Source organism: Falco peregrinus, chromosome 4 (genome assembly GCF_023634155.1).
Source record: "Falco peregrinus isolate bFalPer1 chromosome 4, bFalPer1.pri, whole genome shotgun sequence".
Taxonomy (NCBI): domain Eukaryota; kingdom Metazoa; phylum Chordata; class Aves; order Falconiformes; family Falconidae; genus Falco; species Falco peregrinus.
The window spans coordinates 42,550,230-42,693,230 of NC_073724.1; the positions used below are offsets into that span (position 1 = coordinate 42,550,230).

Genomic DNA, 143,001 nt, shown 5'->3' on the forward strand with positions numbered 1-143,001 from the left:
TGGGCTGCCTATACTGACTACCCTGCGCATCACAAAATTTTGTTGCTTCTCTTTTGAACTAGACTGCCTGTACCTATCAGGCAGTGAAATCCATCCCTTTCAGCTTGATTTCAATTCGTGCTGCAACTCATGTGCGTGCATGTGTATATATATATATATATATATGCATACACACAGAGAGACATATATACAGGTGCATCTGTATCCTTCTTGATTTAGCATATGAACTCAGGCTGCTGCTTTCAGTTGTGGCCTCAATGCAAGAAGCTGCTGCTGGTTTCTGAAAAACCTAAAAAATTCAGGCCACCTGTTAAGGATTAAGGTACCAGATAAGACTAAAAAGAACTTCAGTGCCCAAGGATGTCAAGGGCTTAAATAAAATTCTGGGCTTCTCCAAACACTTGCTCTTGAGCTACACCAGTGACAGGGGAATTAATTCCCAGGCATAAAGGCTGAAAAGGATTACACCTTCACTGTAGCCTATGAGTACAATTGCAAAAGTACTCACAGTTAGGAAAGTTTAAGCAATTTACCTCCAACTTACCTCACACAGCTCTGCTGCAGTTCATCTATCCAATACCACCTCACCAAGGCTTTGCCTTCTGTGAATCTTTATGTGGCACAAACAAGAGTAATTAACTCATAGATGGGAGGCCACAAAGAGCACATTTTCTAACATATATGAAATCGTTGTCCTGCGATAGTGGGAGAAACATTACAAGCTCGGGGCCAGGTTTATGAAATAAAGTGACCTCTAGGGGTGAGGAAAAATGAGAAATGAGAATTCCAGTTCAAATATCTCTGCTATATTTTTAAAATCATATTATTAATGTGATTAGAGCAGGAGAATTGGTTAGTATGATGGTAAATAAATGTAAATATCAGAGTAATCCAGGTTCCAAGACGTTTATTTTTGAAGTACTACCTCTAGCCCCAAGCCCAGATTCAAGTAACTGCAGTAACCTGGAGATGATGGAAGTAACATGAAGTGACCCCACGTGGACAGGCCTGCACCTTGCTGGGGAAGGACATCCCCACATATTTCAACCCCACTCAAGTCTTCCACTAGCTGCTCATCCAACCCCGTGTCCAACCTGCCGTCACACCAGCAAAGGAGCATGCTGATGCCAAAAAGTGAAAAATCAACGGAAAGCTACTGGATGCGAGTCCTATGACAGCTCTGCAGGCACCTGCAGAAGCCCTGAGACCCATCAACCCAACCCTCACAGGCATTTCTTACAAGCACAGCAACCAACTTTTGGGGGTTTTTTTCTCCCGTAACAATTACGGATGTGAGCACCGAAGTGCCAAACTTCAAATGAACCCACTGGCAGTTGAAAAATGAGAAAGGTTCAGGCTGAAGCATCTAGGCATCTTACAGGTTACATATGGCTAAATAGTATGTGGGAAGTAACCCAGCAGCTCCACATCCAGTCACAGCAGCCCTCTGCCCTTGGGATACGTCCCTTGGGGCTCCTGGGCTCTCCCGAGCCCAAGCCTGGTATCCACCGGAGGCAGAGGGGGGAGAGCAGCCGCCTCATCCCTGTGTGCAAACGCTGCTCAGCACATAGTACCTTTGGGGTGAGGTGGCTGCTCCCCGCCTTCCGTTGCTTTTTTTCTTTTGTCTTTTTTTTTTTAAATCCCAACACCAGACTTCCACTTCCCTCTGTAGTTTTTCAGTCAACCCAGACTTTTGCACGTTGTCTTCTTCGCATTTTTACCATTACTCCATCCCATGTTCACATCTCTATAGCACCCCAATGACACCCTGCATTCGAATTCTGTGTCATCACTTGATATCCTCCTCTCATTTCCAAAACTTCCCTGTTTTAATCTGTAGCAAACTTTTCATACGCAAAGGCCCTTGCTCATTTTTAGATGAAGTCTGTTCAAGCTTTTGAATGCAGCCTTCTGATGACTTATGCTTTACTTCCCTTTGGTTTGTCTGTTTGTTTGGTTGGGGTTTTTTTTTTTTTCTTTTTTTTTTTTTTTTTTGCAACCTCACTGACATGCAGATATACCTCTGTGTGTGTGTGTGTAAGACAGACTCATTTGTATTTATTTACATCTGGACAGTTACTTAGTAGCCACAAAATAAGCTATTCCATGGATGTGTGTACATACCCTTATTGTATGGCACAGAATACATACGTCAACTCTCAACCAGAAAGACAGTCCCTTACGATGTGAAGTCAAACATTCATGAAAAGAGTTCTTAATTGTCTTCCATTGCTGAACGGCTGGAAAAGCCTGGAGTGAAGACTGTAATCAATCACCAGGAAGGAAATCTTTTTGCAGTCCCATCAAAGTGAGAAACATTACCTGCCGCATTAGCCTTTTAACAGCCTTCTAATGTTTATACTTAGGTGGCAGGGCAGAACACCTGAAGTCAGTTTAATGTCCTCCTCTGCCCAAAACAAACAACTGGACCAAAGAGAGAACTGTGGAAACGTGGCTAAGCATTTGTCAGCTGCTTTTATAAGAGAAGGCGAGAGAGAAACCCTACCCCCAGCATCATCACAAGGTGAAGAAAACATCCTTAAAATCCTCCAGGTAAGTACAGTATCAAAAAAGACTTTCAACACATTTTTGACAGCTGGTCTCCTGATGCAGGACGTGAGCAGGCTCCCTGAAATAGGCCTAAAGAGTCTGGCTCTTGTATTCACAGTTTACAGAGCTGCAAAAGTTTCCCTGCAGCAGAAGGGTAACTGGTATACTTTATCAGTACAGAAATACAGAGGTAAAAATAAAAATTAATCCCAAGCATCAGCTGGTTACGTTAACTAATTCTCTCCCTATTTCACACTAGAAACTAACCAAAAGAAGGGAAAACCAAAATTTTATAGCAATTGAGTTTAATAAACTGAGTCAGTGAGACACATAACACAATGTTAAGGTCAATGGACATGAGGCTGAAGCATGAGGCTAAATCCTCTCTTTCCCCTTTCCCTGCTTTAAGGATGACAGTCAGGTTTTTAACTCAGCATAGCAGAAAATGTAGTTGAAGGTTACCAAAGCCCCTGAGCACACAGATGCAAACCTCCCGGTGAACTGCCTACAGTCCTTCCACAGAGGAGGGCAGGAGGAAGAGTCTGTACCATCGCATGGCTAGTTCAGCAGAGCACAAAAAAACCCCAAAACAGACTTCCTGTACAGTGAGAGTGACATGGGTCAGCAATCAGAACATTGTGTCAGATAAACTGAGGTTGGGACAAATCATGAAATAATCAAACCTCCTATATAATATGCAGGCCATAAAACTTCATTCAGACCGAAGAGCACCACTGTTACCAATTTTGGGCCTCATCATTTGATGGGATTGCAAGCAATCTTCCTCAAATTAATTCCATATGAAGATCAGTAGATTCCAACAGCTCTAAATATCCTCCGATTCATTTTTACCATCTTACACCTACCTAATTTTGAGCAGCATTTCTCATATAAACAACCTCACACATTAGTCACTACAGAAAACTACCAGCAGCGACCAAACAAATTCCCAAGTGTAAACATGATGAGGTCAACCAAAGTCTGAGGCAGCGTGACGTTGGCACAAACATATATGGAGGATTCCCACTGGTATTCTATGGATATTATGCCAGAAACACATGTAATAACCTCCCAAAGCGGATGGCAGAATCCCTTCAGGAATTTCATACCTGGCAAAACATACAGGAGTAGGTCTATCAGTGCACGGAGTAGGTTAGCAGTTTAACTTACAGGCAAAAGAAGTCTCAAAGCAACCTGGAACACGACACCACCCTCCCTGCTACTTATTCATCTTTTTCCCACCCCTAAAGTTTTCCTACACACAATGGGGACAAACCTCCACAGCAGCGTGTTCGGCAACAGCCAGGGTGCTCATGAGGGTACAAGCACCTGCTCCAAATCAGGCAGAACAGAAACTTGGATTCAAGTCTCCCTTCTTTTATAAGATGCCCCAGCTATATTTGCCTGTTCCTGAGAGGCACTTTGGGCACATTTTGATCAGAAATTCTGCCCTCAAGACCCTCAAACATCTTTTTGTTTTCCTTTCCAAACAGCTTTTCCACAGCGCATCAGTCATTTGGACATCGTATCTCTGGTAGAGGCACACAAACTACATCAAACACCATAGCAGAATGAAGTCAAGAATAAATGTTCAAGATGATTAGAGCTAGAGAGAAAAGATGAAGCTTTTCAATTTCAATTCCATATAAGTTGAAGAGCAGGCAAAGCAGGCAACAAAAAGAAGTAATTTTAAAACTATGATGTAGGAGCTGGACTTAGTCCCTGACTCCGGTGAGTGCCCTCCTGCCCTACTAGGCCAAAATAAGTAAGCAGAATATACCCATCTGATGCAGCTGACTGGAAATACTGGTGTTGTACAACCCACAATCCCACAAAATCAAAAAAAATTACATGTTGAAGTTGAAAAGGGCACTGTTTTCAAAACAAAAGGTTCTCATTTGTTCTCCTAATGAAGCATTTTCATCACCTTCACAAGAGACAGTAGTGCTGTTCCAGCAGGGACGCCTATCCTTCCAACCAATAAATGGAGCATTTCTTCATGGAGATGTAAAAGATGAAGTAATCAACATTTCTCATATTAAAGTAGGATCTATTTTATTCACCACAGGACGGTAAATGGATAAAATTCACAATAACCAGCATTAAAAATCAACAAACCAACCCTCCAGTCCTATTTAAATTTGGCTTTATCTACTGGTCACTCACATTTCTACATACAAAATTTTGTCACTTTTGCTCATTTCCAGATTAATGGATATTGACACCCGATACTAACAACACACAGTTTATTCACAACTTGGGGGACCTTTAGGGTTGTTAAGAAAAACAAATCTTTTATCTTTTTGTCCAACAAATTCATAGCTGGGAAGAACTGAAAAGCTGCACATTAGCAAGGAAGGAGACTAAATTTTTTTTTTTTTTTAATAGCACACTGAGTCCTAACTCCGGCATACAATCAATGGAAGGAAGGACTCAGCCCAGCACCTCCAACATTGTTGCCATCCCATATCCAAGTCAATGAAGTGCAAAAGCTATTAAAATAAATAAATAAATAACAGCAGCGGCCCCAACAAGTAAAACATGTAAAACCCAAAACACAATTAAATCTTTACAATTTGTTACTACTAAATACAACTGAAAGCATTTTAACCGAAGACTTCAGCCCATAGGGAACAGCCTCTCAAAATCTGAGTGCAGCAGTTCAAGTTGTTTCTATAAACTAGTATATAGATCTACACAGCTTTTTGGGGGGAAGGGATTGGCATCTTCAGCTAAAGTAGTCCTCCATCCATCCATCCATCCCTTCCTCCCCCTCTCCTCACACAGCCATTGAAGTTGTGCCAGTACAGATGTTCTGGGGCTGCAATGTTATTTTTCCCCCATCAGAGGCTTGATCAGTCCCCTGGTCTGGCTAGCAGTCCCCCCGAGTCAGTCTGGGCGAGCGAGGGGCAGTGTGCCATGCCACTGGATGTCCTTTCAAGTAACATCACTGCAGAATTCTGTCCCATTTAACTACAGCCTAAAGCCCAAATGCAGCACAGATGTATTAATTCACGTGTTGAGTATCCCCACTGGTCTCAACAGTTTCACTCAAAAACGTGTGAAGTTCGCTATTCATCTAGGTAACTGCAGGGTCAGGGCCTACATAGGGCATTCACTTGCAAGGACTTGGCACCTTCCTTAAGCCTTTGTGGGACTGAGGTCTTCCTTGTATCTCTGTTCAGCAGAACAGTTAAAAATGAACACTGTCTTACACTGGTCAAGACAAGCATAAAGCACGTGCTGAATTAAACCAGTGAAGTAAAAACTCAAAGACTGAATTTCCAGGGCTGTTCTGTGATCGCCAAGTGTTGTGCCAGCACATGGAACACAACACCAGCAGCTGATGAGACATTTCTCCATGTGTTACAGGACTATTTTAGAGCGTGCTGTTTTGTTCGTCAAGTGTAAAGGCTACTGCATCGTTTCACAAACAGTTCAGAACAAGACATATGCCTAGAACTTTAATAAATACAGTTAAGAATAATACACAGCTGAATTTATCTAGCCTTCGTGATCTAAGTATAAACATCTCATACAAAAACAAAAATCCTTTTTAGTCTGTACATCTTGAAAAAGAAAAATCACAGAAACATCTGTTTTGCAAAGAAGATAGCTGTACAAAGAAATGATATGTTTTGAAGATATTAAACCATCTAATTTGCTGCATAACTCTAGTTACTGAAATGTTCTCTTAAAACATACTACCTAGGTCATTTTTCTTTTCTGATATTTTGGCTCCAAATCTGAAATTCAGAGCCACTTGAAAGAAATTTCTAATTATTAAGGCCCTGATCTGAGAATGATTTCCACATGCCCATGTCAGCACTGAAATCTGGGAGTACCCAGCAGAGATCACTGTGGCCACGGGCACTAAAGCAGCTCATCTGTTCAATCCTGTAGTGCTAAAGTATGACAGCTCACAGTTCCCTGCCACCCCAAAGGAACCACCTCTCATTTCAACCCAGCCTAGTGGAGCAGCACAACTGCGTGATGCTTAGGACTCCTTTTTGCACAATCCTAACTGAGGATTAACATCCATCCAGAGAGTCTGTGAAAACTGCTAACCACAGTACACCGCAACACTAAGTTCCATTTTATTACCTACCAAAAGGCTGGATGTCCTCGGGATTCGAAGCAGTACTGTAGTTACAAATTAATAGTATGTGAGGTTATTATTGTCTGAGCAGCTTCAAAATATTAACAGCAGTGCATCTTAATAACCAGCTGGTATCATCCTCTCTAAAGTGATGCCCTCTATGTGTGCAAGATGACATAAGGGATACATACTTTGCTCACTGACACTGGGACGTTTCACTGCTAGACCGTTACGATTTCAAATTCCTTCTGCTCTAGTTTTGACTTGGTTTTGGAAAATACACAGTTCTGCATTTTAATTAAAAACATTCTATCAAAAGAAATAAAAAGGCACTTGGTATTTCTCTTTGGCTCAGTTGAGGTGTGCTGCTAAAACCTTCCCAAAGTTCCTGTCTCTTCATCTGATGAATAGTTGCCATCCTGAGGTACTTATTCATGTGCAAAAATAAGAGCTTCAGGGGTTTACCAGCCACATTTGTCACATTGCTTCCAGCAAACCTGTAAAGTTCTTCACCAAACAATCTCTTAAATGCAGAATAACGCATTCCATGAAGTTTGTTTTTCAGGGAAGAGATATGACTGATGCAATCCTTATTCCAAATCTCGTTTCGTATCTCAGTGTTCTTTAAACCTGGGAAAGAACAGCAACCAGGCAGGAAAAGTTGAGGTGGAAGGCATAACAGCCACTAACTTCAAAATGCAGGATCTACCCCTTGCCACGTGTTTTTCTATTCTCTGTCCACTTTACTTCTCCAAAACTACAACCAAGGGGCTTAATTTAGATTTTGCATATGCCAGTATAACTTCATTGATTCAGTGGCTTTTTATTTTTTTTCCTCAATTCAAACCATTGTAAATTCAGAGTCACCCTGTTCTTTAAGGAGACCTTTTGGAAAAGTTAAATTTGAAACTATTAATAAACACAGAGCAAGCAATCGAGTAGCTTCTTACTCCCCACCTGCATGCTCCCTGATGAAACCCAGGAAAGTTACATATTTGGGAAAAAAACAAACCATAACCAAGAGACCATGGCAGAGGTGTGTTTTCAGATACTTTTCTAAATAAGACGTTCTAAAAACATGTTCATGATTTGAAAACATCAAACTGAATTACTCTTTTGAAACTAAATTAAAACAAACAGAAATGGACATACAGAAACTGTTAACACATTCAGTCTACACCTAGGTATTATGGGGCAAAGGCTTAGTAAATGTTTTTAAACTGTTATTAAAGAACAACAGCCAGGCGTAACACTTACAGGGTATGATCTGCATTACACCGAAGCTCCTTCTGAATAAGACGGAGTAAGAACTGTAAAAAGTCACAGTGTCTGTATTAATATCTATACAGATAAACAAACAAGTTAAGTTTCAGGGTAAGATGTTCACTGTTATTCAAAGAGTTCCTTATTTGAAACATGACCCTGTAAAGCTGAACTCAGTTTAAAACAAAAAAAAATTAAAAGATTTACAGATGCTCTGTCAATGTTTGGAAGAGGTGTTTTCACAATGAATAGGTAAGAGGAAAATAATTTCCTTTTTGCAACTGAGATCAATTTCTTCATAAAAACCAGAATGGCTTTCCAGTTACTTTACCAGCAGATGTATAAAGAAACCAGCAGAGGGAACCCAAGACTTCAAGAAAACATGGCAGAAGGAAATTATGGAGTAAAAATATTTTAGCTGCTATTCTGTAAAACAACTGTATGTGTGAAAAGCTTTAATCGCACAATTAGGCAAGACAAATTTAAGTCAGCCATGTTTATTTGCCTGTTGCAGGATCAGGACTTTTAAAAGCACTTTAAAAGGTACTAAGAGTACCCAGGAAAGCGATTTTACAAATAAAATCTGATTATTCCCATGTACATTAAAGACAGAATTAGAACTTCCAGGGTTCCTCACTGTTACAGGTTTCCTTATCCTCAGAGTCTCACTGTTATAAATAGAAGTTTCTTTACTATCTTAAGTATTGGTGTTTTATGAAGTTAAACCTAACATTTCAGAGGTATGGGAATAGCCAAGAATGACAGAACCGAATACCACATAAGAGACTAAAGCCCCTCCACATATCTTTGAAGAAATAATATTTGAACACAGGCATCTATATGCTGTTCTGCTCTTCCTGTTCTTCGCAGTACAAGAATTACAAAACCCAGCATTTATTACAACAGCACAAAGTCAACCCTCTCAACAACAGAGCTTTACAAAGGCACTTTAACTGGAACTGCAAAGAAACGTGGGATTTTTTCAATTGGTTTTAATAAAGAACCATAAAAGAAAAGCAGCAGGGCTTTAAGTCTACTTGGGAAAACTGACAATCTCCCAAACCTCACTGCAGCATGGAACATCTAATACTGAAAACAGCACAAATCAGGATTTATAGAGCTGCTGACTACCAGTGGCAACATACTTCCAGCTATTAACTTACCTAATTTATTTACTTAACTTCCAGAGATTTCACATCTTAAATGTGGAAAAAATTACTTTAAAATTTTGGATTTAACTTGAATTTAGGAAAAAAGCCTCAATAGTAACCCAAAGCAAGATTTTCTGCTTTTCTTGTGCCAGGAAAGAGTGGTCTGACGCACTCAGCATTAGCTCCTCTGCAGGAGCACAGAGCTCCATGCAATACCATGCACAGGGCTTTGTCTGGGCACAGCCAGCACGGAGGAAGGAGTATTTCTGAAGTGTTCCACAGTCACCTTGCCCTTTCATGGGTATTTCCACCCCGGACTTCAAAAGGAGAGGATATGCAGGTGACGCTTCAGGACATCTCTGAGATAATCATAGCAGCATTCTGCTCTGCTGGAGATCAAAGCTGGTACAGATGCCTACCAGGGAAATCTGTGGCAATCTCAAAAATGTAACCTACAGGCTAACCTACAGATGGGTACAGCGAGACTGACTTCAAAGTACAGCAAGACTCCCCTTGCCTCATCTTGTGTCTTCCTTGGTCTTTAAAAGCAAAGCAGAGCGACTCAGAATTTAAAAAAACCCAAACAACCCTTTCAGATCTTCCTATCAATCATGCAGGATCTCAGACACAAGAAAAAAGGAAAATGCATGTGCTTTGTACCAAGTCACCACGTGTGTGTTGCACTCCATTTCCCTAAATATCTGCTCCTGTTACTGTCAAAAGTTAGGACGCCAGTTGTACGTCTAACCTCGTACAGCAGTTTTAGAGCCCGTCTGGAGAATGCATTGTATTAACTTTCAACAGCTTCATTATTGTGGTGATTTTGGTGATAAAACAATGTAGTAAAACATCTGTTACCACTTTGCTAAAACAGCTTTAAAGAAAACAGGAGTAATACTTCCGTGAGTGGAAGGCATCTTCTAGGTCTATATATGAAGGTTTACTTACAATTGTGTGCTGTAATCTGCTCAGACAGCAATTAACAGATGTGTATTTGCTCAAGAATTGAAGTGCATCAGAACTAATCTGCACTTTTGATTAAAATTAGATGAGAATTTCAAAATTTGCAAATTTGCTCTTTAATTGAAAAATTCCTACACAATTGGAAGTTTCTTATAAGATGGAGTATAGAAATTGCAAAAGGAAATTTGCATTTTAAGGTAGTTTAGCACAAAGGAAATACACAGCAACTAATTAGTAGTTTTAGACTTACTAGCAAGGCACATCCATCTGCCACCATAAGCATGTAAAACACGTTGTTCCAACCAGATGGGGAAATAAGACCAGCTAAGAGAGGCCCCAAAGCCGCACCTAAAATATAACATTGATATTGTCAGAATAACGCAACATAAGATTTACTATGCTGGAAGACCGTTATTCCCAGTAAGAATCTCAATTTCTCCACCTAGTTAGCTTAGTATTCACTTATGTATTAAAAGGTCCCAGAAAGTCCAAAACATTACTGGTACAGCTGCAAGCCAGTAGGAAACCTATCACAGGGGAAGCTGAAGACTAGAAGTTTGAGAAATGCCTGCCTTTGGCTCAACAAAACGCCCATCCAGTATTCAGCTGAATCCCACTTAGTTTTCCCTGGCTGCACGTACCAGTGCAGAGGACATGAATAAAATATCCCTGATCTCAGAAACAGCCCAACAGCATCTATTTTTGCTGTTTGTGCCCAGTATCAGTCTACCACCCTCCTCCTTCCTCCCTCCCCTCAGGTGTGGGACCACTAGAGATGCTTAAGGCTAAGTTTGCTCTGCTCCCCACTGCCAAAGCTGTACTGAGTCCTGGCAAAACGTGAACTGGAGAGAGCTGAGTTTCTCAAAGATCCTTTGTTTTAACCTACCACAGCTAAGGCAGGCTGCCTTAAAGCTCTGGCTTACCTACAGATCCTGTTCCATCGATGATCGCTGTCACTGTGGACAAGGCTCTTGCATTCCCTTTCAGGCTTTTATGGGTACCCTAAAGTGACAAAGACTGCTTAGACCTGCGCTGAGCTGAACTCCGAAGAAGTCCTCATGATATCATCTAGCTCACACCCCTCCACATTAGATGTACATTGTGAAGATGCCTTAAATATCCTAGCTCAGACCCTTTTATCACCACTTAAAGAAGCCTTCTACTACATCAACCTGTTGCCTATAGCATTCTCCTTTATTAAATTATGTTATTTAAATGACAGGAGCCAAGAAGCTTTCCGTTCTGCACACTGTGGATTCAAGCAACAAGGATGGCACTTCAGCTCTGCGTTTATGCTGCAAGGCTGTTTTCACAGCCACCCTTCCCCCTTCTAACACAGCTCTGCAGAACAAACAGACGCACTCCCATTGGCGGGGAGGGGGGACGGGACGGGGGAGATCACTGCTATGACAGGAATACTAGAATACCAGAACTATGAATATATACTGAAATGCTAAACATTCAGAGAATTCCTAAGCTTTCTTGCGTCCTTGAGCCAAAAGAAGCTATTCAGTTCCAATTTTAGAAGCCAGGTCTTCAGAACAAAACGACTGATAAAGGGAATGACTTAGTAAAAAGACAGAGAAACTGAATAGTTCAGAGAACTGCTAATAAGAGACAGTCCTTCATCTCCAGTACACCAAGGAAAATCCAGTCAGCTAATCAGCGATTTGCATTTGCTTGTGGCAGATATTTGATTGTTGACATTTGAGGAACTGGCTGGCAGTTTCAACCCTCTTCCCAAAGGCCAGGTAGAGATCTTACAATGGCAGGCTCCACTTTCTAGCGAGCAGCCCCTTCAACAAGGCTAAGGATAAAATGGCAATGCATAGTGGCTGCCTTTGTCTTGCCAAGACCTCCAGGCCAAGGACAGGGCTCCAGAGGACATTTGGAGACTTCTGTCCTACTCATTTTATTTAGTGCATTTGTTGTTAGAGGACTTTTGCCTCTTGCTTGGTGACTTAAGGAATCAGTTTCTTTGAAAACAATCTTCCAAAGCCCACCTAATGAAAGGTACCAGGGTCAATGTTTTCACATGGCATTTGTGACTTGACTGACCCAATCGAGCTGGAAGTGCTGGCAACCAGAGTAACTGTACAAGAAAGGGCAGAGGGTAGCATGGGCAAAAGTAAAGGCATGTGCCAGGTACAGCTTTCTGCACTGAGGGAATTAAGTCTCCAGCTCACCTCTTACACAGATATAGCTTTTCCCCTCATTTAAAGATGCAAAGTATAAAAGGGGAGAAGGCACCTTGTACAGAGACCTGGCTTTGCATGCGACCCTCACATTCACTTTGGGCTGTCATCTACAAGATTTGGTCTGTCTTGTTAGTAGGCAAGAATAATTTAGAAGCCTCTCACAAGCACGACACTCATTCATACTAATACATGAACTCTAAACCAACCTTAATGGCTGAGTTCAGCACTGCCTACCCAGCTCCTTATCCCTCTGCTTTGGGACAATGCAGCCACTTCACTGATGACCCTGCAAGAATCAAAGGGCTCTGGCTGGAGACCAAGGCTGCTACACTGGAAGCAGAGGGGAAACCAAACTCACCAAGTCAGCAGAGACAGCAGTGGTGATCAAAGCGTAGGGGCCATTCACTAGGGCACCACTGATAAGCAGCATCACTGTTGTAAGATGACAAAAATGGAAAATATGAGTTGCCTAAAAGACCGTTAACCTTAAAAACGGGAGACATCATAGCCTATGGTTCTCAAATGATTTAACCCCTCCTTCACTCCCCTGACCCTATTACAGAATTGGGAAAGGAGGAAAAGCAACATACATTCCTAGCTCTCTTCACTGCTTACTCCACGATGTGAATTCTCAAATACATCAGGAGATGGGACTGAGTCGAAAGGCACTTCCCAGGGCCTTTATTGATCCTGGTAGGTCAGAGAAAGGGGAAAATCTGACCAAACCGACCCTAAGAGCAGGGGATGCTCACAGGATCCACCCATAAACTCCTCCTCTGCTTAGCAGCAAGCACCAGAGGACTCTAAAACCTAACAAGGCCTTTAGGTAGGTGAGACACTACTGTCACCACTTGTGTTTCAGCTTCTGTTTTGAGATAACAGATATAAAGCCACGAGTGAATTCAGCCTATACAAGTAAAGTTAACATTGCTGTCATAAGTCCTACAAGTATTATTTAAACACATCTGACATCTGGCATAGGGAAGATAATAAAGCCTGTGCTGACACAACAAGCTCCAGAAAGAAGACTAAAGGTATTAATTAAATCACTGTTCTCATACCACTCTTCACTCATTTCCTAGCCCCCCCCTTCCTTACCCTGCAAAAAGCCTGCAAGACAAAGTCTACAGAATTTGATTGTATACTTCCTCCTCTAAGGGAAAAAATAAAATAAAAATAGAAAAAGGAGAGAGAATCAGGGGATCATAAACGAAAAGTTCACAGAACGGCAGGCAGAAAATAATTTAAAAATACTCACCTACAGTAGCCTCAAGACCCATTTTACTGACTGCAGAGAACAGGTACAACTGTAAAGACGAAAAAACAAACATGCTGAATACCAACGTATGGACTAATCCTAGGTTCCCAATTTTTCCCATGTTAACTACAAAATATCTTAAGTTGGTATTACGTGAAAAGTAGTTCCAGGTTTTACTAAACCCTTTTAAGACCACAGCAGAATGATTGTTTGATTGGACACAGGAGGGAGATAACAGGTATGCTCCCATTCCCCAGTATGTCCTTTCAGAAGAAAAGGCTGTGTCATGAGACCACTCAATTTTAAACTCTCAAATCACCAATTTTAACGTATCATAGAATACTGTTCACAGAAGAATCAAAGAAAAATGCATCTCATATGTACAACTGCCAGTTTTCCCACAGTTATAGCACATTTTAGCCTTTGAGCAGCTAAAATTCTGGCTAAGAACTGAACGTCAAATTTTACAAGAGAGTGAAACTTTCCATATAATAACATCCTAGAACAAGCAGCACGTTAGACTTGTTTGCTTGTTTAGTAAAGGCAGTCCCCAATGTCTATACTTGCCCACATGCTGAACTTCCCACGTCAGCTTTCAACCTGGCCTGAACTCTTTAGATCCAAGTTAGGAGATGCTGTCTGCAGAACCTCCCAAGCAATGCTGTCAAAGTCTCAGCCACAGCTGTAACAGAGGCAAACTCTTACTGTGGGTGCTGCAAGCAGTAACATCATTCCGCAGGTTGATGCCCTCTTCTCCAGCCTGTCTGAAATCAGGCCTGCCAAAACTCCACCTGAAAGACACCACAGGTGTTTGAGGAAAACACTCTGCATATCTTTTACACAAAAGGCATCAGTTATACTTTATGGAACCCAACCCAGATTAAAACAATATGACACGACTTTTAATGTACAGTTATATACAGGAGCACAGAGCACAAGACTGACAACGTAATTGCACTTAGCAATATACTTATTAACCCAAACAGCTTTGACTTAGAAGTTAACACCAGCAGACAGTCGTTCTTCCTCGTTGTTTATTTCAACCAAATACTGAAGATGACAGGAGTGGGGGCGGACTGGAGATGGCAGAAATACTTAGAAATCATCGTTCTGCTGATTTTGAATGCAAAAAGCCTCTCTTCCAGGTGCCACATGGCCTCACTGCTGGCATTCTGGAATCCAGCTGTGCCCAGCTACTCACTGGTCTCAACTGCTCACATGCAACAGTAAACTCTATCCATGTCACACTGAAACCAGGGGTAATGAGAAATTCTAGATCTTGGGGCAAACGAAATATTAGGTTTTCACTCCAGCCTCTTTAATTTGTCCTACTTCTTGTGTTTGCCAATGACTGTACACAAAAGTACTAAACGCAGTGTGTGGCAGGAAGGGGTGGGAAGGCCTGAGGGAAGGAGCTGCAAAATGATACAAATGGAACTTGGTACAGGGAGAAGGAAAGGAAGTTCTCTGGATTCTCCAGATTCCTAAATATTGCTGGGCCTCCTTCTCCCTTCCCAGCTGCCCATCTCCAAAGTGCTCACATCCCACTTGGATTTAAGTGCAAATGCCAAAGGTCTGAGCAGCACTGACACATTAAAAGTTTGTATTCACAGTGAAATAAGATGCTGCTGCAAGAAGTCACCCACATCTCTAAGGTACTACTGACTCTGGCTTCTAGCTATCTGGGATGAAATAAACAGTGAGAAATGGCAGAAGTCACACCCAGCACAAGACTAGAACAGTAACTACAAGACACCTTGACAGCTGCATCTTGAACTACCAGGGTCTACATAGCTCTTGATCCAGTGAAACTTCTCTATCATCTTCCAATAGACTTATACAAGGCTTACTTTCATAAAGGAACTGGGGGAGGTGGAGAGGGCATGGGTGTGGAGGTGTGTCATGAATCAGCCAGGCATCAAGATGACAATGCTTGGTTTTTTGTGAGCTATAGTGTCTACACTGGCATAAAAAAGTAATTATTCAGTGGTTACCTCACAAATTACAAAGGAATAGTCTCACCCTTGCTATTATTACAATCTTACAATTTTATCACATACAGTTATATGAGGCATCAGGGAAAAAAAACAAACCGAAAATACCAGTGGCCATTCACCTCTGTGCCCACCAAAAAATACACACCTGTGCAAGCTGAGATACTTCTGTTATGTTACAGTGACAAAAGGAAGATATTTTGATAGGTGGAGTGACCAAGACTCATGGGCCAGAGCTGATGGAGCTAAAAGATTCCATTATATTTGGCTCTTACAAGTCTGTACTGGACAATATAATTGGCTCTGTGATTTGTTGTATCTGAAGATATTCTGCTAGGTTTCCAATGTCCAACCCAACTCTCAACTTAGTACCTTTACTGCCACTCTCCTTCAGTGGACGCAAGGCACAAGGATTAATAATATACGTAAGCTACGTTTACCACAGTTTTTCCTAAACTGGTGTGATTAATGATGAAATATTAATAATAAAACTTACCGAAGATTCCACCCACATCAAACAGTGTAGATAGGTCCCCAGCTCTTTTGGCATCAAGATGCTCTAGTGAGACAAGTAAGACATTTGACACATTTCCAGACTATAAAACATATAAATCTCATCACGGTCTTGTCATGTTTGGGTAAAGGCATCTTATGGCAGTATTGTTTAATTACAGGAATAAGCTACCATAAGGTGTCATTGTGTAAGACAAGTAAGAACCTATCATGACTGGATATCCAAGGATTTAGTCTTTGAATGCAATTACACTAACGGCAAGACACATTTTACCACTTTAACAGTTAATCACAGAATGGCCTGGGGTCAGAAGGGACCTTTAAAGGTATTTAGTCCAACCCTCCCTGCAATGAGCAGGGAGGTCTTCAAGTAGATCAGGTTGCTCAGAGCCCTGTCCATTCTGACCTTGAACATTTCAAGGGATGGGACATCTACCACCTCTCTGGGCAACCTGCTCCAGTGCTTCACCAACCCTTATTGTAAAAAACATCTTCCTTGTATCTAGTTTAAATCTACCCTCCTAATTTAAAACCATTAGCCCTCGTCCTATTGTAACATGCCCTATTAAAAAGTTTGTCCTCATCTTTCTTATAAGCCCCCTTTAAGTACTGAAAGGCCGCAATAAGGTCTTCCCAGAGTCTTCTCCAACTGAACAACCCCAAGTCTCTCAGCCTTTCTTCATAGGAAAGGTCTTTGTGGCCCTCCTCTGGACCTGCTCCACCAGGTCCATGTCTTTTCTGTGCTGAGGACCCCTGAGCTGGACACAGTATTCCAGGTGGGGTCTCAGCAGCACAGAGCAGAGGGGCAGAATCATCTCCCTCGACCTGCTGGCCACGCTTCTTTTGATGCAGCCCAGGACACGGTTGGCTCTGCAAGTGCACATTGCCGGCTCATGTCCAGCTTTTCATCCACCAGTACCTCCATGTCTTTCTCTGCAGGGCTGCTCTCAATCCATTCATTCTCCAGCCTGTATTGATACTGGAGGTTGTCCCAACTCAGATGCAAGACCTTGCACTTGGCCTTGTTGCACCTCATGAGGTTCATAGAAGGCCACTAGGTTGGTCAGGCAAGATTTACCCTTGGTGAAGCCATGTGCTGTCTCTTAGCACCTCCCTGTCCTCCATGTGCCCTAGTACAACTTCTATGAGGATCTGTTCCATGATCTTCCCAGGCACAGGGGTGAGGGCTGACTGATTGGTAGTTGCCAGCATCCTCCTTTCTACCATTTTTAAAAATGGGTGCCAACGTTTCCCTTTTTTTAAGTCATGAGGGGTTTCGCCTGACTGCCATGACTTTTCAAATATCATGAAGACTGGCTTGGCAGCTACATCAGCCAGTTCCCTCAGGACTCTGGGATGCATCTCATCAGGTCCCATAGACATTTATGTTCAGGTTCTTCAGGTGGTCATGAACCTGATCTTCTTTCACAGTGGGAGGGACTTCGCTCCCCTACTCCCTGCCTTGTGGTCCATCTGCTTGAGAGGTGTTGGAAGAAAGGCTGCCAAGCAAAGAGTGAGGCAAAAAAGCTGTTGAGTACCTCAGCCTCCTCCCTGTCTGTTGTTATAATTTGCCAGTCATGTGCATCAGGGAGGGGTATGCTTTCTTTGACTTTCCTTTTCTAGCTGACATACCTATAGAAGCCCTTCTTATTATTCTTTGCGTCCCTGGCCAAGTTCAGCTCCAGCTGCACCTTGGCCTTCCTGACCCCATCCCTACATAACTGGGCAGTGTCCCTGTATTCTTCCCAAGATACTTGTCCTCACTTCCACTGCCTGCACATTGACTTCTTGCCCTTTAGTTTGATCAGCAGGTCTTGACTTATCCATGCCAGTCTCTTCCCTTCTTTTCCTGATTTCTTACACCTGGGGATCAAGAGCTCTTGCACTTAGGGGAAAGTGTCCTTAAAGATCAGCCAGGTCTGTTCTGCTCCCTTGTCCCTGAGGGCCACTTCCCTGGGGATCCTATTAACTAACTCCTTGAACAGCTGGAAGTTTGCTTTCCTAAAATTCAGGGTCCTGACTCTACTGTTCGCCTGACCCATATCCCTCAGGACTGTGAACTCCACCAGTGCATAATCACTGCAGTCCAGGCTACCTCCAATCTTGACATCACCAACTAGCTTACTTGTGTTGGTGACCATGAACAGTGTTAACGCTTGGACTGTAACTATGTTAAAATTTGGCCAAACAACATTCCCATAAACATATGATTCATAAACAGTTAACAAATCCTAGTGAGGCTCTCTGCTCTAAAAGCATGGTTAGGGTACACTTGGATCACTTGTAGAGCCTCATCCTGGAGGCCTCCATCACATGACCAGTAATATTAAATTACATCTGGCCACCCTGCTCGGCACAACAGGCACTGTGTAGTTCAGGATGACTACAAAGAGACAGTGATTTCTTTAATTCCACTGTCTGCCAAGGGCAGTGAGGACCACTGTTTGCACATACTTATATTCAGTCTAACATAGTTACTGGTACGCTATGGGGTCAGATTTCCAAAAGTACATCAGGGAGATGGGCAACCCAGTCCTATTGTGTTAAGTGTGAAGCTTAAAAAGGAGCTGAATTTCTAAACCCCTGTGATTTTTTTTTTTAAAGTCTCTGAAATATATTGGAAAGAACAACATGTGCTAAACCAGTGATGTCAGTGGCACTACCATAACCTCACCAGCATCTGCCACAGCACAGATAGCAGTACTGCTGTAAATACCATCAACCTTTCTATCAAAAGCCCACTGCTTGCAAGGTACTCAGTCCTGCAGGAGCACTGGTTATTTGCAGTCCACACACAATAGCCTTTAACTATAGGATTTGCAGCTTTATGTGTTTCCATAAGGTGTTCAACTTGTCTCTCTCTTCTGGTTATTACTGTCATACTTGTCCAGCTGTCGTGGCACAGCTTTTTTGTTAGCTGAGGATTTAAAGGTCACATCATGACTCACAAGAACATGAATTTCTCTGGCTAGGGAGAACTCCTTTCTCTGCACTCTACAGTACAAAAAACAAAACAGCAGTACTGAACAGATAAAGCTAATTTAGAGGTTTTAATAAAGCACTTCAATCATGTAAAACCATTTTTAGAAAGTAAACCTTTTTGATCGGTTTGCAAGAGCCAAAGACAGCATTTATGCTTGGAATTGTTGAAGATAAGCCAGATTCTTTCTGTTTTGAAAATGCCTTCTCATAATACTGAGTTCACAGAACTGAGGAATGTTAGTTGGTGACTTATAACTCTCCTGCTACTGTAGTAAAGACAGCCTACTTCAGAAACTGTAATGTTCATTTTCTTATTTATTTCAAGCTCGTATTTCCAGACATTTTGCAGTCATAACTCTGTATCCCTTTACTGTGACACTTACCTACATTTGTGATATAGAGGGGAAGCCAGAAGAGGAAAGTATAGCTCACCAGCTTTGCAAACAGAAGACAAAGGGAGAACTCGATGACTCCCTGCAAGAATCATGAAAATAAGTTAGTATCTTGACAGAGGCTGCTACTTGCTTTCAAAGACCATTCTGAAAATGGTTTCTAAGAAGCATTTAGGCTTTTCTTTTTCTCTCAAGAATTCCCAAGAAGCATTCTTCCCCTAAGAGCACAAAGCTTAAAATCAAAGCAGACTGCTATTTCACTTACGTGTTATCTCTTCTCTTAATTGTACTGAACTGACTGCAGAGAGAACACTAAAATGAACAGGAAGGATTTGATACTGTTTGGGACACCTGCATTACTTATTTTCCTAATGTAAAGACTTTTTATATAGCATTGTAGCAGGGTTGGAATGCATTGCAGAGAAATTAGCATATTTTTGTGTTCTTTATATCCTTCCTTCAGATAGGTCTAAGGTTTCTCCCTTATCGTTTAACTCTTTACAAAAAGCCAGCAAACCAGTACGACAGTTCAAATGAGTAGGTGGTAAAAGCACACTACAGACAGGGCATACGCCTATCTAAAATACTAATTTGTTCCACCCTCTTTCCTGTTGGGTACATGGAAAGTATACTCACTGCACGGATCTGCAACTAAACTGCCAAATTAACCTACCTTCATTCCCCTCACCAACTGGTATCTTTTTGTTTGAAATTGGCTTTCTTAGGTCCCTGGTATAGAGTACTGCAGTTATCTGCGTGGACCACACACATACACAGCTGGCTCTACTTCACATACAGTTGTGACTCTTCCCAACAAGAGGCAGGAAAAATACCAGAGAGTTACAGAGATTCCAGGTGGCATCAGCAGCAAGTTTTCTACCCATTACTTCCACTTCGCCACCGTAAAAACAGTTGAGACACAGGACCAGACTGGACAAGATGAGAAGATGCAGGAATACAGTGACTGAGTGCTGGGGATTTCCTCCCCTACCTTTATACCTGGTCCAAATTGATTTGCTTATAATTCTACCTGCGCATCCCATGGAGGCTTCTAGGCTTCAAGCCAAGAGGACGATCAAGAATGATAGTTCCTTAATAAAGGAAACTTCCTTTCCTTTTACCAGCAGTCCAAATGTTTGGGTTCTCTGAAACTTCTCAATATAAACCATACAAGATATTTTAAAATTCAAGCTTTTAAAAACAGTGTTGAGGAGTGTAAAAAGGGAAGCCATGGAAGGAAGTTCTGATGCAGAGAAATGCTTATAGATTCAGTCTGCTATTCCATCCTTAATACTCATGTGCCATTAACTAAGACCAGTAAACATTTATAATAGACTTCAGAATAGACTATTTCAGTTGGAATGGACTCACAACAATCATCTAGTCCAACTGCCTGACCAAAAGTTAAAACATGTTGTCAAGAGCACTGTCCAAACACCTCTTAAACACTGATCAGCTTGGGGCACCAACCACTTTTCTAGCAAGCCTGTTCCAGTGTTTGATCACCCTCTTGGAAAAGAAATCATAGAATGGTTTGGGTTGGAAGGGATCTTATAAATCATCTAGTCCCAACCTGCCTGCCACAGGCAGGGACACCTTCCACTAGACCAGGTTGCTCAAAGCCCCATCCAATTTGGCCTTGAACACTTCCAGGGATGGAGCATCCACAACTTTTCGGGGCAACCTGTTCATCTCTCACCACCCTCACAGTAAAGAATTTCTTCCTAATATCTAATCTAAAGCTACCCTCTTTCATTTTAAAACCATTACCCCTTGTCCTATCACTACATGCCCTCGTAGAAAGTCCCTCTCCAGCTTTCTTGTAGGCCCCTTTAGGCACTGCAAGGTGCTATAAGATCTCCCCAGAGCCTTCTCTTCTCCAGGCTGAACAACCTCAACTCCCTCAGCCTGTCTTCATATGAAACGCTTCCTAATGTCCAGTCTAAACCTCCCCTGGTGCAGCTTTGAACCATTCCCATACTGGCTATCACTGGATCCCCAGGAGAAGAGCTCATCACCTCCCTCTCCACTTCCCCTCCTCAGGAAGCTGCAGAGAGCAATGAGGTTGCCCCTCAGCCTCCTCTTCTTCAAACTAGACATGGCCACAGTCTTCAGCCACCCCTCACGGGACATTCCGCCCAGCCCTTCCACCAGTTTTGTTGCTCTCCTCTGGATGAATTCAAGGACCTTCACATCCTTCATAACGGTGGGGCCCAGAAGTGCCCACAGTGCTCCAGGTCAGGCCACTCCAGCACTGAACGCAGGGATAATCGCCTCCCTGACCAGCTGGTTATGCCGTGTTTAGGGCACCCCGGGGTGCCGTTTGCCCTCCTGGTGCCGGGGCACGCTGCTGGCTCACCCTGCGCCTGCTGCTGACCAGCACCCCCAGATCCCTCCCTGCGGGGCTGCCCCCAGCCCCTCCTTCCCACCTTGTATTTGTGCCCAGCGTTACTGTCTTAGGTGCAGAATCCGGCATTTGGCCTTGTTAAATTTCATCCCATTAACCACAGCCCAGTGCTCCCATCTATCTAGATCCCTCTGCAAGGCCTCTCGTCCCTCAAGAGAGTCAATGGCACCTCCCAGCTTGGTATCGTCAGCAAAGATGCTGATGGTGCATTCAACTCCTGCAGCCAGATCCCTGATGAATATATTGGTCAGGACCGGCTGTAGAACCGAGCCCTGAGGAACGGCGCTGGTGACCATCAGCCAGGTGTAGCCCCATTCACTACAACCCTGTGAGCTCTGCTCTTCAGCCAGTTCTTCACCCAGCGCACCGTGAACCTGCTCATCCCACAGCTGGACAACTTGTCCAGAAGGATGCTGTGAGGAACAGTGTCAAAAGCCTTACTAAAATCCAGAAAAACTACACCCACCACCTGGGTGACCTTATCACAGAAGGATATCAAATCAGTTCAGTGGGATTTTCTTTCCCTTGGTGATCCCATGCTGCCCCCATGCTGACTGTGCCCGATGATGGCATTATTCTTTAAACGTCTTTCAACAGTACTGAGTATAATCTCCATAATTTTTCCAGGAACTGGGGTTGGACTAGCAGTTCCCTGGGTCTCCCCCCCTGCCCTTTCTGTACATTGGAATACCGTCACCGAGCTTCCAGTCAGCCCAGACCTCCCCAGACTCCCAAGACCTTTGGCAGATGATAGAGAAGGGTCCTGCCATAACGTCTGCTGGCTCCTTCAGCACTCTGGGGTGAATCCCATCCCGTCAGGCCTCACGGACTTGTGAGCATTCAGCTGATACAGCTGGCCCCTTACAATTTCAGCATCCACAAATGAAAAGTCACTGTTCCCACATCTAGAACTTCATGGGAAATACGAATTCTAAGGCAAAATTTAATTCTTAAAGGAACAGGCAAGAATAGCACGTGTACTCACTGGTATTCGCAAGGCCCCAAGGAAGCTGATGGCTGATGTCCCATGTCTACCTTCCCCAGTGACCACAGTGCTGGAGTTCAGTGACACGCTGCAATTTTCACTGTCAAGTAAATGCTGCATCTCTGGATCCTGAAATTTCCCCCAGCAAGACCATACAAAAAAAGAAAGGAATAATGCATCAAAACACATATCAAGGAATCAAATAATTCCAAAATATTTTTTAGACACTGTATCCATTTTATCACAGAAAGTTAAAGCCTTTAAAAATCTCTTGATTTGGATATACAGAGTATATAGAGTAGAGAGCATATACAGAATATCAGGTGAAGCATGCCTGGTTGCTTATGCCTGAGTGCATAAACTCTGTTATGGAATCAGTTTCTGTTCTATTGCAGAACAATTTCAAGTTGCAAAAACCACGTATTAGAGTACAATTCAATGCAATAAAACAATTTCCAGTCTCCCCATACCCCACCACATAAATGCAGTCTAATTAAAACTGACAGTCTACTGAGTACTGCAACACATTTATGTATGAAAGCGTGTATTACCTTCTTTCTGCACAAATATTAAGTCCCTTTTTCAGACACTGTAACATCACCTTATCCACTGATTTAAATACAGGCCATCTTTCCAAGTGAATTATAGATACTGAGTGCTTTATGTTAAGAAATCGCTTATTTTTTCGTGTGTTGCATTTGAGCATTGCAATCCACAAATGATAAAAGCCTGGAGTTTACCCATACTACCTAAATTGTGAATTCTGAGTTCTTTTTTAGCACTAGGAAGGAATTTACTCTAATAATTCCACTGGCTGCTAAGAATACTTGTGCAACAAGTTATTGCTTAACAAAAACATGCCACCAAAGTCTAGCTGTGAGGATATCTTGCTATTTTTATCCATCAACCACAATGAAGTGAACTCTCCAAGTAGAACAGGAAATTTATATCTTACAGCTGTACACAGAAAAAAATATTTCAAGTATAAATAGTCCTCAGAACTTCTTTTCCAACTCGGAAAAAGTATGGGATGTATGTATCCTCACTTTCACCTGCTCACTGAGAAGCTTATTTAGCTGCATACTTTTACTAGCTATAGATCTATTTTACATACTGTTGTCTTTCTCCCAATTTGCATTCATTTGAATAAAGACTTAGTGAAGAATTAAGCCTCAAATACATATTTGTCTGTAGGTCAGTAAGGATATTATACCAGGCCACTCTGTTTCCAGTAGTTATTACAAAGATGAAAACTTTCTGATTAATATTTGGTAAGCTGACAGAGGAAGAAAGAAAAAAAAAAATCAAGTGCTGGACAAATTAATTTCTGCTATTTTATACTCAGTGATTCTAAATAAATTCTGTTCTTAAAAACCTTCATTTAGGAGAAGACACTAGGGAATAATGTGGGCACCTGAGCCCAGACATTTAGCATAATTTTAGAAGCTACCATGCAGCATCCAAAATATTTGTACAGGATTGGTAGATAGGATGCAGGATTTACAGGAGACCCTGCACCCTGATGAAACATCAACTAGAAGACAGGAAAAACATCTAGGAACGTCTGACATGGCACCATAAACCTATGTTATGGCACATGAGTCACTCCATCTTAAGTACTCATCTTCTGAATTACTGGGGCAACTTCCAGATTTCAATGATTTTAACAGTAACAATTTAAACCATCAGCTATTAAAACTTTAAGAAAAAAAGGGGGTGGTGGTGGTGGTGGAAAAGAAGGGCTTAAACAGTGCATCTTAAGTGAGTATCTCCTGCACAATTTGCACAGCAAAATTAACCAGGATTGTCTGAGGTAATGCTGCTCATTTCTAAGACAGTTAGCTTTAGGCCTATTTAAGAAGAGTGGGTTAAACATTGAAGTGGAAGTGACCAAAGTCCAAATAACTTATTTAGCAACTCATGCTGGAAACTTTTCTCAACAATATGGGATTTTTATGCTGCACATAGCTGAATGATAAATAAACACAGCAGTTTGTGCTTGGCAGAAATAATATTGTTCAGCCTTGCCAGCTTGTCACACTGTGATTAGGCATATGGCACACTCTTGATCTCTGGGGAGGGATTCATTATCCCTCAATTTTGTGTAATTTTTAAGAGGCCAACCTTACATAAGCAGTAATGAACACACAGAGGTATTCAGGTCACACAGCAAAAACCACATTCTGCTTTCAATCACTGCATATCCTGAATATTTGCTTTCTTTTTACATTCATTGAAGAGGTCATGGAAAAAAAATCAGTAAAAGCTGCCATTCCAGTGTGGTTGGAGACCAGCTCATAAATGCAAAACATCTGCTGTTTGTACAGGCACAAAAGCTGACTGCAATAACCAGCTCAGCACAACTGTAACACAACCACTGTAAAAAGGAAAGATACTCAACCCCACTTTGACAGGAAAAAGATTATCTTCTGTCACTGTCAGAAAATCAGGGGGTCTCAGATAGTGACAGACAAGGATTTTTAATTTTTTATTAATTTCTTTTTAACCCTTTTTAGGACTCCATATTACAAACATATAAGCCAGCTGGCAGGGTGGAGGCAGGGGGAGAACACTGACAGCATCACCAGCAAGTGCCCTCATGCTTTGTTGTCCGTGTTGTGCCTCTTCCCTGCTCACAAGGGACCACCAGCCAGTGTGAGAGGGGGTCCATTTTCCTTGCCCACTTGCTATGCAGACTCTTTGCACAGGCTGACAGTAGAGGTACTAGCAGAGCCAGGAGAGAAATTTTGGCTACTAATTTGCTGACTATATTTTTAGCTGTCCTCAGGACTTGTCTAAAGAGAACTGCTGATAATTCTTGTATCTTCTCTCCTTATCTTCCAGCCGGTTGTGAAACAATATTGCCAAAAGGTTTCTGGGCCGGAGAATGCTCTTGGGCAGCTCAAAATGAACATTAATAAACTCAGTTCTGAGGGGGTTTAGGCTGGACTGATCGAAAGAAAGAGTTAAAAGTTTTCTTATCAAATTATCAATATTTCAATCAAAATATCTATATTAAATTATCAAAAATGTCAAAATCTCTTCAACAACATTGATTATTATACCCTGTGAATGCTGATTATTATTTTATAGGCAAAGGCTGAAAAGAACAGGAAGTTTCTATTTTCCTGTAAAAGTCTGAAAGAAGTTAAAAAGAAGACGTTATCATCTCAGGATATGACATGACAAGTATACTGAATACAAATAAAAAATTTCAAATGGATATTTTCAGTTAATGTCCATCACAAGATAAAATGTCTTTCTGTTCACAAATGAACGAATCCAGAATTCAGTTTCCAGTGAGAATTACCAGCACTTACAGTTACAAGTTTTAAGCAAGATTTTTGTGAACAACTGCTCATATTTAGAACTCTCCATCTCCATGTATACTCTTGTAAGTACATACACCTATTACATTAAAAAGGAAGAGAAGGGAGACTGCAAGGTCAGGACAAACACAATATGAGTAGTTTAAAGACTTCAAATGGGCTATTTTTAAAATATTGCGCAGTGCATTACTTTTGCTGGAATTGTATGAATATCACAAGATAAGACCAACTGAGTAAGCATGCTCTCCTACTCACCTCAGTTTGCAGTATTTATGTTAGATACTGCTTAGCTCCCTCATTTGAATTTTTCATTTGTGCATGAAGATGGAAGTAGATTTCAGCACCATAAAAGGAAGAGCAATCTTTACCAATAACAAATCTACTATAATTATTCCATGTGAGCTTTAGGAAGTTTTCTATACAATTTTACAATAATATGTTACATTTTACCTGAGGTTTGCTGGTTTCCTTAGCATTTAAAGTTGTCATCTGGACTCTGAATCGAGATGCACCATTCAGAAAGGTTTTAGAACTCTGAAAAACACAAAACAAAAAAAACCCCATACTTCTGTTGCTTGTTTTTTAAAGGATTACGTTAGTGTCGGTCATTTCTCTGCAATAGAAGTCTTTGTGTATTGTAACATAAACATAACATAACCCCAAATGGAGCATCTTTAATTTAATGACTGTATTTTGGGTTTCTAAAGTTCTTATGCAGACCTATGGCAACATACATAACACGCAGTCACAAATTTATTTGGAGGCTAACTTCACACTGGTTTTATATAGAAGCAGCACACTGAATTCAGAGCAGTCATGCCATTCTTAAAATCTTTAGCTGTTTTTTCCTTTACTGAACTTTCACTGACATTGCAAAGAATTTTTTTCATAAGCAGATAATCCTAATAGCAACTACAGATGTTTATTTGTTTCAGGAAAACTTTGATTCTTCATTTCCCTGTCTCTTTAAGATAAAAGTTTTTCCCTTTAGCTTATTCTCACTATATTCTTCTAACCCAGAGATAGACTATGCTCTCGTGAGCAGGAGGGTTAATGAAGAGTCTGAGCATCTCCAGCATGCCCAGTACAAAAAGTGAGGTGACAAGCTGTATCTTCAGGCCCCAGACAGACCTGCTTTTTACACGTACTTATGAGTGCATTAGTGTATCCAAAATGGCATTCATTGGAAAACATCATTGTGAGATCTTTGTCTAAAATGATTTACCAAGGATATTAAGGTTTGTCCACCAAATTAAACATACAGCTTTGAAGCAGGTTTGCAGCTAGGTACCGACAAACTATTGTTAATACCACAAGAGGCACAATGCACTCCTCAGGGATGAGATGTTTAAGTGTCTAATTGTACTCCAGACACGACATTAAGAAAACAAAATAAAACTAAAACCCCCAAACCTTGCCCCAAATAAACCGCCGCCCCCCGTCCCCCGTCCCAAACCCACCACCACAAATAAAAAAAGAATGTTCATCCTCACTGAACATTTTAATTCAAAATTAATCTCTAGGTAATTCTTCCCCAACGAAAATACAAGGGTATGTATTGCAGTATTCTTTAGACAAACTGCCATATATCAGCCAAATCCTTCTAAAGAAGGCAAAAAACTTCTGAGGATAAACTAAAGTATTTCTGCTGCTCAGTGCAGAGCTGAGGCACAAGCAGTCTTGGGCATGCATTCCCCAAAATAAACAAAAAACACTGAAAGCCCCAGGGTCTAATAAAACAGATTTTTAAATTTTATCTTACAGAAAATTAGGGTCTTGTCAAAAAAGTGTTTTACGATAACCTATGGGGAAGAAAATCCATTATGCAGAGACAAATTATCTATATCTCTATTCAGCAGCTCAGCAGAGAAAAAAACGAAAGACTTTTCCATTTCAGTGTCAAAAATAAGATCTGCTGTGGTAAGGAGGAAATGTCTGGGGAAAAGGACTAGACTGAGAGGCTGCACATTTAATACTTAGACTTCTTTCTCCTTTTCTGAAGATAAAAACTGCAGCCTGGTATCTTTTAAGTGCACAAGCACTTTGCCACAGGAGTTTAACAGAACCAAGTTTCCTGGAAATGCAAAGTCAGGTTACAGAAAGTTCCTAGAACATAAAGACAGGTCTGTGTGAACATGCTGCAACTAACGTGTTTAGCTATAGCAAAAAAAGGTACAGGGAGAAAAGATGAGAAGCAATAAAACCAGTTCTAAATCATCACATTTCACAAACACCTTTAAATCTACTCTAACTTTCATCATGAAAGTGCACTATTGCTTAATAAAGCACACTGACTTCTCACTTGTGTTTGTCATGGGTATAGCCTTTTTGAAAGTCACAGATTAAGCCTCCAATGCTAGCATTTACAAGTACTTTATTGTACTCAAATATTTGTTTTGAAACAAATTTCAGATTCATAAATCAGAGCCAAGGTGAAAACAAGAAAATGAAGCACAGCCCAAGAAGTTGGTGAATAAAGAATAAAACCTACACATTCAAGGCTCTGCATCTTTCCCTCTGTCTGGGCTTCTGGACAACTCATTTAAATCAGATTACTCACCACTACAAACTCTGTAGAAATACTGGGCTCACGATCATGCTGCAAATAAACAGTAGACTGCATTCATCCAAGATAGTGATAGCACACAGAGATTAATCTGATCTATAAATCTTAACATAAATCTACCCTAAGTCCTTCCCTCACGTTCAGCATTTATTTTAGTCGTGCTTAAATTTAACTGGCCTCATTTTTCCACGATGAGGTTTGGCTTTTGGCACCAGCTAGCAGAGCTGCCTGCACCAAGACACCTGCCCAAAGTGACCTACTACAGCCTTACGAGCAAAGCAAGCGTGTATGGTTTTTTAGTGTCTTAGAAAAAACATTTCTAATTATTTGAAAACACACACAGGTTGTTCAGGTTGTCATTGAAATGACTGAGCAAAAAAAGACAACTAGTATTTTATGCCTGCCGGCAAATTCTACACCCCTTGTACAACATGGCTGAAATGTTTTGTTCCCGGTAATAACACAGTCTACTTGTGTTATGATTGTCTATTGTGTTATGAAAGGTCTATAAACCTTTCCTCGATTTGCAATCATTTTACTTTAAAGTCAAACATTGTCAGTACCACATCTGCATTTGTAGAAGATCTTCTTGAACTTCTATTTTTAACTTACTAATTTCCTTAACTTCTAAAACCACCCTCCCCACAGTGAACAGCAGCTGTGAGACTTATTCACTAAGGATTTAGAATCCATTGTACTTTGCAGACCACACAGGTCTGAAGAGAGGTATTTGAGCAACCCAAATGGCATATGGCTTCCCAAGACAATGGCAAATCTTGATCTGAGGAGGGTGGGAAGCCCCTCTATAAACCTCCTGCAAGACAAACCTTCTCCCTTCCACAAGCAGATGTGGGTATATGGAATAGGGAACTAAGAAGTGATGCCTTTTGCCATGGAGAGCAAGATTTCCAGAGCAAGAGAAGGTCAAATGCATCCCTACACAACGAGACTACACCTGGAGCAGTGATCTTGTTCGTACCCTAGAGAAGATTAGGCCAAATACTAGCCTTTTTCTGGACTGGGGGAAAGGGTGTTGAATGGAAGGGGAAAACAGCTCCGAAAATACTAAATTTTTGTTAACAATATCATGGCAAGTAGATATTGAATGTCAAATTTTTCCATACTGGCTCCTTGAAAGACATGAGCAACATACTGTGCAGAACTCTTTAGTTATGCTTTCCAGTAAGTGTTTGAAACAAATAACAAACATTTTACTTCCATAAAGCTTAACAGCAAATTCTGTAAACATTATGCTCTAGGTATTATAAACAGCAGCTGAAACGTTCATGGGAGCATTTCTGAACTAAGTAAAATCTACGGGAAAAAAATACCTCCTGTTAGGAGTCTCTAAGAGTCAAAATATTCTCATACTTGACAGAAGTTACCTTTAAGAAATGAAAGAGGATTAAGTGAAAAATACAGAGCACGTTGTAAGCACACCTTATCTCACAATAACAGACTAGAACAGGAATTCCACAGACCATTAAAAGCATTCAGTAGCTTCATCAGGAATACTTCATATGAGGAGAAAAAAATCCATTAACTGGTAAAGAAGAGATAAAACAGACCAGAAAAGCTGTCTTCAGTTACTATTCAAGAAAAAGAGAGCATTTAAAATTTTAAGAAGCCATCTATCTGAAACTATTGGGTGGGTGGTAAAAAAACAGCAATCATCCCCATACAATCTACCTGCGAGACTTGCAACTAAAATTTATAGTTCATGTACACCTACATGTGCAGACATCTCCAGGTATAACCCCCTAGCACTGGAAAATATATGTGGGATTCCCTTGGGACCTTCCCTCTGACACTTTCTGCAATAGCTCTGATTTGCCCTCACATACAGGAAACCTTAAAGACCAACCAAATCCTACTACTCTTCCACAGAACTAGTTGAAAATGTGGTGAACCTGATTGCCCACAGGTCCATGGGAACCAAAGGGGAAAGAGCCAAGAGCAACATGCTGATCCAGGTTTTGGTTAGAGACAAACAGGTACCAGAGTCTTACAGAACACGAAACAGAGAGGAACCTGCAAACACACTCCTAAACAAAACTGGGCTACAAATGACATTCTGTTACAAGAAGTTATACACATCCACATCTAGTCTTCCTAATGTTCTTTATTTTTTTCCCTTTCCTTGCTTTTTCTTTTTCTCTCCTTCTGTTTGGATTGCCTTCCTCCTTTTGGGTCATAGCTACATGAGGCAAAAATGGAATCATTTTCTCACATAGTAGCTAAAGCTTTCTAAGGCATATCTTTTTACCACTGACATGGCTTTCTACTTTACTTAATTCTGAGTACATAAAATGTCTTATGAATTTTTGTTTCAGAAGTGCTGGGCAAACATCTTGATACCTGAGCTTAAGGACTTCTAACCTACTTTTAAAGTAGTGTTTGAACAACTCTATACAAATAACACAAAACTTTCCTTATAGAAACAATTTTAAAATTTAAATTTATGAGTTTTGCTGCCACAATGGCACAAGGAAGTATATATGCAAAGCTCAGCAGCTCAAAGAAAGCTTAGACATTTGCACACACAAACACTTCAACCCTGTTTCAACAATGCCTTAAGCAGTCAATCTCTGCTGATGGATTTTCAAACTCGAGTCGAGTCAGATTTTCCCTTGTGATCCAGGCAGTGTCCCACAGTTTGTGTGTGATAGCATGCTTACAGCTAAAGTGAAGTTCACTTGATAAAATAGCAAGATCCACTGCCTTGATGCCAGTAAAACGTGATCCATGCATTCTAAAAACTCACTGTATATTAAAAAAAATCATCTATGTATAATCAGCACCTCCATCCCTGAAGACTTGAAAATTTGACAGGCAAACCCTAAGCAATTTGATTCTCTGTCAAACTTAGACCTGCTACAGAGTGTAGGACCATACAATGTCCAGAGGTCCCGCCCCTTTCAACTTAAATTATTCTATGATGCCACAAAAACTGAAGTGTTGATTCATCATGTGACCCATACCTCTAAGCACAGATTATTTCTCTCTCCTTTTCGCAGCTCTTTAATGTCAGTTTTGGTTAAATAAAGGCCGTATTATATCATGATTAAACTCACGATCACAGACTGACTGTTTGTTACAATCTCTTCACCTCAGCTTTATATCTGTCCCATGCTTCCTCTCTTCCCTAGCCATGTGCTCCTATTGTCCTTCCCTCTATCAAAAGAAACATCCCACCTTCCATCCCCAAGCCCATAGATGAATGGTTTGTTGACACTACATCACCAAAAAGGCTGTTCGCTCTTTCTGCAGTGCCTAATACAGGGTTCTCAAACAGTGACACCATTCACAGGACATGGTTTGCAGCTATCTCATTATACCATACCTAAGCAAGGAAGGTAACAGGCAGGAGATAAGTCAAAATGCTCTGAAGATCCCCAGGAAGACTGAAGGAAAGCAAGAAAACTCAAAAAAAAAGATGAACAGTTTTTACTTGATTTGCTGTAGTAAGAGCAACTATTCCAAAACTTTAGTTAAAACAAACTCATTCACCTCTTGATTCACATTGCTTTGATAGAAAGTAAGCTACTAGTCCACCAGTGAAGCACAGAAGACCAATCTTTCCCTCAAGTACAAGGTCAGTTACAACAGCCTGACATGAAAGGGCCACACAGATCATAATAAATGTGTATTAGGAGGCAAAAACCAAAATAGAAAAAGCATTCACTTACGCTGGATGGTGTGCAGGAGCAACTTACATCTTTAGGATCTGAAATACAATACCACACATAGTTAATAGTGAAAACAAACATAATGAACATAATTTAAAACACCAGTAGTGTAATTTACCAACAATAAACCAACAGAACAACTAACACAGAAGTAGTCCTGGTAGACATGTGTAACTGTAGCTTCAGAGAAAAACGAAAGGGTGCTCCATGGTACCCTTCCCATCCCATGGCCACATTAAGTGCTATTCTGGCAGTCCAGCCCACTACAGCATTCTAGTCACATCTGCAGAACTTTTTACTTCCTGAGATGGGACAGGTACAGTAAAATAAGCATTTATCCTAATATTTCTGAGTCTACACAGGGACAAGATGAGGCATTCCTGTTTTATTTCTAATTTAAAGTACAAAACTTGCTCTATCAGCTGACTTCTGTATTTCATAGCACTGAATATGAATAGCATGGGTTGAACAGTAGCACAGACATATACACTGCAGCCAGGTGGGCTAAGATAGACTTGAACAATTTACAAAGACAGGGAACTAACAACAGTGCAGTGGGCTGAATTCTGTAGTTTTACTCTCCCAGGTATGCCAGAGTCTGAGTGTATAAACTCTTTAGACATACACAGGTTCTTCTCTATCTAGTGTTCTAGGAAGAAGTTCTTTAACTATTGGCACAGCTTGAGGAATATACTTCACACTGGGTCATTTTGCTTAAACAGCTGGTGTTCCTCACCCATAATGAACTATCTCACCCATAATGGTTCTATCTCATTAAAGCACTTACGTTCAATAAGAAACAGGAAACAAACAATCCCCATCACAGCAATGATAACACCAGGCATCACGAAGGACAGACCCCAGCATGTAGACACCCAATAAGCAGCAATTAAGGATCCCAAGATATTTCCCACTGAAGTGTGTGAATTCCAGATTCCCATGATCAAACCTCTCCTGCATTTAAAACAAACACACAAACATTTCTTACTACTCCAACTATAAGCATTACTATCTTGAGAAAACTGTATCAAAAATGACTGTTCACCTGTGATGTTCATGAAATATTTACTGTTCTTTAAATGACAACTTTTTATGCTAGTCTTTCATCTGGCAATTTCAAGGCACCTAAATATTAATAGAAATGTTCTAAATACTTCTCTCTGTGTGACAGAACTCATCCTGCATTTAATGGTATCACTAGGGCTTGCCTATTTCCAGGTAAGAGTTTGTTAGATAAAAAGAAGTATGCAGATATTGAGTAGTATGTGTATGCCAAGTCTGACACTTCTGGGAATGCAAGTCCTCCTGCAGACATGCTGCACCCATAAGGTAACGCTTTCAGGGTATGTAAGACTTATCATGCAGAAGAAAACAATCTGTACAGGACAGGTAGAGCAAATTCAGTATTTTCTGATTACATTCTGGATTTGCTAGGCACTAGTAGAAGTTAACACCTGCACAAGCTTTGCTGAAGGCTACATCAAACTGCTGTCTTCCTGGAAATCCCAGATTAGAGCTGCTGCAGAATAGCTCCAGCTGAGCCACTGTAAACCACAAAAGTCCTACTGAAGTCATGACAATTAGCAGGTTTGGGTTTTTTCCTTGTAAGTCATAGGAAAACTGCTTTGCCTTCAGCAGGGGTTTACCTGAAGCAACCTAATTTGAACTAAATCAAATCTTCCTTTGGCTGAAGACAAGATCTAAAGGGTCTGTTCATGTTTCACAGAATTTGTAGCAAAAAACCTCCAAGAACTGGATCACTGACATTCAAACCAGAGTCCTGTCCACCGGTCCACTATGCAGCCTCCTAAAAACTAAAGGCTGTTGCTTTTGCACAAAGCAAAATCTGAATAAACGTATCTGTTTTGCACACACTTGCCAATTTTGTTCAGTATTGTATGACTGTTATCATTCTCTGCATAGAACCATAGAATCATTTAGTTTGGAAAAGACCTTTAGATTATCAAGTCCAACAATTAACCCTGGACTGCCAAGTCCACCACTAAACCATGTCCCTAAGTGACACATCTATGCATTTTTTAACCACCTCCAGGCATGGCGATTCCACCACCTCCCTGAGCAACCCATTCCAATGCTTGACAGCCCTTTCAGTGAAGAAATTTTTTGTAATACCCAATCTAAACCTCCCCTGGTGTAACTTGAAGCCATCTCCTCTTATTCTGTTGCTTGTTACTTGGGAGAGGAGACTGACACCCACCTTGCTACAACATCCTTTCAGATAGTTGTAGAGACCAGTAATGTCCTCCCCTGAGTCTTCTCCTCTCCAGGCTCAACTACGCCCATTTCCTTCAGATTATCCTCACAAGGCTTCTGCTCCAGACCCTTCAGCAGCTTCACTACCCTTCTCCGCACCTGTTCCAGCACCTCAATGCCCCTCTTGCAGTGAGGGGCCCAAAACTGCACACAGTATTCAAGGTGCAGCCTCACCAGTGCTGTGTACAGGGGGACAATCACTTCCCTTGTCCTGCTGGCCACACTTTTAGACACAAGCCAGGATGCTGTTGGCCTTTTTGGCCACCTGAGCACACTGATGCCTCACGTTCAGCAGGTCATCAACCAACATCCCCAGGTCCTTTTCCACTTGGGCAGCTTTCCAGCCACTCTTCCCCAAGCCTGTAGCACTGCGTGGGGTTGTTGTGACCCAAGTGCAGGACCCAGCACTTCTCCCTGTTGAAACTCATACAGTTGGCCTTGGCCCACTGGTCTAGCCTGGCCAGATCCCCCTGCAGGGCCTTCATACACTCAAGCAGACCAACACTCCCCCTCAACTTGGTGGTGTCTGCAAATTTACTGAGGGTGCACTTGATCCCCTTATCCAGATTGTCAATAAAGATAATAAACAGGACGAGCCCCCAGTACTGAGCCCAGGGGAACACCATGTGTGACCAGTCACCAGTTGGACAAAACTCCATTCACCACCACTGCTTGGGCTCAGCTGTCCAGTCAGCTTTTTACACAGTGTAAAATACACCATAAGCAGCCAGAAATGCTGCTGAATGTTCCATTTTGCAACATTCACCTAAAAGGTGGCAGCAACTATGGAAAACTAGTTTGAGCCTATTACTTCTTAGCTATCCTGTGATTTTATACAGAAAGCATATACATAATTTTTATATGTCCTTCTTTTGAACTGATTGACAATAATGTTCATTCAATGGTATGTATCTAGAATGGATGGCACTACAGTAGCATTACTATATGCTACATGCACCAACCATTATTAAAGCAAATGGATTTAGCATGCAACTCTTGCAAAATTCATGGAAAATCCTGTATGGTATGACAAAATAAATGTTATGAGTGATCTCTATGCAGGATTAAGGGGAAAAAAAAAAAAAAAAAGATGATTTAAAGTGACAAAGAGAAAGATTAAATCAGTTGGCAGATGTATTTTCTTTTTTAATTACATTTTCAAATTTTTAAATTTTTTTGTGTGTGTTAGAAAAAAGACAATAGACAAAAAGATACTTTTAGAGTTACACCCAGACAACTGCTTTGAAACACAAATGAAAACAAAGGAAATTCCATATTAAAATGGCATAACAACAGCCTTTATTAAAAGTGGGTTTAGATTGTTAGCATTTGCAAGAATTATTCTTAATTCAATTCTGAAATTTTTCACCTGAAAAATTAAGCATCACACTAAAGAGCTACCACAGAACACTGTTTTGACATGAGGGAGAATATTTCAAACCGATGTATAAACTACTAATCAGTGTAACAAATGGAACTCCTCTCAAAGATCTACCTAACTGCTTGTTTCATCCCCCCAAAAATACTGAAGAAAAAAAAAAAAAAAAGATATTTACATTGACTATATCATATTACAGCCCAGAATGTATTGATTTGTACTTCCAAAACTTTGGATTGCATATTATTTACCTTCCTTTTCCAAACCAGTTGCCAATACATGTAACGACACTCGGCCAGCCAGTAGTTTGCACCAACCCATTAGCTATCTGAAAGTATATAAAAATAATAATAAATAACCATACCCTATAATAAATCAGGTTCCTACACGATTCCTGCCAAGTGCTGCATAGGGAAGAGGAAGCCTACACAAATGCTTTGAATCTAGAAACTGAGCAGGGGGTTTTGAAAGCGTTATTTTTCAAGAATAAACAATTGATGATGTTTTGTGGAGATTCTTCCCTCTGCCTACATCTCTCTAATTATTTTATGACTTAAACCACAAAAGATTGTAATTCAATCACATGCTTACCAAAATCACATGGCACTGAACTGAACAGAGAAATTAACTGCCTACACTTAAACAGAAGCATATTGGAACATACAGCAAAGCATGTTTGCAATCAAACAAAGCAGAAAAAAAAATTAGGAGACCGGGTAAGTTTGAACATTAACTTTAAAATGCTTAACAGACACCTGTAAATAAACTGAGAGGAGAAACTTAACTTATTGTATTCAGGCTGAAGTAAGAACTATTTCACCCTTCATGTTGCACGGACCATAATGCTAACTCATCTCAACTCCTAAAACGCTCCCTAGCTAGAACTACATATTTACACAAAGATCACAATAAAATAATTCACATGTACAATGAGCATTTGAACACAAAATGAAACAACCTCGCTCTACCCAGCAAAAACCAATCAGGCTTGTGGCATGAGACCACCCTCAGTACTACAGGACCCACTGACCACACAACGCAGTGCAGCACTGGTAGAGATAGATAGCTTATCCCTACAGGAGCCAGCTCCTGTCTTAGAAACAGGTAAGAAGCCAAGAGCACTGCAGCAGTGACATAGTTAAGTGGATGATGTGGTGAAATGGTTATAAATGCTTGCAGTACCCAAGTTAGTATCACTGCATGCCATGTTGCACAATGCCAATCAAATGTGCCAGCAGTGAAAGCGCTACTGCAGTAACACAAAGGAGCAGTGCAAGGTGCAGACCTGTCCAAAATGACTCAGAAGTGCTAACAATATCTTGGTTCTGACCTAAATTCCATTTTAGGTCAACAGTAAATATTCTTGTGACACCTGATTAGATCTACAAGTGCTCTGAAAAATCCCACACAATGAATCTTGTTACAGAAGCTGCCTGTTCTCAGCCACACCAATGTGGGAGACTGTTCATCGTTAGCAGTATAAATGTAATTTTCCTGCAGAGAAAGTCAGGATGCATCACTCAGGTCTTGGCAGACTGACAAAAGTAAATAATTTGTTTTAAAACTTGCCCACATTTAAGCTTGCAAGGATTTGATCACTGACTTGACACAGACTGAAACACTTTAATTTGCTTTCAAAGATTTCTTCCACTAGAAAGAACATTTTTCAAAAATAAGCCTGGGGCTATCCACTCTATCATTTCTGCCTGTCATCAACAACAATGTATGCCAGCATTTACAGCCTCCCATCCAACCACTAATCACTGTTCACAACTGAAAAACTCCAATAAAACACTAAACAGCACCACAGAAATTCAAGAGTATCTAAATAACATCATGCCTACCTGGGCCATTATGTAAAACCACAGATTATGTATATTATAGAAATAACCCAATCCAAACATCGCAGTGAAGAGTCCGCTAGCAAGCATCCCAACTGTCAGATAGTACCGGATAGGTAGCCGTTCTCCTATTATTCCACTTGGAACGTGGAAGAAAATAAAAAGAAAAGCAGTAATTAAAAATTACATCATACCCCAGCCTTCACAAATAAAGAATATTTTGTGTTTACTTCTGGCTGAGGAGAAACTTATACTGGTAAATGCTGTTGTTCTTCACAGCAGCAAATGAGCAATTTTTAGCACTCAACAGAAAAAAACCAGCAAACATTTCATGTTCACTAATTGCCAAATGCCAACATCTGCACAGCTATCTTCCAGGGAGATACTCACCTGAAGTGCATTGGAAGTCATTTACTTACAGAGTCATTTTCTAAATGATCCATAAGGTGGGACAAGTCTCCAGCCATTTAAAGTGAGACTTGTGTCCCTTGCTAATGATTCTAGTTATGAAGGTTCTGGTTTTAGTCAGTAAAAAGAAGCATCTCCAAAGAGCAGCTAATATTGCACATTTTAAGATTGGTTTGGTATTATTTTTTTTAGGAGGTGTCTGCTTCTGTCCTTTGACTATAGGGAAAGCCAGGACAATCACTTTAGTCTACTTCTGGAATATATCTGTCCTCAGACTTTACCACCCAACTTGCAGAATATATTCCTTCACATTCCATATGAAGAAAAGACTGACTAGATTGCAAGTCAGAAAGCATTCTTGCACAAAGCAGTCAGGATGAGTGCAGCTAAGAAGCTTTCTATACACCAACAGGAATGGTACCACTGGGGACTCAGGATGATGATGTTTTTTCCTCAATAACCAAGTTCTTACTCTCTTCACCAGAAACTGCAGTAGGAAAGGACATTATCTTAGAAGCAGTGCAGCTCCACAAATTAACAGGAAAAGACAAAGCAGGTTTCCAAGAGCGCAGTTTACCTTAAATACATTCCAACTGCATATGCACACAAAAATGAGTAATCCAGTGCTCCCAGTAACTGTTTGTAGTTGTTCTTATCTAAGAATAATTTTCAAAACAAATTATCAGTTAAAGGTACCAATAACTTCCCAACCATTTTTGCATATGACAAGAAAAATGTTAGTGAATGTGCACTGACATTTAATTTTCAATAGGCACTTTTAGACACAAGCATGCATTTTGCAAAATATTTTATTTAATCAAAACAACAACCACTACAACTGACTCTTCTGCCTGTAACATATTAGTAAAATCTTGGTAGACCCATTTGAAAGTCTACCTTATTTAAAATATCATTTGAAAGAGAACATCAGTTATTAGCAACTTTTTGTTGTTAAATTTAATAATTAATAAAAAATAACCTTTTCTTATAGGTCCTTAGAGAAAAGAAGACCCAAACTTTAACGGTCTTTTTATTAGAAGTGGAAAGATGTGTTGCAAAAGTGTGAGGTCCTAACTGTCGAAATGGCTAAAAAAACCCATCATCATATAGGCTTTTAAGGAATCAACTTAATATATCTTTTTTAAATGGTTGCAGCCTTTTGAATTTCATTTTCCAACTAACTACTCATAAGGCATAGAGATAGAAGTCTTGTTTAATGAAAAAACAGGATTCTGCTCTGTACAGCAAATTACCATAATCACAGCTAAATAGGACTTGCAGTCAGGATGGAGGGAGCAGGGACTCCACCCGGATAGAAACACCAAGTTTAGTCTCAAGGGACCTGAGCTCATACGAAGAAAGACAGTTTGTGTATTTGCAAGGAGCCACAATTCCCATTGACTTTGAGAATAAAGTCACAGTTATGAAAGCATTCCTTCTTCCAGTGTTACTCCCAGCTTGCCAGCTATGTCGCCTGAAAAACAGAGCTGAAAGAACAAGTCTAGAGTGCCATTCCAAAGGGGTAGCTTTGCAACAACCTGTGCAGTGTATTCATGGAAAAAGGAGGACACTGGAGCTCAGAAGTCTCCATTAAGAAAGCTAACTAGTGTTTTAGACAAGCAAACCGTTTCCCCTTGGTCCAGGGACGAGAAACAGAAACGAAGCTTAACTGCATCCTGATACATTTGGAAACCTGTTGGACTAAATTTCAGTAGACCGATTACCTTGCAGCATGCAGTTAATACACAGAATTTCGTCCACAGAAAACCCAGAGCTCAGGCCTTTAATTACCTTTGAACAGAGTAGAACTTTTTTTTAATTGCTAATTAAATAATAATTAGAATGGGTGGCTAGATAGACCAGAGTGGAACGGCACACTGACAGAATGGACTATTCTACTTTGCTGATGTTCTTGGTAGTGACAAAAGCATCAAGGAATGATTCAAAAATCTCTATTAAATTCAAATACAGTTAAATTTAAATTTAATTGTAAGTAGGCAAATATTTTTTTTCTATGTAAGTGAAAGGCCAGGTTCATAAGCTATTCAGTAAGTAGTCAGCTCTATTCTGCAATAGTCACCCAAAAAGCAAGAAAAGTATTTTTTCTGGTAGGTAAGGACTCTGAAAAGTTCCAGTTTAGATAAACACCAAGTAACTTCATTTAAATGGTTGCTGAACCTTGAATTAAACCAGCAGAAAATTATGACTTATTTAATTCTTCACTGTTTTTTCCTTAATAGACATTCTAAAGACAAATTCCATTTTCTGACTGAAAACTGATCTCTTAAAACCATCTCATAGCTGTAAAACGTAAAATAATGTCAGTGACTAAGTAGAAAAGACATCATACAGTTAGTCACAACTTAACTTTCTTTGGAAAAATCAGTGAGAACACGGAAAACAAAACACACCTCCCATACATATCTCCTCACCTCCTGAATCCCTCCACACACGAGGAAGAAATAGCAAGAGGCATATAATCTCTTACCAAATGGCTCCCAACCACACTGAGATACATTAGATGGCTTTTTGACAGGCTGAATCTGCGCAGCATATTCTTTGTAAGAATCGTGTTCAACTTCATGTGAAGCAGCACAATGCTTATGTAGCTCTCCCTGATACAGAAAGGAAATTTGAAAATGGAAAATTCACTTCTGATTGTTAAACTCCATACAGCAACAAGTTTAACAATTCTTGCTTTACATAAACCTGTGTCAAACTCACTGAAATCAGTAGAATTCTTATCCATTATTAATTGCTTGGCGAAACCACCATTACACGAAAATGTAATTATGTGGGTCAAAACCACATGCTATAGTGAACCGGTGCTTCTAATGCTGCAGAATTTCAAAAGTCTTCACTAACGCCAAGCTACTTTGCCCATTGTTATTTATCAATATACAATACAGACCTCAAGAATTTAATTTGTGTTTGACAAATTATATAGGTTGAAGATTAACAAATCTAGGATTAGATAATATTTTGCCACCAGCTTCACTGGAAACAGAGTCCCAAGTGTACAGACAACTATGACTATAATGCTCAACAATACTCGAACAGTCTTGCAAATGCCAGTAGAATTTTATCAGTTACAAGCAATTTTTCTCAAACATATGAGTGTAAATCTGTAAACTCCTAAAATCTATAATTAATTAGATAAATTCACATGAATTATGTGTAGGCATGGCTGTTTCAAGTCTTAAACCCAAAGATTAGAGGTATATGCAATATTCTAGGTGTGGTCTCACCGAAGTTTATCAAGTAAACGTCACTATGTACTAGCTTTATCAGTTTTTCAGCTTTTGAACCATTCCAAGTTAAAGTTTAACACTGCCTTTCACAAAAGGAAATACCAAAAAACCGCAACTACTTCCGTGTTTGACAGGAACAGAAGGATGTTTAACAAGGATGCAACCTTGCTTACCTTAACTATACTAATAGGTTTCCTTGATAAATGGAAGCTGGCATACAAGAAGAAAGTGAGAGAGAAAATGAAGGCTCTATACCTACAATATAAAAAAACCAAACAACAGTATTTGAAAATTATTTTATTCAGATTTAATTTTAGCACTAAGTTACATAAAAACATTACAGAAGTCATTGGTAATCTTGGAATAGTGAAACCCAACTTTTTTTTTCATGTTCTCTAACAGTCTGTAGAACTACCCTAGCAGTTACGTTGTTTTGCAAAATCTGCTCAGATCTGTCTTTGGAAGGGAGTTTGGTAACACCCAGATATAGGCAGGACAGCATGCAGTACTCTGGTGTCCACGGAGCTGATCTGCCTTGTTTACAATCTTCCTTTGGGGGCTATTTTAAAGGCAGTTCAACATTAAACATACTGATAATGAGATTTCACATTTCACTGTCTCATCCAGTTTTCTGGTACAATTAGGACATAAATGATGGCTCTGTGAATTGCCAGTTTGGCTACTATGGGTTTTTTCTTTCCTTACTGCTTTTAGGATGTTGCTTTACTTTTGCTGGTAGCAACAGAAATCAGCCATTTCTAGAGATGGACAGGGATACAGACACTGACTGTGCATACTGTCAGCTAAAGCACATGAATGTAATTAACCAGCTTTGGGACTAGGAAGGAATTTTCCCCCGAGATCCTTGGATCTTTCTCTGCAGTTCATCTGAATTAAAAGGGCATCTCAATCTCCCTGTCACTGCAAGCGTTAAACAAAGATAACAATCTGATCTAGTCCATTTTCCACTACAGCACATTTCAGATTGTGCTTTTAACAATATGCAAAGTGTATCTACCACTTCCTTCTAGCCTGATCTTAAAATTAAACATCTGTAAATAAAAGTACATATATACGTATAAAGATCTGATGTCACACAGCCTACTATGGTCTCTAATTTTTCATTAACCTTTTTCAATAATTTTCTGCCTTATAAACTTTTACTAACAAGGGTCTTGTTTTATAGTTCTGGTATATTCACAGAGACATTAAAAAAAAATATCCTGTGAGTTGACTTATTCACTTAGGTAACTGAAAACGCCTCACCAGTGATAAAACTTAAATTACTTTGTCCTTGCTGCTCTACTAGAGAAACCATATGATAAAATTGCTCAAATGGGAAGTGCTTGGTCTTTCATTTGTTATTTTATTATCCACACACAACTGACTCAGTATTCCATCTCATTCAACTTCCTGAATTGGTTTTCCTAAAGCAGAGGTTTTGGGTTTGTTTTGGGATTTAGTTTTTTAAATACTACAGTAGCAAGAACTAGAACTGTCATGCTGCAAGTCTGTATTACACATCAAATTATGGGGGAGAAAACATACTTCTGGTTAAGAAAGCTAACCTCAAGCACCCCTCCCACCTAAAGAGTTTGTAAATTAAAATCTGAAATATATCCCTTCAAATATATATCTCACAAAGAAAAGGACAAAAGGTTTTATTCTCTAGCACACCTGACTTGCAAGGGTCTGTGTTCCCCTAACAAAGTATCTCACTTTTTAGGTGTCAGCAATATTTATTTATTATACAACTGGCTACATTTACTTGCTGTATATATTAAAAAACAAAAAAGTAAAAACAGAGCACAAACTCACATTGTCCAAAACAAAGATCACCACCATACTTCAAGACTTACCACTGATCTCGTGAAAATGAAGTGATGAAGCGAATGCCCGGAGGAAGCTGAGCCATCTACTCTACAGCTGGTATCAAATTTTAGGCGACACAATTATGTACTTATGACAACATTAACTGTTCTCCAGAATGTGTAACAAAGATCCTCCCAAAGCTGTGTGATGATAGGCTGTTAACGAATGTGGAAGATACGCTGCTGAGTAGATCTCCCTGTACCTTTTTTTTTTTATATACCTTCAGTTGTGACGTGGCGAATTCTTCACTCTGCCTTTGTTAACTGCTGATCTTCAAATAAGAGAAGCTGACAAGTAAATATTCTTATTGAGTTAGTGTAATATTTTCTAATCATAACATTTGAATCAGCAATTATCTATTTCAGAGACAAGTAATTACCACAACTAATCTTCTAGACATCAAAAATGTAATGGAGAATCTTAAGCCAATATAAATTGCAGCCTTTTCTCAATTTGATTACATATACTCTATTTTGAGAAGTCAGCATAGTATAAAGAGTGGGGACACAAGGGAAAGATGCACTTAGAACATGATCCAAAGCCAGCTGACTGACATCAAAACACTCTGCTTTTGTCCCTGAAAGACTACAAATAGGCAATCCCCCAGCTTACAAAGACATCTTAACACATCTGAAACATTCATGAGGTTGAAATTTGTTAAAAAAATTACTGTAGCGTTTTCAGCCCAGAGACTCTTCCAGCTAGAGAGTAGGTGCTGCTTAACAATACTGCCAGCAAGACTTGGCCAGCACGCCCTTTTCCAGCCCAACTTCCCTGTCCCAGTATCACTACTGCATAAAGCACCACATGATCAGAAAACTTAGAAAAGAAAAAAAGCTTTTTCACCACTTGAGCTCCCTACACCTGCTCATCCAGCACAAGGGAGAAGGCAGGCTCATGCACCTACAAGACATTCAGGGAAGAGAGACTGTGGCAGCATCAATCCACTTTGGTTTAAAATCTTGTAGAGTCCCTCCTGTTTGTTCAAATTTGGGCGGAAGCCCCTTAACAGATAAAGACACACGGTACCCTTTATTACAGGTACTGCAACAGGAACTAGCTGCATTGTTACTTCGCAGCAAATCTGAGCCAATGGTTGAGTAAAATGAGAAAAGCCACTCCAGGCAAGAGGTGTGACTGCAACTCATGCGTGCAAACCCAGCCTCCCTGCATGCTAACACTAGAGACACCCCAGCAGCCTGACAAATAACACACCACTGTCTGCACCATAACCCCTACCCTCCCCAGAGCCCAGCTACTGGGCTTAGCACTAGCACCAGCTGCTGCAACGCTCCTGATGGAAGCTGGTAGCATTCAGGACTAGCTCTCCTGGTAAACAGCAGGAGGTGAGCTAAAGCAAAATCACTTCTGAAGAAAACATACCTGCCAAGACCAAGGGTTTGTCTTAACCTGGGAATTTTAGAGGCTGCCACCGGGTAGGCAAAGGTGTGAGCCTCCCTCATGTTTATTGCCTCATCTTACTACAGAAATCAAAACTACTACTCCTCAGCCAGCTGAATGACAATACCAAACAGAACCTGCTGCGTCAAAGCCAGAACTTGAAAGCTTCACTACCCACGTAAGCTTTTTCCCCAGGAATGGAAGGAAAACTACCACCTCTTCACATAACAGGGTATCCCACCAAAACATCAAGTCTGCTCCTTTATGCTAACACATTTTTGTCATACCTTTATTTTTTTCACAGCGTCCTGGTTCAGCTTGACACCTCCCTCCCCTAAAAGTGAATTGACTTGCTAATCTCGTTCGGCACATTCCACCTCCCCCTGCCCTAAATCAGATAACTGTTGGCGCAATTAATCAGCAAAACCCATAATCATGGGGTTGCAGGTTAAAGGAAGTGCAACCCTACACTCTCCTCCCCTCTCCCACTCCCAGCGGCAGGTCCCTGCCTCCCTCTGTGTCAGACCTTGCAGTCATACTGCTATAGTTCAAGTGCTTGATCCATAAGAAAATAGAACATTAACTCACTCTGTGGCCAAAAAACTGCTAGGCAGGACGAATCCGAAGCAGCAGGAACATAAAGGCAGGGACTACAAGCAGGACTGCCCCTTACAGCCATGACTAGCTAGTTAGGCCAGCTGAACTCTTAATTTCAAATCAACAACTGCTTGTCAGTAATTTTGTGTTCGGCTGAAATGAGCTGTGGATAGCTTCTCCAGTGGGAGAAGAAAGGTAAGAAGAGAGGTGGGCACAAGCAGCACAGAGTAGGAGTGAATTTTTCTTCCACCAGTAACAGATCTATTTCAGGGTGATCCCAAACCCCGTTTCCCCTCTCTCACAGTTATCCCAAACACTGAAACTGTTATTTAACTGATCACACTAAGTGAGAGGACAGAAAAATCTACTGGGAAAAAACTGAGAGGCCAGCAAAAATCCGAGGTCATAAACCTCTTTAAACAGTTCCCTTAAAATATAATGGGACAAGGCAATTGTCATCATAGTAAAGTAATTGCTTAACAGGTTACTATTTAACAGCTTTAATATAAACAGAAAAGGACTTCACCCATCTTACAAGAGATTTCAATGCTAATTGCACATGCCCCACTGATCATATTCACAGCACCTCTTTAACAGTGTATCCTTGACATAAATCCAGAGTCACAAAGCCACAATACCCCAGCAAAGATGACTGGACTAGCAGCAGTGCTTAGAGAACTGCACCCTAATTCTATTTCAGGGGCTGATTTAATTTTCTCTACTGCAGACAGCAACCAGAGGTCTCATTTACTTGTCAACATTGCCTCTGTCCCCATATATGTGTAAGTTCCTCTGACATTCACGTGCCTTTAATAAACAAACAAAACTCCTTCCAGAAAAGCAAAGAAACTTGTGGCAATAAAACTTGTGGTAGCAGATTATAAAGATCACATCCTGCTGCAGATTAAACCACATTTTAAAACTAAGCTATTCTTCAGAAATGACATTAACAGGCTGCCACACACAAACGGTAATTTATAAACACATCCTTTATATTTCCATTTTATTATTGAAGCCCAAGATCAAACTCCAACTCAATCACTTGAACTGGTCTTATGTTCTTTCATTTTTGGCAACTATCTTACCTGACAGTGAAAACAAATACTTTGCTTCCTCCTTGCTGTGCTACAACGTATAAAGCAATATCCCGGTACTTACTCTGAATCCATATATACCTTCCAAACTTTGTATTGCTTCTTCAGGCTCCCGCTGCACTGGCTGAAATACAGCTCCCTCCCTGTTTCAGTAAAATACAGTAATTTGTGACTGGCCTTTAGCACTGCAAATACTGCGAAGCCTGGCTCAGCTGTGCTGCACGCTGGAGAGACAGCGCGAGGCTGCCTGGCCCCTGCCCCATCACGCACGGTCCCCCTGGAGGGCAGACATTAATTCTGCGTATGCAGAGACAGCGGGTAATGCAAGTGCTGCTCATCAGGATGCCCTTAAGGACTCGAAATGGCCTTTAGACACACGCAGATCAAATGCATACTGTGCTCGAATGCCCAGCAGCTCTGCACCTGAGCCATAAACTGCCAAATCCATCAGCTTCGGACCTTAAACGGCCATATTCCTGGCTCAACAACAGGGGGGGAGAGTCCTTGCGAACGCACAGCGAACCCGCGGCTGCGTCCCGGGACCCTGCGCCGCCAGCCGCGCCGCGCCGGGAGCCGCCGCCACACGGGACGGGTGGCCCAGCCGCAGCCCGGGCTGCCACCCAGCTCCTTCAGAGCCGAGCCCGGGCCGAGGGCAGCACACTCTCACGACAAGCACACGCCTCCCCTGGCGGGCCTTCCCCAGCGCTACCAGGTGCCGGTGGCCTCAGGAGCCGCTCGCCCCCCACGGGGAGGGTTCAGGCACCTCAGCGCCAGCCGCGGGCCGGCCCCTGCCCCCGGGTTACAGCCGCCCAGCGGCAGCCGCGCAACCCCCGGCGCTGCCCGCGACACGCAGGGGCGCCCCCAGAACAACGCCCCCGGGCCCGGGGCCTGACCCCGCCGGCGGGGGCGGGGGAAGGGGGTCTCGTAGCAACCCAAGACCATGAAGAAATCAAAGGAGGAAAGCAAAACAAGCGGAGAGCCGAAGGCGGCGGCGGCCGGGGAGGTGACCGCCCGAGCCCCGGCCGCACCGCAGCCGCCTTCCCAGCGCCTACCGGCGGGGAGCCGGGGCCGCCGCGCCCGCCGCACCCCCCGCCCGGCCACCGCTCCCGAGCAGCCCCGCGGCGGAAGGGGCCGCCGCCGCACAGGCGGGAAGCGGCGGCGACGCCCCCGCCCCGCCCCCGCCGCGAGCACGGCAGGTGCACGGCCGCCCCCCGCCCGCCGAGCCTACCCGCTGCCGCCACTGCCGCCGCTGCCGCCGGTGCTTCCTTCTTCCTGCCTGGCCTGCGCCGAGCCGAGCCGAGCGGCCGGGCGCGGCTGCGGGTCGCCGCCCGGCCGCGGGAGCTGCGCGGCGGGACCGGTCTGCCTGGGCCCCTCCCCACCGTGCCGTGGATGAGGAGGGCGCCCCGCGGCGGCGGGGCGGGCTGCGCCACGCCACGGCGAGGTTCCGGGCGGCTCGGCGGGCAGCCGGGCACCCCGGCGGCGGCGGGCCGGGCCGGGCCGGCGGCTGCCTAGAGCTGCGCCGTGGGCCGGGCCGTGCCGGCAGCGCGCCCCGCGGAGGCTGCGGGCCGCCTCTGTGACGGTGGGCGAAGCCTCCGGGGGGAACCGCTGCCCTCTCCCGGCCTCCCGCGGTTCCCCGGGCCTCGGCCGCCGCGGGGCTGAGGGGGCGGTGGCGAGTCCTCGGCCCGGCCCCGGCCCGCCGCGGGGAGCGGAGCCGCTCCGTGGGCCGGTGCCGCCCGCCATCCCCGCCGACCCACCTGTCACCCCGGCGGCCTCTCCCACCCCGGGCGCTCCGGAGCGGCGGCCCGACGCCCTCTGCTTTTGCCTCTGGTTCCCTCATCCCAGCAGGGCGTTTCCGTTTGCAGCAACCGTACGTATTTCAAAACTTAGTTATTTATATAAACGTGTACTTGCAGCTGCAGCTGTATTTCTTTATAGCGACCACCTCACCAGTGCAGATAACCCTGCGCTGGTTAGTTCATCCAAACTGAACAGCTGCCTACAGTCACCTTGTGCAGGTTTTGATTTCTCTGTATAACTGTTTATGCCTTGTAAAGTATCACCTGCCTGGCACAAGAAACCCACTTAAGATGCTCACTAAAATGTTCAGTTTTATTTTGTTTCTTCCCTCTCATCCTGCACTGCCTGCCCTGGTAATACCAATAAAAGAAATTTTGACTCCCAGTGTGATATTACTTAGGCCCCATATTTCAAACGCTGCAGACACGTTGGTTAGCTTGGCTCTGCCATCCCACTGGCACCTTTCCTTCACTTTCTGCCAGTCAATAAACAAGCCCTCCTCCCTTATGACAATGTTTGCAGAACCAGGGTCTCGGTGCTACACCTGGACCATTGCAAATGCAGATGGGTGTTACACAACCTGCTGCTTTTAAACTTGTCACTGGCAGTTGTTGATTCCTGCTCAGGCTCACATCCTTCTAGCTGAGATTTGCAAGCAGTTTGTCAGAGGTTAAAAAAGTCTTCACAACACGTCCCCAAATGCTAGAAAGCTCCTACTTGAAAAGCTAATACACTGCTTTTGATTTTCATCAATCTTACCTTTTAAGGAGACTTTTGGTTCACAGATAAAAGCAAAAGCCACTGCTTGGCATCAGAAGGTCTCACGTTAGCACAGCTTTTACAGAACCATGTTGCAGTATAAGACAACTGACAGTCATCCAGTGTCTCAGGGAAAGGACAGTGCATAGTTGCTTTTTGACAGTACAGCTCCATGTCTTTTATGAATCCAAAAGAAAAATCATCTGCCCCAAACCCTCAGCAGCTCAGCTGAAATGGCTGATGCCCTGGGCAACAGGGCTTAGTTAACTCTTGGAGGGCTCTTATCATTTGGAGGTGGAGCACAAACATGCATGTCCCAGCACTGCTTTAGCTCTCCGCATGTCCTGTCCCCTGTATGATGATGGTGTGTGAACTGGAGGAGGAAATACTTCTAGCCTCCTTTGTTCTTCTGAGCAGGCAAGTTGTGGAAGTGCCCTTGTTTTACCAAGAGGGCATTAGTTCTCTGGGGTGGAAAAGCACATGGTAACATCAGATATAGATGGTGGAGTTACAGCCAGAATGAAGCATCTCTGTATGTTGATATTTATCTTTTCTGCTGTAACAACCATTTAGCAGAGGTAAAACTAGTCAGGGAATGCTCCTCCAAAAACAGTGAATTGCATGAATCATGTTGCTGCACTTTTGTACCAGCACAGGGAGGCACCCAGGCACTGTCTTTTCTGACTGGCACGAACACAGAAAAATGATTTGTCTCTTTACAACAGAAAAGGTCAGACCCATCACAGTGCATTTGTTTGTATATATGATTAGCCATCCCAAATTATCACAACGACTATCATCATCATGTGGGATCCTGATATTTTTAAAATGGATGTCAGCTTGGCCCTTTTTAAGTTCCTTTAATAATTTAAACTTGCTTGAGTATCCTTCTATCTTCAGTTACAAGCGACTTGCAAAAAGCGTGACCTAAACAGCCGCAGAAATCTCTGATATTTTTTCATACTTAAAAGTAGAAACTGCATCTCCCATTAAAATAAACGTCCCTCATAACCCATTCCTCTAACATCATGGAAACCTGCTGGCTGTCACACTTGGCAGCTGAGCAGCTGCTCTCTCTGCTATGCCGGTGCTGGTCACCAGCAGCTACTACAGTTGCCAGAAGCTGTCAAGTAAGTACAAATGCAGAGGGAAGTGGCAGCATGAGCTTGTGCTGTTGGTTGCAAAACAGCCTGCTGGTATAGAGTATCAAAGGAGGGCCAGAGGTTCCTCGGAGATAAAAGGAGATCTACAGCCAGGAATAAATGGTTAAAAAAACACAGAACACACACACACAAACACATTTTAAATAACATATTCGATCTAGAGCCTCACAGAAAAAAATAAAAAAGTCATTTTGCCAGTTCCTTTGCAGAAGGAAGTACAAATGAAAGATACAGTCCAGTAAATGGCTGTATTGAGTAGCAAGCGTGGCAGTGGTTTGGCTTCCTAAGCCTCTAGCAATGTTCACACTAGAGGAAATAGAAAAGGGCATGTTCTTGTCTGCAAAACCAAACAGAAGTAAAGATGTATGAGTTGACAGATGCTTAGCATGCCTCTCCTGGTGCTTCTCTCAGAAAAGGTACCCTAATTTCCTGGTTGACAGTTAAATTTTATGTCTGCTGAACAAGAGTGGTTAGTGCTCTTAAGTCCTGAAGTAGCAAAACATACTGAAGTTAGTGGATGTCAGCATAGTCTTTCCTTTGCTGAACAGGTGATGCTGGTTGCACAGAGGTCTGAATGCAGACTATGGTAACCTTTAGCTGATTAATGTATTCATTTTCTTTCCAGTAGATTGCACAAGTATATTTTAGTATTCATAATTGCACAGATGGAAAAGGCTAATCTGTTTTGCCACTGAGTGATCTCTATGTCTTAGGGGATCAGAAAAGTTCATAACTTCTTTATATAATACTGGGTTGTTAAATAGTATTTTACTATATAAAAATCGATATTTACTTAGGCTTTATTCCACACAAGTAGCAGGATTCTCAAGACTGATATAATCACAGCTTTTAGTTGCCATTATTAGTTTTACATGCTTTGTTTTCCCAACAGAGCAGCTGGGATATTGTATAAGCAATTCACATTAACACTGGCAGCAATCCAAATATGACCTGCCATCAAGCCTTGGCAGACAAAAAAAAAAAAATGTCCAAAAGAGCCAAAATAGAAAGAGACTTCAAAAGCTATGCCTGTATATATGGAAGTAGACAGGTATAGCAGTGGCCGCACTTAGAAATGGCTGGAGGTAAGCCAGCTGTGGTCTGGAAGCTATCTAGCTGAGACAGCTATCCTGCCTGTTGAGAAATTTTGGAGTCGGCACAGAGCCACATTAATGTGACTGCATAGTTTCCAGACTGCTACTTTCATCGCATCTAGCTTGCCAGGAAGCTAGTGGGAATCACCAGTGAGTAGCTTTAGGAAGAAACCAATGGACAAGACCACTGTGCCAGCACAGCCTTTTCCCCAGCCAGACCAGGATGGTACCTGAGTACTAAAGGCTACTTATGAAGAAAAATTCCTATAGCAAGTGGAACATTGAGAGGGAGGGGCAGTAAAACTCCCTCCAGGCCTCCTACATAAAGATAGATACTGCTATGACTGCAGGGGACATTTAGGAATAATGGCATTTATTTGAGCCCTGTGTGTTGCTTAGCAGGTCTCTGGTTCCATCCAGAAAAATGAGATCAGTGGTGCTGACCGTATGCTACTCTGACTCACCCCAGGGTTTTCCAGAGGGGTGGGCAGTGGGACTGTTAAATCACCTCCCACCGTCTAAGGAAAGATCTATAAAAAAGCAGTTGTGGCAGCAGGGGTGTCTGTTGGGGTAGGATCTGCTGGAAGGAGTCCTGGGCAGAGCTGCTGCACGTGACCTGTTGCTACAGCAATCAGTGGCCCCTTTAGGTAGGATGGAGGTTCCCTGGGTGGAGACTTAGATCAATTCTCATACCTTCAGCCACCTGTTCACAGAAAAATGAACAAGAATGTACTGAGAGTGCAGAATTAAAAAAAAACCCAAACAAACACCAAGCTGTATTATTTTAAACGGAATCTGTAAAACAATATATAGATAATTTTTCATTACAAAAGAAGAACATCTATTTTGAGGAACTTATCTTGAATAATTTAATTCTGCTTCCAGCAGAAAATGGGAGACTTTCTCTTGTTACTTTGCCCTTATTTCTACTTTTCTTAAATTTCCTGGAGAGCTGAGTGGAAGTGAAGAAATGGCTACAGAAACAATTGCTGAGGATTAAACAGATGGAAACAAGCGAGTAGACTACCAATCGATTTAATTTCTCCATGTTTGTGGACTTGATCACTGGAGGGCAGTTAAACGAGAAAGGAGGACTAAGGCATTATTTTAATAGAAATCAAATACCTGAACAGTTACAAATACCGTGGTAAAACACAGTAGACCAGAACAGAAAGCTTATACTAAAGCAGTTGCCTTGCAAGTCATGTCTAAGAAGATGAAGTACCTTTAAAGGTATTCAAGCTGACAGGAATGGGGAGGCAGCAAATTAGTCCCATCTACCTCAGTCATTTCCTTCTCTATTGAATCCATTCTGAGTTACCAGCTAAGGATTTCAGATAGTATGGACAAAAGGACTGGACTTCTTAAGCTGTATGTCACAGCTATGACTAAATAAGTAAGCTTAGGTTTGAGGTTTTGTTCTTTTAATGAAACAAAACCCATTTCCAGAGGAAAGTAGAGAAAAATGTAGTATTAACACTGCTTTATTCTTATACTGACTATAAAGTATTTTTTTATCTCATGAATATCAACTGCTTTCTTGTTAGCAGTAGTAACGCTGACTGTTGTAAGTCTTGAGAAGAGACATTAGCAACAATTTCCTAAATGGAATAGAAGTGACCAAGCACTTTAGTGGAACGGGAGATCCCTTAGGTAAAAGAAAATACTTGACAATTTTCCCTTATTTCTGAAGAACGGAATGCACTCTGTACTTCAAAATGAGCAGTTAGGTCAGAGAAATGGGAGGCAGGGTATAAATACAGCAGAACACTTTCCCTTGGATATTTTGCAGGAGGGAACTGAAACTTTATATTTAGCCAAGATGCAAAAAAGTATTATTGGTATTTCAAGAATGGCTTTCATACAAACATTTCTTTTCTAATCATCCCACCTTCAGGATATCCCAATGTTAATTGTACTTGGAGGAGGCAGCGTAAACTGGATGCCTAGAAAGGTCATTTACTTGTTTTCCTGGCTTGGTTATGAGCACAAAAAGAGGCTTTCTTTACTCAGTATACAAACATACTGAACAGCTTTCATTTTGCCTGTAAAGGGCTTAAAAAGAGCTGTGTGGAGAGAAGTTCCCATTTTGCAAAGGGTTTTGACATTTTAGAATCTGTTTTCATTCTGAACTGGAGGAAAAATACCCCAATATATGGAAGTTAGTGACAGTAAATTCCACTTTGTCCACGGTTTGCTCCCATGAGCTAAAAAAATATTTTGAATTCTTAAAAGTGTGTCTGGTAGTATATATTGCAGAATAATAAAAAGGCCTGAAATGTTTATTCCCAAATAAGAAGTCTCTTTTAGATATTACTTTAATTCCTAATCCCAGTTTTCTTCCAAAAGGCTGGTGAAATCACCCTGGTTTCTATTCAAGTTTCAGGAGGAAGAGAGCTGGTTTCATGTTTTTTCCTGAGAACTCCAGTTTACACTTTGCTAGTATCTGATACTGACCATGGAGTACTCTAGACTGTGGTTTTAGCTTTTATAAGGAGAAAGATGTAAATGACTGTCTTCTAAGAGATAACAAAATATTTCCCTACAGATTCCTGTTCTTTAAATTCCTGTCAAAAGACATAATCTTGCCCGGGTCTGCCCTACCAAAAGCCATAAATGGTCATTTGCATCTCTAATTTAGCCCAGAGCAAAACTCAAACTGACTTGAGTGCCCAAGGACTGGCCCTCACAAAGTGCTGTCAGTAATCACTGAACAGTATGTGAAGTGAGGAAACCACACTGCGAATCAGGCAAATTACCTTCACTCTTCCTATTAATTCTGAATTTGTTAATTTTTTAATTTGAAAAGGCGGCTCCCTAGAGCCACATTGCTGGCAGGGTGGAGAGAAGCTGGTTCACAGGGGCATTGCCCCTGGAAGAAGGATGCATGGTAGAACAGGGGCATAGAGCAGGGGGCTCCTAGAGGGCAGGAATGCTGGAGTGCACCCTGCATCAATTAAGAAGCATGCTGCCTTTACCACATCAGTGGTGATGTGTGCACCCTGCTGTATTTTTATCACCCCTTTGAAGCAAGAGACTGATTGCAATATAAAGGCAAACAAATAGTACTGTTGTTTCTAATGTTCACTGTGCAACGTGTGTTTTCAAAGCTTAATCAGTGCTGGAAGGAGCCCCCAAGGCCAGGCCTGGCACAGCATTTTTCTTGCAAAACCTCAGCACTGCCAAAAGTCTCCCATTTCCTAACACAAGGTAAAGTCCAAAGAGAGCCAGGAGTGTAGCAGGCCTTAGAAGTGCCTTTTGGCCATTCCTCCCTATGGAGGAGCACTCTGGCTAAATTCAAAGTGAGGACCTGCAAAGCAGGATAAAGGGCTGTCCAGGGCTGTCCTTTCCTGCAGGAGTAAACTTACAGGGTCCTGTGCCTAGCAGTCTTTTTCTTTGCTGTATCACTGTCTGCCTCTGTTTGTAGACACCTCTAGCAGCAACAGCTTTGGGTTTCTCTGAAGTTTTCTGTCCCTCCAGGACTTCTGCTCAAATGGCAAACCAGGAGCTTCTCCAGGGTAGCTTGCAGCTGCAGCAGCTGCTGCCCTCTCCTGCCAGGGTGATTGACAGTCGGTGCCAGCAGCTGCCAGCTGAGCCAGCAGTAAGAGCAGAGCAGATGATCAGCACATCCACTGACTCTCTCAGGCCTCTTGCTGAATGAAGTTTATATGCAAGATCAGAGTGACCTTAAGAATATTTATGTTATTATGTTGGTCCTTTGACGGAAAAGGAAAAAGAACAAGAAAATGAGGATGATAGCAACCTTTCTTTCAATAATAACATACTTAAATCTTAACTTTAATCTGACATTGAAACAAACCCAAATGCAACTGGAAGACCAGAACCTACAAAACATATGCTCCTTGTCATTAATTATATGCATCTGTATAAGCTGTAGTTGTCCTCACAAGACTGTAACTGGGTATATAAAACTTTAAATGATGCTTCCCTCATTTAGGTCAAACAATGTGATCCTGACATACAGAGGTTTGTGCAATCTGCCACTTCTAGGTTCAGAGCAGTGTAAATCTTATGAAGAAATCGTTCTTGGCTGTTTCCCAAGAAAAGTGAACTCTTCCTCCTTCAGACCCTTTCCTCCTTTAGGACTTTGAAACAATACATCGAGCAAGAGCAGTTAAAGATCATTAGGGGGAGTGTCTCCAACGGCTTGTCACTGCTTCCTGTTTGTGCCACAGCTGTTCTCTGGGCTACATCAAATTTGAAGCCAAAAGAATAGCCAGTTATTTTTGTCATGGAGTTTAACAGGGTGCACCTCTAATGCATCCCAAACATATTCTCCCTTACAACTCTGAGCTGCAATGTCTGCTTAGAATTAATATGCCACTCAGACTAAGTAACCAGTTTTATAGAGACATTACCTTACCATAGATAAAATAATTCAGCCATCCTTAGGTGAAAGAAGAAACTGAGGCATCATCAGGAGTGAGAAAGGAGGAAATGCACGGACTGTGCTTCAGATAACACTCATATCCTGTTCTGCAGAAGGTAAGCAATAAAAGCAGTAGTTACATACTCTGCAGTTACTTATTAACTTAACAGAACAGTCATTATGCAAATTAGGCTTCCCTAGTCAAATGCTGGGGTTGTGCAGATAACACATCTATGTGGGGATAACCGTACAGTTTTGAGTTAATAAATGCATAGCTTCTTAATGCTCTGCCAGCTAACAAAGTTTAATTTCAGTGGTTTTAAATGTTCCAAATGGAAAGCACTCCTAATTAGTAACTGGGTATTAACTCAGAAGCCCAAATGGTTCCTGTGACTTAAGAAAGCGGTGGTATTTAGCAATAGTTCTCTTCCTTTTTCATCTTTGCCCAACTGAAAACAAAAAGGCACATATGCCACATAAGTGACACATCTTAATAAATAAATACTATGTATTTATTATCTAAATACTGACTACTTAGATTCCTACCTATGAAAACTAAGAAAATTACCTGAATATGTAGTATATCTTTGTATAGAGATGACCCTGTTTTTCCTGTGGTTTGCGTGGTAAAGCTTTGACCTACAGTCTAAAGTGACCTCCATGTTTTCCAGCCACTTGCCACTCCTTTTGCTGCCTATCTCAGAAGCATCACCTCCTCTTCCCTGTGCTTAGTTAGCCAACTGCTTTTCACCACCCATATCCTCACATGGCTCCCCTTGTGAAACCTTGGCCATTCAATTATTTTGCAAAGTGATAGTGAGGTGATCTGCCTGCCTCCTGTATCACTGACAGGCCCCAAGTCCTGCCAAGCTCCTGCAAGCGCTGTGAAGCTGCTGCTGTGCAGAGGAGTGAAGTACCATTCACATTCAGCAACATAACCCACCCTCAACATCTGCAGGAGGGGAGCATGAGCTGTAATGCAATCATCATCAACTCCCTTAGCCAAGGTAGATTTTTAGGGCTTTTTCTTCTGTAAAAAGTAAGAAAGCACTACCTCGTATCAAGGCAAATAAGATCTTTTTAAAGAGAGATTGGTTTTGAGTACTGCAGCTCATATATGAAACATTAATGCAACAAAAAATATAAAGCAGGTCTTTTCCATTTGGGGTATTATTGATACATATTAATGGACTGAGGGTGTCTATGATGTACTTTACCTCCTCTTTTTCCTTGTGAGCTACTCCCTTCTACTCCTCTTGGCCTTTTGAGAAAGGAGAGCTCTCCTCATGCTCCCCTGCATTGATTTAGCTGTAACCATATTAGTTCAGGAGGCTCTTGCCTGGCTGAGGTAACTGAACCTGCCATCTGAGTTATGTAGATCACTGCTGAGGCTGACTGAGTAGAGGTGTTTGGAGAAAAGTCAGAATACAGAGGATTCCCTACATATTAAGGTCATTGAGAATTATTGTAACTAAAAGGAGAAGAAAAAAAAAAGTGACATTAAAGCAGTTGTATGTGTGAAAGCAGAAGATGCTTAAATGATGTAAAAACCTGACTGACTCATCATTCTAATATCTCACTAGTAACACTGTTAGAACGGCCACCACCACAGTTTGGTGCAATTTAGAAAAAATAACAGGAGAAATTAACGCACAGTCCATTCGTTTATGCAGAAACATGGGAATTTCCAGGCCAGATCACACAGCGGTTTGGTGACTTCCAGTGCCTAAGCTCCAGAAGTGATTAGTGCCAGAGCATTTCCCTCCCTGTGTGCTGACCCCTGAATTACCCATACAGACCATTCAGATGCTCTTTGCATATAGAAAAGAAAGAAATCTCTTCAGAGTGCCCTGAAATGCAGGGCCTGACTGCTAATGGTATGCCAGTGCCCCAGGCATGCCAGTGGCAGCCCAAACGTGCTTCTGTGATACCTCTTGAGCACATGTGGGTCCTTTGTTTCCAACCGTGCCATCGGGTGTGCACCAAGCCAGCTGTGGAAATCCTGTGGGATTTCAGTGGCTCGAGCTGAATGCCGAAGGCTTTCTGGCTGGAATTTAGGGAGTGTATTGAATTTCCAGTGGGATTCTCCAGGCTGTGTGTGGGGAACACGTCTGGTCTGTTGAGCAGATGAATGAGAGTTATCATCAGGCTGAAAACGTAAGATGTGAAACAAAAAGATAAGATCCATGAACAGGAATTTTTGAACATCATTAAACGTGACAGAAAAGAAAGAATGCAGGAATGGTTTTTAAATCTAAGACGTTGTTTACAGGCCAAACCAGCCAGCTCTACTGGGAGCTCTCTGAAGACTGAGGGCTCTGAGGTCACATCTCAAACGTCACCAGCCTGTTCCACGACCGTGAGGGTACAGGGCGGGAAAAGCTAAGCACAAGCCGCAGGAGGGAGACCAGTGACTGGGAAAGGTGGCGTCCCGCACCCCGAGCGCTTATTAACACGTCAGTCTCCTGGCGGCTGCCGCACCCCTCCCGGGCCTTCGGCGCCGAGAGCCACCCGGCAGCTCGGCAGCCCGGTAGCCCGCCTGGGGAGGGGGCAGCTCCCCGCTCCCGCCGGCCGCCGCCGCTTCTCCTCAGCGGCCAGACGGCGGCCCCGCGCGCCCCTCCCGCCCCGCCACCGCGGAGAGGGGCGGGGCCGGCCGGTTGCTCTCAGCACCCGGGACAGCAGCGCGCGCCCCGGCGGCTGTTGCCATGGCAGCCACGGCGGCGGCGGACCCCGCCCTCCCCCGCGCGCCTCGGTTGCCGCGGTGACGGCGACGTCGCGGTCATGTCGGACCTGAGCTCGGAGCTGACCGAGGAGGCCGAGGCCGATCTGGGGGTCCGCCGGGGCGGTCTGGGGGGCCGCTGAGCAGCACGGGCGGGGGCGGCCCTGCCCCGTCCCCGCTGGGAGCATCCGCCGCCGAGGGCGAGGGGGGGAGCGGGGCAGGCAGCGGCCCACCGCCACGGGCACCTCGGGCGGCCGGGGGGAGCGCCAGCGGGGAAGGGAAGAGCCAACGTGACCGGCCACGGGGGCTCGGGTACTGTGTGCCGGCCGTGCCCAGCCCGGGGAGCTCCCGGGGCGCTGCTTCCCTGGGCACCAGCCTCTCGCAAGCGGGGCTGTGCCGTTTCGGTTGGGGCCTTCCTGACTTTCTCCAGCGGATGACAAGTCACCCGTACTGCCCAGCGGTGTGTCAGGGCGGGAGGAAAGCCTCTGGGTGCCAGGATCTGGTGAAAATGTCTGCATAAGCAGTACATCTGTTGGCCAGGTGCTCCTGCAGTCTCTGATTCAAGCCACACCGGAGCTTCTTGAGCAAACACCTGTTTCCTCTCTCTAATGAGGTTAGAGTCAGTCAGGTCTAGGCCTCTTAAACAATTTTTTTCCACACTTGATCAGGAGTATGATGGTGAACGCAATTCAGAAGGTGAGCGACATGGACATGGAAAAGCACGTCTCCCCAATGGTGATACATATGATGGAGAATATGAACATGGTCTCAGAAATGGACAGGTAAGACAATGACAGAAGGCAGCCGTCGTGCTTATGTTTCAGCAGTTCTGTTAGTTTGGGCACTGTACTGAAACAAGAGTGAGAACTGACAAATATTTTATCTATACCCAATACATTTCAGGGGACCTACAGATTTAGAAATGGTGCTTGCTACACTGGAGGATATCTTCAAAACAAAAAGCATGGCCAGGGAACTTTTTTTTATCCAGATGGATCCAAATACGAAGGTAACACACTGAAGAGAGTTCCAAGGATTTCTATAGCTGAAATGAGACTTCCCCCCCAACCCCAAATGAAAGGAGATGATAGTGAATTGGAGAATGTATTATTTTAAGAAGATGAATTTGCTATGAAATTGGTTTGTTTGTTTTTTGGTTTTTTTACTGCAAGGTCTAAGAAGTATGTGTTTTACTTGTGGGATTTTATGTTGATTATTGTGCGGAATGTAGTATTTAGTAGCAGTTTATTCTTCTTGTCATGTCCTTGTCTCAAGTAGGGTGTTCCAAGTTCTGAAAAATATTAAATATCTTTTACAAATCAGTGCAATCAGTAGAAGACAGTATAGTTACTTATTTCTGAATAAAGATTAGAACCACAGATGTGTTCAGGATAAAATATTTCAGGACTTTATTAGGTCTATTCTTAAAACATTGTCTACTGATTAGAGCACTTACTCAGGGAGTGGGATGCCTCTGAAGTTTGAAGAAATTGAAAGTCACACTATTTCCCCTCTTCCAGAAGAGTACCTGAAGGATTCTGAATATCAGTTAGGTTTCCATGGACAACATTTCCCTGGAATAGGGAAATTCTAGACAAGAAAGAATATTTGCATTGTGAGGGCTTGAAAAAGAGAGCAACAAGAGCAGCCCAATCTTGCCTTATGGGAGCATATGCATGTGTCATTTAAATTATTTTTTTAATTTCTTTTAAGTTTGAATAGAAAAGTAGTTAAGACACTCAATCTAGCATCCTTTTGAGTATATATTGCTCCTGACAGACAGGAAAGTTTTAGCAAATGTGTGAAACTAAAGTAGTGCCTCTTTTTATTTGAGTGGAAATGTCACATTACCTAATGGCACTGCCATACATGACCAAATTTAAAGACAGGAGCAGGATGTTACATGGCTTCTTGTGTTCATAATGATAATGGAAAGTGATAATGAAGACAGACTGTGATGGACAAAATGAAAGAGTGGTCAAGCAGCTGCATAAATATATGTGGAAAGTGACGGAGAAGGGAAAAAAGAGCAAGGGTTTAGAATAAGGAATGGTGTAAGGAATCACAGTGGTGTCATAGTTTTCTTTTCCTTCCCTAATAATTCACGTATGATAACTTTACAAGCTGACCACTATATCACACAATGAAACAAACCACATCTCACTCTGTTTTTATCGCATTTTTATTAAAGGAGGCTGGGTGAATGATCAGAGACACGGCTACGGAAAGTATATGTATGCAAATGGAGACACCTATATTGGAGAATGGTTTAACAACAATAGGTTTGTTTCATTCTTACAGTTATGTTTCAAGTCACCCAATGGCATTAAAATGTAAAGTTTATTCTCAAGGCACGGCTGACTGCAGTAAATCAAGTGCTACTGGATGACCTTGGCAATTTAGTCCAACTTGAGCCATTTCAGCTACTTAAATAATACAGTTTTAATACCTTAAGTATAACACATCTTGAATTCTTAATATTCAGTAATAGAAAGCAAAATTATTATTTTCTCCTTAGGCATGGGCAAGGTACATATGTCTATAAAGACACAGGATCTAAGTATGTTGGTGGTTGGGTAAATGGAAACCAGGAAGGAGAAGCTGAACTTATCCACCTAAACCATAGATTTAAGGGCAAGTTTTTGAATGGAAATGTAAGTGTGCTGAAAAGCTCTCTATTCATCTGAACAGTAAGCATGAAATTGTCTTAATTTGATCTGTTTCCACTTAAAATAAGAAGCTAGGCTCTTGATCTTTTGCAGTATTTCTTGTACCATAAGTGTAACTATGTGTCTGTGTCTGTAGGTCACAATGCCAAGTTTCTCTGCTACTTTGCTTTCAAACTATGCTGTTATTGACTATAGTACGAATTTTGTAGTAAAGTGTATTTTACATTTATATGCTTAGAATTTACTAACTTTATAGTTCTGCTGACTTCTTCCTATCCTTGTGCAGCCTTTAGGTCGTGGCAAATATGTCTTTGATATTGGGTGTGAACAGCATGGTGAATACATAGAAGCAGAACAGGTAAAAGAAATAGTGCGAATTATACTGAATATCAGAGAACTCAGTAAATCAAATCTATTGTTGAGTAATCTATAAAATGCCTTACAGACACTGATGTTAAAGTAGATCTAACCAGTCAAAAAAGGGTAGAAACTCATGCTTCTTAAGAATTAATGAGGTTTCATTTTGCTTTTTTCTTTAGCTTCTCTACTGTGTGAGCTTTGACAAGTACAAGGTGTGATTTTTGCACTACTTGCAAAAGTTTCAAACCACAGAATAATGTAGATGTAATTATATATTTAACCTGTATTCTACTTTGTTCTGAAGACTAGAAAACAATGAAAAGTATTTCTTCTTATATTTCTGAATTGCTTGATGCTATGTGTACAAATGGTAATTTCCAGAAGATTCATGTTTTGGAAATATGTCCCATTGTTGTTCTGGTCCTGTTAGGAGCTTAATAGCCACAGCTCCTAATAACTATAGGGAGCCGCTGTGATCAGAGCCTGTTTTTCCTTCTCCTTTATGCATGAATGTTTTAAAACATTTCTGATTAATATGGTGCAAAACAGCTATAGAAATAAGTAATATATCTTAATGTTATTGTTTTGTTTTCAAGAAAATATGCTAAATTTTAGCTTAGAGTTTGCTACTTCTGTCGTCTGACACATTAGTTCCCATTACACACTCAGTTCTCCAATGCAGCAATTGTTTCTTAAGACAAGGACAAAACCATAATTGAAAAAAATTCCTATCATTAGTGATAGAGATTTGCAAAACATGGGGACTGTTTTGCTTTCTTGGATAAAAGCAAGATATCCTCAAATTGTCAGATTCATATGAGTATCCAAAGCAGTGTGTATCTAGTATCCTCAGTTCAGTTGGGAATTGTTAGATGTGCTGATTTTGGAATATTAGGCCATTGATGTAGGAGTTTAAACATGAACTTAAGAACCCAAGCACTCAGCTTCTGAAAATCATTACTCTCAGAAACAGTAATTTCTTCTCATGTGAATGCTGTAGTGACTGTGCAAAGCAATGGACAGTGCTTTGTCTCACTAAAGTAAGATTAAATTTTGCCTCTTTGCTTTAATTGAAGTAATTGCAGAACAAGGCCCATTTAAAAAAAATTAAAAGAAAGTAGCTTGCAATACAGGTGATGATTCCATTACTAAGGCTCCTTCATATTTGGATAAAATAAAGCATGATTTTAAAAATAAAATAATAATCTTCAAATTTCAAAAACATATGCTTTGTGCAGTATCTTACTGCTTCCTAGATCCTTTCCAAGGTCTTCCCTAAGCAAAGACTGAGGCAGAAAAGGCTGTTTTGCCACTCTGTTCCTGTGTAACATAGACAGCATAGCATCTACTGGACAGAGCATCAGGTCTTATCCACCACTGTTATACTGTAGGTAGGCACAGAGGAGGAGATGTAGTTAATAGGCCCCTCACAGCCATTCTGTTTAAGAAAGAGAAAAAAAATTAGCTTAAATAAAACAAGCTGGCAAGCATTGATCATTAGTAATAGTCAACTGACTTCATCAAGGTTCAAAGTGTAGTTCTCTTTCAAAATTTGTGGCTGCTGAAGTTCTTCCACCTGTAAATACTTTAAAAGGCCATGTCATTGCCATTTTGAGGCCAGATAAAGGTTTTAGTACAAAAAACGATCATAGATTCATAGAATCATTTAGGCTGGAAAGGAACACGGAGTCCAACCATTAATCTAGCACTGCCAAGTCCACCACAGAACCATGTCCCCAGGTGGCACATCTACAGGTCTTTTAAAAACCTCCAGGGATGGTGACTCAACAACTTCCCTGGGCAGCCTGTTCCAGTGCTTGACAACCCTTTTGGTGAAGAAATTTTTCCTAATATCCAGTTTAAACCTCCCCTGGTGCAACTGGAGGAAATCTTAGTTACTCCCTTAATAGCCTGTAAGATGAGATGTTGGATTTCATGAGTTTCTTCTAGGATAAAGGAGAAGAGGAGGAACCCTCATTACTTGTCACACCAAAATGGAAAGCATCAGAAATTACCAAATTAACTCCTCAAGGGGAAAACACACCTTTTCCCAGAAAAACCTCCTTAGTGGTAGCAGCAGAAGCAGTGGAAGAAAGAGCAGCAGCAGCAGTAACTGAAGAGGAGAAAATGCCAGCAACTACAGGTTTGTTCTGCTAGAACAGCTGGAAACTCCGTGCTTGGACTATCCTCCAAAGCTGTGTTCTTCAGGTTTAATATCAAGTGGTATGAGCGTTTTGGTTTTTTTTTTTCGTTTGTTTGTTTGATTGTTTTCTTTCCCCTATAATTTACCACATATTGAATGTTAGGAACTTCCAAGTCTCTTCATGAACTGCACAATATATATATATCTGTCTGTTTTATCTCACACAGCATAATGAGATAAAACTGTCATGGGAAGCCTGTAAATCATTTTAGTCTGTATCATGGCTTGTTATACACTTAATTATAAACAGTCACAGAAGATTTTGTGGGATTTCTCATGTGAGTAAAGACTACAGACCTCAGTAGGAGTTATTAGCTACTGCATGAAAACAATGGCTGAGTGCAATTTTGTAAAATTAATTTGCTTTGCCATTTCTAATTTCTTGTATTTCAGTCACTGATGGGTCTGCTGAGGGTAGTGATGATGAGCCTTCCCTTCATGAAGCATCCAGGGAAGTTTTTAGCCCAGTAAAGTATGCAGGAGAGGAAGATGAGGGAAGCAGAGAAGAAGAAAACAAAGATCAGGAGGATCAAGGTGAGGAATGGGGCACAGGTGCTCATTCTTCAATTAACAATCAGGGTTTGAAATTATGTATTTCAATCAGCTGAAGAGATGCTGCTGCCGAGAGGTCCATTATCAAGGTGAAGAGACCATGGGAACCTAGACCTTTCATGAGGGGGGCAGTCCTCTAAAGATGTAAACTGCTTTTAAGTAGTCAAGTTTATATACTGTAACAGTACAAATGAGAAGTGACAATCCTGTGCAGCATTATCTATGCATGTACAGTTGACAGCACTTGCACAGCTGACTTTATAAGTGATTGCATTTACCAACTTTTTTTTTACTACAAAAATGAGAGAGAAACTGCAAAATTCATGAGGTTTTCAGCAATCCACTTTTCTGTCATGAATGGAACTGTGTATTCTTATTCTCTCAACTGAAGTTAGAAAGCAGGCAAAACAAATCTGAAGAAACAAATTTTAGATGTTGTTATGCATTATGGTTTGAACAGTCTCTGGCTGATTTGTTTCTCCTACAAACCAAAGAGATTTGGAATTCAGATGCTCACATTTTCTTTCAGGCAGTTCAGAAGCTTGTTTTAAATACAAAATTACTAAGAAGCAACAAAAGGTTGTCTTTTATTGCTTTGTTTACTCATATTTAGCCTATAGGCCTCCACCCAACTGTGGTGTTTATATTTATTGTTAACTTTTACATATTTGAGGTACAAAAATATAACATAAATTTATCCATTTGTAGTCAGTCCATTTTACAATAAGTCAAAGCAAAGCACTATCCACAGGGATCAGAAAGACTATTAAGACGTGAAAATGCCTGGAGGTATACACTAAACATTTCGGTCAGCCCTTGGAATTTTTATAGTTTATTTGCTCTCATTTTTTACCCATCACCTCTGAAGGTGCTTTCCTGCTTCAGGACAGACTAGCCAGATAGCTGATTGATCTGCTGTGTAGGACTGACTTCTTAAAAGATCCCTGTGGGGTTTTTTTTGGGTTTTTTTTTTTGGGTCAGATCCAGCAGAAATCTCAGCAGGTTTCCTGCATACCTCTGCTTTGGATTTGGCAAAAGTTCATTGAGCCTGGTTTGTCTCAAAGTCTCTTGGACTCAAATAACTATTTTGGCTGAACTTGATTCTAGTAAATTTTCTGGCCTACCACAATGAAGCAGTTCTGGTATCCCCATTGTTTTTTGTGGGTTTTTAAATGTTTGTTGTGTTTTTTTAAAGAACAAATGGACCCAAGTATTTGTCAGAGACAGCATAGATGCAGATACCAATGCATGAAAACAGAAATGGGATAGATGTTCTCAAAGTTCCTTCCAGCTCTTTATTTCTAGAATCAAAGAGATGTATAATATCATCCATTATACATTTTTCATCATAGGTCTACATCCTTTATTAATTAGGCAACATATTTTCCTTTTGTCTTTATGTTTAGTAAGATTAAGTTATAGTAAGAGGAAATGATTTGAAGAAAATATGCATACTGTAAAGAGCAGATGTAACAAAATCTGTTTTCATGCAGCCTTATATTCTTTGTCCTATTACTGTCATTTTTTTCCACAGAGGAATTCCATTCTCCTTGTTCCACATTTCTTATGATACTGTCTAAGTAGGAGACATTCTTTGGCTATTCCAGAGTTACATATGGGCCGGCTGGCAGACTGTGTGTACTGAGTCTGTCTGGCAGCTGACAAACAATGTATGACAATGAAATTCAAGTATTGGCAGTGAAAGGCAGTAGGGAAGAAGGACTGAGGTAGACAGAATAGTCCTAGAATTATGTTTCCAGTATTTTATAATAAAATGCATCCCTACACCCTGTCTTTCCTTTGCCTCCGTAGGAACTACTGGTTTAGAGGATAAGGAAGATGAATCAAAGGAAGCAGAGTAATTGGACAGAACTAAAGACAAAGAGCCAAGAGTAAGCCTTTTATTATGGTAAACCTGCATTAGTTTTGTTCATAAAAGGCTGAGTTAAGATGCTTTGAATAAACATTTCTGTCACTGTTCTGTCTGGAATATATATCTCTGCAACTTTTATGATCTCAAGCGTGTGCAGTATCACGTGTATGTGTGTGTGTGTTGCAGCTCAGTCACATGTTTCTTATTTACCATATAGCCTTCCTGAAGTTGTTCAGAGGAGACTCTCTACTGATCAGGGTGAGGAAGCAGATCTGTAACAAATTTACAGGCCTGGAGCATGAGGTAGAGAGGTGCCAGCAGGTAGCAATTTGCTTTTGAAGCAAAATAACTGGTTTTGGCCCGGTAGGGGTAAGAGATGTTGTGCTGATATTGCTGAAACAGATAAGGAAACAAGCCACATTAAATAAATAGAGTTTATTATTCCTTCTGTGCAATTTTTCTCCTATCAAAAATGTCATAGTGAGAAAATTCCTATGCAGTCTTTCCCCTCCTATCTTACATGTCATTTTGTTCACAGTTTCTTATCACACTGGTGTGACTTCAGTGAACATTTTTAGAGGTGGTTATCTTTTCCTCTTTTTGCTTGCTTTGGCAAACTACTGCATTTCTGTTATTGCTGTAGCTAGATCAAAGCATACTTGGCTTGCTAATGTTGGGGGCTTTGTCTTTTTATAAACAACTAAAAATGATTAGTTTACTTGCTAGTTTTAATATATTATATTGTAAATTTGAGAAATACCTGGACAACGTATTTCCCAACTCATTGCCATTTTAAAGTAATCTTCAGGTCAAGCTGATTAATTCTTGGATGATTTAGATTACCTTTTCCCCTGCAGCACTGTACTGTTTATTAGTACGTGAGTGACCTCCAGTGGTATACCTGTAAAAAAAATGCATCCTGTCTGGAGTACAATCAAGGAAAAAGGTCTGGAAGTCTCTAATGTATTACAAAGTGCTCCCTTAGAAATTGGCTTACCACCAGTGCTTTAGTTGGAGGAGACATTTCACTGTATTTTCCAGAAATACCTTAAGGATAATTTGGAAACTAGTTAATAGTAGTTCCTTCATTCCTATCTTGGAGAGGAAGGACCCCCTGCCAAAACTTATTGCACAAAGGTGTGTTAAGCCCCTCTCATCCTTCTGCCTCTTAACTCTTCAGTAATGAAGAAAGACAGTTTAGTACAAGATACTATGAAGAAAATTAACTCCATCCCAGCCAAAATCAGCACAGTATCCCAAAAGGTGATATTCCTTGAAAGGGTCTTTGGTGACATGCCTTGTTCAGCCTGTAAGCCCAGCAAAAAGGTTATCTGTAATCTGCTTCTGTAAGAGACATAAGAAGACATGACTAGACTCTGTAAAGTCATGCAGCGCTCACAACCCTGCACCAACTCACATTCCTGTGCTAACTCTTCACCCAGCAGAGTCCTTCACAGGCTTGGGGTCCCAAAGCTGTAGCCACATTGGCACAGTGCTGTGTCTGAGCTAACAGACACCATTAGCACTTAAGGTGAAAAACATCAATGTTGCTCTGTGCTGAGAGCATCTCTCCAGGTGTGGCATGGACACAGGTCTTTGCATGAAGTGCTGCTGAGCCATGTGGGCAAATGAAGCAAGGAACTACAGCGCAGATGCAGGTGTCTCTGCATTTCAGTCCTGCAGAAGAACACAGAGAACTGCAGAATCTGAAGCTTTATTGTGTACATGAGGTGGGAAACAAAGCCATAAAAGAGGTTTACACCTTATTTTTCTGCTCAGAATACACAGCTTGGTTCCATTCCTGAAGGTGAGCAAATGTTGGTGAGTCATTTGCCAACCCACACAATCACAGAGGTTTTCACCGGCAGAGGTATATCCACAATTTACTCTTAAGAGGCTTTTAAGTAGCACAGTTACTGTCATGTACTGGAGCAGTTTCTGAACCATCCTCAAGTACAGTGATTTTAAACTAAACATCATAGCGTTTAGTAAATTAGCAACTTTCTGACCCAAGTTCTGTGGGACCACAAAACCCTATTTCTTGAGTACATCTAGCTTGGTATTTTTTATAAAAATTGATGCTTGGGCAAGATTTTTTTGAATACATTTGTTTTAGATAATACGTTACATTGCACATGGCATTTTTCCAATCTATGTATTATTTATTCAGCTTTCTAGCCCACAGTTGGCAAGAGAAACCTGGCAGAACACCTGGGAAATGATATCTTAGGATCAGACAAATTTAGGGACAATTGAGCTTTAAAAGACAGAAATAAGGCCATTATATTTTAAATGTGTTCTGTCAAAATTGGATTAATCCATTTTCATAAACAGATTTGCAATAGAAATTCCTGTTGTGAATTAGAAAGCATACATGTATTAGTAGCATCTCTCTCTGCTCCTCATTCCTAGGCCCAAGCAGCATCAGAATACTGAAATGCTACAAGTTTAGGTCCTGGTTTTCAAAACACTTAATTACGCAAGTGGTTCCATTAAGGAGGCACTTTCAGGTGGATTGTGTTGAATGCTTTTAACAATATGGGTTTGGTTTTGTTCTTTGCATCTGTAGAGGTAGGTGACACTGCCTCCTGGGTATCCTCACTGAGAACCCAGGAAGCTCAGGGAGATCCTATTTGGAAGCTTTGCACAGTTTTTCTCCAAGTTTTTCTTCTAACTGGGTGTTAGAATCAAGACACCTGAAGTGTTCTCCAGACACTGTGATCTCCACAAAAAAATGGACCGCAAACCCCAATGATTCACTAAATCCTTCATGTTCCCCATAGTACAATCTTTCATTTGTTCAAAGCTTTTGTGCTTTTCTAAAGTTCGAAGAGTAATGAACATTTTAATTTTTAATCACCCTTTAAAGAAAGCACTAAAAGGTCAAGACCAGACTCACACATTCTTCTAAACTCACAATAAACAGCTGCATACAGTCTTTTTAAAAATTTCCTTTTGTTTCAGAGCACTGCAATAACAAACCTCTCAGGAGACAGACAAAAATCTACTCGACTGCTTTAATCTCTGCCTGATGATTTAAAATTGTGTAAAGTGAATAGAAATAACTATGCTTCTGAGTCAGCAGAATTGCACATTCGCCTTGCACCAGCATCAATGCTGACACAAGGAAAAAGATTTAGAAAAATAAGGAACAAAACAGCCATAGGATTTTTTTTAATCTTGCTTTTCAGAAGAATGGGATCCAAGTCTCTATCCAAGCAGTTCTGCCTAAAAGTAGTCACAAATGGAGATTTCAATGTTACTGTCCTTCCAAAGCTTATGGAAGGAGCATTCTTGTTCAAAAAAATGCTGCTCCTCCTCCCCATCCCTCAATCACACCGAATCTTATTTAGTCATGTAAATCTGAAGTTGTATTTTCCCACAAGGTGTCACCATATATTAACTTCACTGTAGGTCTTTACCAAAAGAATTTATATTTTCAGTTTTTAAGATATAAAAAACCCATTCAGATTCTCTAGGTAGTACTAGAAACATTTATTAAAGTACATAATTTTATAATGAAATAGATACCATTAAAGAAAATTGCAATGGAGTAAAGCAACAGCTATTTTTTGAAGTCACATAAAAAATCAAGAAAATAATTTCCTATTTCTTTTGCTTACTAGAAAAACAACTTTGAAGCTTCCAAGGAAATTTTCTTCATTTCACCCATGTTCAGTGATCAGTTTCGTATTATGAACGCACCACATCAGTAATTCTCTCTCTTTCCTAAGCGTTGGATTTTGCAAGTAATAACCCTTGTATGTTAAAGGTACAATTTCAGCTCTGATCTTCTAAAGTGTTCTTTAGAGGTGAATCTGTGCTCGCATGGGGTCCCAGGAAAGCCAAATGCAGGGTCCTTGTGAATAAAAGAGCTTGCCCTTGCCCTTTCAATATTAAGGCTGAGGTACAGTTTGAATGACTTTATATTTCTGTTACCTGTTGTTTCTGTTCAATTGATTTGGACAGTAGAAGCAGAGAAGTCTTTATAAGTTACAGACAGTATTTTGCGACTAAGCATTTGTCCTCACCTGCTTAGCACTGTGGTGTCTGGATTAGAAACCATCATAAGACAAACATCTAAATCCCCCAAACGCTCTTTCCCACATGCTCTGAAGTTTAATTAATTGCATTCACTGCAGTAAAATTCATTGGAACACATCTTTATTGGGGTGGGGGAAAGCGTAGTGTGATTTTGGTCCAAGCATCTTAGCAATCTGCCTGTTAAGTATATTTATTTTGCAAATAGTGTTGTTCATGCTCTTTGGACATTTGATTAGATGCCAAGATAGGGTGAATTGGTTGCATCCTTCCTCCATGCCTTGGTCCTTTCCTGTAAGAAAGACCCTACCAGACAGAGAGGCACTTTGCCCAGCTGTGTCCTTCTCTTCTCTTGGCACTGCCTCTAGAGCAGCCTGCATGCACTAGTTTGAGATAGGAACTTGATGCATAATAACAGGATTGCAGTGCCATAAACTGGATTTTAGTAACCTGATTTCTGCATAGCAAAAGGATTGAAAAGCAATGAGAAGTATTTCGTTGCTGTGTTGTACACAGTGGCAGCAGCATAGGAAAGCTGTTCAAAGAAAGGAGATGATGCTGTTCTTGCAGGTTACTTTTCACAACAGACCCATCCTGACAAGAATTCTGATGTCATTGGGTGAAAGAAGAGATATCATTTGGTATTTTTATTTTGGTGTTTTAAAATAAGGCCCAGATTCTTAACCCAAACTGGTATTTGTGGCACAATCTAGGATTAATTTATAAAAGAATTACAGAAAAAAATTGCCTACAATTTTTTTTCTATATTTCTAATATTCCACATTATATGTAAAAAGGTAGAGGAAAGTTTCTCATTAAAGCACTTGAAAATTTACGTCACTAATTCTTTAAAAATGACAAATCTTTTAAGTGGCTTTGAAGACTCCTGTTCCTGAAGGGAGTTTCCTTTTTCTCTTCCTTGTCAGTGCCAACTCCATACCGCACAGGCAGGTACGTTGTGTAACAAGGAGAGCACAGGTCTCACCTGCCTCTGGCTCCATCCCCAGGCAGGCAGTGTGCCACCATGCCCTGCTCTCATGGAGTATCATTTGAGCAGCAGGCATTTTCCCTTCCCGTGTAAACCTGGAGCATCATTGTCACTCCCACCCATCCTTATTTTCATCTGGGGTTTTGTTTCACTTGAACCAGCCTCTGTGCCTGGGCCACCAAGGTCGAGACCTCCCCTTATGCATTGCACACACACGTGCCCCACTGGAGAAGAAAGGCAATCTCAACGACTTGCCTGCGTTTCTTCTTACATAGAAAGGAGGGATCAGACCCAATGCTGGAGGAACATAAAAAGCCGAAAGCAGGTAGGCTGAAGCCTGGGACACAGCCTGCAAAAGCTGTCTCAGAAGGTGGCTTTTCAGAGGTGAGGGACAATGGTAGCATGGACCATATCAAGTACAGCGGCTACCAGATGTTAAAACAGAGCCAGGTCTCTATCCAGAGGCTTTATCCCTAGCAAAAGCTCAACCCAGAAAGACACACCAACACTTACACAATCCTGGTGCCACACAACCCCAGGCCCTGGTCAGAGCTGGGACCATCTCTCACATGCAGGTTTCAGTCTGGAGTGACAGCTTCTCAGATGACACCTGTCCTGTGGCTTGAAATTGCTTGATGAAATCAGAGCAAATCACACCAAAAGCATCAGCTTTCACAGAGAGGAAAGCCCCATGGGTGCACTGTGAGGTGGGAGCTGACTTCTCTGAGGGCATTGAGCTTGAACCTCCTGGGAGTGACTGGAGGTGTCAGGTGCCAGGGCCAGGTCCTTGCCCCATGCCACCCTCATTGCTCCACTGTCCCCATTTGCCCCTCCCTTCCCACTTGGACAGGTTCCTTGGTGAGGAAGCAGTGCCCAAAGGGGCTGCTTTTCACTCACAGAAGGTTGGGCTTGCCCCTGCATCTGGGGCTGAGCCCAGCCTAAGGGAGCAGGCGGTGTGATGGGAGACCCTTGCTGGCGGCTGTTAGCTTGGCTGATTGCAAGGCAGAGATCTTGCTCCCTCCCTCATCACCTTGCTCTTCCCCTGCATGCTCATTTTCTTGTATCATAAGGCCTTTTCTCAGCTAGACCTCTGACTCGCAGCCCTCCCTGAAGACCACAGAGGAGACTTGCCCACTGCCTTTGGGGCTCAGTGCAAAATTGTCCCTCACCACACCTGCCCCTCTCAGCTGACACGTGTGTGCTGGGGCAAGCTGTGGAGAAGTAACCAAGCCACAGCCTTCTCAGTGCTGTAGCAGCATCCTTCTCCCCCAGAGCAAGAAGAGGCTGTGATGACACCTGGGGGTTTTGTCTTTTTTCCAGTGCTGCATCTGTAGCCACCCATCTCATGCGCTCAACCTGCAACCAGCAATGCAGTCCTACACCCTTCCTTGCATCTCTTGCTAGCTAAAGTGCTGCTGTCTTGGCCCTGGGGCATTTGATTTTCACTTTAAAATTACAGCTCTTGTCAGAAAAGCAAGAGTTCACCAGAGCTGGGAAGTCAAAATGAATCATTTTGGGTGCAAGACTGAGATACAAAGTTTCCACATGCACAGATAAGGGTGCTTGTCAGACACCTCTCAGCCCCAAAGCCTGAATGTCGGCTGGGCTGTACTGCATGCATGCAGAGATGTGTCAAGAAAGCGCAGAGAGATGAAAAGTGAAAATGAAAACGTTTTTAGTCACGCTAAGAAAGAAAGAAACCTCCATTTTTTCTTTTCACTGAAAGAAACACTTGTCTTTTCCAGGAGGTGGTTATCTGAGAGAATAACTAGAAAGGAAAATTAGAAAGGAAAACAGACTGGGAAGGCATGTTCGTATTTATGCATGAAATGTCAGGGCTACATTCCCTTAATCAAACAAATCACCAAGGGAAGAGCTACAGAGACCTTTTGGGTGACCCACCTAATAGATATGTCACCATTTGTAGAATTCAGCACAGAGCTGCACAAAGCAAAGCTGATGTCCTGTGAGTGCCATCTCAGGAAGTGTTCAGCAGTTAGAGTTGCTTACATCATGGTTTTGTCACCAGTACAGTAACACAGGACATCTTTCTTTGCCCCAGTAACAGTAAAGCAATCAGTTCAGTTTTCTTCAAAAAGGAACCATTTAGTCCCCTTTGCAATACAGGTCACTCGAGAATCACTGAATGGGGAGCTGTCGTGATAGAAAAAGGATTCCCTTTGCAGAAGAGGTAAATAAATAGTTAATGTGGTATTTGATCTCACGGAACTGACAGAGTGAACAGGAAACCCAGTGGCTTTAGGTGGAGCTGGTCTCCTCTTTGGGTAGGAGATGACCTTTTTTCAGTCCCAGTTTCACTGCTCGTCTGAAAATATTCAAGTGCATGAAAAAAACCAATTCTTACTGGATACATTTTGGTCTTTGAAAATGCCACAGTGTCTACTTTAGTGCCTTTAGAAGTGGCATTTGTAATCAGGTAGTTCTGTATTTATCAAACATTGTTACTCTCAGGAAAGGGTAGAAGGTTCTTCACCACCAGAAGAGTTATTTCTTACTCGCATGCCCGTTCCTAGATTACTTCTTCTCAGCCACTGAAATAAAAACAAAATTCAGGTACCAAACTCAGAAGAGGTTTTCTGTGCTTTGACAACTCAGAGGTTTTGATTTACATCCTCTGTAAATCTTCTGAATGAATCACTGGACTGTGCTGAACCATAACCTGTCTTGGGCTCATTTTTGACAACGGCAAAGGCAGAGCCGGCCTTCTAATCTTCCACGATACCATTTCTCCAGTTAAATGCTGCATTTGCTCCATGAGTTAACGTCTTCACTGGTGGGTTGACCATCTGCCATTTGTTCTCCTCTTTCAGCTCTTCGCAGAAACACATGCCCAGTGAAGGGATCTAGGAAAGAAGTTACCAGTAGTATTATTAGCAGGGTCATTGCTTTGACACGGAAGAGAGGGCTTTGCTACAGAAGAGAGCACACCCTGAGACTGTTCTGGAAAGAGAGACTGGAACATTTTACCACTTCTGAAATGAACTAAAAACAGACTGGAGGCCTGTGGGGTGAAAGCTGAACTTGTGTCACCACCCCACATTCATACTTGGATTTGATGATCAAAATACGTTCGCTCCTTCTTACGCATTGACAGTGGTAGTAAAAATATATCTAAAGGCTGAATTTTCTGGTCAGTCATACCAGATCAGATGGTAAGGAAAACGGGGGTGAAGAATTCTGCCACTGGTGATAATACACCAACAAAGTAAGCCAAAACCCCCATGGTGACCTAATCTCAAACACAAGCCCCACTTGTGAAGCTGGCAAGAAAACCCTTCTCCACTTCATTCTGTGGCTGAGCACCGAAGTTGTGAATTTACAGTGACTCAAAACCCACACCGCTTGTTAAGGAGCGACTCACTGGATGTAGCTGCAGGTTACACTCACACCACCATGGGGAGGGGAGGAAAGGCTCTTAGCCATGTTTCTAAAGGAAGGAGGCTAGCCTCAGGTAGAGAGGTCTGTCTTGTCTGTAGGTGTCACCTGGCATTGACTTTCCAGGGGAGCTGGACAGAAACCTTCTCCAAAGGCTTAGCTGCTAGTCACATACTGTTCGACAGGAGAAAATCCTTCTCTTGACCTCCAGTGCTTTGCTAAAACTACATGAGACCATGCCATTTGTAATGAGAAAGCTAATGTCATTGGTATTGGCACGCAGTTACATGCATATCTTGCTGTGTAAGCAGGCTCCTCACTAAAAGTATAATAAAACAAAAAGAAAGCTTCCTGCTGATAAAAAACCCCTTACCTTTCGTACCACCTGGGCAAAGTCACTGCTGTCTCTGGTGGGAAGCCCTATCAGAGGTCGGATGAAAGATACTAAGGAAGAACCATGGCCCACAATGAGGATGATACCTGACACACCAGAAAAAGCAAAGAAAATTAGTAAGGGAGCTGCAGCAATGTCAGGTTACCCATCAGCAGATGGGTATAAGGCTCTTTTGGTGCTGTTCATTTTTGCAGACCTCTTTGATAATGTGGAAGTGTGTATTGTGCTGGTCAGAAAAAATCTGGTGTGTTGTACGTGTGCCAGCTAGTGAGAGAAAGCATTTGCTAGGAAAAGAGAAAAAAAAGCTTCCCAGAAAAGTAAATTGTCTTATGCTGAGCTACATCCCAATGTACAAAGACCAAGCAAAGAGTGTACTCTTGCATTTTAGTACTCTACTGTCTCCTATTTAATTTTGCTTTTTCATTTCTATCCCATAAATTGCATGTATTTTAATTTAGCATAGCCCAGGACAAGGACTAAGAGTCTAACTTAAGCTCTGTGCAGTACCAACAACTTCCGTTAAATGTGTTTCTGTTGGCAAATCTCTGCCAGTTGCTGTTACTGAAAGTGTCTGACAGGACACACAAAGATCTGAAACTTCTACCTTTGCTGGTGCAGGCAGCGATGATCTGTTTTATAACCGCAGAGCTTCTGCTTACAAATTCTTCGTAACTTTCCGACGGCACCAGAGAAGAGAGTGGGAAGTTACCCCTGGCAATAAAATCACAAATATATGTTAATCTAGATAAAAACTGAGACACTTGGCACCACTGAATGACTACACCAGAGAAAAGGCACTTCATTAAAGGGATATAGCTTTATTTACTGGCTTGGCTGACATACTGCTACCTCAGCTTGCATGGAGCATTAGCTTCCCCCACAGTCATTGCCATTAAATCTTATGGCTAAATCTCATAGCTCATAAAGCACCAGATGCAGGGAAAACCATGCTTTAATAAAACTTGTAGTTTACAGTGGAGATTATTTAAAGTAGGATTCATGCCTAAGAAAAGCTTAAGCTTTAAGCAATTCTGTCAGCAGGGACCGCTGCCCAGCTATGGATTGCAGATTTGCAGAGCTGCCCAGCTCTGCAGTTCTCACCAAGTTCAAACCAATGTGAGACACTGATGATTTGAATGCTCTCAAGATCTGGCATCTCATTGATAGGGTCTTTAACAAAGCAAATCAAAATCTACAACAGACGAGGCAATCGCAATACACCAATCCTAAGTATCTGAGCACTTCCACAGAGTCCAGGCATTCTTCTGCTTTTATATACTAGGGCTCTTCAGGAGCTGAATAAGTATTTTCCTGAAGCAGTAAGAGCCAGACCTTCAAACTGCTGCAAAGCCGGGCAGCCCCACAAGACCAGTACGGCCTGGGTTGAGGGACGCCATGCACCCTGCTCAAACCCATCCCAAGGCTCTGCAGCAGCTTCCAGGACACCAGCTCAGTCCAGCCGTGGGAAGGGGACTGGGGGCTGCCCCAGCCCAGTAGCAGTGGGGAAGAACCTGCAGAGCCCTCATGTGCGGGGGCTCGTGGTGCCAAGCGTGGGCAGCTGGGAACACCAAATTTCTGATGGTGGGAGACCCTAACAACTTTCCTAGAGCTGTGGGACAGGCAAAACAGGCAGCAGGGACCATAGTAATTTGCTGCCTCTCAGCAGGCTCCTGTCTTTGATACCAACCCTCTTAGCTGATGCTTGAATCAGGCCTTCTTGGCAACAGATTAAAACCTCCCCAAACTCACTTTCTATTTTTTATGTGATCCTCTTAATCTCTGGGGATGGGAAGCGTTTACTGCTATAGCTGGCAAATAGTTAGCCATGTGTTGTGATACAATACACGGTCTTAATTTATTTTCTTCAAGTAACTGCCCCCCCCTTGCCCTGATTTGATTGTCTCATTGTTCAGTGAATAGGCAGGATGAGATTAGATTAATAAATTGTAGTAAGGTATGGTATCACAGTGTACTTTCACAGGTGAGTCTTCAGTGCATTATGTCAGCACAAAGGGCAGAAGTAGAAAACAGGTGGTAAAACCGTGTGAAAGGCTCACGGTGGATCGTTAATCATAGCTCAAATTAGTCCTGGCTAGGTTGGACAAGTCTAGACTGGGGTATTCAAAACTAGTCTGCTTTTTGGCAGAGCTGCAAATTTTTTTTAATGCACTGTCCTGTTGGTACCTCAGTCCCTTCAGTATTGACCCTTTTACTAACCAGCCATCCTGCAGCAGAACTAAGCATCCCCAGCACTGGCCCAGGTGGTTTCCAGGCTAAGTAGCAACAGGAGTGCTCAGCCCAGGCCAAGGTCTTGGTGGGAGTGCTGTGTCCAGGTGTGAGTGCTACAGGGCAAGTGAGCTGAGGACCAACAAGTGAAAAATCCAGAAAGGAGCCGCGAGCAGGGGTCCAGAAAGCACAGCCAGCGAGGGAGGATGGGAGGAGTTCAGCTCAGGGGAGACTGAAGAAGGACACGATAGCAGTCTGAAAAAAGTTGTTGTGAAGAAGGGTCTGTCCTCCATGCAGAGGATGAAGAGGAAAGAAATAAGTGGCTTACACATGGCTGCCAGTTTTTAGCAGCAGGAATGGGAAAGGCAGAGTGTATCCTGCTTTGGGACAGGGAGCACATACCAACTCTGCTTCTGTGAAAGCGTGAGAGGAGGGAGAGGCAGAGTTAATCTCACCCAGATGTAGCTGCCTACCACTCAAGTGTCTGGCTAGGTCAATGGAGACAAGTAAACCCCTTCAGAAGGCAATTCATGCTATCTTAAATGTCAGACGTAGTCTATCTAAGATGGGAAAATCAGTCTTGGGAGCCCCTTCTTTCCACCAATGACAAGGCTGCCAGCAAAGAATCACAGCCTAGGCACCCAGCTCTTAGATGTCTGCAAGTGGTTGCAGCTAACCTCAAGGTGATTTCATCTCAGCACACAATGCATGGGCAGCAAATGTTTCAGCACCACTCACATTACCTCTTAGTGGCACTGGCAACAGGAGAATTTGGGTCAGGTCCACTGATGGCAGGCAATGATCAGGGACTTAACCTAGTTGAAGGTTGTCATTTGCAGTGGGTCAGTATGGTAAAAATCAGTCCCTGGGACCAAAGGATTTTGAACCCTGCATGCAACAGGAAGAAACTGGCATCATATGTGCAAGTTTATAGCTCATCCACCCTATTTTTGCCTGGACCTGATTGACCTGTGAGGGGTCTAAATCCAGTAGTTACCATTGCTTCAGAGCTTCCTCTTTGTACTTCCCACTGCTCTGCATTTGCACACTTTTTTTTTTTTTTTTTAGGCAAGTGATTTTGTACCAAAACACCTAGGAAAAACAGTTTGTTGGTGGGAAAACACAGCAGAAAGCACTATGATCCAAGAAAATGAAGGATTTCATTCCTTCATACAATTTCAAATGAAGACACTTGCTTGGCTGTAAGAAATGCATTGAGATGTGAACAGTTTCCTTTCCCCCTTTCTTGTATATATGGGAAACCCCAGAGATAAGCACTTTTATTAGCTGAGTAATATCCTGGATCTGGCTGTGCACTGTGAACACAGAGCAGCCTGGCTTGTGAGCAAGACGAGGAGCTAGATTGAATGGGAGGCTGATTTCCTGCCCTGCTGTGGTTTGCAAGTGCTCAGAAAGGGCATCACACACCCCACACACCCCTCCCCAAGTTATGAGGGCCCCAAAAAGTCCTTGCTGAGCATAGTGTTAAACTTTAAGCAGTTCAAAACAAACCCCCTCCCGCATCCCTGACCAAATTTATCATGAACATCAATGATAGTAAAAGGCTGTCACCCTGCCTGCCTCCAAAACCAGAAGGGCAGCTGGTGCGTGTCAGGCTCACCTCTCTCTTCCCAGACCCTGCGTGGCTCTGTCCTGGGGTGCACGGGGGTGGCCCCTCACTTTCCCTTCCTCTTGTAGCTGTTGTTTCAGCGACACAAACCCATGACATTTCAGTGTGGAGCTGTGCTCCTTGCCATCTCCCAGCCTGTGCTCACCCCCTGACGCCAGGCAGACCTCTTGCTGCTGCCCTGCAGACCCTCAACAAAGGGCTCACTGACTTCTCTGAAGCCACAACTTTTCATCACTGAAAACCAGCACGTCATTTACCGGACAGGTTATTCTTCCCATTTCTAAACTGTGCTTCACATGAGCCAAAAGTAAAAAACAAATGGCTGTAACACAACTATGCTCATGCATGACAAATTGTGGGCCGGAGCCAGCAGATGAAGACAGCACCAAAGCATGGCTGGTCCTGCGCACAAGTATCAGATGTTTGTGCACGTGCAGGTGCACCCATGTGCTATATAGGCACATACTGCCAAGTGTGCACATGTGTCTCTGTGTCAGAGCAGCAAAGTTGACTCCTGTCACAAGACAGCTGACAACATAACATATTTTCAGAACAGATCATGCAGGCTTGACTTTGATCAGAATCACCCCATTTTTGCAATGTTTGTAATGGTTTATGACATTTAAAAAGGTGAGGAGATACTTTGGGGAAAAAAAAAACCCACCAAAACTTCAACAGCTAGATATGGAGCAATTACCTGTAATTTGTATCTATTCTGTAAGATGCCTCTGCCAGTTCTGTCACAGTCATGAAGTTAGGAATTACTTTGCTTGTTTCCCACTTAGTCCATTCAAACAGTCCTGGTTCCACCCTGATTTTGATTTTTTGATCTAATTTAAGCCCTGCAAGAACAAGGAATATTTCTTAAGGAGAGAAAAGTACATTCAAAGTGTTACATTCAGGCTATACATTTTGCCTTGTTTGCTGTAATGCTTTCATTAATGAAAATAAATAACTTATTGTCAAGCAAAAGAGGATCATGTTGATTAAATGAAGCCACGATTATATTCTTGTCTGATTAATACTAAGGCACTACAAATTATTACATCACTTTTATTATTATCACCATCATTATTATTATTTCTGGAGCTCTCTTGTGATGATCTGCAAGGGACAGAAGAAAAGACCTCAGTAATGTTGCAGTCTGAGTAAACTTTAGACAGGAAAAGTTTTTACCATTTTTATATAACATTTTTCTCAGTGGTCCTCGGTGGGGCAATAAATTGCCCTACAGAGTTAGAAATGGAATTATCTTGTCAAGAGATACATTATTTTGTTGATAATTCTCAAGAGAGATTACTGAGTGTCACTAGTTCCCAGAAGAAATGCACTCCCATCGTAATTCTGAGGTAAACATGGTAATGAACTGTGAGCCTATGACAGACCTGTCCGAGCAGACAGGAGAGGGGAAAAAAAAAAAGAAAGGGAGAGGGAGAAAAAGGAAAGATTTTCTGCAATATGAAGGAATTACAATAGTTTGGCTTGCAAAGGCAAATGCTTTCCGGAGAAAGTTGTCTTCCCTGATTCACATACCTATCCTTTGGAGCACTGGAAACATCTGCTTTTTGGCTCAGAATGTTTTCTGGTAAAGGTGGCAGTGGTGATGAGCAGCTACTAATCTTGAATTCAACTGGATGTGAAACATCTCTGTTTCATACAACATCAGATTCCATTTTAACTAGTGCCTACTAGAGTTAGTGGGATCGCACTCTGCAGACCATACATGCGGCAGTAGGTTTATTACTGCCTGTATTACCAACTAGACAAAACCATCTTGTCTTCCCTGCTTAAATATAGCAACAAATAACCACAAAGTCGTACATTTTAATTGCTCATCTCAGAGACTTCACAGAAGTTTCACAAAGATGTTTTCACTGTGGCAAAAGCACCTGGTCGGTTTTGCTGCCTTACCCTGCAGTACGTGTTGAGCTGTCTGTATGCAGCGGAGAGAGGGTGATGAGTACACGTAGCTGACTGTCACCTCCTGGTCCAGCAGAGCTTCCCCTGGATGGGAACAGCAAAATGAGTTACTCTTTTATCAATCATGACAGGTGAGAAACTAGTACGAAATACTTTCTGCAAAAAACAGCTTGGAGCTTTTCAGTTTCATTGACATGGGATACATTGACAGTTCCTTTCTATTCGTTTTTTCGCACTGTTGGCTGACTGAGTTCACTAAAAAGCTCACTCTGGTGGCAATAGGAAGTTTAAAATGAGTGTTGGAGAGATAATTATAGAAGATTCACTCCAAATCTGCAAACAGCAATTAGGCGTTTGGCCGTCTCCACCTACCTGAATCATCAGACACAAGCATTCGCACCAGCCTTGCACTGTCACAGTCAGGCACGCTTGCTCAGGGAGCAGAAACGACGTCGTTTGGTGAATGAAATGAGTCAGACTAACCCATACAGCTCAGCTGCCAGGTACCTGTGATGAGGTGACCACACTGCTGACCATGAAGCTGTTTCCTCTGGCCAGCCCCTTCGCTCCTCACTGCCCATTCAGCAACAACTGCATACGACACTAATCTGCAGACAAGCAGCAGGGCATGGGTAGTGTTGCAGCTTATTTTTTTCAACTTTCTTTGCCAGGAACTGGCAGAATGGGTCCCAAAGATGAGCAACCAGCCATGCTCTCCGTTTTTCTGTTTAAGAAGATCTTGCAGTGGTTGCCCATAGAGGTGTTACCACAATGAGTGCTGCTAAAAAGTTTTTCTACTGCAAAACCAGTATGAGCTTTTGCAGATGATGAAAGCTTGCTTCCCAAACCCTTAAATTTGCAGTAGTATATTATCCAGCTTACCTGTAAGCCTTGACTGGAAAATACCACAGCAAGATATAGGAGGATCATTTTCAAACTGCTTCACACTATCTTTCCGCTTCGGCAGGGTGGAAGGGAAGTTCAGATCTGCTCTGTAGTATTTTCCTGAAATGAGGTTGGACATTTTGCCACAGCACAAGGGAAGCAGCAGCTGAACACACAGGTGGCATTTTGTTATAATGACTTCACTTCAACTGAATGGTTGGATGGCCGGTTCTGAAAACTCAGCTCAGAGCAGCATCTTGGCTGGCAAATGGAACAGGTCAAATCTCGTTCTCTGGCCATGAGGGCAAGTGATGAAGCAGGGCACCTGCCCAAGGAGCCAGTCTCTCTTCGCTCCACCTCTAGACACCCACACTGTCTGTCCACTGGGGATGGACAGTGATCTGTGCTCTCCGCAAACCTCACCTGGAAGCCACCTGGGCAAAGGGGCACCGCCATCAGCTGAGACCACGCCAAGGAGACAGCGAATAACTAAGCAGTTCGGGGGATTGCGGGGCACTGCCTGAACTCAGATGCCTACAGGATCACTTCAGTACTGCAGACACAGTCAGTGTCTCTCTCATGAAAAAAATCTGCAGTGACTGCTATTATCTTAAAGAGATCACATTTTAAAGTCACAACACTGGCTTGGGAAATCACCTGTCCTAATAAAACAGCACCTTTTCTGCAAGCTCTGAACGAGCAAACGTGGGGGAGAGAGGGCAGGAAAGTGTGCAAATTCAGCTTTGTGGGGCTCACATGAAACAAAAATCTACTCCTTATGGATATTCTTTTACCATTGCCAAAATAACAAAAAACATTTCCACTGAAGAAAAATGAAAGCAATGAATAGGTTATGCAGCCAGAAGGTACCACCCTCATCATCCAGTGTGAATTTAGCACACTTAATATAGGAGATCTCCAGCGTAACAAAGGAGACTTTCAGCATAAAGCACTCCCTTCTGAACTCCCATCTTCTTGTTGCCCTCCTTCCTCCTGACACATATTTCCCTCTTCTGGGTCTGTTTTCTTCACCTGAAAACATCCTTTTTTTGAGAGAGAGGGCCAACAAATTCAGCTTTTAATTTAGCTCAGTGCTGACATCTCATTTTCTCCATGGATTGCTCTTGCTGCTCTTCCCCAGGTTTGACTGGTGACATACTGTGACTGATGAACAGACCATGATTCTGACTCAAGCACAGAAACGTGGAGGGGTCTGACAACCACCACCACCTTGTGTAACGAGCAGTAGAGATCTTGTGTTTTGTACATCTGTCAGTGAGACACACATCCATCAGTATGACAAGATCTTTGCCTGTTCCACAGCGTTTATCCAACATAAACAAGGAGGACTTTAGACCATTGCGAGCTAGTTATATGCAGGTCTAAGCAGTGCTGCATCTGACTGGCTACGTTACTCACTCTTTTGTGTCAGTGTTTACATTTACACATAGGAAATGGATTTTCTTGTACGCATTACTGGGGTTAATTGGTTTTGGTTCTGATTTGCTAAGATCCTCCCATTATCTTACTTACCATCTGCAGTCAAGCACTGCTGAAGCCAAGATTTGCCAAAGACTTGATCAACTCCTTCCCCGTGGCGCATCACCAGCACGCCTCTTCGCAGAGTGGCATTCTGAGACAGCTGTGTAAAAAGGGGTTTCATTATGATATTAAGTGTAACCTGCATGAGAAGTTTCGATTCCTGGATGCTGCCTGATGGAGGAAGGAACAGTGCCTGGGAGGTTTATAACAAGCACAGAGTGGGAAAAAAAGCTGCTGTAATAGATATCTGTCTTCAGGACAACAGGAAGCCTGACTGGCTTTCAACTGAAGACATAGGAAAGAGATCTCTGACCTTCATGGGCTACAGATTAGATTTTAATTCTGCGTTTACGCTAGTGAAAGGTAATGTTGATAACGGATCTTTTAATTCCAGCGTGGGAAAGAATTATAATTTTAAGGTATATCATATGGTTGATATAAACAGAGGAGGGAAACTAGCTAAAATTTAAATGGTAATGTTCTTTCCTACACCAAGACTAACACCAAGCTTGTTCTTCTTTTCCTAATGAAAACACTACTTCAACATTTTCATAGCTATATGGCTGAGTCAAAAGTGAACCCAAATCAGAGGCCACATTTTTATTCAGACTGCACGGAATTATAAATAAGTTTGAAGTAGTTTGGGCTTAGTATACAATGCACGTTAAATACAGATGAGAAGATAAGGAGGAACAGGTTAAAGACTTTAAAATTTTTTCAGCAGTAACCCATTGCAACATTACTGTGGCAGCCCTGAGGTTAGCGATGTGTATCTGCAGCAGCAGAGAAGGGAATTCTTCAGAAGTGGTATGAGATTTGTATTCATGTATTCTACTAAACGCTATAGCATTTCTGCCATGAAACATGAATCAACTGCCACAAGATCAGAGTTTAAAACTAAGGTTTCGTGGTCTTGCTCTTCTGCTTTGGAGGAATCCAGAGGCTGGGGAAGCTCTAGACTGGAGACCTGCACATCTGCAAAACATTTTCTTCAGGCCACTTAGTGTCTCTGCCACAGAACTGAGCTAGACAAGAGCAATAAAGAGCCAGTGGAAGAATGTGTGACTCTGACAGAAGTTTCTGTCTTACAATCACACACGCAGCATCCTGGGAGGCCCCAGGGTGGAAGTTCCCTCAAGGTGCCCTCATGTTTCTCTGATGTTAATACAAATGAACCTGGGGTTATCTCCCAGCACAGCAAGAAGAGAGGCTGTGGGGCCAGCAAGCCCAAAGGCGTTTCTGCAGCATGTCAGTGTGCCAGAAAGGACTGTCTTGGCATCCCTGACAGTCAAAGCCAATAAGGCAATGCAGGTGCAAATGTGCCATAGGTAGAAAAAACTAAGTCATTTGTCTGGCCAGTCCTAACAGAATACTAGTGGAAAACCTGGTAAAAAAATGATACGTGTTGATTTTGAAACTGGGACAAAAACGTAATCCCATCAGTGCTGCCAACCTTTCAAGTGAGCTGTTCTCTTGCTGCATTTCTATGCAGTTAGTTGCATTAGCTATGTATCTAAAAATACAAAAGAAGATGAACCATTTAAATGTGCTAAGACATGGGACCACGTAAACCACCAAGGTGACATCCACAGAATCCGGGCATAAAGTAACAATGAACAACAAGCCTAATTCTGCTCTAGTTACTCTGCTGTGAACCCATATGAAAGTCAGAGGAAGTTGTGCCTCTGCGTCACTTGTCAGACATGTTACCGTATCTCTGCACAGCTTGCCCAGTAAGGTTTTGCACAGAGAAACCCAAGCAGAGAGCTCATACATTGTGCTGTTATGACAGGAACGAAAAGGGTTTTATGAAAGAAAGCAAGAGTAATGTACATCATATACATTACAAAATATTTATGAGATATTATACCATACAATACGAGCATGTGTGTAAAATATATATGTGCATTACAACATAGCATAAAAATGTGAGGGAGAAAAAGGAAGATACTATTAAATTTACTAAATGCTTTTAGGTAACAATATATCTACACAAGCACATGGCAATGATAAGAAATGGAAAAAAAACCCTGTTACCTGAAGAGAAAGTACATTGCTTACACTCCTTGATGTACTAGGATTATGGACTTCTCCATTCAGCTTCACATTAGGTTCACTTTCAGTTTGGGTGAGGAATCTCGAAGCTGTTGCAAAAACATATTCCCTATAGACAGAGCAGAAGCAATACACACACACAGACAGATGGACACACAAAATAAAAGGGATTTTAAGTCATGATTTTGTCTACAGGCACATGCAAGTCAGGATTCATATTCCATTCAGGGATTTTTTGCACACTTGCAATCCACTTCATCACTTTGCTCTTGAGTTAAAATATGCCCAGTAAAACTAAGTTTGAAATACTATGAACTGATGGCATGTTCAAGCAGGAAATACTAGTTGGTTGCCTCCTGTCTGCCTCTGAAAACTCAGCAAGTGCCCCTACACCTCCCTTCTTAGAAAAATCAGCTCTAATCTACAAGTAGCATCAGCTGTGCTGTCAGCTGCAGAGCAAAGTGCAGGAAGCCAGGCAGATGCCTGCTGATACAGGGTAAATCAACAAGATGAGGGTGGGCTCAAGGTGGTGGAGTAACCTTTGTGTGGTTTCATTTTAAGTTCACTTTGGAAGCTCTTGAAAGAAGAAGCAAGCAGTGAGCCAGGCTGAAGGCTCAGCCTGCCCAGCAGAGCGTGGTCTTTTAAAATTCATTAGGATGTCTAGGTTGTTCAAGAGCAAACAGGGGTCATCCCTTGAGCAGCTGAACTAATGAACTCTGGGTGTCTGTGGGTATGTCCCCTATCTCTTTTCTTTCAGAAGTCTCAGCATTCCACCCAGACACACAGGATCCTCTCCTCTGCCCATGCCTCGGCTCCCGGCTGGCAGCCCACAGCTCACACAAGGAGGAACACTGCCATAGCTCCACAGCAGAAAAAGTGACTGATACAAAGCAACGCCCATGAAACCCCAACTCACCTGTGCTTAACCCACGTGTCCGACTCATTGGCCCTCTCAGTGTAGTTTTCGGGAAGAAAACCCCTGCAGCCAGTCCGATGTGAGGTCCCGATCACCCAGCCTTCACTCACGTCAGACTGCTGCGTCGGGTCAACATAGATAAAGTCCCCGGCATTGATCATGAGTTCATCAATGTTCTGGGGCTTGTACTGGAATAGGGCTCTCAGTGTCTGGGGGGAACACACAGCAAGGTCAGGCTGCTGCCCAGAGTCCACTGTGGACATGACATGACAGTTCAGGGGATGCTTCTTCAACTACTGAACACAGTGACCAGTACTATTTTCCAGTCTGTGATGTGCTCTTTAGTGGCACTTCGGCAGAGAAAAAGGAAGACGCTACCGCATTTGCAGTATGTGTAAAAATAGGCACTTGGTTTTCATAAAAATACTTTTTTCCTGTAACTAGTACAGGCTTACTTGAAAGCAAACATGGCAGAAGTGCTATCAGCTATTTTTGTGCTTACTTGCAGCTCTCCTGCGTGTGACCAAAATCCAATATGAGACTTGTGACAAAGTGATATACTGAACTGGCTAAAAGATGTTGATCATTCCATAATTTAAATTTGGAAATGAGAACTGCGAAAGTGTTTACTGGTTTAAGTAAGAGTCTGTTAATCATCAGCAAGAACTGTGCCCGGCTCACTGATATTTAACCTGGACAGTTTTCATCATGGCTGGGACAATCAAGAAAACTAATTTTACATAATGGAACTTTACTGCAAAGCTGTGATCTGACAACTCTTAGCAAATATTCAAGCATCATTATTTCCTGTCTCTTTTATTTTCTCAAGTCATGGTAAGATTTTTTTCTGCTGAAGTTTGGAATTACACCTTGCTGACATGCAGGTCAAACAGCCATCCATAAAGGTATCTTCTACTGATTGATGAGAACAGTTTTTCAACCGAAAGAGGTGCTTGAAACAACAATGCTTTTTGAAACACTGTACTGTGCATGCACTGATTTTCTTCAGGAAATAAAAGGCAAGATGACTAGCAAAAAGTCATCATGGGTTCAAGAAATAAATCTGATGACAGTACCTGGTAATGCACAAAACGCATGTCCCGTGAGTAGAGAGCAGCTACCCACTGGCAGGTCTCCCCTGGGTTAATGCATTTGGCCAGTTGTTCCAAAGTCTTCTGATGGTGAGGATAAAACTTGTGAGCCAAGGTAAGGTGGAGCTGCTTTTGGCAGGGCTTCACACGGCAATCTAGGAATGAAACAATCATATCACAACATAGAAGAAAAGGTAATTTAAAGCTCTTCTTGCTTTATCCTACATGTTTTGCATGATGCAGGAAAAACTCATAGTAATTAGTACCAGAGTAGATGATAGTTTTGCAGAATGTCATGGTTTTGATCATGCCAGAAAAAAATGAGCAGAGCTTGAACTCCTCTCCCAGTCTGAGATGTATTGAACTTAGTTCTGCCAGATGAAGCTATGCTGGGGCTGTGTCCCTTCAGTCTCTACTGGTGATGCAGTTTTCCTTCGCTGTCACTGGAGTGGGAATTAGGGCATATTTCTCAGGGATGCAGTTGGGCCATAGGATGGTGGGAATGGACGTCTGGGAATAGGGAATATTATATCCTTGCCCATCTTGGATATTCTGATCGATGGCCTATAAAGTTACACAGTCAACCATTTCAGCTTCTAGACAAAAGCACTGTCTCTTTGAAGTCTAAAACATGCTCCCCTAGCCACATTGTTTTCAAACCTGTAGGAGGAAAGGGTGCTTTCTGGCAGTAAAACATCAGCTAAGCTTCCCTGGAGACACAGGAAATGTTTTCAGTAGCATGCCTAAGCATTTGTGCTACAGCCTACCCATCTTCCCTGATGTTGGTCCTACCTGCCAGGGCTGAAGCCTCTGACGAGAATGCCAGAGCAAATTCTTTGAGGATATTTGCATGGCTGTCACCAATGAAGAAGCCAAGGTAGCTGGTGGATGAATGTAGTGAAAGGGAAATAGCTGGTGGAAAGCGCTGTAAAAAGCTGTTACCAACTCGCTTTAAGATGTCATACAATAATTCCACTTTCTGGTCTTCACACTGAAAGAAAACAGAGGAGGAGCAGGCTTTACCCACCGGCTCAACAGCCACTACCATAGCCTGTGTTACACAGCAGCACTAGAAAACAGTGCGGGCATTAGAATTCCTGAGAAAGACCTGTTAACTTGTCTGGGACTCCTGGTATTAAAATCTGTACTGTTGGGCAGTCCGATCTGCACAGTATCCTGGTGCTGTACGAGGAGATGGAGCATTCTACCAGGAGGTGTTATCTACTCTGGGTGGGAAAGAGCCAAAAGATTTTACCATCTGACAGGTGTGCAGTAACCTATCTGAAACGAGGCAGGGATCATGATTTTCCTCTTCTAAGTAAGAATCTGTGTTCTTATTATCCTACAGTCCTTAGCTGAAATTGCTCCTGGTAAAAGTTCAAGATCTCAGATGATGAGCAACATACCCAGCGAAATTCATAAGGCATCTTTGTCATTATGATCCTTAATGCTCTAATCACAGCAAATTAAAGGATTGAACAGAGCCATGCTTCCACAAAAGAGTGACAATTAAGCAATTTAAGAAGTGAAGAGACAAAGATGGAATTTGTGCCATTCAGCCAAAGACAGGAACATTATTGATGCTCCATTTCTGCCCTGCCTTGTTCTCTTCCACAGAGCTATTTGCTCCTTTCAGCCTTTATACTGGGCCAAGTTGCTGAAGGGGAAGAGCAAAAGAGAAGAAAGGAGCTCCTCCTCCTTCTTCTTCTTAGACAGTCTTTCTCTCTCAAGCATTTCTCAAGCCACAGGGAGGATGGATGCACCAAGGGGACACTGGGCAGACTGGGCTGGGCTGGGCTGGAGGTGGGATCCTGCACCAGGGCAAGTGCCGTACAGCAGGCTCCTCCAGGGCTGACAGGTCCAGCAGCTGCAAAAGGTGTGGGGAGTCAGGAAACAGGAGAGGGCCAGGTCAGGAGAAGGAGGTGGGAGCCAGGTCAGTGAGTCTGGCTTTCTGCCGGGGGGGCAGCCAGGTCAAGTCTTGCTGCCAGCCAAGGAACAGCAAAGAGCACCAGAGGGTGCATTTATCATTAGAAATATGGTACCTGAAATGGGGCTGAGATGTGCAATGTGAGGGTTCCCATTCAGTTGTCTCTTCCCGGGGCAGGTCTTTATAACTTGGCACCTTCCAAGAGCATGGCATTCATTACCAATAAATGACTTTCTGTTCTGTATAATTGTGATTAATAGCCACAGGGTACCATTCAATATTTTGCAACAAAACACTCTTATTTTCACTGTTTATACTTAGTGGCATGGTTTAGCATAGAAGTATGATTAACAGAGTAATTTTTGTCCAGCTGCTGTAGCTCACGTCTGTTTCAGTGCATTTCAGCGGCAGCATGTTCATGTGCTGCACCATCAACATGGAAAACTGGATTCCAGGTGGGTCCAGAGTTTTTCCAGATCAGTGGCTCTTTGGTGGTCTTTGCTGGTAGTGGCATCTATGCAGGAGAAGCAGCTCATCTGGGAAGTTCTCTAGAGGGTTACCCAACATTCAGAAGGTCACCTAGGAGGGCAGTAACATCTCTAGAACCAGAACACAGCCCACCAGGAGTCCAGCTCAGGAGCCTAACTTCCATATTAAATTATTGACAATGTGACTCAATGGCATTGCCGGACACCAGTTCGGCTTTCCTTGCTCCTTGAATCCCTGTGCATTCCCCTTCTCTCTTTTTCACAACATCCAAGATTCAATAGAAAATGTAAAGACTGGGACATACCACCATAGTGGTGACCTACTGGCTGGGGCTCTCTGGGGAAGGCAGGGGTTTCCTTGAGATTCCCATAGGGGTGATACCAAGGTTGACCATATCCTATGATAGCTCTGTCACCAGCGCACAGCTGGCTGAAGGCAGCCACTGCTGCCCTGGCCAGGAAGGTTTAACACCCTAGATCAATGCAGAAATGGCCACGATCTCTGAAGCCTGCCAATAGCTGCTTGTGGGGAGCAGTGATTCCTGCTGGATGGATGCTGGACATGTGTCACTCAGCTACCTCGAAGAATCCCACTGTCCCCAGCATCCAATTTTTAGGTATGCAAAGGCCCAAGTTGGGTAGCTAAAGTGGGTGGTGGGAAGAAAGCCTCCAGTGCCTATGCAGGGGCTGAATGCTCAAATATTAAGTATGTGTGGACCTGGGTCGTGTCAGTTTGATCACCAAGGAGAAGTTCTGGTGTAAGACAATGGCAGGTGGCCCAGTTTCACCAGTAATTGATATCTGAGCCTTGCACATCTTTTATTTCTTACCGTGAAGAAATCGCAGAGAGTGACGTGTGGAAAAATCTCATGGGCTCTGTTTTTCCCACACTGGCGCTTGCTCTCCTTCCAAAACTCTTGCAGGTGGTTATGCAAATGGCCAGTGGGACACAAGTAAAGAGCATACTCCTGAGGGATTGGGTCATCCAAAGAGGGATCGTTGCAGTGGGAGTGCAACCTGAAATCAAGAGCATATCACAGAGACTAAGTGTGTGCACCACTTAGTCTTGTGGCTGAAGGCATCCATAGTAGAGACCAAAACAAGGAAATACAAGATTGTTATTTTCTTACAAATGAAAAGCTAAAATAAAAGCTCCTTACAAATTTCCTCTCTAAAGTACTAACTAATGGGGAATGGAGATTTTTTTTCCTGCTTATTTTTTGTGTACTTTACATTTTATTATGTGCCTTCACTTCTTCCAATGTCTGAAAATGAAAGTCAGCAAAAAATATTTTTTTAGGTTTTTTGGAGTTATTTTTCCTTTTTCATGACTGGAAACAGAGGATTGGGGGAAGAAAAAGAATCAATGGGTAGAAAATGTTGAAGAATGACAAAATGAAAACTAACTGAAGATTAAAAAAATACCTAGAATGAGCTAGCCTTTTGATTCAGACCTAATAAAACCAAGTAAGGCAAATCAGGAAATGCACAAGCACAGGTCAGAAACTTGTATCCCATATGATGATATCCTTCACCTTCTTCTTCTTCACGTGCTGTATGTTTGACTTTGCAGCTGTTGGATTGGGAGTTGGATTCTTGGAAAGTGTGGTAGCATCCCTGGCAAAAAAAATTATTTGGGAAGAACATGCCATTCTGAAATGCCTCCTCTGGCTTTTCACAGAACAATAAAAAAGAAAAAATCAATCAATCAAACAAACAAAAAAAACCCCACCCAAAACACCCAAAAAGAGAAGAAAGTGCAAGAAAAGACGGGTTTTAATTTGAAGGTGGATTAAACAAAGAAATCAATTATCAGCACATGAATAACATGAATGCTGTGTGAGAGTCTTGATACAGGGATCAAGACTAAGAAGTAATTTTGATTCTAATTGTACCTCCGTCTGACCATCAGCCTTTCAGCTTATTTTATAATGAGTCTTTCTCAAGGGAAGAAGGTGGACTGTTTGCCTTCAGCCACTGCTGTTCAACCCCATGTTGTTACTGCATGTTTGTAACTGCAGCCATGGGTTACAGATATTTCCACTTCCTTCCTCCTTTCCTCTGGGAAGGAGAGTCCAGGTTCCCCCCTCGGGCCCTGTGCCCATTGCCCGTGGGTGCACACCATGAGGTGTGACTGCTGTGCCAAGGCAGGGAGGACATTTACCCCATGGGTGCCTCCGAGCACCTTCCTGGACATGCCTTGGTATGTGCCCACCATCCTGGCTCAGGGCTTGAGAATCCCTTGCAGAGGCAGTGACCAGATCTTGGTGGCCATGGCCATAAAAATCAGGAGGCTTGAAGCTGAGGAGAAGGGTCTGCCCCAAACAGCAGGTCCCATGAACTGACTAACATCACTGTGGTGAAAGTAGCTGCTTCTGCCCCCAAGACTGCCCTTTCCTCCCCAGCCTTTCTGATTTACCCTGGACCTTCTGCTAATTGCCTCGCTTGCCAGAATAAATAAAAATGCAATTATTTCTTTCTCAGTGTGAACTGAAATGAAAAAAAATTAACTCAGATGCAGGAGTTTTTATGGTAGCTATCTTCAAAACTGAGTGACAGAATCAGCACAGAAACAAGGATTTTTAGGCAGGTTTAATAAAATACTCCTTAGAAATCACAGGTACTTACCATTTTGCAGCATCTTCTATTGTCTTTTGTCCAGTAGCAGCCAAGGCTTTTTGCCTAGAAAAAAAACCACAACATGGATTCCTCAGACTAACAGAAAGAAAACTCCTAGAAAGTAAAGAACAGGCTTGCTGTGGTCATTGAGTCTTATTTTTCAGCAGTGACAGAACCTTTAACAACTAGGTTATTCCTGGCAAATATTAACGTTCTTGAAGCCCTCCAGATATTTTTTTCCACTGCAAGTCTTTAGTTCTTTCTTTCAGGACTGGTAACTTGTTCTCCCCACTGGATGTCTTCTTTTTGTGTTCTGTAGGTGTTTCCTTAACAGCCCAGCTGGCTATATGGATTTCCTTAGGGTTGGGTAAACCATACATCCACCCACGGTAAGAGCAGGGTTTGCTCGGTTCGTGGGGTAATGTTTTGGTTCAAGATGCCAGGCCCAAGCCCATACATGTAAACAAAGCAAAACAAACTTATATTGGAGTTTGAAAATGTGGATTGAGGATCTCCCATAGGCTAGCAGAGAGCCACACCTAAGCCACCAGTTCAGTCCAAGAAGAGAGACAATATCTCATGTTTCTCTGTTAATGCAACTGTCATTCTCTGGGATCGGATTTGATTAACATTTCCTTTTCTCACTAGAGCTGTGAAAATGCCAACTATGTACTTCACATGAATAAGTCTCTGTGGCTAAATGCTAGGTGATGGGTGAAGGACTCCAGTGTTTAAATAGCACCTGCATGCATGAACCCCATTTCCATCCCTGTCATCCACCTACAAACTTCTCAGAAGAGAAATGAAGGGGTAATAGAGACAGTGGACATGGAGGAGAACCTGCTAAATTACTTGGCATTTGTTCACCTCTTTCTTTCTCTCATGAGGCCATCCTTCCTGGACACTGGGTCCTGAGGGCATTGATTCATTTAGTCTTCTCACATTTTTATCCTCCCTCCATCCCTGTGACACCCGAGCATGCACCAGCAGTGCAATGACAGCATTAAGAGGAGGACTCAGGTTCATCCTTGGTGCTTTCTCCTAGCCTTCTGTCTTCTCTCTAATGCAAAACCTACACATGGGCTAGTTAAAAACATTTAAATGTGTACGTGCAACCATGTCTGGCTCTTTAGTAGGGGCTTAACATGGATGAGGGCTAACGTGAGTCTTTCTACTCAAGCTTTATCTTCTACCTTTCTTCTTTGTAAAGTAAATCAACTACCATGGCCAAATCAATGCAAACCCATGAACTAGCTGGTCTAAAACTAGCCTGTGTCCTCTGTGACTGAATACTACACATTTTCTTTCCATGCCTCTGCTGGCTTCCCCTTCTCCATCACATCAAACACGAACAACCTGTGTTTTTGTCATTCTCCCCATGCAGCCCTTCCTGCCATATCCTGTTGAAATGTCAGTGCCTGCCACTGCTCAGCTAATGATGCCAGACTTTGTTAACCACTTGTTACACCTCAAAGTGAGTGTTTTACTGCTTCATGCCATGCTGCCTCTCCCACTTGGAAAGAAGCTCTGGGCAAACAGAGCTTGACTTCAGCTTTTGCTTACCACAGGGCCTGTAAAATCATAAATGTAGTAAGACAAGAGAGACCTGAAACCATGGACTGTCACGCTGCTAAGTACTGTCTTTTGCTCCCTTGTGCTCCTTTCTGTGCCTGTTCCCACCTTTGGTTTCGTCATATGCATTGGCTGTAGGATGCTTCCCAGCAGGGTTTGTAGAGCCCTTAGGGTCAGGAGAGCATTAGGCTGTGACTAGAAATCCTGAGCTTCAAAGATTGAAAGTGAATACTGAAAGATAATGCACAGAATAAATTCTGCATATACCAGTTTCTCTCAGATAAAGACTAGGAATCAACCATTGAAAATCTTTATTAAAAACAGTGTCTTTACAGTGAGAATAAACTGGCTCTTCCCTAAAGCAGAAACTGCTGACACTGTTCAGTTCTGTGAAAGCACTGGGGAGGCCCATTTTATTGATCTGATGCTGGTCTTGATCCTCACATACGTGGTTTTCTTTTGTTGGGGAAATGTTGCTTTGGCATGCTGGTCCTACATTATGAAAGATTTTGTAATATTTCCACCCAGCCTCATTTTTCTTAGGCCAGGACATCTGAAAATAACAACTTTTCAGTGCTTTCATGTACAGTTCAATCCAGAAACTACAGAAACAGCTAAAAGGTTTTATAAAAACACAGTCAAAATTTTGAAGGTCTTAAAGTCAATGAAAGCAAATAGATTAAAACATAAAGTGCTTCTGGACATTTTATCATTTTATGCTGGTTTGCATAGTACTTCTGCCACTGCTTCTTGATTTTGACCTGGGAAGCACAAAGCCATCTCATTAATAGCAGAAAGTGTTTCAAAGTGGATTTGAAGAACATCAAATGCAGGACAAAAAAATTGAAAACTAGACATCACTTTGGGGTGACCTAACTTATAGTATTACTAGAGAAATGATGAGCCAGGTTTTCAGCTGCACAGCTAAAATTCTACGGTGCATAACTGGGAACAAGGAACCCACAGTTTCCTTGTAAGCTGTGCCCATTGTGTCTAAAGTTGATCCTCTAAACACAGCTGTTCCTAAAAAAGTAACACAGCACTTACAAATGAAGCCTTTTCAACTTGCTCAAGTTTTAGTCAAAAGGGAGAGATATTGCTCTACTTTCTAAAATATTTGTAGGGGAGGTTCTTTGACATTTAAATAAAAAAAATATTTTTTGAGTAGTTTGAACTAAGTGTCCATACTTGCCCTTCAGATGTTGGAAAATCCTCCCCAAAGTTTCCCTGTCCAACCAGAGCAATGTTTGGGGGAGGAGTGACCACCACATTTCTTTCTTATTAACTTGGTTAGTTGCCACCAGTTAATCTCTAATCCACTGAGGTTGCCAAGAATAGTGCCTCATTCTTCAATATTACGTTTTCCAGGTAGGACATGCTTTTGGAACAAGATCCTGATTCAAGAAAGGAAGAATAATTGACAGACTTATGTGGTATCCTGTTAAGGAAAGCTTGCTCTCTTAAAACAGTTTCCAGTGGCAAAATCCAGCAGGAGATCTTTTCCAAGCCTGAAAAAATCTTTGGAAAGAAGTTACATCCACATTTAACTCCCTTAGAGTAACAGTGATAGGCAGAAAAAGTGGAAAGAGGCTAAATCCCAGGAACAAACTATGGACGTCAATTTCTTAACACATTGTGAAGCCTCTCAATCTGAAGACACGCGAGGGCATGTGTCTTCAGATATACACAGTATTTATAAAAATGGATACAGGGCAGGTTGTTTTTGCAATGTGAGCAACACACACTGCTCTATAAGAAATTCAAAGCAAGATAGGTCTGATCCCTGCAGGGACATCGCTCCCAGGAAGCAGCATGCTCTCTTTATAAAAAACAGCAAGCTGCTGCTGCCAGGATCTGGTGAGAAATACCTCTTATATCTTGAATACTTCTTACTGTGCAAAGGCAGCTGAACACATTACTCACGCGATATGAGCTGGAAATCCTTTGGCAAGGAGAGACTCGAGGAGCGCAGAGGTGCTTTTGCTCCTGTGCTTGTTGGACACCTTTGCATACAGCTGTGTCTCAGCCACCGCCATCTCCTCTGCTGTTCCCCTGACTGTGTGCTCAGTGCTGACAGAAAGTGGGAGGTGGGAGGAGGGTGCGAGGGAGGGAGGGAGTAAGAAAATGAGAGAGAAAGAGGCAGCTAAAATAAAAAACCTCAAACCTCTTGTGATCTTTTCTGACAAAAGCTGACATCCTGTTTTCGTAGCATCTACACCTCCGAATTTTTGTTTTAAGGTGGCTAAAAAAGCAAAAGGTACCTACAGGCTTTCCCATCCACCCCAGAAGAACAAGACTAGTAGTCCAAAGGTAAACACCATAGTCAGGGTGGACTTGCTGAAGGGTCTGAGATGGGGTCTTTTATCCTTTCACTTTAATTTGTCTTCTGAAAGCTGAGAAATCTACCTGGGTTGCTATTGCAGTGTGAGAGAGGCGACAGGGATGTCCTGCAGCATGTAAGAAGTTAGTTTGTAGGCCAAATGCTTTCCTTGTTTGGCTTGATTTTCCTGTCCTCCTGACCCTATCATACATAGCTCCTGCTTTGGTCTTCTCAGCCTAAGGTGATGAGCTGTGCAAGGCCAAATCCAACGTGCCATCTAGACATCATGCCCTGAGGCTGGGCTTGGAGCAGCTCAGGGTGGCACCAGGGACAAGCCTGTCCTTTCTGGTGGTGCCAGTCCCACCATGGGAGCCTTTGCAGAGCTGCACTAGCTAGTCCCCAGGGTTTCCAGCATGGACAGAGCAGACAAAATGGAGACAATATTCTCTGCTCTGGGCTGTCCTCACTGAAGGTGTTCCCCTGTGTTCCCCATTTCCATGGAAGGCTGCTGAAGGAGTGTCATAAGAGATCATGAACTCTTGATGTCATGGACTAGATGTGAACAGTTAACAGGATCATGATGTGGCATCCTCTCCTCTGGAAGTGCCAGTTTCCATTATGCACAGCAGAGGAACTGAACAGCTTCCCTCATCACAGCCATGTTCCAGGAACATGGATTTTGTCAGGGAAAACCTTCATTTCTTCCCTGGCCTTTCAGGAGCCTTGTTTCACTTACACTGCTATGGTTTTTTGCTTCATCTCTCCTTCTCCTTGTTCCCTACAGCCTCCCCTCTGTCCTCTTTCTCTCTTCTTAGTAAAAAAAAGCCAAGCCAAATTCTTACTACTCTTGAGCATTTTATGAAGCTAAGCATATATTTTAATTTTCTAAATCCCAGAGTATGAATAAGTTGATACTTCAGAAAGAAGAGATACTGCTTTAGAAGCACTTCCAAAATATTGTGCAATATTGAATTATAAAAGTTATCCATAACTATAACATGGGTCTTTAAGCATGCTCTTTGCTGCAAGCACACAGTGAAGGCTAAATCAAGTGAATGAAGACAAGGTGAGCCTGTGGGCCTTGTGTGCCAAAGAGATGAAGCACCTGGGGCTTCTGCCTTCCACCACCCACAGCTGCCTGCAGACTCCTCAGCTGCACGAGTTTTGATAAAAGACGAGCAAGCATGAGGCTGTGCAATTTGTGCTGCTCCTTTGCTGGGAGGTTACAGAAGGGTTTGCAAATGCTACAATATTACCTGATGCTCTTAGGCTAATTAAAAAGCGTGCTGAATTTTTATCTTCCCCTTTCCGTAGCCATGCCATCAGGGGCTACCTGATACCCTCACCAGGTTGAGTTACACGGGATGCTGCCGTAATGCCGCATGCGACAGATGACTGAACGGGCAGCTCAATGAAAACCTTTCCAGAGCAGACTGGCTTAGCAACCTCAGAATTTCTTTTTGGTTTCTTTTGATAATGAAGAAGGAAAATAGTTTTGCTTTTAACTATGACTTCTCAGGAAGAGGTGAGTGAAACTTTGGGAGCATGTGATATCCTCTAAATAAATGCCACATCAGTGTTTAGCTTTTGTGTAGTGTACTTCACAATGCTGTTTTGTTTCCTGGTGGACAACTTATGCACCAGTTAGAAGGCTTTTTTTTTTTTTTTAATATTTAAAAATCATGCACAGTAAGTTGTCCTTTTCTCTGCCTTAAAGCTAGCAGATTCTATGTAAAATTTAATTTATGTTCATTGAAATGTATGTTAAATTTTTATCAAATGAAGGAGTAGAAACCCTATTGCAGTTGTTTGATGAAAAATGAAAAGATATTCCAGGTGACTTAAAGATATAGTGTCGTAGACAAAACATGTATTCTTCACCTAAGATGTGTCATTGTAAGCATTTTCTGGGACTGACTTTACAAACCCACCGCTTCTACAGCTTACCAGCTCCACTGTCTAACAAACCTGGACCTATTTCACACCCCTGTGAGTTCAAATGTCTGATTCCTTTTGCCAGTGCCAGTGTGCAGAACTGGAGTCAGAAATTAGCATTTCAAATCTATTAACCTTGAATTCTAGCGTAGCCCATTTTGATTCTTTTTCACTGTGTAGAAAGCGATCAAAGGTTTTATGAAGTAAAATTCAGTGGCCCCTGCATGAGGATCCTGTCAGGTGCTGTGTGGATGTCATACACTGTTTAGTCTTTCTCTTGTTTCCTATTGCAATTAAAGAACAGGGGACGGATTCACACCCCCAGTGTGAGTTATTAAAAGTAGCTATGGTGCTTAGACAAATTTAAACAAAAATTAACTTCACTAGTTTGCTGGTAAGTTTATTACAAGAGCTCCTCTCATGAACATTAGATACATAATGCACTGTGTCCAGCTCTGGAGTCCTCAGCACAGGAAAGACATGAACCTGTTGGAGCAGGTCCAGAGTTGGGCCACAAAAATGATTCCAGGGCTGGAGCACCTCTGCTATGAGGACAGGCTGAGAGAGTTGGGGTTGTTCAGCCTGGAGAAGAGAGGGCTCTGCAGAGACCTAATTGCGGCCCTTCAACGCTTAAAGGGGGCTTATAAGAAAGATGGGGACAGACTTTCTAAATAGGGCCTGTTGCAATAGGACGAGGGGTAATGGCTTTAAACTAAAAGGGGGTAGATTTAGACTAGGTATAAGAAAGACATTTTTTAAGTGAGGGTGGTGAAACACTGGAACAGGTCGCCCAGAGATGTAGCAGATGCCCCATCCCTGGAAACATTCAAAGTCAGGTTGGATGGGGCTCGTTGCAGGGAGGGTTAGACTAGAATGACCTTTAAAGGTCCCTTCCAACCCAAACTATTCTATGATTCTATGATAACATTTTGCAAGGTGATTATCTTCTTTTTTTCTTCTTTTTTTTCTCCTGTTGAGACAGGTACAAGAGACAAGTCCCACTACTGGAAGTCTTGAAATCATCTCTGTTACAGACGACGAACCACCAGTGTCAGAAATTGAGTTTTCCTTCAAAAGATTTTTTTGCATACCACAAGCAAAAGTGGACCCCACTGCAGATGGATCTGGTAGGGACACTGCAGAGCTTTTTGATCTTTGTAATGTAAATGGATAATGTAGGTCTTTAGCCCTGCAAAATTATGCTTGCCCACTCAGTCAGAGAAAGGAATCACCTGGAGAAGAAACACAACCTTACTCCCCAGCCATGAGGTTTGCCAGCATATTAAGAGGTGGTGACACCTTGGCTGGCTTGCATATGTAAGCATTTTTCATAGCCAGATTATTCACACACTTCAGCCACATAGCAAATATTTGCTCACACTTCCCAGACACGTTTTTGAATGGCTTACTTGAAATTTTACCAACCTGGCATTTGGTCCACTAAAAAACCAAATATACAATACAGCCTTGGAGGGATAGCATGCACGTTTGCTGTTTCCCATAGGTTTCATGGCAAAAATAGCTTCAACAGAGGCAGGCTGAGCATCAAGGATGAAGATAGAGCAATTTAATTTTCTAGTCCATTAGCTACTACAGCTGTCTATTGTCTGGTCTATACTCCATTGCCAAAACCAGCTACTCAGCTGTTGCTGACAGTCTGTGTAGGCTGGGATTTTCTTATGAGTCTATAAGCCCTGGGAGACACTCCTCATTCTTGACTGATTATAAGTGTCTGGCAATCTCAAATTCAAAGCTTAAAGAATGATGAGAGTGAAGAGCAGCATGAATTAAAATTGAAGACAAGATTCTGTCAGTTCCAGTGTGTACCCAAGACCGAGCTGTGTATGCCATTTTCTCATAGTTTGCTCTTTGTATATCAGAATACGTATGAAACAAGTGAACTGTTGACAATACCACTATGTTGGGGTCAGCTATGGAGGTGGCTTGTTCGCAGGACTAGTCCAGTTCATGAAATATATTCAGCAATTACTAATGATGAATATTTTAACTTCAGAATCGTATTTTTTCATTGAGAACTCAATGCTCAGCCTTGAGCCATTGCTCAGACCTCTCCTTGTCTTTATAGCAAAATTTGGAACAGATCGCTGTTTTCCAGTACCAGTTTGGGGGTCCTGTTTTTTGCAAATTTAGCTTTCTATCACTTTCAGTTAACCTTACTTCCAAGTCCAAAAGGACCAGTCACTTTCCTCCTTTTTGTCTTGAACACCTATTTACTAGCTAGTCCTGCCTTTCTCTAATATCCCTGCTCCTGTTCAAATCTTTAGGCTCTGTTTCCATGCCTTTGCTACCCCAACTGTGCCGGAATGCACTGTGCATGTGACTTAGCTCCCTGGTGCATGAGACAGAACTATGTGGCCTCTGGCCTCATCCCAGGATTTTTGTTGTCCCAGGCTCATCACTCAGAGCAGCATCCAGCTGGGGCTAACAGCTGGAGGGAGCACAGGGACTGTGGGCTTGGTACCGGCAAGAGTCAGGAGGCATCACAGATAGGAACGGTCATATGGAGGAGACTCAAACTAGCTTATTCTTCTGTACTTCCACTGAAAGAATTTATTAGTCCATTTGAGTGTTCTGAAGTCCTCAAAGATTATACCTGTATCCTGCACACAGGTTTGATTACACAAACAAACCAGGTCTGAATTTAATTTTTATTCTGGGACTCATGTTTTCAGGAAAGGTGTTTGTATACTTCTAAAGCTCACAGTGTGATGTAACCCATGAAAATAAAATGTAGAGCTCATATCCTTCATTGCATTGAGGCCACGCCAGGTGCTTTGTAAGAATGTGACTCAGACCACTTGTGGGGCAAATGCTGAAGGGATGTCTGAGAGCATCAGCCAGCCCCAAAGCACTTGGAGTGTTCTCAGCCCCTGAGTCAAGGGATCTGAACCCCTCCGGGTCAGGTCAGCTCATGAAATGTATATACTGCCATCTAGTTTAATGTTAGATAAATCTTTTTCATTGCAAACTCAAGCTGATTTAACTTCACAGAAGCTATCCTCTCTGTTTGGTTTCTAGGAGATATCGAACCACCTTCTGTGTGCCATGTTCTTCTCTCTCTAAAATACTTCCCATATATCTGTGGCTTATTCCTTGCAGTAATCCTAGCAGTTGCCATTGGCCTGGGTGGTGAGTACAATTAGTTATTCATTAAGTTCTCGCTTAACCATTCAAATGCTTAATTTTTCATGAGCCTTTTACTTAGAATGGAATTAAACTACTGCTGCGGCTTGTTTGATGAAATAAAAAATCTTGTTGATGTGATGGCTTTAAATTTTATTTACATGTAGGGATAAAACAGATCTGGCACTCATAAGAGGATTGGTGTAATATTTACAACGTGGGAACCTGCAGCTCCATGAAACCTTTCTCCAGTAAAACTTCACCGATTCCTCTCGGGTGGTGAGCTAAGAGTTTAGAAACTGAGGGAGGCTTCAGGTAGTGCACACCCTATTTTTGTCCTGTAATTCACTTTAAGTTAGTTGTCAGAGAATTAAAGAACTTTCCCCTATCATGAACAATTTCTGCAAAGGAAAAGAAAAGGCAGAATGAGTTTAGTTGTGACTGGGAAGTGTGACCTGTCCAGGTCTAGGTGCCAAATATGTTGATGCTAGAGCAGTACCTCCACACCTGCAACAGGGATAAGCTTGTGGGAGGTTGAGGCATCCCCTCAGGAAGAGAGCGCACTGACCGTATTTTGCAAGGGTCTACTTGCTTTGCTGCTGCTGGGCTGAGGCACCAGGCAGAAACTTGTCCTGGAGTGAAACATTAATTTGGTAGAGGGAGCTGAGAAGGAGTCAGCACAGACAGCAAGGCTGGCCAATCCTACGAGTCATTACTAATGGATGAGTTTAGCAGCACCGAGTAGCAACCTCCAGGTTGCATTTCAAAAGTTCCTAGAGTACAGGAGTTTTCTTTTCCTTAGTAAGAGAGAAATCTGGCCAGATAATGGAAGTCAGAAGTGTTAATTTAATATCAAAGTGTGTTTTCATCACCCTGTTTTCTCTCATTCTTGTTAGTCCAATACAACTGCATTGGGAAGTTTCGCTGCCGATCATCCTTTAAGTGTATCCAGAAATCAGCCAGGTGCAATGGTGTCTTCAACTGTAAAGAAGGGGAGGATGAGTACGGATGTGGTAATTTAAATTTGATTATAAATCCCTCCTACCTCCTCCTGTAGCATCTGGCACGTTATCAAGAAATGCATGCTGTAAAGACTTCGGGTGAGACAAGAAAGATCGAGACTAATGTATTATCTAAATCACCACTTCAGAGGGGCAATCTCTCTGAGGTATTGATTTACAGCTTGTGAGAAATTAAACTGCTCTTAGGACAAATGTGATGACTGCTGAATATTGTTACTGCCGTATTGGGCATGTTTCTCCATTAGAAGTCTAGATGCTTTATGACTGCTAGCGTTTCCTCTGCCTGCAACATACACCATCACTGCGTTAAAGTGTGTGTATACAGCACTCTCTGTATTCACCAGCACACAGTTGCACTGTGTTGGTTCTGAAGATTGCAAAAGCCTAATATTATCTTAAGGGATGTGGGAACAGGAGAGATCAGCACTGCCTTTTGTGCATTGAGTATTGTGGAGTCTGCTGCTTCGTGTATAGAATGTATGGCCCCATGTCTGAGTTTCTCTCTGTAATGGTTTCAGGCATCACAGGGACGTTTTAAATGGTCCCTTCCTGTCCTGTGCTATCGAAGATGACTATAGTGTTTGCAGCCACTGGAGGGAAAGGACTGTACTAGTATTAGTAAACAAAGTAACTGATTTTTAGATCAGTGCACTTGTAATTCTGACTCCTGTACCTACAGGTAAGGAGGCAGCACAAGTCTCCATCTGTGCCATATGAGGAATGAGCTTTTGGCCCCAGCTAACCCTGCACAATGCTTTCAACCTTTTGTGTGTTTTCCCCAGGGAGTCTTCAGGCCTCTGTGGAGCTTGTGGGCAATATGTCTGCTTTTCTTGTCTGCCTCTGTGCTGCCATAACACTGGCCTATGGGCCTGTAGGAAATCCCTGTCCAGCAGTGACCTCCCTTCTCTCTGGGCAGACCATGTAGATGTGCCGTTTTCCAGGTCCAGGTGCCTCCTGCTCATCCAGGGCTCTGCACCCTGGCAGCAGCTGTGGTGTGGGGCACAGGGGTGAGGAGGACATGGCGACATGCAGGACAAAGGGTGGTGGGTGGTGGCTCTGTACCTGGGCCTCCTGCAGTATTTCTCCATCGGTCTCTTGGCCAAGGGCCACCCAGCTTGCAGGGGAAGGGCTGTGCTGAGCAAAGCCTGGCTGGCACAGGGAAGGAATCCTTGGGACCTGAGCTCCTGACCTGTGCACCTCTCTTCTCCCCAGTCTTTACATGCTCATCAGCCCAGACATGCCAGCCCCATTTCAGAAAAGGGAAGCAGATAGGAAACTCTATGGAAGCTTGGAGATGTCTGCATGCAAGTGCACCCAACTCTCTGATTGCACTGTGCAGTGTAGGAGGTGCCAACCACCTTTCATCAGTTTTCTTGATTGTAGGTTTCCTTGGTGCCAAGCATCTGAAGCTCCAACTCAATGCAATGAGCAAAACTTGCTTTGGCTTGTCGGAGGGCAAGGCAGCCTTCTTTAATACAGATGGAGCTAGCATCCCCCATCCATTCCCATGAGCACGGACTTTTTCCTCCTGGCTCTTTTAGCTTGGTGTGCCTTGGTTCCCTTCCTTAAGGGGGGGGGGAGGGGGGGGGGGGGAGGGGGAAGCACAGAAAAAAATCTGTCAAAGCATCGAAGTAATGAAAAAGTCAAGCAGTAAAAACTCAGTGAGCCAAGAAATGTGTATGCCACATTTATCCACATGCTGCATGGACACTGTTGTGCACCTGTTGTGTACCCAATAGTTCTTCTTCACAACTCATGTTGTTCTTCTGGATCTCAAAGTCAGGTTGAGTGGCAAGAAAGCAGTGCTGCAGGTGTTCACTTCTGGGTCCTGGCGAACGGTCTGCTCTGATGACTGGAAAGAAGAGTATGGAAATACTACCTGCAAACACCTGGGTTTCTCAAGGTATGAACACAAAATGGAAGAAACTTTATTTGGCATTTTGAACAAACTCTGAAGTTTTCAGTCTTTCTAAAGAAACCTTGTATTAGTCTGTGCTTTAAAAGAAAGAAAGACTTATCAATACACCTTTGTGAATTATATGGTTCAGGAGATTTGGGATGATGTGGGAAATAGTCCTGAATACTTGTGCACTGTTATGAATCCTCAGTGATGGCCAAATACAGTGGTTTGGTTAAATCTTCCCTATGGGGTGCAGGTGCCTGAATCCTACTCGTCTCTCTAGTAGCTTACAGCCTGTCAGAAAGGCTGTAAACATATGGAAAATGCTCAGATGTTTTTTATTCTCATTTCTTTTACTTTATCTGTAGGAAAATTGTATATATAATACATGTGATGACATCTGTTATGAGTTAAGAACCACCTCACAATTAGAGAATAACCTAGTAAGGTGGTTCTTACTGGATTGATCCCCTTCCTGAAAAAGGACCATTTGTTTCACAAACTTTCACACAATTAAGAAAGAATTTGAAGTTGTGGCTTGCAATGATGCTATGTTATTTCTTACAATGGCATCATTCTGATTTCTGCGCTTTATAGTTAACAGTATAAAGCTTCTTTTGAAGAAATTCTTGTTGCCTTTAGTACAAAATACATCTCAATTGTTCAATAAAAAAAAGAAAAGAAAAAATTACAAATTATTCATCCTCCCTGCTTCAAAACATAACTCTAGAAAAAGGATACAATGAGCTTGTTAGTACTTCAGGAAATGTGCCAACCAGTTACAATAAAAGCTTTATTGGAATACTAGAATTAAAATTTGCTTTCTCTGCCAGTTAAATTCCTTTCAGCATGTGTGACTTCCATGCATGATTATGGCAAAAATACATGCACGTGATAAGAAGCATTACTTGGGGAGGATAGGATTACTTTATCAAGTATCAGAATTCAATTATTGTGGTTGCTACAGTGGGTTTTCATTAGCAGAACCACTGAATTATTTAAACAGATTACTGAAATGCTGTCTGAGGAAGCTGTGTTTATGGTTTATTTGCAGTTATGTGAGTTCAGGTTACCTGCCCGTGGCTGCAGTTGAAAAACAGTTTCAAAGACATTTTGTATCCCTCAGCCACTGGTTATCAGCTGATCAAGTGACATCCCTGCACAATGCAACAAACCTCAGGTATGCCTCAGCGTGCTCATCCTGACAGAAAGCAAGCAATCAATAGAAGGAGAATTAGTAACGGTCTAAGACTGTTGCCTGTTTTTCAGGCATGTAGTACTTCATAAGTGGTTGATGGTGTTATGTGTCATAAACCAAGGTTCAGTAGCAGTCTTGCTGGAGTACAAATTAAGAGCCTGATCCAAGGCCCATTAAAGTCAACAAAGGCTTTAAAATGAGCTATTTGAAAAGCCTGTTTGTCCCATGATTCCTTTTTTTGCAAATGGATAGGCACCAGGCGCTTATCTTTTCCCACTGTGAAGCGGTTTGTTTCAGTTTACAGATTCCCAGATATTTCCCAGTGGGTTTATGAACCCTTTATGGTCCATTTCTTCCTCCTGACAATTGCTTGTTTTTCTTAGTTACCTTTCACTGAGAAGCAAGCTATGGATCCAAGGAGACTACAGATCACATGTTGAAAATCACTGATAAGCCTCCCCTTGCCGAAGAGTGAACCGCTCTTCAGCAGGGCAGCATATGGTCTGCGGGCTCCTGATGGTATTTAAGCTCCTAACTTAAGTATTTCAGCTAAATGCCCCGAGTAGATTGGATGAGTACCTGACTTTGTACCTATTTCAGTATGTGAGTTACTTATATTTATGTGCACATAGCTGTACAGGAAGATGACACAATACTGAAAAATGTCCCAGTATTTGTGAATTGAAGCTAATACTGCACTGTCTTTTTGTCTTAGAGAGGAATGTACTTCTGGGAATGTGATCATCTTAAAGTGTTTGGGTAAGAATCAAGAAAAACGAAAATAAAATCAGAAACTGTCCTTCATGCACTGCATGGCAAGAGTTGAGTGAAATTGTGTACTCAGGGCATACTATAACACCGGTTTATCACACAAAAGAAAAACAATATTTATTATATAAAGCTTAAAAGAATTTCAGAAAGTGAGCATAGGCTGAAAGGGCAGACTGGGAACATCAGGTATCAGGAGCGTTTTGGTGAGAATGTAGTAGGAAGTAGATGTTTAAGGATCGGGAGTTGAACCCATGGACTGATAGTGTAATTCCAACTCTGCCATCTCAGCGGTGAATAGGAAATTCTGTCTTAACATTTGAGCTTTCACCCCACACCTCTCCGTATCAGCTAGTTTTCAGATTGGAATATGAAAAGGTCAAAAACCATCATCAAAATAATCACTGGGGATAGGAGATGCTTCAGGTTGCCTATGTGGGCCCCTGGGACCCTGTATGTTTAAGAAGGGCGGAATGGTGGAGTTTACAGCTCAGCTGAGCACTACATCTGCAGGGGAGAAAACGTGAACCTCGCAGCCCCCATACAGGCTGCCAGGCACGATGCTGCAGGGATGGCAGGGAGGAGGAGAAACCTCTGGGAGCAGCCCCAGATGTGGGCCATGGGGATGGGGTTGGTTCTGCTGCAGAGACCTCCCAGCCTCAGCAAGTCTGGGAGCAGAGGGGCTGAAGGTGACCAAACACATGAAGATGTTTCCTCTGTGGACTGTAACCTTTGCTTTCTGGCAGCGTGCGGGACACGGGCCAGCTATGGGCCACGGATTGTGGGGGGCAATGCATCCTCCCCCCGGCAATGGCCCTGGCAGGTCAGCCTGCAGTTTCACGGACACCACCTCTGCGGAGGGTCCGTCATCACCCCACGCTGGATCATCACAGCTGCCCACTGCGTCTACGAGTAAGTCCCTAAGTCATCTTGCTCGGGGTGTCCCACTAGCCCTGCTTGCAGCGGGTCTGTATGGGGGGCCACTGCAGTGGAGGGCTAATGCACTGTGATTTCTCTTCAAAATGAACTGAAGGAGAGATCGGGTTATCCTTATTTCATGGGCTTGCTCAATAACATTTAAGCCATCTCTCTCTCTCCTTGCATGAGTGCAAGTCTTTACTGAAAAAAAAGTCTCCCCAAGAAGTGATCCAAATCAGGGCCCCCAGTTTTCAGATAACCTGGGCACTCCCAGCTTCCTGGGAAAGCAGCTTAAAATATTTAAGCACCAGATTTTAGGTATCCCAATCTGCAATTTCTGTACATTGTGTGTGAGTTAACAGCTCAGGAGGAATTTGGGCTTGGCTGCTCTGGTAATTTGGAGCTCCAAAATAAATTACACTAATCCTTTTCCAGTTGTGGTAGGTAGTGAATTGTGCCGTGCTTAGTGCCCTTTACCACATACTGTTCCTTTTTATGCTGTTGAAGCAGTCTTTGAGTTGTAAGTAGATGCTAAAACAGTTATTTCCACTCCTATCCTTTGCGTTGTTATAAACACAGCCTTCTCTCTTATTTATAATGAGTTGTCTGTTTATGGCCAATAGTGCAGGACAGCTCTTCTCACTCTTACAAACTCGAGCTCACTTTCACCAAAGACATTTAGACAGCTAAAATGGGATTTTTCTGACCACTTCTAGGCACCCACAATACCCGCCTGCTTCTGAGCAAGTCCTGTAGGATGCTTTTATACCCAGTAGCAAGAAGAGATGGGACAGATGAATCCCACCCCTAGATCCTATGCAGATTCCAGTCTTGCCACAAAAACAATTACTCGGGGAATTAAGCATTTTAGGACTTTTGTCCTTAGCTCCATCCCCACAACCCAGTTGGCTGTGGTGTGTTCAAAGGCTGATGCAGGATGGGAGCTGGCAACACAACCCACATGCCTGAAGCCTTTTCCCAGCACTGCTGCCAGCCCATTGCTAGCCCTGTGGGGTGAGGCCAGAAGAGGAGCTGCTCATGTGCCGCAGGCTGAAAGATGTGGCTGCTTATGAACTGGGGGCAGAAGCACCTTCCATAAGTGCTGCTGATCTAGCCAGATGGCTGAGCACAAGGGTGCCAAGCAGCAGCATTGACTGCTGTGGGGTCACCCAGGAGGACAGACAGGTAGGCCAGTGCAAAACTCGTATATTTGTAGAAAACTACAGAGGTAAAATACAAGTGACCCAGTGTGTTACTAAGATCAGTCACTCATTCTACATTTTTTGCAATAGATGCAAAACATAGCCAATATTAACATAGGTAAGCAAGTACAGCAGACTGTAGGCATTTGCCTGTGGAGCCTTACAAGGCTCATAAGCTCAGAGGACAACTAGAAAACCTGAGATTTTTCTTTAAGATTTTTCACTCTCTCCTACCTCTTCGTTTCAGCCTTTACTTGCCGAGCTCGTGGAGTGTGCAGGTTGGTTTTGTGACTCATCAAGACACCCAGGTTCACCCATATTCAGTGGAAAAAATTATATACCATCGAAATTACAAACCCAAGACAATGGGAAATGATATAGCACTGATGAAACTGGCAGCACCACTTGCTCTCAATGGTAAATCTTTCTGTTAGCTTTCAATTGACTTTCTCATCTTTCTAGCTAAAAGTGGGAAGGGTCTTTCCTAGTACAGACAGGGAAATTTCTGTTGGCACCCTACGCCTGACCTAGAACTGTCGAGTGGATCCCCACTGCCTCTAAAAGCAATGAGAGATGTGCAGCACAGATGTAGCCAGTCTGCAGTTGTGATGGCAAGGCAGTGATGCCTGTTCAGACCGCATCGGCAGAAACCCCTCAGCCTCAGTATCAGGAACTCCTCTGTACTCTATACCCGAGCACAGAGAACAACAATTTGGTCGTAGGGCTCTGCAAAGTATTCCCAGTCCATTCACTTACTGAAAGAATTTAATAATAGGCAAACATTAACATTATCATTTCTAAATATTTTCCCTATCTAAAATAAATACCCCACCTCATTTTACTTGGAGGTCACAGAGATTTTTATTGTGCCCTTTCTGTGGGTATGGGGGAGATCCAGCAGTGTCCAAAGCTGAAAATCAAGCTTAAATTTCAAAGAGAAGAAAAGGTAATTAAAATATAATTATGCTTTTAAATGAAAATGACTTTTATTTTCTCAGCAGAATGCTACCTACAGCTGACACAGTTAGTGAATTGAAATGGCGTATAATAGTATGAATTTAAATGACCACCTGCCAATACCTTCTAATGACTGTGAGCTCTTTGCAAGGGGGAGCTGGTGCTCTCTGTGAATCGAGATTGTCAGTTCCTAAATAAATTCTCTTGAAACACTTCAAACTTCCACTTTGAATTAGCATTAAGCTTGGTCTTGCTTTGTTTTATGTCTCAGCTAGAGCTGTTTTCTTTTGCTCAGGGATAAGTTTGGGAGGTTGTCAAGAACAGTAATGGCTCCATCCCTGAGCGAGACACCTGCTATGCCTGGGAGGCTGGGGCAGCCCAGGGGGCTTGGAGGTTCCAGGCTGGGGGCTTGATGCTTTGAGCTGGGGTCATTGCACTGTGGAGAACTGAACCGCTAGGAATTACCCAGTAATACCTTGCATCTTCCCTCCCTTTGCTCAGTGCCAGCTCATCTTGACACGTCAAGGTTTGTCCCTGCAAGCATCAAACACTGACCGTATTGCACGGTATTCAGTGCCCCAGAGCGCAAAGGCACTGAAAGTCTATGAGCCAGTGGGTTGGAAGCAAAAAGCAGCCCAGACCTCTTGTTGCCCTTTCAGAAGAGCGCAGGGATGTGCACACACGGCTCTTTGTACATGCCATTCCACACCATCTGTTAGGAGGTGCCATACAGTTGTGCCGTTTCTTTGCCCAGGCAGGGTGTTGTGGGGCCTCTGATCTGCCCATCCGCTGCATATGCGGTGCATTGCTTGTTGCTCATTCTTCAATTCATTGACCTGCCAACACCTCCTTCTGTTGCTTCACACTTGAAACTAACGAGCCCTAGTGTAGGTACCGTTTCAAACCCAAGGTATTTGCCACAAGGCAAAAGACCTGCAGACCTGCCAGGCTATTTATGTGGGGACTGGGTCGTGTTCAGAACAAGTCCACTGCAAGACAAGTCCTCAGGCTTTACTGAGGCATACCATTTTTTGCTAAATTTGAAAAGTGATTCTTTCTTCCCTCTCTTTTATTTTTGGTTTGTTTGTCTTTTTTTTTTTAATAGGTCACATAGAGCCAATTTGTCTGCCTAACTTTGGCGAACACTTCCCAGCAGGGAAAATGTGTTGGATATCAGGATGGGGAGCAACTGTAGAAGGAGGTATTTAAACTGGTCTCCTGTTGATTACACTACATGAAAACATCTCACATACAGGAAATACAGGATTTGGCTGGAGCATTGTTCAACATTAAATTTTCTGGAATATCTTGGGGAGGAAAGAAGACATATTCCTAAGTATTATGCTCACTCTGAACTGCAAAAGTGCTATACAAACCCGCTTCACAAGGAATGGATAGGTACACCCTGTGAAAAGGCTGAAAATGACATGTAGACAGCAACACTGTTCACAATGTTGTACTCAGCCTCAGTTAAACAGGCTGTGTCCTTTATGACTTTGAGCGTAGAAAGCACAGCATGATTGCAAGAATCAATCCTCCATTTTTCCAGAGAAAGCATGTATGCATTTTCAGTCAGGTTGGATGATGTAGAAATTGCATCTGTGAATAATGTCACAAAGAAAAGGTCATTTATATATATATATATTTACCATTACTCACAGGTCGTGTTAATCAATAATATATACTGAATCACTTTCATGACAAAATGCTTGAATTGTCATGTCATTGTTTTTAATTATTCTTCCTTCATCTCACTCAACATGTTCTTGTTCAAAGAACAAGAACAGCATGTTATCTGACCTACAGCTAGTTTTAGCAAAAGGTGGGGAAAAAATGAAAGTAAGATTTACTGCATGAAGTGTCAGCTATATATTGACAATGGACTGTGCACATACTCCCATTTGTAGAAATGATCCATTCAGATTCCAAATAAGATAAAATAAATATTTATAAAATAAATCAGATCTTTGCAGATCATGTGTTGACTAACAGAACAGGCAATAAATTAGAAACAAATTTTGGCACTAGTATTGAAGATAGTGTCCTACTAGTTTTAAGTTCATTAGTGTCATTAATTGTCTAGTTTGAAGTAGAAACGTATAATGTACAGCTTTATACTATATATATACTGTGATAATCCAGAGCTCTACAGAGATACCAGTTACTGGATTCCAGAAGCGATGAGACAGTTGCCTTACTTTATTGTCATTTTAACTGTATTTCTTTTGCCCTTGCTTGCCGATTCTTCACATACTGAAACATTTTATGTTTATAATTAGAAATTAGTTTCAAGGATGTAGAGTTTTTTTCTTCTTTTTTTTTTTTTTGTTGTTGTTGGTTGTTTTTTTAACAGGTGATACATCTGACACCATGAATTATGCAGGTGTTCCTCTGATTTCTAATGCAATTTGCAATCACAGGGATGTCTACGGTGGAATCATAACTTCTTCAATGCTTTGTGCTGGTTTCCTAAAGGGAGGGGTAGACACCTGCCAGGTATGGAAGTTTCCAAACTTCAGCTGTGCTCATTAACAGCAGCAATGGAAAAACATGAGTAATAAGTTATCAGAAGGCACTCCCAGGCTTTTCTTGGGCAAACATTTGGGTTTGTGCCATTTCCTGTTTACCATGAGTATCGATCACTGACTGTGTATGCATTCATATGCTACAATTCCCTTCTTATATTTCTTCTGTGGACCATATCTACTATTTCTGAAGCCAAATTTACTTAAGTCATTTTTAAATTTCTTGCATGTGCTAGAGCACAGTGCCATCCTTTCTTTGCCCTGGCTGTGGCCTCTGCACTGCACTGAATGGCACTGCACGGTGAGCAGCTCTGGAGACTTGCAAGGTGTAGAAACTTTATGGTGAAAAGCAGGCAAAGCATATATCAAGAAAGAAGCAGAAGCATGTGATTTTGGAGACAGTAGAGTGAGGCAGGGGAAGAAAGAAAGGGAGAGGTGTCTGAGTAACTCAGAGGACTGGTAATGACTCTGGGGGAGAGGGGTTCATAGCAGTGATGGATCAGAGGATCCTTTGCAATGTGCAGTGGTGATGATTCAAAATCACTCCCAGAGTCATGATGGTGCCCACTTTGTGCAAGGTCTCATCCACAAACGCACTGATGTGAACTCACCTAGCTAGTAATGGAGCAAGGGCTGAGGAGGAGCTTCATGTTTGCTTAGTCCCTATTATGCATGGGACAAGACAAAACAAAGGCATTAGTTACATTAGTTAACATTAGTTAAATAGATGTTCCCCTCCTTTTCTGGGGCGCTGACATTTGTTTTAATTCTTTGTCCTCCAGGGAGATAGTGGGGGCCCTTTAGCATGTGAAGATATGAGCATCTGGAAGTTGGTGGGGACCACCAGCTTTGGAGTGGGCTGTGCAGAAAAGAACAAGCCAGGCGTCTACAGCCGAACCACCTCCTTCCTGGACTGGATCCATGAACAGATGGAGGTCTGGTTTTGCCCTGTCTCTCCATCTCGGGTTGTTGCTTTGCTCCACCTGTGCCACGCAGGGTTTAGCTCATATTTGTCACAGCTGAGTCATGTCATATGAACACATTTGACCCAAGGACATGTCTGGGGACCAGTGCAGGTCTGCGGGCAGAGCAGAGTGCAGGGGTCTTAGAGAGATGCAGGGGGCACTGGAGCAGGGGTAGAGAGGGGAGAGGAGCATGGGAGTGACTGGGGAGGGGGCCTGGAGGCACAGAGCAGGGAGCAGGGAGGTGTGAAAGGGCTGAGTAAGGAGATGGGGAGCAAGGGAAGAGATGCTAGGGGACTTTACCTGAAGCCATGAGGCTGCTACAAAAAAGCCTGGAGAGTGGAAGCTGAGAGGGCCAAAGAAATTGGTGACGGGGGGAGACAGCATTGGCTTGAAGGAGAGGAGAGCGGAGGCAAGGAGGTGGGGGGATGCTGCAGCCACCTTCACCTGACCGACAATGGCCCACTCGTTCTCCAGAGGCCAGGTCCTCTGCTGCCGGCACCCCTCCAGTGCTGCCAGGGAGGTGCTGGGTTCAGTCAGCTGAGCAGAGCGAGTCGTTGTGTTTCAGGCGGACTCCCAGGCAGGGGTTTGTTGCCTAAGCAGAGCCATCTAGAGACATTTTAGAGACCCCAGGCTGTCCCACTGGCTCACTGGTGTCCCTGCAGAAGGGTAAAGACTTTCAGGAGGATACAAATGTTTTGCTAAAGGTTGTCTCCTGTGAGTGCAAAGAAAAGTTTTTTATTGCTTTCCACTACGTGGTGAAAATTAGTCGATGTCCTTTCCCAAGATGTTTCTTGAACATTGTGAACAGAATTTCTGCTGCCTCCATTTCGGCCAGCTCTCCCACTAGGGAGGAAGCAAAAAGTTTATAGCACTAGGGGGAGTACCAGTGACCTACATACATTACTGTATGAGAAGTATTAATACTTCAACTATTAAATCTGAATAGAAATAAAAGGTTCCCACCCCTGGGGAAAAAAAAAAAAACAAACCCAAACAAAAAAACCCAAAAAAACAGCAAGGGAAAAACCAAGAGGAAACAAAATAACCCATTTCAAAGCGTACTCATCTCCCTGCATACATGTGTTCCATGCATGCAGTATCTACCATTGTTACTAATGTATTCCTCCATCCCCTGTAACCATATTCCTTGATGAGTCTTACATGCCTGTATGAGCTCATGCAAGGCTGAGAACCAGTGGAGTGCTGAGAGAAGCTGATTGCATTTGCTCAAGTTCACAGTGCACACAATGGGAATAGGACCACAGCTCTTTTGTTGAGGTGGTCTGATATTCTGAAGAACTTCAGCTGGCAGAACTGGCTTCAGCAGCCCTGCGATTCCTTTGGCGACCCTAGTACAAGAGGGAGAAAAAAAATCAGAGTTCTGATTGTATTGAACCCTTTCAGAGTTCAGTAGGCAGCAACATGAGCATTTGAATAGATGCATAACTGGTTTTGCTTCCCAGAGAGAAGAACTGCAGACCTGAGGAGAATGGCAGCGTGCTGGGCTTCTGAAAACCCACATCATGCTTTGGCCCCATAGAAGGACCCACCACACTCTTCTGGACACCTGCTCTGAGCTTTGTACCTTCACAGACTACTTTTTACTATTTCCTATTGGTATTGGTAACTGTACTTACTGAAAACTGTTGCACATTTAGCCTCTTTTGGATGGAAGAGGCAGCTGGGTGCAGGATGATGGGCATGTGTATTTACTGTCAGCTACACGTGTAGAAAAAGTGCTAAGACTGATAACGTGGGAAGCTATCACAATGAAGTTTTGCAGGCACCATGAGTAAAAGACTAAAGCAACTTCAGATCAGGTTGCTAGCTATTATTTTAGTACTTACCTTCCAAGAACCAGAGACAAAAAGACTTTTTTCCTGAAAGTATTCATATATAAAGTCCATGCTCTGTTGCACCACCAGAAGCAGCTTGCTTTGAAGTCATAAAGCAGGCAGGAAGCAAGCAGTTGGCAATTTTGGCAAGCATTTGGCAAGTATGTTCAATTCTTGTTAGGAAAAATCCCTGGATTCAAATCTTACATCGTGTGGCTGTGAACAAAGTCCTTAAAAACTGAATTCTTAGGTCTGTTCTTGTGGTAAATAGCTCTGAAATGAGCTACACACAGGTTGTAACTTTACTGAAAAATTCTGAGATTACTGAACAGTCTGAAAGCGAAAAGGAGCTTCTTTACTGCCTTTCAATAAGCTAGAGAGTCAAAATCATTGCTGTATCTATGATGCACCATGCGGCGCAACAGCCATTGAATATCCCCAAGCTCACATCATGTAGTGCAGTTCACCAAGGCACTCGTGCTCAGTCACCTTCCCTGTTTTCCCTCCCTTTCTCTGCAGACAGGGCAATACAGAATCTGCCCTCTTTGCATCTATTAGTGGCATCAGTGGTGTTGATGAACAGATGCCAGCCAGGCAAGGGGCAAAACATCTGAGGTGCCGCTGTGGTTTCCTGTTTTACAAGCCATTTTAACATAACAGCCTTGTGTTGTTAGGTTGGAAAACACCTGATCATTTTGCACTTGCCCTTATTAAAAATCCTGGAATGAAAGTTGTTTCTTTTAGATTGATTGCCAGGAACTAGGTAGGGTGAATAATGGATAATATTGTCAGAACTTTTTGATATCAGCCCAAATCGATCTTATAATCTGATCAAGTGCTGCTGATCTGCTTGAAATATGGTTCTGGATGCAGTCTGTATGCTTCTACATCAGTATCTGCATCACCACTGTTATCTACCACTGCCACAAGAAAGCGCTAGTGGAACTGGAATTGCATTCTCACTGCAATGTGTCGGGTCAAAACCTGGACAGCAGGACAGCAAACCTGCATGAACTGTCAACCTCCACGTTGCTCTGTGGACACAAACTTTGATCTCAGAGGACATTGCATCAATACCTTTCACCCTAGCTAAAGAAACTGCAGTGCAGTGGAAACAGCACTTCCAAAAATATCATGTTGTTAAAAAGAAGAGGGAAGGATTATTGCAAAGATGACACGAAAGCTGAAATGAAATGGAAAATTTCAACTTGACAGAACCTTGACAAAATTAAAACAAAGTATGTTGAACCCTTGTGTAACTAGGACAATTTCAGAAGAGTTCTAATGTTCACTGTTTGTTATCATAACATTTTCACATCCCCAGCATGGCCCATGTTTTAGTATTATCAGCAGTCTGGAGATGAGAGCACTGCTCTCTGAGCTTATGGAGTTATTTGGTATTTCAGAAAGGATCCATGAAATTTCCTTTTGAACTCCTATTTTCATAAAAAGACTGTACAATAAGTATCCATTGTGGTCTGCCTTTATATTAAAGACAAATTCGATGTAAAATGTAGAAAGCTAGCAAAGTCTTCCCAACAAGAAGTCACTTTGACCCCCAGGTCAATGACAGTCACTTATGGGCAGACCTAGCTTAGCTCAGTCAAATCTTTCTTCTGATTTCTTTTATGCCTCTTGCTGTGGTGTCTTAGGTACAGGCAGAATACAAGAGTCACTCTCTAAAGCTGGATTTTCCTCCCTCAATTTATGCCATTAATATGCATGCCAGGAGTTTTAAAGGAAATCTAAGTACAATATTAGCAGATTTCTTTGTGTTAACTCAGGTGAAGGTACATGAGGTTTTGAGAAATTTGCTGTGGGAAGGTTTTTGTACAGAATGAGCATTGCTTTTTTGCTTTATTCAGAGAGGTGGAATTGATGAGCTGGTCTTTACTGGTACTCAGTATTACAGCTGGAATGAACTGGTAGACAGTAAAGAAGCTTTTCAAAGAGGCTATATGACAGGTTACCAAGCTTTTCCTTTTCCTTGGATTTTCTTCTCTCTATTCAAGGAAAATAATTGGCTACACTCCATATGCACGTACAGAGGCCCACCAAACTAGGTGGGGCTGAAGGCAGCTCTAGTTTAGCTAATCCTGATTAGGCGTTTCATGATAAACACCTTGGAAGAATTTAAGATCTTTATACAGAGGAGTGCATATCTACTACATTATTAAAAAGGCTGATGAAACAGCTTCTAGCCTGTGAACTCAGATCACTAGTCAATAATGGTTGCTTTAACAAAGGATTATGTTACAGCCATAGTATCCCTTAGAAATACAACCTGCTTGTATGCACAGCTTGTGGAGAAAACTCGCATCAACATGTAACAGACTCTCAGAAAACGAATCCAATGTATAACTTCACAAGAGATGTCCAGCATGTGAAGAAAAAGTCCTTTGCTGTTCGTCACCTGTTCCTGTTATCACGATAGTTAAGTCTGGAAACTGAGACAAATAAGTTTGAATGAATCAGATGTGACTTACTCAATATGCAGTTTCCCCAGACACTCTGAAAAGCATCAGATGGATAAACTCTCCTTTGGCCAATCTGAAATTCATTTTTTTCCACTTGAGATGTACAAATAAGAAGGTGATTTCTGCAAAGATACAGAGATAAGCATAAAAAAAAAAAGTTTAAATTTGGTGTCTGAGAAAGCCAGAGTGTTTTCTGAGAGGTGGCATGTTGCTGATATGTTAATGCGTCCTGCACCAGGAAGCAATCACTGCGCAGAGGTGGGGATGCCACGCAGCTCTGCTCGTAGGGACTGTTTCACAGGCAAAATTCATATAGGTCTGTAAATGCAAATTCAAGAACTGTACATTAAACTTAAAAAAACCCTCTACCTTGTCCAATTTTTTGACTGTCTTCAACGTTCAAACAAAGCAGACTGAGATCTTATGTTCTAAGTGCTGCATTGTAAATCGTGCTGGTTTTGCTGACAGACTTGGTTGATCCCTGAACAGTACACACTTTCCAGTATCTCTGTTAGTGTAGTACCATTTTAAGATAGGCAGATCATATTTCTTTTCTTCAACAAATAGCCCGGTGAGAAGCAGTTTCACAGTGCAGCAGAGCCTGAGGTTACTTCAAGGACAGCAAGAAGTGAGTCACTTCAGCAGTCAAACTTTAGGGAATGTACAAGGAAGTGTTTCTTATCTGAACTGAAAGAGCACACTGGATCATTGCATTTAATCTCTGATTTTATATATATTACACAAGCAGAGGCTTCTGAATTTTTTTGTGGTGGTGGTGTTGCTTTTGTCACACACTTTCATGTTAGTGGAGCTCCTGTCCCAGTAGAGGACGGCAGGTTGGGTCCCCAGCATTGACACCAGTGAGGCAGGTAGGTTTTTTAACAATTTACTTCAAGATTTGGCAAGGTAGAGGTAAAAAAGGTGTCTTGTGGATGACACAAAACAGCCAGACCAGTTTTTCCTGATTAAAAGAAAACTGACTCCCTGACAGATTCATTTTGCTGAAGAGCACTTTGGTAGCTGCCAGTCTGAGCAATATGAATGTAAAACGTAATAGGCAAGAGGAAAAAAAAAAATATCCTCCATCTCCTAATGCTGGAGTGTGTTTACGCAAGGTAAATGCAGGCAGATGACTGGCAGCTGAGCGAGGAGCCTGGCCTCACCTCGGGCACCCATGTTAGACCTCTGTTTTGAGATTGCCAGCACGCATCTATGTGTCCCCATAGCCAGGGCTGGGTACAGCCGCACAGTGAAAACAAGCTTGGCAAAATGCAACCTTAGAAAGTAAGGCCAGAGCAGCAGCTTTAGTCCTTTAGCAGAGGACTAAACAAATGGAAATTAGCTACAGCAAGCAGGATGCTGCCCTGTGCACCCATTTGTCAAGGACTGTTCCCTGCTGAGCCTGGGGTAGGGCAGGCTGGTGGAGCTCCAGTGGCTGGATGACCATCTGTGGCTTTCCTGAGAAAGGATTTGCTTAAATCTTGCTGAATTTAAATGGTTTCCAATGGCAATAGTGGGAATGAGGTCTTCTCTGAGATGTAGTCTTAAAATAAATATGGTCCCCCTGAAGCTGAGAAGTTCAGGAATGAACTGAAAATGAGAAGGGAAGAGTGAAGAACAAGATTGTCTTAAGCACCACAGCGTAAAGCACTTAGGGGAAATAATTTGCACTTAAAAATAAAATCTCGAGTAAATTGTAATTCCTTCCTACAAAACCCCCACTTTCTGAAGTATGTTTTGCACAGAAGGTCAAGTGGAAAGGAGCTTTAGATCCTATTTGTACAACTAGTATGACTTTCATGTATCATTTATTTGGGCACCCTTACCCTCAGCAGCATTACTTCTATCAGAAAAAAATTTGAAATGCTTCTGAAAATATGAAACCCACAGCAGATGGCAGCATACATCAAAATTTTGCCTACATCCTCTGGTTTTTAAAAAATAAATAAATAATGAACAGTTCATGCCTCAGCCACCAGAAGTGGGTAATGTGAACATAGTTATGGTCCCCATTGGACTCTTGGCCATTTGAGGAGGGGCTACTGGGGAGATGCAGCTCCCCCAGCAGAGGGGGGGACTCTCAGGTACCCGGGAGCATGGTCAGAGCATCCACAAGCCTCCCCAGGTCTCCTCTGGTTGGTGCTGGCCCTGGCTCCCCACCTTGCACGGCTGTGCTGTGTGCTAGTGCTGCTGGCTCCTCACGCTATGGGATGCCCTGGCAATCACAGCCTCAGGCTTTCTTATGCTTTGATATATTTAAAGTGATATATTTGATATTTTTAAAATATTAAAGACCTACAGTGCAATAGCAGTGAGGTGTCACTGCTGAGCTGTTTTTGATCCAGAGAGACCTGTTGAGCCGTATATTATCCATGACTCCAGCTACATGGCCAGTCTGTTCCCTTCTGAGACTGCAGCTATAACTGGACAGTAACAGTGAAAAAGAACCTTTCACTACAAATAATTTTGTGTCACTCACCATTGGCAGAAAGAAAATAAGTTTATTTAGGGATTTATCAACTTTCCTTTTTACTAGGACTAGGATGGTATCACAACTCACAGGCCTCAGGGCAAATATGCAACTGCCACATAAAATATTTCTGTGCAGGTACCCAGTGCTAGACACTTACAGCCACATATAGATACCCATTAGAGAGCTTAATTTTAAGAAACCCTTAAAGCTGGTAAGCTTCTCCAGAACCAAATTACTTCATTGCACTCTGGCTGCAGCGAGAATGAAAAGAAAGATGGTCACCTATTTAAAGTTTCCTTCACCTCCTCCTCCTGCTTCTCCCTGTGGGAGGAGTAAGGCATGGCCGTGCTGGTGGGAGGCTGCAGCCAGGCTCTGTGTCCCTGCCTGCTGTGGCTCTGTGTCCTCATGTCCACCCACACCACAATAATCCCTGCTTTTTATAGCACCTCTTCTGCAATACCCTTAGATCTTCTCCACCTCTCAAGACCCCTTCCTTGCCTCACAAGCCCTTTGCTTTCTCCACCCCTCTATATCCCTAAATACCCATCTTCTATCCCCTGGCTGCCCCTCACATCCCCTGTGCCCGTGGCGTTTGGCTGGGCAGGAGACAGGGCAAGCACCAGCCAGCCAGTCAGCCCAGCAGCCGACCCGCTGATGCCAAACCAAAGCCTGAAACCTCTCTGCTTTTCCAGTGGGAGCAGTCATCCAGATTTATCTTCCTCCCAGCTGCAAATTTGCATGAAACTTGCCAGAAGATGGTATCACTGTTTCAATAGTTTCTCCTCCAGTTTCTCAGATTCTTTACAATGTCCAGCAGGCTCAGGAGCCAGTAGAGGACTGGGAAGCCAGGCAGAAGGAGGGCAGATGTTCTGTCTGCTTGCAAAAAACCAGGCAAAACCCCACAGGTATCCCCCAGGCACAGGGTTGCTTCAAGCCTTCATTCCCTTCCAAAAGTAACAGCCTCTCCTCCTCAATGCCTCACCCCCCTGGGGCAAAGCCTAATGTCACATTGCCCCTGTGCCCTGGTGACAGCCCAAATCAGTCCTTGAGCAGTGTCATGCTTTTCCTGCCCGCATAGGCACCAATATTCATATATGAGGGGGTTGCATTATATGTATATATAAAAGGATTTTAAAATTAAGTACATAAATATAAGTATTTATATATTTATATGCATTTATACACACACACAAACCTATGCCTAAGCTTCCTTTATTTTTTGCACCCAGAATAGAAAAATATTAATATCACAGCAGATCCCGGTCCCCTGGCCTAGGAAGGGGAGCCACATGCAGGCCCCTGCGATGGCCATGATCTCTGGGCAGCAAGCACTCCTCCTTCCCAGGGCAACCACAGGCCTGTTGGCCACTCATCCTTCAGCCTCAGGGAATTGAGCCTCCAGGGTGTTCATCTTCTTGGGTGAAGCAGAGAAAAGAATGAAGCTTCAAAAAAGCAGGTAGGCCCAAAAATAAACATAAGCTACCAAACCAAGAAAACAAAAAAAAGTCTTGGAGAAGTTAAAGAGCTTTATGGTTGTGGTTCATTTCCAGTATCCCCCCATGGCTTTGCCGCTGCCCCTATTTCACAGCCCTCCTCAGCCCAGGAGCACCCCCAAATGGTGTGTTTGGTGGAGATTGGACTCCACAGAGAAAATCAAGCCCAGGTCAGCAGCTAACAGAGGCATAGCACATCTTGATGCCTTGGGTGGCTGCAAGAACCTCTATGGTGGAGCCCCTTCATCGATCAAAGGGACTCAGAGCCATTGACCTCCCTGCCAGCAGCAGGCAGAGCAAACTGGGAGCATCTCAGTTTATGTGTCACCAAATGCAAGGTCTTTATTGGTGGCAGCCCTGCCTGCTGCATAATGCCAGATATACCGTATGTATGCTGTGCTGAAATCAGCATTTCCCACCTTTCTGAATCCAAGGGCCACAGAGTCATTTTCAACAATGCTGGGGCCATCCTGCCCCATGCAGTCAAAATGTTTTTTTTTATTTACAAGTAGAGATGTTTCTCTGTTTATGCTAGTTTCCTTTTTCTGTTCACCCACCTGTACACATGAACACGTGTTCATATTTATAAAGGGTTTTTCCCCCCCCTTTTTTTTTTTCTTGTCAGATGCTCTGCAGATCACCCTTTGGTCACTAACAGACTGGGGCTGGAGACTCAGAAATGCTGCTCCAGATGATGCAACAATTCCTCTTCATGTTGCAGTAGGACAGGAAACAAATGCTGACTGCTGACTCCTCTGGGACCTGACGCTCCTCATCCCTGCCTCAGACATGGGTGAGCTGGAGGGGACAGTGGTGACTGTTGTTTCAGGCAGCCCTCTGAGCACTCCCAGCATCCCGTTGTGAGACACCAGGGAAGTCACCATGAGACCTATCCTTATGGAGACCCGTGTGTCACAGGGGATTTGTCACTTACTAGAATTGCATAAATCACACACACACGCACACATATGCTGAAGCGTGAAGACTGTGGCAGAGCAGGGACATCCCAGGGGAAGGCCAGTGACCACCTGGAGCTCAGGGAGAGGCCCCAGACCACACCACAGGCTTCCTCCCGAGAAGGCTCCTGCAGTCCTGCACCCAAAGGCTGCCTGTACCTGAGGGCTGCCTGCGCCCAGCTTGCACCTGCCCGGCATAACCCCTCCACCTACACTGCGTGGCAGGCAGCAGTGTCACCCCTCTTACTGCACTGACATCTCCAGCTCTGTGGTGTTGACTGAGCCTTTGTCAGTTCTTATGGATAGCATCTGCCACTGCTATGGGCACAATACTTTAAGGCCCTGTTGAAGTTCCTGAGAAGCAACAGAAACCACAGACATATGTGGGAATGTGACTTCTTCCGGACTGTTTTGCTGATCATGTTTTTGCAGCATGAAGGAGAGCAGTGCACCTCTGAGCACTCCAGCTGATCCATAGTGCCAATTTTCTCCAGTGCTACAGACAACCTGTGTATGTTATCCAGCAAGGCGGTAAGAGCCAAGAGTGGAGGGGCTGCACAACTGCTCCTCCACCATTTACCTGGGAGTACATATCTACCAGACACTGTTAAAAGAAAGGAGGGGTAATAACAAGCCCCTCTGCAAATCTGTTCATATTTGGCTCTGTGCTTATTTGCCTCACTAAAGAAGAAACTTAATTTTTTGTTTTTCTCCCCCAGCACTTGCAGCCCCTGTTCATCTTGTCTCTGGACTGAGCATTATTTGAAGGTTCCCCATCACCTGTATAATTTTGGAAGTAAACAAAAAATATTGCTGCACACACACATAAAAGCACGGACCTGATGATTCATCATGTTGAAGAGAACTTAGTAACTGGCAGAACACACACCCAGTGAAAAAACTGGCCTAGCGCGGGTGAGAATGGCCACTTTGATGGTTGATCCTCCTTGCCACAAAGACCTGATGCTAAACTGGGTATCTTTTTTTGCCAGCCCTTGCCCAGGATCAGCCACCTGCCTGTTTATGTGACACCAAATGTGCTAACAACATGTTAACCAAGAGTGACTAAAAAAAAAATAAAACAACCAACTGCCAAAAAGCTCCTCCTCAAGCAAATGTAAATCAGGGTATTTGAGGAAACACAGCGATACAAAATACAAGCCTCAAAAGTGACTTTCTTGGGTGGGCACATGCCCTGCCTGAAGTCTATAGACAGAGGACAGCCACGCAGAAGACGCTGTCCTGGCTCCTCACCACCTCACTGGCTGTGGGGCTCAGCGGCCCCCTGGAAAGTAAGCACAGGAGTTTGTATATCAGCATCCAGCAGTTGTATGGGCTGTAAAATCAAGCCACTTAAATTAGCCCGATGCTGCTAAATAACATTTTTCATAGGAAGCTTGCTTTGTTATCAAGAAATACTAAACATTAAGTGAGTATTATGCTTATAGGTGTAAAGAGGTAAAACACAATTCAGTACAGGATCATGAAAGACATGATGGACATGGAAAATTACGATGCTTCCAGTGTTGTTCCTGTTAGAAGGAGGAAGAGGAGAGATTAGGGGTGCCAATGATTTGTGTTTCTCTTAGCTGTGGTAGCACAGTCACATGCAGATCTGCTTTCCCAGCAGCACTACTTTTTGAGCAGCTGAAAAGTAATATTTTTCTGAATCTGATCAGGAATTACTGCAGCGCTTTTTTTTCCTTTCTTGAGTTGGTGAAAAGCAAATTTAATTTTGGATTTAAACGATTCAGCAGCTCAAAGGGAGCAGCCCCATCCTACCAGCAGGGAATCAAGGAGTGAACCTATGTAGCTGCTTTCAGATTGTATAGTGGTGCCTCTCACTCTGTTGTGTATGTGACAGCAGGAAAATAAAGTGGCATTTGAACATCCCTAAAGGGTTGCAATGTAAAATATTACATTACAAAAGATCTAGTCAATTTTCATTCTCCAAGTTAATGAACTCACAAAATAAACCGATATTCAGAAGTAAAGGGGATTTTTCTGAATGTTTAGTTTAGCTTAATCTAGCGTTAATAATGTAAGTAAGATTTTTTTAAGTAAGTTTCTACGGCATCATCCTTGCTGTACAAAGCTCAGAAATGCTCCTTATGCAGGTGCCTCCAGCTCCCCTGGCAAAGGAGGAGTATAAGAGCCACAGGGTCAGTCAGGGAGTCTCTCAGGTATTTGCAGTATGACACATATGGGCAGTACTCAACAAAATATGAAAAAAAGGATTTCTGCTGGAGGTGTTAGCACCCAGGCAGGGTGCGACAAGCTGTCATGACTCAGACCTTCTGTCCTGACCTCTGGTCCCTGGGGCATCCTCAGCGAGGTGGCTGTAGCAGAGCATTTCCAGCAGATGGAGGGGAAAAGGCCTGGCTTTGCCTTGGAGGGGGCTGAATGCAGGCACCCCACCGACCCAGCCTGTTGTTGCTGCTGCACTGAGACTTTTTGCATGAGCCCCCTTTGCTTTTCACATGCACTGTCCCTGATGTATTGCCCACAGTGTTGGTGGTGTTGCTTTCATATTACAGCGAAGTCTTACCCTGCCTCATGTTTACACTAACCAGCTTTTAATACCTCATATTTGCAACTTGCCACCACTGTCAGCAGTCTGTTTCTGTCAGCAGAACAGTGTTGTGTCACCCCCTCAGATGCTCTTTGGGGTGACATTTAGAGGCATACTGGTCTGCACGGCAATGTTATTGTCGCATGCACAGATATGTGCTAGGGACTAATGTGAAGAGAGAGAAACCGTTAAACTGTGGACATTAGCATAATTTGCTTCCGATAGCAGGCCAAGACCATAACCTACTTCACTAAGTAGCCCTTTGCTTAGAGGATTGACCTGTGTTGGGCCTATTTATAGTGGAAGGCATTACACCTTGGAGTTCACAGCTATTTTTGATATATGAGCAGGCAGACCAAATATCGAGTGCAACCCTGGAGTGGCTGCATTGGTTAGTTAGGAAAAAATATTTATGTATCTCTCTATGGTTTTATATATTCATATATATATGTGTATGCATATGTTTGTGAGACATACAGATACATATTTACCTTTACCTTTGCTTTAGATCAACTGTAACTAATGTGATGTGCACCCAAAAGCAAAGGAAAACCATGGGTTTCTAGGCATCACAATGCTTATAACAAATGTGTTGCTTTGACCCAGCCACGTGCCCTGGTGCTTTAGGCCTGTCTCCAGGTGGTCAGTATCCACCAGAAGCCCTGACAGTTCTCCTCAGTTTTTAATGACAAGCCTTTCTGTCTGTTGCTTTCTCCCAGACCTGCACTGTGCTGAGGGCTCAACACTGGTGCATCTGCACCTTAAGGTCCGTGCTGCACCTTGCAGAATGGATCCCAGGGTCAACTAAACATCACACCAGCTGCAGCTCTGTTGCGCTCTGATTGATAGCACAATGCCATGGGTTGAAGGAAAACAGTATGTGGTATAGGGACATGGTTTAGTGGTAGACTTGTCAGTGTTAAGTTTATGGTTGGACTCGATCTCAAGGTTTTTTTCCAGCCCGAATGATTATTTGATCCTATGATATAGATATATGGCTGGTTACCTGCCATTGTGCACAGTGGCAAGGGCAGGCATAGCCCTGACGTGAAGAGGGGGGTGGGGGGTGGGCAAGGAGAGACTGCTCCTTCTGCTCCCCTCTGCTGACACTGGGGCCCTGTGACACGCAACCTTCAGGTCCTGCCAAGGAGACGGCCTGTGGTGTGGTGCAACCTCAGTGCCTGATCTACTAGAGCTGCAGTGCGGGAGGAGGCACTTGGGAATACTGGGGAGGCAAAGGCCACTGCATGCTGAGAGCAGAGATCTCCTCCAAGTGAGCGCAACTGGAGAGCAAGAACAAGTGCTAGGACAAACTCAGGGTTATCCACATACTGGCCCGAGCCAAAGGGAAACAATTCTATCTTGAGGCCATTAAGTATACTAATTACCTAGAAACCATCGATTTCTTTCTCTTGCAGCAAGCTGGAGTGCTGTGGGGCAGCCCAGGGACAGGTGTGCTCAGCAGGTGGTGGAGGGAGGGAGGGAAGGGAAGGGGGAAAGAGGAGGATGACCCTTTGGACCCCTAGTACCCAGATTGCGGTAACCATTTAAACAAGCAGCATTGGGTCACCTGTGCAGAGGAACTGTGACGGGGAAGAGAGGCTGAGGACTGGATCTGGTTGCTTAGAGCCAGGTGGTGGGTGTCCTATAGCAACCCCCCCAGGTCCTGTGTGATACCAGCCAGCACCCAGGAGTGTTGCAGACACCATGGGGCAGTGCAGCTGGCATGAGGGGTGCAGACAGCCAAATCCAGCCCTGACGCAAAGGGACTCTGGCATGCCCAAACCCACAAGCAAGCTCCATCAGGGTCATTTCTCCAGCACAACCCACGGAGTGGGGTTTCTGCTTACGGAGACCCTCCCAATGGGGTTTGCACCTAGGAAGCTGGGGCAGGAGGCTGCTGTCAAAAGACAGACAGGCAGTTTCCCTTGCAGAGAGGAGCTGAAGCCCCTCTGGGTGGGTGAGAATGACTGGGGAGAGCTGGGCTGGTGGCAGCAGGGCCGAGAGGGGCTCAGAGCAGGCAGGGCCCTCCACTGCCAGCACCTGCAAGCGGGTAGCAGCTCTTCTGCAGGGGACCACCACCCGTCCCTCCTCTTCCTCCCTCTGCACAGCCAGCCCACGTGCCAGCAGCGGGAGTGCAAAGCCCACTCACACCGCAGGGCACGGCCCTCTGGAGGATCAGCACTTCCTAGGTTCAAATGTACTCCATTTATAGAAGGAAAAATAAAGACCACTCTCTCCAGTAATTAGTCCCCTCATACTTCCTGTCCCAATATTGCTGAAGAAGAAAAAGCAGGAGGAAAACATGGGGTTTGCAATTATCAGCCCTTCCCGTGCAGCCTGAGGGCTGGCAGGGCTGGAACCCTCCCTGTGGTGCAGTTCAAGCTGAGCTTCTGCTGCTTTATCCTTGAACACTTGAGTTTTCAGGGGAAGAGCCGGGGGCAGAAAGGCTCAGACAGCACAAGGAGCACACGGATCTGCTGACAGCCCCAGAGGCTGCGGGCTGTGGTCCTGGCTGTGCTTTTGTACAGGCAGCAAGATGTTGGTGCAGGCAAAGGCTGGGGTAGCAGGGCTGGGTGCAGGGTTAAACCTGCCGAATGCAAATGCTGTGACCCCATCTCTCTCCATCTCCTGCAAGGGTCTTGCATTTCAGAGGGTCTTTGCTCCCCTGGCTTCAGCTCTGAGTAACTAGTCCCAGCCTACAGCCTGTGGGAGAGGATTTCAAAAACAGTTTTGCTCACTTTTAGGCCCAGGAGGCTCGTTACAGAGGTCCAGAAGGATCTTCTAAATTTAATCGATTGGGAAGGGGGTGACAGAAAGGACCTGCTGAAATCCACTTTTCTTGTGCTTCTTTCTTGCAGAGGGGACTTGCTACCTACATCATCTGAGCAAACTGGGCTAGGCAAGACCTCAGGGGGAAAGGTTAGTGCCCGAAGTTCAGGGCAGAGGGCTGATCCAGGACGTGCAGCCTTGTTTCTTCAGGAATGAGCACTGACTCAACATGAATAGTGGGGCTCGAGGCACCCCTGCTGCCCCCTGGTTTGTGAAGGCAAGTGAAAAGGTGACTGGCCATCTAATTCCAGGGCTGCCGTTGCATTTCGCAGGACACTAGTCCAGGGTGCATCAGATTAAAAGCCACCAGGCCAAGGATGGAATAAATTAGCAACATTAGCATAAAGCTTCTCCTGGGCTGTTTTCCCCAGTGGCAAGGTGCAGTCACATCAAGCCCTCTGAAGCTGTTACTGGTCCACACTGAGCTTCAGGCAATGCATAGCCAGTGGGGTAACCTGTAGTTCAACCAGGAACCTGAAGGTATTAAAGCAAGTATTCACTATGGCATGTATATTTTTTATTTTAAAATTACTATAAAAGTAAAAGGATCCGAAGAGAAAATTATTTCCTTCTCCTAAATCTTGTCCTCCTTCCATCTGTGTCATGGGAGAGAAATGAGTTCAAGACAGGAATGGCCCAAATGTTAGTGTAACAAAGCACAGGATTTAAAGCACATCTGCTTTGTAGACATCTGTATGCCCAGAGATACTTTGATTTAACCAACTGAGAAAGAAAACAAAGGAAACAGAGAAATAAAAAATATTTAAAGGTTTGTTTTCTCCCCATTAGTCCTACAGATAGGCTCACATTCCTATACCATAGAGGAACACAACGATGACAAATGGAGCACATAAAGCCATTTGTCCTCATCCTGTCTTCATCCACCCATTTTGCTACAACAGCACAGGAACTGGTCTCTTCAAGAACACACGTAAACTTGTTTTCTTATATCTGGTAAAAGGTGAAGTGAATGAGGTCAGGTCAGTAGCAGAAAGTCCTGTTGGCGCGAGGATGACCCACCTAATGTGAATGGGAACCAAATGTTTGTGCCGAGCTGAAGCCCTGGCCATCTAAAGCCAGTGAAGCTCACCTTTCCAGCTCCCTCCATGGCCATGCAGGCTCTTTCAGAAAGGCAGCAAGCCTCTTTGCCCAGACTTCCCTTTGCAGGACCTTCCAGCTGTCCTGATGGCAGCATCTCCCACATGGACTTTATTTGAAAGCTATTTTTTCAGGAGGATTTTAGCTGAGGGCATCTCATCAGGGTCACTACTTCATCTGCAGGTCTGCATTTCCCAAGGGCCAACAATAGCAAACATTTGTTTTGAACATTGAAAATCTCTTGAACTAATGTAATACCAAAAAAATCACCAAATTAGTCCTTGAAGTAGCAATCATTTTGTTACATCATACAGTTACAGTGGCCACGTTTAGTTACAGCGCAGGAAGAAAACCTCTGACTGAAAATTCTGACCAGTGTGTTGGTTCCTGTAACTGGGGAGGGAATGATCTAATCAAAATGCGTGTAAAGCTACACTTAGGAATGGCAAACAAAGCATTTACTAAATAGTAGATGTTCTGAATAGATCCCAACACAAACATCAGTAGTTGTACAGGTAGCAACAAATAATTTGAATTAAATTATTGGCAGAACGTTTTCTTACTGTTAATGTAATTCCACTAAGTAAAAGTATTTTAAAGGGACAAAGGAACTGAACCAGAGATTTGCCTCCAGTCCAGGCTAAGAGGAGAGAACAAGGTGGGGGGAAAAACCCAACCCCAAAACCTTCAGGCAAGGACACCTGGCCAGGGTTCCTAACTTCTGAAACTTCATTCTGACTCACTTAGTTTCCCTCTTATTTCTCTCCTTGCAGGTGGCCCTCCTTAATGCAAACAATTAAATAGGCATTAGGTGAAAGTGGTTGATCCTATTGCCTAATGAGAAGGATATTTGGCAGGAAGGTAGAGGCACCTGACTTGTTGCTCAGAAATCAGACCCTTTCTTACAGGGGCCTCATGTTTTCCACATTTCTAAAGCTCTCCTTTGTTACTGAGGAGATGAATAAAGAGATTTTAAACCTCTCCAAACAAAGTTCTGCCAGCCTGAGACTAAAACCCAGAAACAGCATTTGTAGAACAGAGTAACAGTGGGTTCCAGCAACAAGAAATGCATTGTCTGATTTATATGTAATTAAACCTTGCTGGCCCTCCCCCCAGCAATGGGTACTACCATTGCAAAGCCCTTGGCTGCAAAGTGCTCTGCACCGGTAACAGGCTCAGAATGTGACACAGTGGGTCTCTAAGGGTGTGGGAGGGTGATATTTGCCACCAAGGAAGTGTTCTTAGTGGGGCAGGACTAGTGAGAGGGTGGGCTGCTTTGCATTACCTGCCTGGCATAAACGTGCCTGTAACAGGTGGCCAACAGTCTGTTCCCGGTTTGGGAAAACTGGTTTCACTTTGGGAGAAAAGCAGTCTTCAATCTCCAGCCGGTGAAATGAGAAATGCCTGAAGTCCATCAGGTTTGCATGAAGTTCATCTACAGCAAAGCCTGCCTTCAGTGCACATGTTGCTTCACAGATATTGCTGCTGAAAAAGGCCATCCAGAAGCCTTGATGGCTCTTACAACAGTCACTGACTCCCTCTAGCACTTCTTGTCTACTGTGGATGTGGTTAATGCACCTTCGTCTATGAGCAAGGTGTAGATGAGAGCTGTAATGGAGCTACCACAGGTCCTGGGGACCAACAGGAGAAAGTTTGGGATGGATGGGCCTCTGTGCACAGCTGATCTGAGCAGCATTGCCTGCATCACCTGCAACGATGTCCTCCTTCAGCCCAGGGTGCAGGTACCCCCAGCATCCATATCTCATGGTGTAGCCCCAGGGAAGCAGCAGCCTCTAAACTCCCCAGAAGCCTTCTATGGAGCTAGAGCTGAACCAGGCTGTAGCATGGGCTGTCAAGAAACAGCTACCTGCTGGGTGACTGCCAAGGTGGCCAAATGTCACTGGCAGGAACAGTGTCCAGGATGGTCTGTTGCTGTGTCTCTGTATTTATCATCACCCTTCAAGAGAGATCTGTGATGTTACCAGGCAGTAATGCCTGGTTGAATGGTTTACTGCCCTTTTGGTTAAGCAGACCCACAGATGCAGTCCCTTCCTTTAGAAAAGGTAAAAGCCCACAGGACGTCCCTGATTATCCCACTGAAACCTCTCCCGGAGCAGCATTTGTTAGTGCTGACACCAGCATACCCTGAGTCCTCTCCCTTCCTTGGCCTCCCTGCATACCAGCATCCAGCTGTCTGAAACAGTGCCCAGTGTACTGCCTATTTCCTTGTTCTCGCTCTATTCTTATTTGTAGTCCCTTAATCATAAGTTCCCACAGGACTATCAATAGCATATTTGTCTGACACAGACAGTTTCATTGCTATAAATTCTCCACAGCCCATTGAATAGAGACTTTTTAATTAGGTTTTAGAATTTTTCCATTAGCAGAGAGACGTTGAGAATTCAGGTCTCACTTCTGAAAAGCAAAATATTATAGAGAGGAAAACTGCTTGATTTACTGCAACATTAACATTTTCCTCCCTGTATTTATGGGCATGAATCAATTGCTGTTTTGCTACGGTGGACAGAAATGTGTTTGACAATTTATTTTATTGTGTTACAAATGAGAGATTTAATCCAATGATCCAGTATGAGAGCCCTCTTGGGATACTGTATTGTCTGTGTGACATATACAGAAAATGTGAGCAGTATGTTTTACCTTCAAAATTTGATTATTTCCTATTTGCACCAAAATGACTGTATGTTCTCACTATTAAAGGGGTTTTCTGGGCCTTATACGAAAGGGGAAAAGATTGAACTGGTGCCACCTCCTTGGCAAGTGTGGAAGAGCAAAGCTGTGCTGCCTTTGGCCCTAGGCACCAGCCTCCATGGTCACAAGAAGAGGGCAAGTATCCTCCCAGCTGCTGAATATTCCAGACTCAGGGAATTCATGAACCAGCTGTGATATTTTTGGTTTTTAAAAATCCTGGATGGATTTTCCCTTCCAGGAACTGTTGCAAATGGCTTTTTGTTGAGCTGTCAGAGACCTCTCTTGCTTGCTGCCTGTCCCATCCAAAAACATCTTCAGATTGGGAAGAACTGTCACGACGGTATTTGCCAGTGCAGTCCTTGCAGGCATCAAGTTTCTATTCCAATCTACTCATCCCAACAAAATTTTAAGTTGAAAAAAATCCCAGTCAACTCTAACAAGCAATGTCTTAATCCTGCTAGGTACATTTGATCTAGTTCTTGCACCTCAGCTATAGTCTAGCATGTTGCATCGTCTTTCGTCGGGTTACATCAGGTAAGCAGGATGCAGCAAGGGCAGCCTCAGGTGCCATTTCATCTGCTGTGGCATCCTTCATCCCAGCTGGAGACTGCCAACATGCTTGTCTAGGCCTGAGCTAACGACCTTTGTGGCTTCTGCAATGCTCTCACCTGTAGTCATGTATTATAAGAAACACAGTAGAAAAAAATTTTCTTACCAAGATTTTACAGTTTTGAGAGGAGGAAAATATTCTTTTTCCTTTTCTGATTCTTGCCGAGACTTTACAGTTCACTTCATATGCTCACTCTCTTTAAAATCCTTAAAAGGAAAATTCTGAAGGAATTTCATAGCTAGTCTTCTTTTTTCTTTTGAAATTTCTACATTTTCTTTCATTGTTTTGTTAACTCCTTTGAAGAATTTAACTATATAGAGAGGTAGTTTTCCCACAAAGTAGCTCTCCTGTTAATACTCATATACTCTTACTAACATTAAAGCTTAATATTTCTCCCTCTATTTTTAACTTCATTTAACTGGTACAGAAGAAACACTTCCTGACCAGCATTTCCTCCACTCAGTCATGAATGAAAAGAGCAGTAACTTAAACTTAGTAAATGCAGCAAGTGTCCTGACTCCACTCTGCTGCCACCGTAGGTAATTTTTGCTAGCAGCTCAGTTGAGTCAGTGCAGGTCACTTTCTGCCCTCTACATTTTGTGCAGACCCTGCCACACTGTACCTCCCGCTGAGCCTTCTCCAGTCCTCACTGTTCTTTGGAGATGGCTGTTTAGGCAGTATCTTTTTGCTACCCGCTTTCGAAACGGCTATGGCAAACCTTCTCTGAAATGACCTTTTCCTCCCACATGATGTCTTAGGCTCGCTTATTATTTCACAGGTCTCCTGCTTCTCCTATTTCAGGAATTTCTCATTTGTATTTATCTCTTCAGCTATTTGTGCCAGAAATAACCTTATAGCCCTTTGCCTGCATTGCCTGTTTTTGAAGTTTTGATCACCCACTGTTCCCATAGTAGCAAATGAAAACGATGGATTATTTTTTTTCATGTGTCCTGAATAATATTCAGTCCTTGATATGTAAAGTGAAAACCAGATTCACAATCTACTCTAAGAAGCTGCAAAAAAAATTAAAGGGGAACATTTACCTTGCAGAATTAATGGCTGCTAACCCCTCTGTGTTCCTATATATGCTAGCACTTGCTCTGACATTAATGAATGAGTTATGCTAAAATTATACAATATGGGCAATATTTATCAGCTCTTCCATGCCACTGCCCTCAGCACCTCAGTGTTTGGAGCTGCCAACCAGTCTTGGTGCCTCCCTGTCTCTTGTCCTGGGTGCAGGTGAGAAGTGTTGGCCTGCTCATACCCCTTGCTGGCTGCACCACAGGGCATGCATCTTCACTGCATCTGCAAGCATCTTTCCCTCCCTCCCTCCTGCCAATCACCGTGGGAAGGAACTGACCCAGAAATCCTTCCCAAATCTAGCACCTTTCACAAGCGGTGCTAGATTTGAGTCTTTCTTCTGGTAATTACAACCAGTCCCCAGGAGTAGGTTTGCTTTGGGTTTTGGTGAGTTTCAGAAACATCTGTGAAACTCCACCCATCACAGCATTTTCCATTCTCCAAACAGGGACATTTTTGCCTGATTCAGTATTAAAACCAAACTAGATTGTCTTGGTTTTGAACTCCAAACTTTCACCATATGATTAAACTCATCGATTCCGGAGAGTTTGAAAAGATGCTCCTAAAAATGATGAAAATCAAAAGGTGCAATGATAAAATCATAGGATTGGCCAGTCTAAGCTAAATCCATCCCTAGCCCAGTGCCTCATGCCATGCTTGGCCAGCTACAAGGGCTTACAGGAAAACTTCAAGAAGGAGTAGAGAGAATACAGCCATACACCATATTCTTCTCAGTTGTAACCCCTGCCTCATCATTTTATTGAATGCATTCTGGTGGTTGTATTCTGAGAGATGGTGAGTAACATCAGCTAAAGTCCAGCCAGGCATGGGCAGTGATACTTTCACAGAATGCTCTTCCAACCTGCAGTGATTTGCAGCTTAGACGTTTCCTCAGATACATGTATAGTTTGGGGATTTAATAGCCCCAAACAATTTTTCTTTAATGAGTTTATCCAATTGCTTTTCCGACCTGTGTGATGTTTTAGCATCCACCACATCCTGCAGAAGGGAGCTCCACAACTGGATTGCATCATATCCACAGGCTCAGTGAAGAACCGTCTTCCTTCACATGCTTCTAACCTGCCACTTGGACTTTTGTTAGATGAGACAGTGAGCTCTGCCTCCTGTGACCTGTATGAAGCTCACAGGCTGGAGAAACCTAGTGTATGTGGTCATTCCTGGTGTGGATGCTGTCCCACACCACCAACCTCGCTATGGGACTTTTTGCAGGCTGGAGATTGGAAACACAGCATGAAAAAGTAGACATACTGTGGATTTATAAAATGGCATAACAGAGTGAATCTGTGTGATTCTCTATCCCTTGCCTAATAATTGTTAACCTGCCATTTGCTTTTCTCATGGTTGCTAAGCACTGAGCTCGTGTTTTCATAAAACTGTCTGTTATCCTCCATATGCTCATGTCATACTTACATCATACTCACACATACCCGAGTGATCGTGAACACCTCAGGGCCCATCGTTTTATTTGAAAAGGCAGGAACGCTCCATTCCCAGAAGTGTATCACTTCATATTTACGGACATTAAGCATCACCTGCCATCTTATTCTGCAGTCATTCAATTTTCCATAATCCATCTCAGCAATTGGCTCATATCTTTACTACCGCAGAAATATTGTTGGCAACAAATTTTGCCCTCTCGTCTCCTTTTCCAGATGGTTTATGAGTTTGTTAAGCTGCAAAAGTCCCAGCATAACTCTCTGCAGGAGCCTTCTTGTGACTTCTCCCTGAAGAGGAAAACTGTCCACTGGCTCCTGCCCTCTGCTTGTTACCCTGTTACTTTCCCAGGAGAAAACCTTCCCTGTCCATCCTGTGACAACTTATTTTCTAAGATCCTTACACTCTTCAAAACCTTTTTTCATAGCTCATTGCTCCCATGAGCTGGAGGGCTCTTCACAGCATCTATTCTAATTACACTTTCTCCTTTTTAAATTGGATCAACCAGAATGTCACAAAGTGATGCAGACATAGGAACAGCAGGGACTGCAGTGGTATCAAAATTATATTTGCCGCTTTGTACTCGGTCCCTTTCCTAATAGCTACTAAAACTCAATTTGCCTTTTTGACACTTCGAATATTCAGTCGGTATATCCACAGTGATGCAAAGCTTTGTGACTGACAATAGCTAATTTGCAGCCCATCTTTGTGTTTATATAATTAGGTTACTCTTCCTCCATGCACTTTGCTTTGCACTTACCCACTCTGCCTTTCATTTGCCATTTATCACCCAGTCAGTCTTGTAAGATATTTCTGCAACTGTTCAGTTACCTGCACTTTTGAAAAACATGAAAAATGATTCTGAATCACCAGCATATTAATCACCTCGTTATTCACCAAGCTGTCTTGATCCTTTATGAGTATGTTGAACAATAAAAATGCTCTCCTCTGCCTTGTGATTACTGACCTTTGTTTCTTATCTTAAAGGAAGTTATTTGTTTATCTCTTTATGATTTTACTTCCCTGCAGTCAGTTTTGGTTTGTTTTTTTCCCCCGTTTTCTTTATTTGGCTTTTTAAAAAGGTCTTTTTTTTCTAGTAGCTTCTACCATTTAATTGTTCTGGATATATATGTGTGCTTGAGGACATCAGTTTCATATTTTTTGTTTGATGTTAAATATTTACCTTAAGTATTTCATATTGTGTCTTTAAACAATCATTTCACCCATTTTAGTCTTCCTTTAGGTTCCATTTAATAAATCTCCTTGTTTGTATGCTTCCCTTTTTAGAAGGTAATAGATCAGGATTTGGGTTTTTTTATCATTTGGGCCATGGTTAACTGGAAGGTATCACAACCACTATCACAAAGAGACTTTTCAGTGGCCATGTCTTGAACTAGGTCTTCCACAATTCAAGAGTTCCTTCCCCTCTCTGGGTCACTGCAAAACTGATGGGGTCTAGAAGAGAAACAAAATGCTTCTTTCCCTGCCTTGCTAACTACAGCCAGTGTGTCCACAGACTGGTCCCAACCTCATCTCAGAATGATAAACCTTTTCTGGTGTTACTTTGGTGCTCACAAAAAAACCCCAAAACAAAACAAAAAAGGCAAGTGCTGACAATGCAGGTATCACAGGCTGCTTGGAGAACCCAGAAGCATTAGGGGAAATAAAAGGCTTGGATCTATATTTCTAAATTGGCACTGAGGTTTGCAATTGCAACCAAAACATTTTGCAAGGTATTGGATGTTGAAATTCAGACTTTTAGGTCTGACTCAGCTCTGAGTTATATATTTGATTAACTTCAAGTAATTATTTTTTTCAATTTTACCTTATGCAAGGATGCTGGCCACAGAAATGTCACAAAACCCCTACTCCAGCATGGTCTGTGGTTTGTAGAAATGACATATTCTTCCACAAAATTCCCTTGAAGAATTAAAGTTGGTTTTGACACCTGTGTCAGTATCTTTCAGGTAGGTGTGTTTTATCGAAGCAGTGGGTCTCAATGGTCACTCTGAACTCTCCATTCCCAGAATTAAGATGCAGGATTTTCTCTGTTTATTTTTTGAACCCACAGCTTAGTTGGTAGATAGGCAGTTAACATCCTCATCTGAGGGCTTTTGTGTGCTAACTCATCTGGTTAAAATATGTGGGAGGCTAACAGCCCTCTCCCTCTTTTACAGCAGAAATGTCACTTCTCCCAAGCATGCATCAATGCATCTTACACAACAGGTCATCAGAGATTGTATAGTACCTTTCATCCCTGCTACTTTCTCCTCTGCCTCCACCACCACCGATTACAGCAAAATGTGTCTTTCTGTAGCTCCTTCTCCAGACCTGTTCGGATTTTGGTTGCCTTGAGGGTGAGTTTAGCAGTTCGGGGAGACAAGACGTGTGGTGGGATGCAGACCGCTGCAGTAACCTACATCTGAACTTCGGTGTACGTGAGGGTCACAGAGTTTCTCTCTATATCCAATTCCTCCTGACTCTGCCTTCCCTGTTTGCCCTAGTGACACATATCTGCCCCTGTTCTGGTGACTGACATTTTTATGCAAAAGGTTTCTCTGTAGCATGGCTTGTAAAAGCAAGCCAGGCAGCAACCATGTAACGAGCGCTGCAAAACCTTTGGCTGGACTCCAGGGTCTTACATACATGAATGAGTGTTTAAGTTTTTTCAGAAATCTCAACTGTCCCATATTTCAGCCTGTGATTAACAACATGCACAGTTTCAAGTTTTAGAGTCCCCTGTGCTATAGTTAGGTCCAGCTGTGTTTTCCCAGTTGTGGTATTTTTAAGTTTCCCTATGAAGTGTTGCTTGGCTGATTGCTTCTGAAATGGGAGCCACACTGACATAAAAAAGGGAAGCCAGCCCCCGTCTGTACCCAGGAACAGTGACCCAAATGAGTGGCACCAGTTGTACTGCTCTGCATAGACACCTCCAAGCTGCAGCACAGCTCTTGCCTGCTTTGTGGGAAACAAAGATTTTGAGCATGTTTTACAACAGACCTATATCTAAAAATAACATCATTAACCACCTCCCTCAGTTACTCAAAATATTAACCTCTAAGCTTCAAAAACACAGGGATTTTTTATCTGGGCTAGAGAATAACCTCTGCTAGGGAAGCCCAATACATATCTGAGACCACGATGCTTGTTACAGGCATTGAGCTGGGAACTTCTTCCTTCTGTTCAAATGCACACTCCTGCACAATCTCAGCAACCTTGCTGGCCTCTTGAAACTCCCATTCCTAGATGTGTTTGACACAGAAATAAACGAGTACAGGCTCAGATCAGGAAGGGACATTATTTGTGGATGCCCCATCCCTGGAAGCATTCAAGGCCAGGCTGGATGGGGCTTTGAGCAAATTGGTCTAGTGGCAGGTGTCCCTGCCCATGGCAGGGGGCTTGGAACTAGATGATCTTTTAAGGTCCCTTCCAACCCAAACCATTCTATGATTCTATGAATTGACTGCAACATTGCTTAAAGAGTGTATTGAAAGTTTTTTTCAGCATCCAGGTAACTCTAATTTACACCAGGGATTAGGGAGAACTGAAATGATTTCTGACATTAGCCCAGGATTCCTGCTGCATGCAAAAATCTGCAGCTCCAAATCCAGTCCCCTAATTTATTTATTTTTATTTGATTTTCTCTAGTTTTTAACAGAAGCAGCAAGGAAGCTCATCACTGTACTATGCCTTGCAAGGGCAAGTGCCACATGGGAATGTGCCTATTGAAAACACAAGGGTCAGCAGGACAGTAGCTGGAAGACACTTCCCTACTTCCAGCCATAGCATCTCATCCAGAGAGGCATAGAGAGGAACACCCCCACGCTGGGAGCCCAGACCCTACCCACAGATGCAGCAGCTGCCCGCTGTGCTGTACACAAACCACCCATATAGCTCATCATGGTAGAGCATCCCCACAGCATGGTCCTATGGGCCCCATGGGAAGTACACCCTGAAAAATACACCCTTTAAACATTGTGGTCCTACAGGCCATACCATGGGGGAGAGCAGGCACCTGCACTGTTCCCTACACCACATGTACCTCCAAAAGGAGTGGAGGAAGGGAGATGTGGCAGGGCACCAGTGGCCGTTGTGAAGCAAGACAAACAATGAGCCTAATGATAAGGGAGAATAGTACTTACTCATTGCTATGGTTTCTAGAAACACTCTCATAAAAACTAGCGCTGCAGCGAATGAGCGGCATGTAGCGAGAGGCTCACCTAAGTGGTGTTGTCAGCCTCCTGAGCCTCTCCTTCTGCTGAGTGCCCCTCACACAGCTGGAAGGAGCAAAATTGATGAAGGGTCCCCTCTGCTTTGTCTCTGATTTTTTTCTCTTTTATGATGATTTATTTTATGGAGCACTCATAACTTGGGATTTATTTTGTGGGCTCTCGTGCAGTAGTGTTAGCCCAATGACAGATTTCTCAGGTCAGCACTCATACTAACAGTTACCACAAAAGGAAATTCCCTTTAGGACAAAAAAAGCCCTCTTTAGGATGAAAACCTAAGTTGTGCTGTTGGTTGCTGGTTCTTTGGTTTTAAGTGAAAAGAAAATTTAAAAATACCAACATCCTTCAAAAATTCTGCAATATTAGAATAAAAGGTTGCACCCTGTTACTGACCTGCGGCAGGGTCTGTACCAGCCATGGAGATTTCTCCATTTCCTTGCTGGGAAGGAAATGAGAGCACCAGTTCAGCTAAAAACCTCTGTGGGACTGGAGGAAGGTGGTGAGAGGGGACACAGAGGCTGGAGGGGGGAAGGAGCCCTCCAAGCCCCTTCTGGCCATGGGCACTCACAGAGCCTGGGCACCCTATACTGAGTTACCAAAAGGTCTAGGCAGGTGCTGGACTCAGGGAAGGAAATATATTTACAGGGAAACCCCAGATAATTTTCAAAGCTTTACTATATAAACATATTAAAGATCTTAAAGCAATTATCTGGTAGAAAGCAAAAAGCTTATTTCTTTTGCTGTGTTTGTTTTAAGATGCCTATCGAACACTCTTGCTGCAAAAAACCCTCAATGGTAGATTTGTTTTTGTGCATGCAGCTGGGATTGGACCCAAGAGGTAGCAGCCAACAGATAAGGACTTAATGGATGTCCGGTAAGGTAAGAAGAAGGAGGGTCCAAGGTTATCGGCAGTTTCACCTGACACGTGATGGGCTGCTAATCTGTTGAGAACTCCACCGAGGTTTGAAAACAGTGTCCCCAGATAATGGTTTTCCTCCCATGCAAGGGCAACATTTCAGCCAGTCTCACACCCTGCACCGTAAGAAGAAAGCTGATGGAAAAATTACTAATGACTTTACTGGACTGGGCATCATGATGGGCCTTTGGGAGAACTGTCGACTTTGCACATAAGGAGAAAATTGGATTTTTAAGTTTTAAGTATGATGCTTTCTCCCAGTTATGGAGGTACAATGCGTGATATGAACTGCTGAGTGCTGGAACTTGTTGGTATCTTGTGAAATGAAGAATGTACTAATTGGTTTATGAATCACAACTTTCAGTAAGAAGTGCCATCAATATATTCAATAGGGATGGACACAAATATAAGTCCATAAAGCATTAAATAAGTTAAAGAGCAGGAAAATGAGCTCTTACTATTTTCTCCCTTGCAGACCAAAATACCTCCCACAGGGTTCAAAATACTTTTCAACAAATAGATTACCTTCAAAACACAACTATAGAAGTTAGAAGTTTTCACTTCGAACTTTGTCAAGGAAAGAGACACAAACCAAACTCATGTATAATAATCAAAGGCATGAAGACACAATTCTGTGAAAGATGAAAAAAAATGTATTGAATCCCTTTTTTGGTGATGAACAGGAAGAATTCCCTGGTGGTTTTCCCTTGCCTGCTCTGTGGGTACCTCCTCTGGAGGGGGTGCAGAGATGTTCCCACCATCCCACTGTTTGTGTCCCTCTCCCTGGCACTGTTCTGCTTGTGGTCAAGCATCTGAAAGTAGCTAGAAGTTGAGAAATGTTACAGTAAGTGGTAGAAAAATGTACAAAAGGGAGATTAAAGTTTGACTGGGCAGTCCAAGTCCCAAGGCCCATGGTCCTGAAACAGCCCAAATGCTGCCTTAGAGGTCACCTTGGAAACCAGGGGAAAAGCAATCAGGAAATTAATAGGTCAAATGTGGTGCTTTGGAAGTCTGGTTTTAGCAAATCCTGTGCCCATGGTGTCAGATGGGGTGGGAGGCAATGTGCTGCTCTGGGGACTGGACAGAGGGGATGGGGGAAGCCCCCACTGCAGTCCCCCTGGGACAGGACCCACAGGCTGGGAAGGTGTCTGCTCCTTGTGCAGGACAGCAACTCCAAAACATCAGCTGGGGCACCTGGGTCTGGCCCCTGGGTGAGCACAGTGCCTGTGGGTCAGGCTGAGATCATATATAACTTTTCTTTTCCTCTCTTGAGTCTCTTTATGCTGTCGTCCCTCTTGGCATTTTTGGTTTTGGTTGGGTTCCCCCCCCCCCCCCCCCCCCCTTACCTTACCTTTTTTTCCTATTCCAAACTGGTTCAAATTGCCTCATGTTTGGAAACAAACAGCAGCCTTGGCTGGGCTCGGTATTTCAGTCACATCTTCCACTTTCCGTATTTATGCCTTTCTTCAGCTGCATGGTTTGCCCTGTGGTCTTCTGAAGCTTGGAGGTGTCACACCTCCAGCCCTCCTGCTTTGCCCATTTCAGAGTAAGCATAACCAAAACCTTAAGGCCAGGGAAAAACTGAGGCAGAAAAGATACACTTGGACAGGAAATACATGTACGTATTTTTCAGTAGTGGCAACCATTTAAAGCTGCCCAGAGGTCTGAAACACTCTAATGGCAATGAAATCAGCTGGGGCTGCCCGAGGCACCCAACAGCATCCACTTAATAGATTATGGGATCATGTGGTAGATAAGTACCTATAGTTACATAATAGACACATTATCAATAGCTCATGGGAACCTAGAAATTTATCTTAAGGATATCAAACTACACATGGCAACATTTCCTAATTAAACAAAAGAAAAGTCAACCTCTGGGTGAAGCATCAGATGGAACAATGTTATCAGACCTTGCCAGGCAAACATGAGGTGCATATAAAATGAGCTGCTCCTGGGCAAAGCAGCACCTCTCCTCCAACCACCTTCCAAGAAATGGATCTCAAAGTGATCTGTGCACTCTCTGCCATCCTTGTCATAGCCCTCAGCACCCTGGCAGAGGGAAAGGTACCACCAAGTAAGTACATTCATCTGCTGTTGCCTTCACAGGTATGTATGTATGTGGGCCTGTACAGTAGGACTACTGACTGTAAATGCAGCAAGAGCACATCTCCACTTTACCTATCAGACAGCAAATGTTTTGCTCTGCTACTATTACCAGAGTCTACTTTTTAATTTTTCCAGAGATATCTGTGGCAAAATCATTGCAGGTCATCTCTTGTGCTGCAAAGGCAGAGGGACAGATGTGCCTGGGAGCTCTCTAGAATGGGACTCAGACTCGAACAGGACCAAGCTTGGTCTAAATAGTCTTCTGACATTCATTTTATGCTACTTTGTCACGTGAATACAATTTCAAAGGAGTCTATCTGCCTCCTCAAAAAGACAAGTCATTTAGACAACTTAGGAAGTGAAAAGCAAGTAACTCAATGACAGGCACCTAGGGACATGTCCAGAAATTCTTGGTTGTGGATGACTGTGCAGTAGACTTAAAATATTAAAAGTATAGCTGCAACTACTTGCACATATTCTTATGTTTTTCTAGTCACCTGATGAGAAGGCAAAGATTTTGTATCTTTACACCTCTTTGAATATCCATTGGACCCTTAATCCTTTCTTTGCATGACGTGGGCAAAGTAGCAAACATTTACTAGCATGATATTTGAAGTTATGGGTTATTACCATTTGACATGGTCTATTTGAAGTCCACAGACCCCACTGTACTGGGCTTGCTTGGCTGCAAGTGAGAGCACAGATTTTCAACCCTTACTGCAATTGGTGGAGTTTAAAAGCAGCTTTTAAACTGCAGAAGTTTTGGTCTTAGCAAGTGACAGAGAAGGTGCACTTGCAAAGATGGACAGAATCTAGGGAAAGATCATTGTTCTCAGTGGACATCTGATAAACGCATCTCCACTAACGAGTGTGCAAACTGACACCCAGTCCCTTGCTACTCCTGTCCTGAACAGCAAGATGCCAGTGTAAAGTGACCCCCAAGGAGCGGAAGAACTGCGGCTATCCGGGAATCTCAGCAAAGGAGTGCAGGAAAGCTGGGTGCTGCTTCGACGCTTCAGTCCCTAACGTTCCCTGGTGCTTTGTTGCTAAACCAAAGAAAGGTAATATCTCTGCCAGAAACACTGATTTACCTAGTGTTTGATTATGCAGAAATGTGTACAACCCAGGAGCAGCTCTGCTTTTTTTCTCAGGCTAACGAAGTGAGCACAAACCTTTATTAGAAGACCACTGGTAGTAAAATGCAAAGTCAAACCTTGCTTACCAGTCTTTTGTCTCATCCTGTTCACACAATATATTTCCTCTTCTTTCAGGTTTCTAATTATCAAAGAACCCATGCTGAGTATTTAAAAACATTTCACTGCCATTTGTGGTCTTGTTCATCAGTAGAGCAAGGGATCCTCAGCACTTATTTGAATGGGGTTTCTCTATGGCTGAGGAGGGCTTTAGCACTGCATGTCAAAGTCCTGAGCAGTTGTTTGACACCTGTACAGAAGACCACAGGCATCCTGTAACTTCCCGGGGGGGGGGGGGGGGGGGGTTCTCTTTTCTCCAGCCTGTTTTGATAATTGCTACTTCCTTTCTCTCCTGCCTGCTTCCCAACGTAATTCCACTTGGT

General features: G+C 42.9%; 5 protein-coding genes across 16 annotated transcripts in view; 3 read left to right on the plus strand and 2 right to left on the minus strand.

Moving 5' to 3' along the window:
* Positions 1–4,588: 4,588 nt before the first annotated feature.
* On the minus strand, positions 4,589–47,694 carry SLC37A1 (solute carrier family 37 member 1). Of its 10 annotated transcripts, none has more exons than XM_055801638.1 (22): positions 47,684–47,694; positions 46,520–46,598; positions 43,351–43,518; positions 41,665–41,746; positions 40,729–40,855; positions 38,818–38,896; positions 37,836–37,971; positions 36,243–36,319; positions 33,127–33,293; positions 32,340–32,377; positions 28,645–28,683; positions 26,535–26,618; positions 22,756–22,884; positions 19,355–19,445; positions 15,973–16,035; positions 14,188–14,273; positions 13,483–13,531; positions 12,583–12,656; positions 10,950–11,028; positions 10,277–10,374; positions 7,907–7,959; positions 4,589–7,279 (listed from the first exon to the last, which is right to left on the minus strand). In XM_055801638.1, exons 3-22 carry the CDS (start codon positions 43,404–43,406, stop codon positions 7,264–7,266), a joined length of 1,623 nt encoding a protein of 540 aa, XP_055657613.1. In that variant the 5' UTR covers positions 43,407–43,518; positions 46,520–46,598; positions 47,684–47,694; the 3' UTR covers positions 4,589–7,263. The 10 variants fall into 10 exon arrangements, with proteins under 10 accessions (XP_055657613.1, XP_055657618.1, XP_055657616.1 ...); XM_055801643.1 differs by lacking the exon at positions 47,684–47,694 and adding an exon at positions 43,584–43,650 and having other exon boundaries at positions 43,351–43,503; positions 46,537–46,930; XM_055801641.1 differs by lacking the exon at positions 47,684–47,694 and adding an exon at positions 43,584–43,650 and having other exon boundaries at positions 43,351–43,503; positions 46,520–46,930.
* A 494-nt stretch (positions 47,695–48,188) lies between these two features.
* Positions 48,189–66,313, plus strand: RSPH1 (radial spoke head component 1). 3 transcript variants are annotated; one of them, XM_055801647.1, is made up of 10 exons: positions 48,189–48,322; positions 55,682–58,490; positions 59,046–59,159; positions 59,281–59,386; positions 60,569–60,659; positions 60,896–61,031; positions 61,333–61,404; positions 63,357–63,549; positions 64,003–64,143; positions 65,974–66,313. In XM_055801647.1, exons 2-10 carry the CDS (start codon positions 58,440–58,442, stop codon positions 66,021–66,023), a joined length of 954 nt encoding a protein of 317 aa, XP_055657622.1. In that variant the 5' UTR covers positions 48,189–48,322; positions 55,682–58,439; the 3' UTR covers positions 66,024–66,313. The 3 variants fall into 3 exon arrangements, with proteins under 3 accessions (XP_055657622.1, XP_055657620.1, XP_027641750.2); XM_055801645.1 differs by having other exon boundaries at positions 48,198–55,774; positions 57,931–58,490; XM_027785949.2 differs by lacking the exons at positions 48,189–48,322; positions 55,682–58,490 and having other exon boundaries at positions 58,509–59,159.
* Positions 66,314–72,721: 6,408 nt separating this feature from the next.
* Positions 72,722–95,815, minus strand: UBASH3A (ubiquitin associated and SH3 domain containing A). Its single transcript, XM_027785960.2, has 14 exons — positions 95,648–95,815; positions 92,162–92,215; positions 90,364–90,550; positions 87,911–88,109; positions 87,104–87,273; positions 86,028–86,236; positions 85,094–85,220; positions 83,048–83,156; positions 81,512–81,634; positions 80,621–80,713; positions 79,407–79,551; positions 75,458–75,564; positions 74,833–74,939; positions 72,722–73,927 (listed from the first exon to the last, which is right to left on the minus strand). Exons 1-14 carry the CDS (start codon positions 95,758–95,760, stop codon positions 73,790–73,792), a joined length of 1,881 nt encoding a protein of 626 aa, XP_027641761.1. The 5' UTR covers positions 95,761–95,815; the 3' UTR covers positions 72,722–73,789.
* A 1,566-nt stretch (positions 95,816–97,381) lies between these two features.
* Positions 97,382–117,246, plus strand: TMPRSS3 (transmembrane serine protease 3). The gene is made up of 13 exons (XM_005229474.3): positions 97,382–97,569; positions 98,962–99,106; positions 101,019–101,129; positions 102,020–102,136; positions 103,925–104,048; positions 105,100–105,225; positions 105,959–106,002; positions 106,758–106,923; positions 108,379–108,548; positions 110,194–110,289; positions 111,442–111,584; positions 112,396–112,548; positions 114,042–117,246. The coding sequence occupies exons 1-13, from the start codon at positions 97,552–97,554 to the stop codon at positions 114,060–114,062; spliced, it is 1,434 nt and encodes a 477-aa protein (XP_005229531.1). The 5' UTR covers positions 97,382–97,551; the 3' UTR covers positions 114,063–117,246.
* A 24,065-nt stretch (positions 117,247–141,311) lies between these two features.
* Positions 141,312–143,001, plus strand: part of LOC101918248 (trefoil factor 2-like) — a 3,962-nt gene continuing 2,272 nt past the window's right edge. The window contains exons 1-2 of the mRNA XM_055801974.1: positions 141,312–141,397; positions 142,344–142,486. Of these exons, the coding sequence (XP_055657949.1) occupies positions 141,312–141,397; positions 142,344–142,486 (229 nt within the window). The remainder of the gene's footprint in view (positions 141,398–142,343; positions 142,487–143,001) is intronic.

Excerpts from the sequence above, each read along its gene's own strand:
- SLC37A1 (XM_055801638.1), bottom strand. The coding sequence starts at position 43,406 with ATGGCTCAGCTTCCTCCGGGCATTCGCTTCATCACTTCATTTTCACGA. Across the intron at positions 28,684-32,339 it reads GCTCCTGCACACCATCCAGC|CATGATCGTGAGCCCAGTAT; the intron begins GTAAGTGAATGC and ends GTTTATTTGCAG. Across the intron at positions 16,036-19,354 it reads CCTCTATATCACAAATGTAG|AGCATCTTGATGCCAAAAGA; the intron begins GTAAGTGTCACA and ends TTGTCTCACTAG.
- RSPH1 (XM_027785949.2), top strand. The coding sequence starts at position 58,986 with ATGAGGTTAGAGTCAGTCAGGTCTAGGCCTCTTAAACAATTTTTTTCC. Across the intron at positions 59,387-60,568 it reads AGATGGATCCAAATACGAAG|GAGGCTGGGTGAATGATCAG; the intron begins GTAACACACTGA and ends TTTTTATTAAAG. Across the intron at positions 64,144-65,973 it reads CAAAGATCAGGAGGATCAAG|GAACTACTGGTTTAGAGGAT; the intron begins GTGAGGAATGGG and ends TTGCCTCCGTAG.
- UBASH3A (XM_027785960.2), bottom strand. The coding sequence starts at position 95,760 with ATGGCGGTGGCTGAGACACAGCTGTATGCAAAGGTGTCCAACAAGCAC. Across the intron at positions 88,110-90,363 it reads CTCTCTGCGATTTCTTCACG|TGTGAAGACCAGAAAGTGGA; the intron begins GTAAGAAATAAA and ends GTTTTCTTTCAG. Across the intron at positions 85,221-86,027 it reads GACACGTGGGTTAAGCACAG|GGAATATGTTTTTGCAACAG; the intron begins GTGAGTTGGGGT and ends CTCTGTCTATAG.
- TMPRSS3 (XM_005229474.3), top strand. Across the intron at positions 111,585-112,395 it reads GAGGGGTAGACACCTGCCAG|GGAGATAGTGGGGGCCCTTT; the intron begins GTATGGAAGTTT and ends TTTGTCCTCCAG. Across the intron at positions 112,549-114,041 it reads GGATCCATGAACAGATGGAG|AGAGAAGAACTGCAGACCTG; the intron begins GTCTGGTTTTGC and ends TTTGCTTCCCAG.